The sequence below is a fragment of the Haliotis rubra genome, unplaced genomic scaffold, assembly GCF_003918875.1.
Source record: "Haliotis rubra isolate DU_JTF1 unplaced genomic scaffold, ASM391887v1 Scf40, whole genome shotgun sequence".
Lineage (NCBI taxonomy): Eukaryota > Metazoa > Mollusca > Gastropoda > Lepetellida > Haliotidae > Haliotis > Haliotis rubra.
This window is the reverse complement of record NW_025767080.1, coordinates 3,174,831-3,308,949: the sequence shown is the minus strand read 5'-3', so window position 1 is coordinate 3,308,949 and position 134,119 is coordinate 3,174,831. Positions and strand designations below refer to the sequence as shown.

Sequence of the window (134,119 nt, the reverse complement as noted above, 5' to 3'; positions counted from 1 at the left end):
CAGTCCCATGGAAGTGTTTTGCAATAAACACAAATATGGCGTTATTTGTCGATAACAGCTCAATGCCTAGCAGGATTCTCAGCTTGAGTCGGTTTGGAAAAGGTTAATCGTGGGTGATATTTGCCTCCCTTTTTTTGCCTGCTCTGACCTTGTCGAAATACCAACGCTTTGTGTGGGTCTTTGTTGTTAAACGCCGAACAACTATATTTGGCGGTGATCTGTAAACAGCCAGCTCTGGACCAGACACTCCGGTGACTGATATTGTAAGCAAGGATCCACGCCGTCGGGTGCAACCATGTAACCGAGTCTGACCACCATCCATCTTGAACAGAGATTCGTACTCTTTTGTTGTATTTTGGGGCGTAGATTATACAATGTTAAAAAACATTGACACATTGTTCCCAGAAAACCTACAACTTCAGTTTTGTAAACCATTGCTAGGAGTAGGCAAGAAAACACATAACTTGGCCTGTCATACCCAACTATAGGTGTATATCCGTTACTAGTACCAATAATCAAAAAGATAATTCATTATAAGTTCCATGATAACCCGCCGCCATATAGCTGGAATATTGCTGAGTGCGGCGTAAAACTAAACTCACCCAATCCATATAGATAACAACAAATGTCATCCTCAAAGATTCCTCGGAAGCAAATATCAGTTTCTGTGATTAAAATATAACACGGTGATTTCATAACATCGCACAGTAATAGGGGTAGTATGTTTCTTTCTGCAGTAATATCATATGACCACGACCACTATATATATAGTACTAGGGTAGGATCTATATACCTATATGTCTCGCTGTTTCTAAGCGTGACAAGCCCCTGTGACCACGACATGGCTCTCACTTCGTACACATCATAGCATTTCCCCATGTTGTCCTCAGAGACTGACCTCTGTAGGATAGGCTAGCTAGTGGAGAGGGTCGCTTCTCCCATGGCGTAGACTTCTTGTATCAAGCATCAATCGAAGAGCGCTGCTTCGACGCCATCTTTATGGAACCGCTCAAATGATAATGGCATAATGTCACTGCTGTCAGAAAGCCTGAGAGCCCACTGGGGATTTAAAGTCGCAGCCCTATACCACGTGGCACATTCCGGTCAAGCGTGTTGCATGCACTGCGGGACAAAGTCCCTGTGAGGAGACTTGGCGGCGCTGCCTGATGCACCGCCCAAACAATCACTGATCGTAACAATCCACTGAGTTGACAGAGATCGATACTCATATTGCTTGTTGTAACGAAATATCTGTCAAGAGATCTCACTTGGTCGTCTTCCTTGTGATGAAGGGAGTGAATCTGCATTAGGTTGTTTGTGTTGTTTGTGCCCATTCAGTAACATCATCAGCGAGAGGCTCTTCAACGGGCTCTCAACTCAGACAATTATTGACACGCGCTGTTTGTGAGTAACTGGCATATATACATAACTGAATATCTGATTATGACTCCTGTAGCAGCCAAGAGGGACCACAGATGTCCTATGGTCAAAGGCCCGGAAAAACGCTGTGTTGAGTTGTGTTTCTTGGTGGCAGGATTCGCTGTGAATCTGTTCGTCCTGGGCAGTTTTGTTCCCTGAAACTCGTGCGCTCGTGGGTATTCCAACGTTAGAACTCTATGACCTGCGTCACGTTAGACTTTCATCCGTTGTTTAAGCTGACACGCCACTAGACTAACGCTTAGTTTCTGAATATCTATATCTTTGATAATAACAAATAAATTAAATTAAAACTGAGCCCAAGTGAGACAGGAGATTCAGAACCTTGCTTCATTTAGAACTTTAGTATTGCAGGGAGGACTATATAGTTTGTCGTACAGACCCTGAAACAAACATATCCAAGAGAGCCCATGTAAGTCTAGATCATGTGGCAAGTCTAGATTTCCACAGTTTCTGAAAATGAAGTCTCAGGGCTCCTTTTCATTATATTTCATTTTCTGTATTATGAACTGTTTTGTTTGTTAAATATGTTCATTTCAGAGACTAGTCGTTAGCCTAGGAGGACTATGCAGTAGGGAACATGATGCGGTTAAGGGTCTACCAGACAGACTAACACGGCACGAGTGGCCTAGTGGTCTAAGGTGCAGATGTGCAGAATCCTTTGATCACTGGTTCAATTCCAGGGCCAGCCCTGTGATTATGTTTCTATCACATAATGAACTGAATATATATATATATATTAAAAGTGATTATGTTTCTATCACATAATCACACATCTATATCTGCAACTGAAAACCTGTTGAAAGCGGCGGTACATGAAACCAACTCAGCCATTGAACAGCTCCATCCCTGAGCTATTGACGTCCGTGGAGAGAAACACGATATCCCTGGTTGTATTATCATCTTTCAGTAATGGATACCTGAGGTACCCAACACCATATCCCTGATGATACCTATATATTTCAGACAAGGATGTCTGTGGTGAGAAACACGATATCCGTTCACCAACTTACACTTTTAATATATATATTCAGTTAACACGTTGTCAGCTCCAGAATAGAATGTCACGGTATCACATTCCGTCTATTAGTCATTACAGTAGAAAATGATATACAAGCTGCAACCGCAGGGTCATATTGCTCACGTTGTTAAACCTAATAACAGCTTTTTAATAAATACCACTCGGTGAACCTTCGTCCCCTGCTCTCCAATATACACGTCGCTGTATATTATAGATTGCTGTGTACTTCATACACATGACATGACTGATTATATATGCAATTCATTGTGACCGCCATCACGTGCCGGAGACCGGAAACCGTCTGCATTGCATGTTGACGTCTGCGCGTTTCCACTTAATATTACAATCATTCTTTACCGCTCTGTTAACGGATATATCTGAAGTGATGGTATCCCCTCTTCACAACGTCCATTGTTTGATTGAGGAGAGATGCTTTGTGGGGCATTGGGTGACTGAAGCAAGGATGACGACGAGGATTCGCCCCCTATTGTATTACTGACAATCAGTTCCAGCATGGAAAAGATGGATCCTAACCAACCTCTTATCTTCCACCTGTGTGAAGCTTCGAGAAGACATGGTGGTAATCCTCTGTCTTTTGGAGTCTGATTTGTACGGGTATTACGTTTCCGAGCTGAAATCGACATTGGAATCAGCTTAATGATTCTGTTAGGCCTGTTTATAAGCTTGGTACTACGTGAAGTAAATCCCCAAATCAGTGTCAATTTATAACGAGGAGGCAGATCGAGGACTGCATTTGCGAAGTTAAGAGAAGTTGTTAAAGGACACGGTCACCAATATTCCATCCTGATCTCTGTCTCAAAGTCTTCTTATTAATCGAGGCAGGATGATGCAAATCAGAGACTGAGTCATGGCATCCAAAACGACCCACGCCATTGGGAAACAAATGACAGCTGTCGGTTTCGACGCACACCCGATCGTAATTTGTGGCTTTTTATGCAACCATCAACTTTCGCGAAACGGCGTAAGGCCGTATTTGTGAACCTAAACTCTCATTCCGGATGATTGTATTTCTGGATTTGGTTGAAATGAAACGTTACATGGATATGTGGCACCATGTGAAGTGTTTGTTAAGCCAGACATTTAGTCCCTGCAGTTTAACTTATTGTTTGTACAACTCGCCTCATGGGAAACACACAAGTTTGGACTCAGATATTTTCTGTTGGGATACTGTGGTATTTCATCCATTACGAAACAAGTGTATGTGTTCCACCCCTGGAAGAGGGTGTTGGTTGTTGCCATCAAAATGGCTGAAAACAGACAACAGCGTGATTTAGTTCCAGCGTCAATTTATTAATCACCCCTATAAGATGGCGTCAATGTGCGACGCTCATTACAGCAAGTTTACAGTACAGCAGAAATTGGTGGATTGTCTCCCTTAGTTCAATAACCTGACGCTCACTGATTACTTACAGGCAGGTACACCATACCAGGTTATCTCCCTTAGTTCAATGATCTGGTATTCCACAGATTAACTACAGGTATACAACCCACACCAAGTTATCTCACTTACCTAGTAGCAAATCATTTACACATACCATACAACTCAGCATTAACCTTTGCAAGGATGGTTAATTCTGTTTTACTCCATAATTACAGAGTAACAATAACTCATATTGGATGAATATATATGCTACACAGGTACTTCAACATGTACATATAATCTGCATGAAACTATATATTCTAAATGGAGTAATACAGTAACTTGAATTATCATAACTCAACAGTTAACTTCAGTTGAATACACAATATTTACAGTACAATCTCAATATAATAACGTTTACCAATACTTGCATTCAACAAATATATTATAATAATAATAATAATAATAATAATAATAATAATAATAAGGGCCTGATGATGTACGCCTCTTCGTGGTGGGCCTAGATAGGGAATTTTATTCCCTGAACTGAACGTACATCACCCAGTTAGGGCTGACCCCCCGAAGCTGGTTTTTCACTGGGTTACAAACAGCCAAGAAGAATTTTATCTTTCAACTCCGCAGCCCAGTCAGCCTTCCTCCGGTAGTGACACTAACCATACTGGAGATGGGACTTGCCCCCAGGGAAGGCACAGAACCCGACCAAGAATATCTTGGTCAAACCACCTTAAAACCACACTACTTGAGTGTGCGAGAGCGACAGGATGGCCTGAAAATCCACGTATCAATGGCAAGTCGCTGAAGCTGCATTGGGACAATGCCATGCCCATGTATGCTTACCTGACGGAGCAAAATCTTCGAGATCAATTCCGGCGGCTTAAAATCTCTTGCCCCGTGAGCCAGTTCAACCCACAACTGGTGCCCGTCAGGAACCTTTGCATGAACAGAATGCTCAAGTGGCAGCAGACCCAAAACTTCTGATGGACGTCCGTGTCAACCTCTTTCCTCTTGCTGATGGAAACTCTTCCGGCGTAGAGCCAATTGGCCCCGAAATTTCAGACCCTCACTCTTCCTCTTCTTCAGTTGCGGATCTTTCCGAAAACCCTGTGTATATTTTGTTTCATTCCATTTATGATGAAATATCTGGCATACCTTTAGAAAATCGGAGGCCAATTAAACAAACAAATGAATCTTTTCCCAAAACTGAAATCAATTTATTAAATGATATTATTTCTATGAAACTTTCATCGGACTGTTCATTACATGAAGTTAATTGTTGTGTCTATGCTGCCGCTCGAACCTTGGAGGAAATTCACACAGTTTCCAAAGAAAAATCATCTAATACTAAGAACAATACACCAAAGAAAAACCGGTTTCAAGTAAAACTAACGGAAACTCGAAAATACATTTCCTGGATAGAGCTGTGCCTGAAGTTAAGATCATCAGGGAGTCCAATGTCAAAACGGCAAAAGGCAATTTGGAGAAAATTAAAATTACAATACAAGACAACAAAAGAAAAGGTACTTCTCCAAATTGTCGATTCCCTTAAGGCCAAAATAAGGGTTTGGACTGAAAGAAGGAAAAAATGGGAAAAGAAAAATAAATTCATCAAACAAAATAAACTTTTTAGAAATAATGAAAAGCACTTTTACAGGCAATTGAAAACAAAGGGTGATGGTGAACATGATAAACGGCCTCCCATGGATGCCAATGAAAGGTTCTGGAAACAGTTGTGGTCTGTACCCGGCAACTGTAACCTTGAGGCACCATGGGTCAGTGATTATGACCATGCAATGCATGAGAAAGTAACTAGGTCGTTTGTCTGTTACATCTCACCAGATTGCCTGAAAAGTGTTATAAAAAAGTCCAAATCTAATACAGCTCCAGGGCCTGATGGCATTCGAAACCGGTATTGGAAACTGTTCCCCTGTGTCCAAACACCATTACTACACTGTTTTAATACTCTCGTGGACACAGGTGATGTTCCTCCATGGTTCTGCAAAGGTCGCACAATACTCCTTCCCAAGAAAGGAGACTTGACTGATCCCAAAAACTTCCGCCCTATCACATGTTTGAATACACAATACAAAATATTCACAGGGTGTTTGACAAACCTCGTGTCATCTTACTGCTCTTCCAATGATATAATTTACAGAGAGCAGAAGGAGCAAGAAAGGGATGTTGGGGTGCAAGGATCAACTTCTTGTACAGAAAATGATTTTGGAAGAGGCTAAAGCATATCACCGCAACCTCTCCATGTGCTGGATTGACTACAAGAAAGCATACGACTCTGTCCCTCACGAATGGATTCTGAAGTCTCTTCATTGTATTGACCTCCCTGAGCGACTACTTGATTTGCTCAAGTCTTTAATGAGTTGCTGGTCGACTCAGCTTGAGATGTACTCACAAGGGCAGGTGCAGACTTCGGAATCTATTCCAATCAGAAGGGGAATATTTCAGGGGGATTCCTTTAGTCCTTTGCTTTTTTGTCTGTCTTTAAATCCTTTGAGCTTTCTGCTCAATAAAGAGGAGGGTTACCATCCCGGACCTCCTCAGCACAGATCCCCAACACCTCTTACTCATCTCCTTTACATGGATGATATCGAGCTCCTTGCCAAAGGAGATTCCAATTTGAAAGAGCAGGTTCTCCTTGTCGAGTCCTTTTCTAATGATATTGGCATGACATTTGGACTCGACAAATGTAATACTCTTCATTTGAAACGTGGCAAGGTAACTAATGATGGCTCGGTCAAGTTACAAGGGGGAGGAGTTATTGAGCATCTTGTGGAAGATCAGGCCTACACCTATCTTGGAATGCAAGTTCGAGACAAGCTCCAGGATGCCCAGATTCAAGACAAACTTCGGGCTGAGTATAAATCTCGTTTAAAGAAAATCTGGAGCTCAGAGCTAAATGCTCGAAACAAGGTCAAAGCCACCAATACTTTTGCTGTGCCAGTCCTTTCCTATTCCTTTGGAGTAGTTGATTGGACGAAACAAGACATCCAGAGTCTTGACCGTCTAACCAGAAGGATCATGTCTGATAACAGAGCCCACCACCCTCGTTCCTCTCTTAACCGTTTATACATGCCAATCAATTCTGGAGGTCGGGGTTTGATTAATGTGGAGGCTCTTCATGATAGAATTTTATTGTGTACTTTTGCACATATTTATTTATCAGATGATCCTCTAGTGATGCATGTGAAGACTCATGATGAAAGCAAGGAATTCCACAGCTATTTTAAGCGTGCCAAGGTTGTTGGACAGAATCTGAAATTTGAGGTTGACTTTGCTGATGGCAATGTACTGCTGGACGGTACAGCGATGGGAGTAAACCAGGTGAAGTCCTTTACCAAGTCTGCCCAGAGTCGGTCTTTTGTGGAGAAGCTTTCTGAGAAGCCATTGCATCGTGTGTACATGCAGTGTGTTGAACAGAATAGCAATCCCACCGACTCCTTCGCCTGGATGAAGTCGGCTGGTCTTAAATGTGAAACTGAGGGCTTCCTTTTTGCTGCTCAGGACCAGTCACTTCCCACTCGTAATCGCCTAAATGTGATTCTTAAAGAGAATATTAACATGAAATGTCGACTTTGCAATGAATTTACAGAGACTGTCCAACACCTTGTCAGTGGATGCCCTTCCTTGGCACAAACAGCATATCTTAAACGACATGATGGCATGGCTCGTTGCTTTTACTACCGTCTCCGACATGCCTGTGGCTTTGACTCCGAGGTCCATCCATGGTACGACCCTGAACATGTCCAGGGCGTCATGGAAAATGATGCTTTCAAACTTCTGTGGAATAGGCCCATATACAGCCTCAGAAGAATTCCAGCTAACAAACCTGATCTTGTCCTTTTTGATAAAGCCAATGAATTTATTTATATCATTGAATTTTCTGTCCCTTTTGACACCAATGTGATTGGCAAGATTAAGGAAAAGCATGATAAATATGCGGACCTCGCCTTTGAAATGTCTCGCTTGCATCCCAAGTACACTGTCGTCAGGCTCCCCATTGTTCTCGGTGCCCTTGGTTTGGTACCTCCTGATCTCTTGGCGCAGATCAGGAGAGTGCCCGGGTTCTTCACCGGGAGCACAGCCCTTCTGACACTCTGGGTAATGCAGAAGGCTGCAGTGTTGGGGAGCCTTCATATTCTCCGGAAAGTTCTTGGTGGGTTCGACTAGGCAGCGTTTCCTGGGAGAAGTCCCATTCGCTGTCTGGGCTGCGTGTAGAGGGGGCAAGGGCCCTGAGCTGATGATGAGCCTTACCAGCCTGACTGTGCCAGGATCACCCGAACCCTCTCTGCTGCATACAATTTTTTAATCTGTAAAACATAATAATGTTTTATTAATTTATCATGAAGCTCATGAGATTTAGGTTCCATGGCAACGCTGAATACCAAAAGGTATGACATCGCCAAGCAATCCAAACCCAGCAGGACCCTCAAGATGTCCTTATCATCATCAGTGTCTTCAAACATCTCGCAATATTGTCGGGTTTAGTCTTGACAATAATGCTGATCATTTTGAAACAGAATTCTACTGTTCTTAATCTGTCATACAGACCCAGAAACAAATGTATCCAAGAAAGCCCATGCAAGTCTAGACTATGTGGCAAGCCTAGATTTCCACAGTTTCAGGAATGAAGAAAGTCTCTGTGCTCCTTTTCATTATATTTTATAAATTAGGAAATGTGTTTTCTACAAATATGTTCATTTCAGAGACTAGATGTTAGTCTATACTGTTCTATAATATGACAGTTCTGACAGGAATCACATAGCTATGGTATTTTTATATTGTTGCCATGGAGTTGCAAGCTTTATTTTGGAAAGCTGGTCTGTAGATACTGCATGCTTAACGCCATTTCGACTGCGACTCTCGAGAAATGCCGATATGGCTTCAAACCTAAATTAAGAAAAGATAAGATATATTTATATAAAAAAATTCTATTTTTCTATTACGGGAATTTTGTAGACATGCATATAAGTGGTTCACTAGTCTGTCATACAGACCCTGAAACAAATATATCCAAGAAAGCCCATGCAAGTCTAGATTATGTGGCAAGTCTAGATTTCCACAGTTTCAAAATGAAGAAAGTCTCAGGGCTCCTTTTCATTATGTTATATGTTTTTACTATGAACTGTTTTTTTCTGTAAACTATGTTCATTTCAGAGACTCGTTGTTAGTCTACCAGTTAATTAAAACATACAGGAAACATTTAGAGCATAATCACAAAAGACATGAAACAAACAAATCATAAGATGTAGCAGCAAGTCTAGATCACAGCAATGCATTTTTAGTGGCTTCGGGGCTCCTTAAATATATTATCAAGGTTCATTAAAAAATAAGATCTGTGTTTTAGTTTCGTCCGAGACAAAGTATTCAACAAGAAACACGCTTTCCACAACATCGATTAAAGAGAAACCAGAAGGTAGCACTCCCTCCCCGGGCCCCTCCCCTTAGTCACCACGCTGCTTTACCCCATCCCCACATCCAGCACACCGCCCCACCACCCCATCCCAAGGCTCATTTCGTCCCTCCCACGCCAAGTCTCCCTAATAGCATTTCCGTTTGTCACAAGAAAGAATTAATGTGATTTACGATAACCAAGACATTTCTAAACCGTTACTAACGCCATGAAAAACAGATATGTTCCAGTAGGATTTCGTATGTATGACCTCTCAATGTTTATCCGAAGCTTGAGTTTTCGTGCACGTTTTTTATCCAAAACGTGGAGTTTCTAGCACGAGGGTAAAAAATAAAGAAAAGAAACATTACTTATATATATGGAAAGACAAATAAACCCCAGGAAGAAATATGGAACGTTTGAACGAAGGTTGTTTCCTTAGGGCGCAGAATAATATACCACATGTGAGAAACTACAACATATACATTTAAGATATCCCTTTACTATGTATTGGTGTTCATAACCGGCTCCATGCATCGTCCCGGTTGATAACGGTTTAACAGCTTTCATACAATATTAATTGGGATTAAAAAGAAATAACTACTCCACTTCTGTGTTGAAGCTCCAGTTTTTATGGCATACTGTAAAATATGGTGTGGAGCCTTGGAGTGGAGTTTTGGAGTGGAGTCTGGAGTCTGGAGTATGGAGTATAAGTGCACTTGTCACTTCTGTAAACACTGATTACTGTCTAGAATATGCCATTAATGGTTCTACCCAGTTGTCGTTTATACGTCCGAATCACCGGTTTCAAAAGTAAATATCTTATCTTACTCATCTTAGAGATTAGTCTTTCTTCTTTACAGCTCTCGTAGAAATGTTTGTTACTGCTTGTCAGTTTACTCCAAACTTATTAATAAATCGTCACAAATTCGAACTCTGTGCAATTATACTTTCATTTGTAGACAGCAACGTAATCGAGATTGTAAACATGTTTACATGGCAATCCTTAGCAGCATTCCTTTAGCTCTCTGACATTCTGAGGGCAGATCGTATCAGTGATGTGTTTCCTCTGATCTGTCACATTCCAGTGGACTGCCCATACATAACCTGACAGAAAGTCAAGATTTTCGAAGCCATAGAGAGCTGATGAACTCACTAACAATCAGCTTGCAAAATATTCTGCTGCATTCATTTTTGCTTTTTGTTTGTAAGTTCAAGGATGTAGAGAGATGGCTATTTCTGAACAAAAAGCAAAACAATTATGACTTAGGAACAGTTACTTTTGCCATCACTGACAATAAATCCAGTTCTTGAATAATATAGTGCTATTATCTTATGTAATCAATTTCTTTGTTAAGTAAGAAATAAATAATCCATGCAGTAATAACTGTTATATTCCCTGATGATTAGTATGTCTTAGCATAGACCTAATATATGTACCTTTTCCCTTACTACCGCTTCCTCTACACAAATTTAAATTTACATGTGAACATGTTATATATGTCGTTTTTTGGCTAATAAATAATGCCATTATTAATATTTTATTTACAGGTTGTAAATAATTTACATGCTTCTCCATCCATCCATTCATCCATCCTTCCATCTATTCATATACATTTTTCTTCTCGATGGCAGCGTGGTACTGTTACAGAATGACATTTCTGGAGTTGACAGGGCTAATTGATACGTGTATACAAAATGTCTCCTGTCTTCTGATAAAACTGATAACACCAACCAGCTACAGATTTGAAATGAATGTCCTTGTATAGCTACCCTTATGATAAAACAAACAAACAAACTCGGTCACCTAAATATTTACATTAAGACTCCATTCCGAGACTCCACTCCAAGACCCCACTCCATGACTCCACTCCATGTTTTACAGTATGCCAGTTTTATACGTCCGAATTTGGTTTTGACAATTTAAGGAGTTGTGTTTAAGACCATTAATTATTCATGAACAAAGCACACTTTCATCTGCTTCCTTTACTGCAATATTAAAAGAATTGTGCCTCTATGTTGCTGTCCACCGCCGTGCTGTTGCTGGAATATTGCTTAAAGGCGGCGTAAAACCATACCCACTCACTCTATGTTGCTACAATGTTCCTAATTTGTTCTTACAATATACAGACCCGTGAAGATGTGGGATATTATCGATTTCCAGCAATCCATGCTTTTCCTAACATCGGGTGGTCATGCCTGCCTATTTGGTTAATGCATAACATTCATTTCCTAATTGCGATAGATGCTCATGATGTCAATCATTGGATTATCTGGTTCCCGAGGGCGGCGTTTAACATCAAACAAGTCTTACAATATCTACACGGTTCTTCAATGTTCTAATGTTTCTTGCAATATTCGTACATGTTCTTACATTAACTAAGTGTCATAATGTTATTATAATATTCAAGTTGTCTACCTACAAAGTCCTAAAATGTACCTAGTATGACCCTACTATTTATGTACAATGTCTCTATTATATATTCCCTACAAAGGCTAGTATATGTCCTTACACTATCCCGAGTTTGCTCCAACAGTGCCCCAAGTATGTCCCTTCAATGTCCCTACAACTTTCTTAGTAAGTCCCTACAATGTCCCTGCGATGGCATCTACTAATCACACAATAACATTGTACACATGTACCAATTTCAACCTGACAAGAGATCCTCTAACCAGCGTCCGACACAAGGGATACTGACCGTAGCTGTTTACCGCACAAGTGAAAGCAACAAGTAAACTTAATATATGGTTTTACAAATTGTATTCACTTTTTGTCGTAAATACAAACCACACAAGGATCCAGACCTAACTTTAGATGGTACTCCCATCAAGGTAGTAGAAGAGGCCAAATTCCTTGGACTCATATTCGACCGCCACCTGACATTCTTACCACACATAAAATATTTGAAAACAAAGTGCTTGAAGGCTCTAGACTTGCTAAAAGTAGTTTCAAATACAGAGTGGGGAGGGGATCAGACCACCCTCCTTCACTTGTACAGATCATTAGTTCGCAGTAAACTAGATTATGGCTCCATTGTCTACGGTGGAGCCTGCAAAAGCAATTTAGAAAAATTAGACTCTATCCACCACCAAGGACTGAGGCTCTGCCTGGGAGCTTTTAGGACCTCTCCGGTAGACAGTCTATATGCAGAGGCCAATGAACCTTCCCTTGAACAACGCCGCATTAAACTCTCACTGCAGTATATCACTAAATTACGTTCAAATGAGTCCAATCCAGCATACAATTGTGTTTTCAACCCTCTCTATGAAAACTTATTTCCTAAACTGCCAAGCCTGGTTCCACCACTTGGAATCAGGATCAAACCACACATAACTGCAGCTAAAATTGATCTCGACATCATTGCACCATACCGACTTCTATCCTCACCACCATGGCAAATGGTGAAACCACAGGTCGATCTTACCCTCACCAAACTCAAAAAGTCGGAAACAAATCCCCTGGTGTTCCAACAGGAATACAACCAGTTACGTTCTAAGTATAACACTCACAGATCCATTTTCACAGACGGATCCAAGGACGATGGCCAAGTTGCCAGCGCTACAGTCATTGGAGCCAAGACTGTCTCCTCTAGGATCCCCGACAACAGTTCCATTTTCACCGCTGAAGCCAAAGCTATCTTCTCAGCTTTGACCTACATTCAACAGCAAAATCAGTCCAAAAACTTCATCGTATTTACAGATTCATTATCCTGCCTTCAAGCACTTCTAAATGTGACTTCAAGTCACCCAATCATCCTGGACATATTAGAACTGTACAACGACCTTTCTACTGGCCAATATGACATCATCCTCTGCTGGTTGCCGGGTCACGTCGGCATAGCAGGTAACACTAAGGCCGATGCTGCAGCAAAGCAGCTCTCGAAAAGCCCCTATCTCCACTGCTAATCCCATACAGTGACTTCAAACCCACTATCAAAAGCTATACTCGGGACCTGATGCAAAAAAGGTGGGACACTCAAGTAGGAAGAAACAAACTCCATGAATTGAAGCCAACAATCGGTTATACCTACTTGGGTTGTCAGTCAAGACGCGATGAGGTAATTTTACGACGATGTCGTATTGGCCACAGTCAATTTACACATGACTATCTGCTGAAAACGGATGGAGATGGACCCCCCATGTGTGTCTCTTGCGATGAGGTGTTCACCGTCAAGCATATCCTGCTTGAATGCGTGGACTTATCGCCTGCAAGGGACTCACATTATGATGCAACAAACCTAAAAGATCTGTTCTCACGCGTGAGCGCCCATCTGATACTGAACTACCTGAGGGAAGTTGATCTGTATCATAAATTGTAACTGTGAAATGTAACAACCATAAATTGTAACTATGAAATGTAACAATCCGCCTGCTTTTAATTTGATGCTATGACTTTTTTCTGCTTTTGAATGAAAATGTAATCAATAAATGTCTTTGAAATAAAACTCATTCCGAGTATGTACTTACAATATTTACTAATGCAAACTTGTTCTCGTCACTATATGGCTGGAAAAATGCCGATGTGACGTAAAGCTCAACTCAACTCAACTCAACTACTACCTCTTCACAAATTTAAATTTACATGTGAACATGTTATATATGTCGTTTTTTTGGCTAATAAATAATGCCATTATTAATATTTTATTTACAGGTTGTAAATAATTTACATGCTTCTCCATCCATCCATTCATCCATCCTTCCATCTATTCATATACATTTTTCTTCTCGATGGCAGCGTGGTACTGTTACAGAATGACATTTCTGGAGTTGACAGGGCTAATTGATACGTGTATACAAAATGTCTCCTGTCTTCTGATAAAACTGATAACACCAACCAGCTACAGATGTGAAATGAATGTCCTTGTATAGCTACCCTTATGATAAAAACAACAAACTCGGTCACCTAAATATTTACATTAAGACTCCATTCCGAGACTCCACTCCAAGACCCCACTCCATGACTCCACTCCATGTTTTACAGTATGACAGTTTTTATACGTCTGAATTTAGTTTTTGACAATTTAAGGAGTTGTGTTTAAGACCATTAATTATTCATGAACAAAGCACACTTTCATCTGCTTCCTTTACTGCAATATTAAAAGAATTGTGCCTCTATGTTGCTGTCCACCGCCGTGCTGTTGCTGGAATAGTGCTAAAGGCGGCGTAAAACCATACCCACTCACTCTATGTTGCTACAATGTTCCTACTTTGTTCTTACAATATACAGACCCGTGAAGATGTGGCATATTATCGATTTCCAGCAATCCATGCTTTTCCTAACATCGGGTGGTCATGCCTACCTATTTGGTTAATGCATAACATTCATTTCCTAATTGCGATAGATGCTCATGATGTCAATCACTGGATTATCTGGTCCAGACTCTGTTTCTGCAGAAATAGCTGAGATATTCCCGAGGGCGGCGTTTAACATCAAACAAGTCTTACAATATCTACACGGTTCTTCAATGTTCTTATGTTTCCTGCAATATTCGTACATGTTCTTACATTAACTAAGTGTCATAATGTTATTAAAATATTCAAGTTGTCTACCTACAAAGTCCCTAAAATGTACCTAGTATGACCCTACTATTTATGTACAATGTCTCTATTATATATTCCCCTACAAAGGCTAGTACATGTCCTTACACTATCCCGAGTTTGCTCCAACAGTGCCCCAAGTATGTCCCTTCAATGTCCCTACAACGTTCTTAGTAAGTCCCTACAATGTCCCTGCGATGGCATCTACTAATCACACAATAACATTGTACACATGTACCCATTTCAACCTGACAAGAGATCCTCTCTAACCAGCGTCCGACACAAAGGATACTGACCGTAGCTGTTTACCGCACAAGTGAAAGCAACAAGTAAACTTAATATATGGTTTTACAAAACGAGAATCATGACTAAGGCTTATTTGCGGATCCTGACACAACTAAGTGACTTAACTCTGCAGAGCCGACTGCAGCGAGTAGCCAATCTGACAGGAGTGACTTCAACTCGAAACAGTGAAAGAACTCTTCAGAACAAAGACATTGGTAGGCGCGCGTTGATTGTCCACAAGGGGAAGAGTGAGCACGTGAACAAAGACTGCAAATAAATCCTGAACTTGGCAGTTGTATAAATATGCTGCCTTGCTATCTGATATTCCCGTTGCGAAAGGGCGGGAAAGAGCGACGCGTACTCAAGCTGAATGTTTACTCCGTGTCGAACTTTTACATTTTTTTAACAGTAAATCTGCTTGTTGGCTGTCGTCTGTAATTTCCAGCCTTTTTCTGCATTCCTGAAGCCACCACGTCGATGTCAGTCGACAACAGACGTACGCGTATAGCAGAACATGATACTCCCCTGATTCGTGGCCATAGAACAAGGTCGCGTAACCAAGAAAGATACTCTGTTTCTATTTAATGTCTTTGGAGATAGTAACCGATAAAGAAGGTAAATAGAATTCACATGCAAAGTTGCACCTAAACCGCTATCAAAACACACTGCAGACACTCTTTGAAGACAGGCATGTTTTGAGAAGAACTCCTTCAAGAAAAGCTACGAAAATTCATTTGAGAACGTTCTCGGTCAATTTTCGACCGCGAGCCTCTTTCGTTTTCAGCGCCTCTCTCAGCGAACCCCTGATAAATTTGTTACATTCAAAAAAGCTCCTTCCCATGAGAGTTTTAGATGGAAAACCAATTTTCTCACACTGAAATTAGCAGAAGCGGTTCGATCATTTGAAAACATTACTCGTAAATGTCAGCTTCCTCTCAGTGTGTTATACTCAAGCCTCCCGAGCGTGAACGGGCAACTCGTCTTCGCATCTGTCAATAAGAGGCTCGAGACCACATCCCAAACGACATTATGTTGGTGGCGGCAATACATCAATAACTCACAGAGTGTAAGTGTGTTGCAACCCCCAGTTCTATATCCCTCCCTTAATATTCCACCCCACCCCATGTTTCTGTGCCCTATCCTATTTGACCCTTCCTGTTCTTATCTCTGGTTTCACAAGCACTCTCCAAATATTTAAAGCGGAAGCCAAAATCAGACATTTGGGAATATGGCACATGGATTTCTAGACTTGTCCTAGTCGCGCAGTTGAGTAAAATGTACCGCTAAATTACATGTATTTGTTCCTGGTCCTATTTCAGCTATGTATGAAGACATGAAGTTGGTCGCCTCCAGAACTGAACATACTGAAGACACACAGCTCAGCGTTCATGACCTGTGTTTTTAATTGTGTCCCAATCGCCTTTACGTTCATACAGTTTATGCACTATCCGACTAGGTTGTCGCCTACGTAACAATTAATGAACACTAGTTTACTTAGGGACTGTTCATAATTTATGGCAAGGGGGGGATGTTGAATATTTTTATGGTGAAGCATGTACAATGTGAGTGACCCCCGCTAAAATGTATGTACAAAGTAAGTGACAACCCCCCGCTCCCCCCTTGCATGTCATGTACAAAATCAATGACCCCCCTCCCCTGCCCATATTCTTAACCATAATTTTTAAATATATTTATGTACAAAATTGCCCATCCCCTACCTCCCCAGAACAAAATGTGTGACCCCCCCAAAAAAATAAATAAATAAATAAATAAATAAAATAAAATAAAAAAATAATAATAGACCTTTTTTTTTAAGAAATCATCACCCATCATGAACGGTCCCTTAATATTTCACTTTGGGATACAATCAGGTCTCTCATCCTGGTCCGGTTATGCGTATCGTAGTCGTAAACGCTTAGTATTCAGGCCAGACAACCGGAAGACATCTATTGTGTACTCTTCACCATGCATTGGCTCATTCCTGCTAAAATCTGAAAAAAACCGTGACCTTTACAATGTTCAATACAAAACATCCAAATGCAATAGTATGACTTTCTATATTTATGATATACCCTCTTATCTTGCATTAATCTGTTACTTAATAAAACAAATCATAGCTTAGCAATGTAGAACCGGCAGGGGTTCAATACGGAATCTGGGGTGCAATACGGAATTTGACCACACCATCCGCATTGCTCCCCTGTATTACTATCCCAAGTTTACATGGGTATATAATAAGGCCTCTGATTTAACACAGGTTCATGATGATTGTCAGTTTGTTGGTGTATAACGCCGCAATATTCCAGCATGATGACTAGGTATGTAAGTAGTCGAGTCGGAACCAGGCAGTTCCGTGACTGGCATCAGTCGTGATCAAGTAGCTCTTAAATCACTAAAGCTGGTTCCGTCATTATATACTACGAGGTTCCAGAACACCCATTTCTCGACTATACTATGTCATAGCTGGTATGTAATGCAACACACAACCTTCCTGTTGAGGTTATTCCCTTACGTGTGTTGAGTAGTATATTTTATGGCCATGATACTAGGGAACTGAAAAATGAAGAGAAGCACAAACGCCATGTTTGAATGTGTTGCCAGTTTGGGTATGGGTTTATATGAACCTAAATTAATCGGAGGATCACCTTGACTCGAGACAATGATCTGGTGAATAGGTTTAACACTCAAAGCCTTTCTTCACAGAAAAGGCCTATCTTTGAACTCCCAATATAGTCATACTGCAAAATGATTTTGGAAAAATCCAAAGTCAATTATATTCCACATGTCACATTGCAGCTGAGCTCACACCTTCATGAATGATTGGCAGTATAACTCATGTATCATGGAAACAGCTCACACCTTCATGAATGATTGGCAGTATAACTCATGTATCATGGAAACAGTACGGGGTGGTTTTCGTTTTATTAACATTGATTGACAAATGCGTTGCGTCTTGTCAAGAGAGAGTTTACGCTATGAAGCAAAGAAGATAAACTTTTCAATCACGAAACTTTTGCCCAAGGCTCGAAAACAAAGATATGCACCCTCTCGTGGTCCACACAGACAAAACTCACGTGATTGTCCTCCCGTTAGCAGGGTTCACTGTAAGTCTGTCTCACAGTCCCTGAAACACATTACTTTTCCTACTGCCTAGCCCTCCCTGCAATGCTAAGGCCCTCAATGAAGCAAGTCTAAATCTGAATTTCCCATCTGACTGGGGCTCCTTTTCAGTTTAAATGGATTTATTTGTTACTATCCATATTATATATATCCAGGGACTTAGTGTTAGTCTAGGCTCACTGTTTGCCTTGATGTTTCTCCCGGTAGTATCCGCACCCTTACTTTTACGTTCAATGATCTTCCCTCTGTTTATGGGCGTGAGTTAAAACCCTTGATCGTCTCACCACTACCTTTACGTACTAGGATCTCAGTCGTAAGTCTATGTCAGAGGTGTTGACGTGTCCATAAATGCGTTTTCATCCTACCCAAACTCAGAAGACAATACGGATATATCAGGCAAAGTAAACATATACAACGTCCTACTTCCTGCTGCTCTACTAAAACGGTTAGCTTCCTTGTCGGGTCGTTGGTCCTTCTAACATTCCTAGAATTATACATGTGGTTCTGCAGATATATACGTGTTACAGGGATCAAATGTGTTAATTTAAAATTATTATTCAAAAAACAGTTTTATTAACAGCTGTCATCGATTATGGCAGATAAGCTGTAAGAAACATTGTTGATGATTAATAAACTGTCGATACAACTCATATTATTGTATTAATGAGAGTTTATTTATTTATTATTATTTATTTCTCATTCTATGTTCCATTCCAGTATCCTTCTCAAAACTCCATTCCAAAACACAATACACACCTTACACTTAGTCTCTCGTACAGACCCTGAAGCAAATATATCCAAGAAAGCCCACACAAGTCTAGAAAAAGTGGCAAGTCTAGATTTCCTCAGCTTCTGAAAATGAAGAAAGTCTCAGGGCTCCTTTTCATTATATTTTATTTTTTTCTACTATGAACTTTTTTTTTCAGTAAAATATGTTCATTTCGGAGACTAGTTGTTAGTCTAACCTTACACTGTGCTAATCAAAGCAACGTTACCAGAACGAGCGAACAAACTGTTGTGACAACATATTCATAATACCGTTGACAGGATGCGTTTCCTCATACTTGCAGCGTGAGGAAACCATAAGGAACCTGCGCAAGAACTAAGGTGAGAACAAAACGTCTTCAGCAAAATTACAGGCGAGATATTAGAAGCCATGGGTACTTCCATCGCTAGTACCATCATCTAAAGAAATGCGGAGTTCTGTGAGGAAACGTACGGGAACAGTGCAGTCTTCTGTAGAAATTAAAAACAAATACGATAATATATGACCAGCCAACTAGCAACAAGAGCTAGGAACTACAGTTTACTTGACTCCACAGAAGATCTATTTGACGTCGTCAAGGGAGGGCTTGTTGCCACTGGTCATGGAGGAACAGACAAAACGTGCAGGAAGTGCCAGGATCCGACGATCGCAGGTTCCAATCCCAGATTCTGTCGGATCATGATCCTTTAAGCCCGTCATGGGAACACAAGATGTGAGACACTGTGGTCAATGCGACATTAACAACACCTCTCAAATATGAATGGGTGAGTTTAGTTCTACGCCGCTCTTAGCAATATTCCAGCAATATTACGGCGGGGGACACCAGAAATGGATTCACACATTGTACCCATGTGGGGAATCGAACCCGGGTCTTCGGCGTGACGAGCGAACGCTTTAACTACTAGGCTACCCCACATAAATGTCAGAACTTAAGTTCGATTTTTATATCGTCCAGTATTCCAGTGTAACATATATATGTATAATGTTACATTCTCTAGACCATATATCCTGTCTCGCAGTCCCTGAACCATGTTACCGCGTCCTTATTGGAGAGTATAGATCTAAACGAAAGTAAGTCCAGATTTCCCAAGGCTTCTGATTCTCAGATCCATCTGGGGCTTCTTTTCAAATAAAATATATCTTCTTGTTTCTATGAAAATTATGTTTTCAGAGCTTATACGTCAGTCGATCTTGACCCATTCGTTATCGAAGATTCATTCAGCAGGTGACGCCAACATCGCCATTTAATCAGTAGCTACGCTCAGAATTATTCTCGCTCGTAGGTGAAATCTGAGGAGGTAAACACAGAGACCATACAACGGTCTCTGCTAATCATTAGCGACATTTGATGTAAAATCTTACTATTTTATGTTGTACAGTAGATATCTGGCACAATAGAACGTTGCAAAGGATCCACAAGCATGAACCTTTATGAGGTCAAACAATTAGACACACCGATTCAGTCTCCCCGACATGTTTCCGTTTGTCAACAGTAATCAACGTGTGAACATCACAACCTTGTGAATGGATGTGTAGGAAATAGCTTCCCAACTTCTAAAATGACTGAAACCTTTCGCAAGTCTATCCGGGTCGCTCTATCAGTGTAATTCGAAACTTGCCGCAGGACTCCTGTAAAGAAATACATTCCAAGGTCGAATGTGGACTTTAATTAGAAAACTTGCCGCGTTGACAGACAGAGCTGGGAGACGCAGCCAACACAACTAGGTCGCTGACGGCCGGGCATGTCGCCGAAATGATGCTCGCTTTCGCATAGCCACACAACGTAACTTTTCCAAAACATATGCTGAAGGCATGGCACGGAATTTCAGAAAATACTTTAATTAGGAGGAAGACCATTTTATGGTTCTCTAGATGGGACGTGGTTCAGTGCGATGTGGATGGAAAGAATGTTTTTTGTCCTCCAGATTGCCGACATGCTTTCTGAAATCTCACATAAACATATGTTTGCAAAGTAAACTGCTTCTTTTAGAATTTATGAACGCCAGAGCATGCACAGAAGAGTATGAGTCAACCTTTGTTCTATGCTTGAAGACACGGTTTTACCGTTAACAGCGCCAGTTTTGAAATTGACACAGGTCAGAAGCATAACACAAAACTGAACGTTAAAGAAACGCAACCGTTAGCCTAGTCTGTCGTACAGACCCTGAAACAAATATATCCAAAAATATCCCATGCAAGTCTAGAATGTGTGGCAAGTCTAGATTTCTGAAAATGCGAGTCTCAGGGCTCCTTTTCATTATATTTTAATTTATTTTAATGAACTCTTTTTTCTGTAAAATAAGCTAATTTCAGTTGTTAGTCTACCGTTCGCCTCTCGAAATGGATTGGATCGAACAGGAAACACACTAGATGCTCAAGAAGCTATTTATGCGTATACAGACAGACAGACAGTATTTATTCAATAAAAAGGCCCTCGCCCATAATACAATCAGACTGACATTGTGTTTAGTGGGTGCGCAAAACAACCTTGCAGCTCTATGTGCTGGAGTTTATCAATTTCTGTACATGGTATAAGTATAGGCTAACATTGTATATGACAGCATCATTTTTGCTTTGCGAAAGATTTACGACAGAGTAATGAGTAAGCGGTTCTTTAATAAACTGTGTTATATATTTCTTTCGAAGTATATCATAGGCATTACAAATAAATAGTACATGATATTTATTTTCAATATAATGCTGGCGTCTGGCTGTACAAAAAGGACGTAGCCTTTCGTTGTATTCAATTCCATCATACCTGCCGCATTCAACAGCCGTATTAAAATTACTGCATACTATCTCCCAGATAGCAATGTCCGTTGGGCCAATGTTGGACCAACATTGGCCATCATTGGGCCTACGTTGGCCAATGTTGGCCCAACGAACATTGCTATCAGGGCTGTAGTAACATAACATCAATCATTGAAAATTACATGTAATAATACCTATCTGGTTAATTATTATTTAACTCTTCATATTCCTGATGAAACAGACTTGTCGAAGTGATGTAGACTTGTGTGGGTGTTTGTACTTCGGAGTCTGTATCTCTGTATTCTATGATAGTTTCAGCACCATGAAGCGATGGTGATTGCGGTGTGGCGAAGTGTGACTTTATCACATCTTTGATGAAGGCAGAGACTCATATCAGAATGTGAGACTTGCACCTCGACGGGTTGGATTGTCTATCGTTTACGTAAGCGGCAGCAGGTGTAGCACGTGTATCACGCGCCAAGGTGTGGGTGCTCGTGTTTATCAAGCTGAGAAAACACCGACGGCATGCAACGTCAACACAATCAACACGTCTGTAACGACTCACAGTACAGTGTCTGGCCTCATGTGATCAGATATACAGCAGTGATACTGTAATCTTTGAAACACTATCGGCAGTTTACATGTCGGTAAACCAACTAACCTGTATAGCGAAGATTTCACAATGTTTCAGGGCCACCGAGGTTCAACGCCATGTTTCTGAGAGGGTTTTTTTCACCTGCAAGTGGGGCGGTGGGGTAGTCTAGTGGTTAAAACATTCGCTCGTCACGCCGAAGACCCGGGTTCGATTCCCCACATGGGTACAATGTGTGGAGCCCATTTCTGGTGTCCCCGTGATATTGCTGGAATATTGCTAAAGCGGCATAGAACTAAACTCACTCACACACTCACTCACTACCTGCAAGGCTAGATCATCGTTAGATTCCAGTCATCCTTGGATTGGCCCAACGGTCAAAGCGTTCGCTTGTTAAGCCTAGGGTCACGTTATATTCATCACATGGGTGTGAATTTCACTGTAGGCCTACAATCAAGCAGTTTATTCAGATGGGAGATCTTCGTCATCAAACATACTGATCCCAGTTGTCTTTCTATATTTTACCCTCAGACATCAGTCAACAATACTGCATTTATATGAACAGTCGGACACAACCTCACTCACTCACTCACTCACTCACGCAGACAATGACGTCATTAGCACACTGCACTATTTGCGTCTCCCCATTGCTAACATACAGTCATTGACATGAAAACATTTGGTTTTTAATACTTGGTGGAGACAGAAGATCAGAGTGTCTCGTCGTTTTCATAAATCCGTGTGAATTTGAACAAACTCTGAAACTAAACGAGACTTGCTATAGTATTTCAGTCTTGCTGGAGTATGCTGTATGACTGTGTATAGGAGTGACTCTCTTCTACTCGAGACGTGTATCATTGGGCTGATTATATGCAACCAAAGCATTCCATGACCCTTAGCTGGTCTCTTGCTACCAAGGGCATTTCCACGTGTTTAAACAGTCTCATGTTTCCGATGTTTTCCAATGAGAAGGGGCTCTGGTAACGCAAGTCGTCTAGATTTGCTCCCTTTGGTCATGCCAGGATCCGATGTGGGTTCGAATACCAGAGTCGTCCTTAATTGGCCTCTGTTGGCCAGGATCCCAATTGCAATCCTAGCTTTTAGTGGTAAACCTCTATTACTTGCGTCGCACTGGGACTCGAGCCTAACCTGTAATATACTCAATCATTCATTTATACTGCCACTGGACGTACACAATAGTTGGAGCGGGTGGTTTAGTAGTCTACGGTGCCCTAAAGAGTTGTTTCCCTTAGCTGTTGTAGGGTTAGGTACGTATCCCTACTCTTTACAGTGAACATCGCCACATTACCACTCTGGGTCGGCTGTATTGAAAAAATGGTAATCTAATTGTAGTCGAAGGAACGAATGCGGTCCCATTGATTCTTGCTTCGCAAATATTACACTTCCCTAGTAAAATATATTAGGAAAGAAATTTAATGCTTTATCAAACGCCAGGGCCAGTTGCAGTCTGTTTGAATTAGTAGAAGAAGTCAACATCAAAGAAATTATGAACTTCATGCAAGTTAGTTATACCAGGCAAATAAATGAAAAAGGACAGAATAAATGCATGGTTATCAGATACGACCGGGGCCAAGGGAAGGAGATTAAACATCTATTTAAGGAACAGCCAATTAGGGACGTGTTTCGACGTCAGAAGACATAAACAAAGATCAGAATGAAAAGACTGAAAAGACAACAACGGATTTCAACACTGGACGCCAGGAAGATAAGCCGCCCATCAACACATAAACCATCCCTGGGAAGGTTATTTCGGGACAGAAAAGTGATAAGCGAAGCTTGAAGTCGTGGATAATCGGTAAATCTATTTAAAAAATGCAAATTACGCAAGGCCAGCGAAATTGGGGAATTGTCAGCGTTGGGACAAAACTGGGCGAATCAAGTAGGTTTGAGTAAAGGGTGAGCGAGAGGGAAGAAGTGGAAAGGGAATTAAATGTTTTTCAAGGTATCAAATTCTCATTTATTGGCTCCCGTGAGTGAGTCCTATCGATTGCAACAAGGCGATGTGGCCGATGTATTTAGTTTCTGTTAAAGACGTCAATCGTGGTGGTCGACTGATTGACAGGTGGACGTCGGGTGAGTGGGCTGTATCACATCTCGGACGGTGGAGGGGTGATATTGACAGGTGGACGTCGGGTGAGTTGGCTGTATCACGTCTCGGACGGTACGGTGGGGATATTGACAGGTGGACGTCGGGTATTGACAGTGGGCTGTATGACGTCACGTCGGACGGTAGGGGATATTGACAGGTGGACGTCGGGTGAGTGGGCTGTATCACGTCTCGGACGGTAGGGGATATTGACAGGTGGACGTCGGGTGAGTGGGCTGTATCACGTCTCGGACGGTAGGGGATATTGACAGGTGGACGTCGGGTGAGTGGGCTGCATCACGTCTCGGACGGTGGGGGATATTGCCAGGTAGGGGATATTGACAGGTGGACGTCGGGTGAGTGGGCTGTATCACGTCTCGGACGGTGGGGGATATTGACAGGTCGACGTCGGGTGAGTGGGCTGTATCACGTCTCGGACGGTAGGGGATATTGACAGGTGGACGTCGGGTGAGTGGGCTGTATCACGTCTCGGACGGTAGGGGATATTGACAGGAGAACGTCGGGTGAGTGTGGTCGTTTTTGACAACTCAAAGGTGTAGTGTGACAGAAGACTCGGGTGGAGCTGCCTGCCAGTATTTGTATTGTGTATAAATATTTTGTTGTTGTTTTTGTTTTACGCCGGGCTCAGCAATAGTTTAGCTACATGACGGCGGTAAACAGAAGCCAATTAAGGGCGACTCTGGTATTCGAACCCACGTGCATCGGATCCTGGCATGACCAAAGGGAGCCAATCTAGACGACTTGTGCCAGCTGAGCCCCTTCATTGGAAAACATCGGAAGTATGAGACTGTTTAAGGTGTTTATGTGGTAATGCCCTTGGTAGCAACAGCCCCTCTAAACGTCATGGAATGCTTTGGTTGCATATAATCAGCCCAGTGATAGACGTTTCGAGTAGACGAGAGATCGTAATTGGATAGACATAAATATTTATGTTATGGAAGCCTCGTAAATGTCAATCAATACACATAGAGGTATGAATGAAATAATAATCTGTCACTCAAAGATAACAGAGGCATGGTAAATATATGTTCGGACCATGGCAGGCAATGAGATACGATAAAACAAAAGCTGGTGGTCCGTCTAGAATTACGCCCCTCTGATTGCTTTGTCCGAGTTTTTATAACGCATCTCGCGAATAGGCGCCGACCAAAAGATGCGGCATAAATCTGTACCATATCAGGACTTACACGTGCAGGCCCTGGGTCCGGAACTACTTTCGGACACGTGACTATCATGCCATGGCACATCCATACATGGCGGCAGTCTGGAAGGTTCGTGCCCTGCTTAGTGTTACGTTGATGGGATAAAGTATATATAGAATATATAGAATATAATGATAATATACTCCCCATCAAAAGTTTAGACTCACTAGTGTAAATGTAGCCACTTACTTCAGTCAACTGTTTTGAACTAGATTTTGTAAAATAATCCATACAGTTTTAAGGTACTGTTTAAACATGAGCTGATGTATTGTAAAACAAATTCGTGATGTTGAACAGTTTATTGTCATGTGTTCAATAAATGATGAAACTCGGTGAAAAATGACGATTTGTTTATCAAAACTTTACACCAAAACGCAGCTGTTCACATGCACGATATTTGCACATGCTTTTCAGCAATTTGATGCATGATCCTCATCTGCATAAGGTTTGCAGTTGGTTCCCCCAAGTTAGTGGAGAAATTCATCTTCGTTGCAGCCATATGTACATACATAATTTATAGTGATTAATTTAAGCGAGTCTAAACTTTTGATGGGTAGTATAGATAAGTCCGAGTTTCTCTAGAAGTGATGTTTCAATCTTTTTCCTCTTTGGTCGTGTGTTAGGGACCCTCAGGGTACCTCGCAAACGTACTAGGTTGATGTTCCTGCTATCAAACACTGGGCTAACTCGTCCAGACTGGATTATTAGTGAGTGAGTGAAATATGAAGAAGAGTAGTTAATGCGTTAAATCGAATTAAGATTTGGTTCCCATTTAGATGGTCAGATCCTTACTGCTAAACGTTGGGCAAAACGTAGGCGGAGCGAGTTAGGCGGCTGACTTTGTGTGCTTGCGATTAGGTGCCTGACTCTGAGGGTGCGGGTTCGAATCCTAGATGGGACTCAACACAACAAAGGTACTTGAATCTGTACTTTACTGAGAAAGTGTAATCCCAAATATATCAAAGGTTACATTTGACCACTTTCTAAATGGCATTGTGTATTCAAACTATTGTTTGTTCACTTTTAGTTCCGCAATACATTGTAACTTGCTCATATAACTGGAACATTGCTGAGTGCGACGTCAAACAACAAACGACGGTCTATGCAACTGAACAGCTACCAAACTTGTCCAAATATGACTCAACGCGCACAAGCTATGTTTTTAAGAACCGGTCATTTTGTACAGGGGTGGATGCATGGGTGGATTTGTCACGTGCATTTGATCTACTGATGACTGTTAAACGTTTGGATGACCCTCATCATATGTTTATGCCGGGGTTTTTCATGGCTTTCCCCAAAATATGTGTATTATGTTTCGTGACCTTCCCCACGAGACTCATATTTTAGTGAACCTCCCCTGATTCCGTGATAAATGGACGGTTCCTTTTCTATACAGTTGGTTGTGGGCACTAAACAATCATCGAAAATTAGGGTGCCACAAATGCTAACTGAGTAGAGCCATTGCTCCGCGTGTGCCTCTTTAATAACGCTGAACAGTTATGAGAGATTTGGAGCTTTTGACGTTACAAAACTAGATTTCATGGTTGGCAAGTTGGCTTGCAGTTGTGAATTTTCAAAATTAATCAGATAAATCCTCCGGCCTTTTATGATGATGCATCCGCATCTCCCAACTGAGTGTAACTAGAAAATCGAAGCTAAAAGTGCATTTGTCCAACTTTGCAGTTCTCCCTGGCTTCGTGAAGACGTGTGGCAGAGGTCTTCCCGACGGCCATCGGCTCAGATGGAAAAAAAACCTGGATCTCGCTCTCCCTCTTGGGAATCGCGACGACTCGATTAAATTGACCCTTTGAAAGGAACGAGAAACGTTCGAGTTTGTTTATAATTGAAATACAGTCAGCAGAATCTTCACTTAAACAGCGATCTGCTGCGACCGTTTATATCAGTTATGGCTTTAAGTGATTCGGCTCGATTTGAAATTACGTGATCATGGCTGAAGATGGATTAGTTCAAAATGAAATTATTGAATAGTGCCTACCCATGATCAGTCAATTTGAATTTAGATTAAGTTCTCAGCAACTGTTACTGCGTTGTTCCTATGACAACTACCTTTATTGTATAAGGATGTGAATCATTTGTTAATAATATCCAATTTCCACAAGTCCTAACATTGTCGGATAATATATGAAGCTATATATGCCTCAGTTTCTATTCCATTAGTAATGTAGTTCGTGTACCACATAAAGAAGAACTTAATATGTGTAGGTTAAGGGCCAGTCACTTTATATTCTGGTACAGAAAAATAATTCGACTTCAAGTGTTACATAAAAAGGTACCCCTTGACGATACTTAGTTGGGAAATCTATTGTTGTTCAGCTCAGCTTTTCAAGGGTAAAACGTTACGTTTTGGAGAAAAAATGGTCTCCATCCCAGCACCAAACAAGGATATACCCAAGAACGTCTGGTTGTAGTGAATACGTTGGGTTTTACCCCGCTTTGAGCCACTTTCCAACACTATCACGTCGGGGAACACTAGAAATGGTCTTCAAATACTCTACCTATTTGGTGAATCGAACCAGGGCCTTCGACATAAAAAAGTAATCATTGGGCTACCCCACCGCCCCCGTCTAATTGTATGGGCAGCGTTAAATGCAGCATTGGACCCGTGTGTGACTTAATGTTTGTTAGGGGTCACACTGTCGGAACAACAACATCCTCCCAACTGAACTAACCTTTCAGTAGATACTGAACAATAAAACACCACACTCTCTTGTCTATATTGTGTTTACGTAATGACTAAAACATAAATAAAACATATTTTGCATTGGTTCTCCAAACACATTTGTATGAAATATGAGTTGAAAGTTATGCTGGATTAATGTCGACACAGATAATTTGCCTTGAAAGTAAAACAAGTCATTAACCTATAAGAATGTAATGAAGACATCACTGGAAGTCGAAACTGGCATTAAGCCTCTATGGTGGATAATTAGCGGAGCCTAGAGCACAAACATATATTAATCACTGATCGTCTTCCATACCTGTTGTATGTTGTAAACAACCCTAATTATTTGCGTTAGTTACTGAAAGGCAATGAAATCGATGTATGTTAGATTGTGCTCCAGTTACATACTCTGTTCATACCAGCCAGTGGTTATAGGGCGTTTGCAGGATGGACAAAACATGGATTTTATATGGGGAATCATATTGTCCTTTCATTAAATACATAATTACCTATATAAACATTGTTTTGACGACAGGGCGCGGTCTACTTTCATCGGATGAGGCTGGAAAGGTTCTATACTACAATGAATACCTTCTGAAAGCAATACTGTGCTGTTTTTTACCTTATCTCACATCACAAGAATGTGGACATGATAACATTCATGCAAGCGGATAGGTATACATACAGGTAAACATACAGGTAGATATACAGGTGGACAAACAGGTAGATATACAGGTGGACAAACAGGTAGATATACAGGTGGACATACAGGTAGATATACAGGTGGACAAACAGGTACACATAAGGGTAGGCATTTGGGTGGATGTGCGGATAGTCATACAGATAGATAAACATATAGACATACAGGTGGACGCACATAGACAAATAAAGGAAGTTCTACAGATTGATATGCGATAGATATAGTCTGTAGATAGATAGATAGATAGATAAACACACAGATATAGACATACAAATATACATGCAGGTAGACATTTATAGAGTCATATAGGTAGATATATTGGTAGAAATACATATATGAAATACTTAGTCTGTGATTTGTTATTTGTTAAATAACGGTACAAGTTTTAATACACGAACCTCCACTGCTGTTTGGAATCTAAACCTTGTTATTTTCATCCAAACTAACGCTCTTAGTACAAATATTTTAAAAATATGAAAATAAATTGGCAGAGTTTCGATGTGAGCCAACTCAGACAACAGTGTTCATATTATGAGTTTCACATAGGTACCCCAAACTGTCTTCACGTCCTTGTTTTGTCCCCATTAAAGGCGAGCGCCAGGCAACATAACGTCAAGTAGGATGATTTAACGTCTTTTTGTTAAGACGCGGCCACAAGACTGAACCACCGACCTTCTCACCACTAGACTAACACTTAGTCTCTGAATATGAATAGTTTGGATACAAACAAATAATTCCCTTTAAATTGAAAATGAACCCGAGTAAGATGGGAGATTCCGAACCTGAACCTGGGGAAATCTAGATGTGCTTCCTGCTAGGGCTCGAACATTGCAGGAAGGGCTGGGCCCAAGGAGAAATAATGAGGTTCAGGGACTGTTGGCAGACTACTAGACCACAGACAGACAGATACACAAGCAGACATACAGCTACAGATGACAGATACATATGCTAATAAACACATCATTCTTTTAATATTTTAGATTTCAGATACTTAATGCAAGTCTACGTCCAAATACAGGTTAAGCAGCATTAACGCAAGTCGGCTACCAGCCGTGTAAAAGCAGCAAACTAATTTTTACACTGTTAAAGTGATAAAAGTTCAAGGAATTTCAACCTGTAGTAGTTCTTGGCGTTCCCACCTTCTCTCTACAGCACATATAGACGCGGAGATTTAAGTGCGGCTCGCGAAGGTCAAAGCTATTACGCGACCTCGCTAGCTGAAATCACAGATTCAATTAGAACCGAGATGACGACCCCTCCTCCGACCTTTCTCTGTTACATGCTACCATTTCGTTAAACACGCGGCATCGCTGCGTCTGGTGCCCGTCTGCCCCTATAACATCAGTGTAACTATGTTCAGAGGTCAAGTGGACTCGCACAGAGTCGTTTAGTATGTCTCACAGTCCCTGAACCACATTATTTTCCCTACTGCCAAGCCCTCTCTGCAGTGCTAAAGCCCTAAATGAACCAAGTCTAGATTTCCTCAGGTTCTGAATCTCTGGTCTTTCTAGGGCATGTTTGTTACTATCAAAATTATATATATTCAGAGACTAAGCATTAGTCTAAGAGTCGTTTGGAACCGATGAATAAATTACCCCTCTGGGAACATTGGTGCCACAATGAGAGACTTTGTGACTGACAATAGGTTAATGCCCCGATCAACGATGTTGAGCTACATCATGGAAGTCAGTAAATAGTCTAGCCTAAAACACGTGTAGCCTAAAACACGCGTAATTTTCAAGTGTATGGGTGGTCAGGCTCGCTGACTTGGTTGACACATGTCATCGGTTCCCAATTGCGCAGATCGATGCTCCTGCTGTTGATCACTGGATTGTCTGGTCCAGACTCAATTATTTACAAACCGCCGCCATATAGCTGGAATATTGCTGAGTGCGGCGTAAACTAAACTCACTCACTCAAATCCAAATTTCAAGTGTATGCGTTCTCTTCCCAGCAGTTTAGTATAACTCCAATATTGCTGGCTGCGGCTTAAAACATCATTCACTCCCTCAAGCGCTGAGGAAAGGGCAGAGATATTCCGGTCCAGACTCCCTGCTGCGGAGGGTGATGGAAGGTCATCTGAAATTAAGTGTAATCAAGGTTGGATTTCATCCTGGTAGCGTTACCGGTATAATTATCACCTCAGAATTATTACCGGCAATATAATTGCTATTAATTGTAGAAGTATTAATTTCTCTTTTCCCGGAGGTAATCATTGATATCCTTTGTTCAGCAAATGCTAGCTGTTGAATGCAGCAATTAGAGGGCGAGATAGGATTAGGGCCTTTTTGGTCTACTTATAAAATTGTAAGGTACACGAACTTTGTGGTATGATATGGCAATTGTAGATATGATGACAACAAGCCTTCATACTTCATATGCTTGCTTTCTCAAGTTGTTTTACTTCCATTTGGGGCATGGCCAGACAGACGACACTGCACTGAGTACAAGGCCATCGGCCCATAATACGCCTTGCCGATGTGGGGTTAAAGTTAACAATTTCAATGAAAAAAGTAATTTAGGTGTTCCTTAATTTGTAGACTGGCTGAGAAGTAACCTATGGATTACCGCGTGTTTGAATTAGCTGTAGGAATTTGGTAGGTTTAAGATACCTAAATACATAAGATGAGTGAAAAGGGGCGATATTTTCAACTTCAAGACATCTATCTATTGGCAAGTCCTTGACACAAGATGACCGTGTCTACCACATGTCTTCAGTGATACATATAATTCTAACAAGGAAATCAGATTGGGTCAGTTAATAGGTTCTCATGTTGAATATTGTAAAAAGGCCTCCTAGAAATCACCATGACCAGTGTGTTCAGTAGGGCTGTAACGATGCATCGAACTATTGATGGATTAAAATTGTTGAGTCTCCGATGGCAATTAATCGATGGTAGAAACGAAAGACTATCGATGCAATAGTTGTTTACCCCTCAATATTCACCCCTAGTGTTCAGCACATACCTTGTCGTGTACATAAATAGCTGGTATTGTTGCCGGTGTATCATGACATTAAACTGGGACATGATATGTTTGCTATTTCCCGAAAATAGGATTTCATCAATATTTGATAGTGATTCGTAAACACATGGTCATGATGTAGTCGGACTTATTTATTCAACTCTTCTTTCTGAAGAGATTTGTTATGACTAAGAAAAGGGTTTTGTCGTAATCATTCACAGAATCACACTGACTTATTTACCGGTACCGTCTGGATTAACGACGTTGCGGTGTATATGGAATAGCTTAGATATTGCGGGTATGTTGAGAATGACGCTCCATTTTGATTGGAACAAAATCGACCTCAACTCGAAGTTGGCTTCTATAACGGCGACCGGGTGCGATGTTCTGACCGGGTGTGACCCCGGGACAATGGCGTCCATTGCTCGACCACTCTATTACAGATCACCATAACTCACGCGAGCACCAAGTCGCCCATTCGGTCATTGTTACCCCTTTTCTTCTGATCGGTCAATATATCAGGGCCCTGTCTCTTTACTTTAATCCCTGCAATACGTCTCGCGTGACATCGCGGACGTTTGCTCGAGATTTTGGCGAGACTGATACCTCATCATTGTTTGTTGTTTATCTGTATTGGATTTAAAGGAATAAGGCTATTAATCCGACTTGTGCGTTCTGTGCACAGAAGGGATCTGTAGCACCGCGTGCTAATGTGAGTCACTATTCATTCAGGCCATGTTGTTTGTTGCACGAATATATTCTCACAAGTCTACATTAGCTAGGAACTGCAGAAAGTTAGACCAAACGTGTACCTGCTGGGGTTATGGTCCTTTTTTTATCGAAAGTTACATTTTTTTAGATATTCCCTTGTGACAATAACTTTTTACCTCAAAGAGGAGCAAGTGGATTGTTTCCCGGAAGATATTCTTCGAAGGAGGTGACAGTTCCTGTCTAACTTGTCGTGACAGGTTAATATGAATGCTCGCACAGCCAGCCACCACATATTACAAAGCTTCTAGACCAAAGGGAATAAATTAAAAAAATGTATCAAATTCAATTTTAACATGATTTTGCTGGCCTAGATTGCCTTAGTCCCAGGAAATTAAGCTCTTGGGTTTAATTTATATTTTGTAGATACTTATTTTTTATTAACGAGTTATATCATTTCCGGTACAAAATGTTGGCCTACCTACATATGTATGTACATAATTAAAACCTACGGTTATCGCGCAATAGTTTCTTTCTCGGTGATTCTATTTAGTTCACATGCTGTGAAAACTTCTATATGACTGGAATTACTAATACTAACGTGTAAATGAAAAAAACCCAAATCAGTGTACTTATATCAACCATGGGATATAATGCTTTCTCTGAATTAGAATCTCGTGACATGGCCGCGAGATCTTGTCCAAGATCGCCCCACGTGATAGATTCACCGCCAGCAACGTGAAATGTAATACAGTTTTGACATCGCTTGACGTTGTCCCCGACTCATCGTTCAAGAAGGGTCAAACGGAACGTCCGGACTCGCGCGTTCAGAGGGTCACACGGTTCGTTGGAAAGAAAGAGAAGTGGGCACATTTAGACATAGATGAAGAAGGGGGAGCAGAGTACAAGTGTATCTTAAATAGAATCGAGGACATAGATACCGGTAGATCCTCTCTATGAACACTTGGGTGAATCAGGGTTGGTATTTTAATGATAAAGATCATTGGTTAGAGAATGTTTTTTATCAACACCTGCACCTGTTGTTTTGGTAAAATGAAGTATTGTGTGTCAGTTTGTCCAACTGACGTTCATCTAGGTTTGGAGAGGGTATAGATTTAGACCGCATTTAGCAACATTCCAGCAATATCACGGCGAGGGACACCAGATATTGCCTTTACATATTGGACCTATGTGGGGAATCAAGCCCCGTTCATTGGCGTGACAAACCTACGCTTTAACTACGAGGTTACCCGTGACTCCACTTACGTTTGGAGTTGAGTTGAGTTGAAATTGGGTTTAACGTCGTGCTTGAGAATATTTCGCTCATATGACGACGTTCTTACGTTTGGAAGGGGTGTTGACAAATAGAATGTATAATGTTGATGAACAGGCTAGAAGTGTAGGCCTGACATTATACGCGTATATAATAGACATTTTTGCAATTTCTGAGCTTAGTGATAAAAATAAAATTAAGTGGTAACGTCAGTAAGAATAATACGTCTTCAGCTGATAACGAAGTTTTGCGCCTGTATTCATTTATTGATTGCTTTTGGCTCTTCGATGCAACAACTTCAGAGACTGGGGTTTGCAGAGATCTGTTCAGAGGATTCTGAATTGAGCTGAGAATGAATGAGTGTTTGAGCAGACCCTTTTTCTTTGAGCATTATATTTGCACAGGATTTTGTGTTGCATAATCAGCCAATAAAGCATGGACAGAATAAAACTATTGTTCAGGTTCAAATGTTCATTTTTCTCACAGAGAAGTAAAGCAGCATGCATTAACAAAGATATACAGTAATCAAACATTACTAGACTAACAACTAGTCTCTGAAATGAACATATTTTACAGAAAAAGTTCATAATGAAAAAAAATATATAATGAAACGAGCCTTTCTCATTTTCAGAACTGTGGAAATTGCCATTTATTCTAGACTTGCATGGGCTTTCTTTGGTATATTTGTTTCAGGGTCTGTATGTGACACACTAAAACTCTACATGAGAATGATTATCTTGATTATCTGAGATTTCGATCTTGTATCATTTGGTACATAAATGATACAACAGACCACAGCACTCATATAGATTCCCAAAACAATTATGTTTCCTGGAAAACAGTTAAAGAGGCTTTTTCTGTCACATCTTATATTTGGGATTACCCGTTCTCAGAAAAGTACAGACACACTACTTTAGTTGGGTTGAAACCATCCGGGATTCGAACCCACACGCCCTGTGTTATCCCGATATAACATGTGTTACATTTGACAAATTTCAAAATGGCACTGTGTATTTAGGCTTTTTCTAGTTCGACAATTTTCATCTGGCCAAAGCGACGGTGTCAAACACTAATAAATTCCACACGCGTCAAACACGTGTTCTGTCGCTACCCGTAATGCTACCACGCCCTAATCAAACCGAGCTACGTAAGTTCGAGTATTCACGTAACTGTTATTGTCACCTCCGAGGCGTTATTCGTGCCAAGCCGAGACAAGTCGAATGACCTTCCAACGGTTTACGGAAAAGGGCGAGTAATGACGATTGGCGCCAACTCAGCGGGATTTCGACATCCAGTGGTATTACTGATCGAACGGCGTTATTTAGTCAATGAACTGGTGACCATTTCCATGTGATTTCGGTACAAGAAATATCACCACGCTGAACCCAGGAGAATATTCGCAAGTTAGTTACACAGACAGTTACACATTCCCAATGTAGCGTTGTTAGATTACTGTTATTTTTGGGGGAAGGAAGGTTTACATAAAAATATAAAAGATGGGAAATTGGTTTTAGTCTCTTTTTACACATTTCCTGGTCTATAGAACACAATATACTGGACTAACAGCTCTATTAGAGCGGTGAAAAAAGAAACTTTGAAAGCAAGCACCGATATAGGCTTTGAGGTTGTGGCCATTATCAACTCACCGACTAGGTACACGTGGGTTGTTACATTTCAATCATGAATCTACCGCTTCAGTGTTTACTGGTGGCGACATATTTCAATGGTCTGTTGTATGGTTAAAGTACGAAGGCTTGTCACACTCGTGACTATTGCGATCTGTGTGGTCAGGGTGATGCATAGTCTATTACTTGGGTGATCAAACTGATAGATGATTATGGTATCAGATAGATAGTATGGTATCAGATAGATAGTATGGTCTGTGTAGTCTATGACCTTAGTCTGCCTCACAGTCCCTGAACCACATTATTTCCCTGCTGCCTAGCCCTTTCTTCAATGCTAAAGCCCCAGAAGGAAGCAAATCTAGATTTCCTCGGGTTCAGGTTATCTCCCATCTCAATTTAAAACGAATTATTTGTTTGTATCCAAACTATTTATCCATGTCCAGTATTTATTAAGTCCAGAATCTCTCAACTCACTGAATGGGTTTATTTGTTACTATCACAATTATATATATTCAGGGAGTAAGCGTTAGGCTATTATGACATGTACAAGTTGTGTGATACATGTCTGTTATCAGGGTGTCTGTTGGGGCGCAGTAGCCTAGTCCTAGTGGTTAAAGCGTTGGCTCGTCACGCCGAAGACCCGGGTTCGAATCCCCACATGGGTACAATGTGTGAAGCCCATTTCTGGTGTGTCCCCCGCCGTGATGTTGCTGGAATATTGCTAATAGCGGCGTAAAACCAAAACTCAGTCAGTCAGTCAGTCTGTTATGGGTAGTATGGTATACGTGCTTAGTAGGACATATACTCTGTCTAGTTCCTTTATTTGGGATACTATGGTCGATATATCCAGTGTGTATGATTACTGATATTCTTAACTGTGATCTGTATGGTTCGCGATGGGTATGATCCAAGATCCGTATGATTAATGACGAGAATGATCCAAGCTACGTGTGATTCATGACGGGTTTAATCCAAGCTACACGTGATTAATGTTTGATGCATGCTCCGTATGATTCATCACGAGTATGATCCATGCTTCGTGTGATTCATGAAAGGTATGATCCATGTTCCGTATGATTCATGACGGGTATGATCCATGCTCCGTATGATTTATATGTTTGATCCATGCTCCGTATGATTCATGAAAGGTATGATCCATGCTCCGTATGATTTGTGACGAGTATGATGCATCCTTCGTATGATTCATGACGGGGTATGATCCAAACTCCGTATGATCCATGCTCCGTGTGATTCATGACGAGTATGATGCATCCTTCGTATGATTCACGATATATGTTATCCTCCACCCGTATGATCCACAGTAGCTTTATAACCAGTGCTCCAGGGACAGTATTTACGTTCTGTATAATGTATTTACCTTGTCTCCACAAACGCAACCAACGTGTACAGATACTGACAAACGGATGTTGACGTTCCTGGCCAAAACAATACCACAGGAACATACATCATCTTCAGTTCAACAATGCCACGTTAAAGGCGTCACTAGATAACAGACAATATGTCTTCCTTGACTTAAGTAGATGCACAAAGCGTCCGCAAGATTTTCAAAGTATACATCGCATCTTAGTTACAAAACTCACCTGCACATTGAACCCAGTTAATTAGTGTACTAAGGCCATGTTAATATATAACCTCATTTACTTCCCACTGGTGTCGAACCCTGAATCAGGGCGACGATATACGCCCCATATGAAGCTCCTGCCTGTACAGATCACATCCGACGTCGTTTGTACGGTCTTGAGTCACTAAATCAATTACGCAAACTGTCTTAGCGCAGCGAGAGGTAAAATAATAATTGGTTGGGTAATCTCTTTCCTGGATGGTTGGCGCTCTTCAAATTCCGTAGATCAATGACCACGTTTACCTCTTTGAAACGGGAGCGCCAAGTTATCTCTTACAGCCTTCTCCCTAAACAAAGCACCCAGTTCAATGTGGCTCGTGAGACTATTGAAGGTCTCGCTCCAATGACCACGTGGTAGTGGGATGGGTGGGTCTGGGTGGGACTGGGCTCAAAGTGTTTGTCTTATAATTGCAAGCTAAACCCTTCCGGGGTTTTCAAAAGAGGTGTTATATTTCCACAATAGTGGAGAAGAACAATTGCCATCGCTAGAACCTCTTCAACACGCTCCTAGCAACAGGACGCCACATGTGACCAGGCACGCGCTGGGGATGGCGTAATTTGACGTTGTTGGAGACGCTATCAATTCGGGGCAAAAAATCGATGAGATTTCAATGAAATGAGATGGCTATTGTGATGAGGGCATTGTTGAAAGCCTTGGCCGGGGGCATGGGCGGGGTTGGAGAGACGGGAGGGGGAGCGTTACTTGTTGATGGGACTGGCAGGGTCGGGAATGACGGACACGCGCACATATATCATGCTAATGCAGTATAGGATAATTGGTTATACTGGAATATGATAGCGGGGAAACAAAGGAGTCTCGGTCACCATCTGTACAGGCTTAAACTGGGTTTGTTTCCCTGCGCAAAGGCTGAGAGCGAGAACAACGGGGCGACGTCATGGTCAACCGACGTGCGCCATCCCTGCGTGTCGGTAACAATAGTTTAATAACTTTTTCATAGAGTTGGGTAAGCGATACTTTCATTGAAACTGCATAAATAATCCTTTTGTTGCAAATCGATTTTTCAGTCGTCAGTAGAGCTTCACGCCACTTTTTGCAATATTCCGGTTACATCATGTCGAGGGAGACCAAGAATATGCTTTAGCTATTGAGGGAGTCGAACAGATAGGTCTTAAAAGTGACAAGCAAACACGTTTACCTCTTGGTGTTAGTCTGTCATACAGACCCTGAAGCAAATATATCCAAGAAATCCCACGCAAGTCTAGAAAATGTGGCAAGTCTAGATTTCCACAGCTTCAAAATGAAGAAAGTCTCAGGGCTCCTTTTCATTTTTTCACTATGAAATTTTTTTTTCTGTAAAATGTGTTCATTTCATTTGGCCTACCCTACCGTTGGCTTTTGAGTGTAAGGAAGTATTATTCCTATGTCAACTTTCCGTACAGATCCCCGCCTTTGTCTATCTCAGTCCAAGAACTATATCATTTTCCCTTCCATACAGCCCAAACTGTCATGAAATAGCTCTAAATACAGACTGTCAAAAAATCCAGTCACCGGACCCCCTTTCTACTGAAACGTTGTTTTTTTCCAACCAAAGTGATATATATTCTGGCCAATAGATCTCGACTTCATTTATTGTATGCCCATTTGTTGTGTTTACATCACGTTCCAAAGAATCCCCACCTCATTTTGCATTATGAGAAGTTCGCCTGTATAGCCAACACTGGCGTTATTAAACCATTACTTCAGAAGGTCGAACTTGCCTCGCCTCGTTATAGCACTACCTCGCTATAATCCGATATAAACTTCGATACAGGGGATCCGTGAAAACATTGTACTCAACAAATGAAGTTTCCATGTAGTATATACCCGACCCTGGTGTCGACTTGTGTTTTATCAGTTTTGGACATGTACAAATAGAAAAGGTAAAATGAAAAGTGCAATTTTGCATACAGTTTTAAACATTTATGACAAGGGCACCTTTCTAACATTTGTTTTGATGACAAAACATCATAACAAATTGAAACACAAACTATTCAAAGTATCTCCTCTACAAATGAGCGACAGGCGTGCAATTTCAGCGTGTCGCTACAAAGGTCCTCAACGAGGTCATTTTTTGACGAGTCAGCTTCCAGCAAAATGCAGCCAAATATTCACATTATTTCTCGTTCCCACAACCCCTGCAGGAACAAACTGACAATAAGCTCACGCCAGCCTACGTCGTCATTTCATCCTGCTCTGGACCAATGCAGGAATTCAGTGGATGTCTCTTAAGACTTTTTTAATAACAAAAAGATTTTCCGCAAGTTGTTCTTTCGTGGAATATCCTAATCGTTAAAATTCAATTGATTTAATGTCACGTGCCTTTTTTCGAGTCTCAGCATTTTGCCCCAGCTTGAATTCAACGTAGGCCAACCTGCTTACAATGTCTCTCGTGACTTTGACATGTCGCCCCCCAGCGTTAACACCTCCGACATCTTTGCCGGTGCAACTACGCCGACGATGCGACCATGCGGACTTAGGGACCTCGCCACACTTCCGACCACGAGGTTCAACCACCACCTGGATCTCAAATTAATTTTTCAGTGCACAATTGCAGATAAAAGTGCATGCATCTCTCAATACATCAATATTCCATCACGTTTATGTGTCGGGTGTACTTAGCAGTGAAAAGAAAAAACAAAGTGTTTTTTTAACCAACAGCTCGTAATTGTAAAATCACTTCAGAAAAAATAAAACGAGAATAAAGCGTGATGTATGACGGACATGTCAGTTAAAATATGAACTTATCGCTTTTCTTTAAAATAATGTGAATTAAAAATTCATATGAAACGTGGTAATTCACGTGATTGATATAACGCCATCGTCAGCAATAGGCGTATAGCTACAGCTGCCTGTGGAGAAAGCAGACAAGAAACTTTCTTAAGGATGACAACTTTATTGTTTGTGACGTTTAGGACTACTTCATCAACCAACCAACAAATAAACAAGTCAGCTATAGCCAGCCAACATGTCAACCAACCAGCCAATAAACAAGTTAGCCATAGCCAGCCAAAATGTCAACCAACCAACCAATAAACAAGTTAGCTATAGCCAGCCAACATGTCAACCAACCAACCAATAAACAAGTCAGCTATAGCCAGCCAACATGTCAACCAACCAACCAATAAACAAGTCAGCTATAGCCAGCCAACATGTCAACCAACCAACCAATAAACAAGTCAGCTATAGCCAGCCAACATGTCAACCAACCAACCAATAAACAAGTCAGCTATAGCCAGCCAACATGTCAACCAACCAACAAATAAACAAGTCAGCTATAGCCAGCCAACATGTCAACCAACCAACCAATAAACAAGTCAGCTATAGCCAACCAACACGTCAACCAACCAACCAATAAACAAGTTAGCTAGCCAGCCAACATGTCAACCAACCAACCAATAAACAAGTCAGCTATAGCCAGCCAACATGTCAACCAACCAACCAATAAACAAGTTAGCTAGCCAGCCAACAGGCCCACCAACCAACCAATAAACAAGTCAGCCATAGCCAGCCAACATGTCAACCAACCAACCAATAAACAAGTCAGCCATAGCCAGCCAACATGTCAACCAACCAACCAATAAACAAGTTAGCTAGCCAGCACACAGGCCAACCAACCAACCAACAAACAAGCTAGCTAGCCAGCCAACAGGCCAACCAACCAACCAACCAATAAACAAGTCAGCTAGCCAGCCAACAGACCAACCAACCAACCAATAAACAAGTCAGCTAGCCAACCAAAATGTCAACCAACCAACCAATATACAGGTCAGCCAGCCATGATACCAACCAACCAACCAATAAACAAGCCAGCCAGTCAGCCATGCCAACCAACTAACCAATAAACAAGCCAGCAAACATGCCAATGTCTGAAATGATTCACCTGATGAAGGAGTATGGATATACTCTGAAAGGTTGTGTTCATCATTATAAATAAGATGACATCCATAAAACTCTTCCTTATGTGTCCAGGGGTGGAAATAACCCATTGCCCGACGTCCGAGTCCAGTGTTTTTTTCTGTCGGGCAAGCAAATTTCTATATCACACTGTATCGGTGTCCAGTTGACTTTCCAATGTTAATTATGTTGTTTATTTAAAAAAATCAACAAGAAAACAGCTGGTATAGTGGGAAAATTATCAGGGCAAGTGATTTTACATGTGCCACTGTACCGAGTACACTAGCAATTTTAAACTTATTTCCACCCCTGCTGTGTATCGCTTCTAAATGCCATTCACTCTAGTGACTTGACTGTCCTTCTTTGACAGGGGTTTATATATTAGATGTGTGTATTATGAATTTATAACTACTTTTAGTCACGATATTGCTGAAATATTGCCGATGTGACTTTAAATTTTACCTCACTCACTCACTAAATGCCATTCAAAGACATGATGCCAATCACAAGCCAAAAACACCAAACACATTTGTAATACCAGCCAATCACCATGAGTGACAGTGGGACCTGAATTAAACACGGTAATATGTCAGGATGCAATAGAATGTATAGGGTGGTTAACATGAACCATTCCAATTTGAACCGCCACACCCATTTCAACTGCATGATCTGAAAAAGCTAAAGGTGCTAATTGCCTGTCATCACCCTCACGATTAGAATGTGAGACAGTTTCAAAATACCGGTAGATGTTGTTTGGTTATTGTGGCGTACTCTCGTGTTAAGAACGGATGACGTCAATTCGGTGGTGATATCAACATGTAAGACAGAGTTTGGAGTACACAAATGGACACCGAAGACGCCATCGTAGCTGATTCGCTCAACTTCCTTTTTCCATCCGAGAAGACCGCCTCCGTGGTGTAGTGGAGAGCGGAAGGTCGCGGGTTCGATCCCCGGCCGCGTCATACCAAAAGACGTTAAAATATGGCACTTGTTGGTCCCTGTTTGGCGCTTGGCATTAATGGGTACAACAAGGACTGGTCGGCTCGGAGTCAGTATAATGTGTCTGAGTGGGGTATTCATGCTTCACTGCCGCATGGTATCTCAGTGGGTTAGCACTATAAAACCAGCTTCAGTCTGGGCTAGTACAAGCAGCCGCACATACACATACACACGCATGCACGTCGTCATATGAGCGAAATATTCCCAAGCACGACGTATAACCCAATTTCACCTCACCTCACCTCCATCCGAGAAACCTCAACAACCTGTATGAGGCTCTATGTTCATCATGTCTACATTGTCACATAGAACGTCGGTCCCATTGCTGGCGTTGTCGGTGGTCTGTTCTCACTAAACTGCCATCTAAATAGGAAGCTATCACACGCGACTCCCAGTGGCCTGTCAATGACATTTGAAAGAAACGACGCTGACTTTTAACGTTGGCTTTCTCGCAGCGTCGAGGTCGAATGCCACCACCCGCTTACAATCTGTCTGGTAGTGTTTACCTTACAACATACAATGACGTGGACTACGGACGCGTAAACTAGCGTGTCCTCCATGTAAACAGAACATGTTTTATCTGTTTATAGTATCGTATAGTATATACATGATATCACACTATTCCAACTATATGACGGCGGTCGGTAAATAATCGAATCTAGACATGGCAATCCAGTGCTTTCCATTGTAGCAGTTGTTTATTCAAGGAGGTCTTCAGCTCTTTACGTACGACTCTGTGGTTCTCTTAAAGACGTCTAGCTGTTCTTTATTCCGGTGTATGATCACAGGGGCACGTACACATCTGAAACTGGAACCCGGTACATGATCGTTACAAGCTCAGGCCCTCGGTCTGATAACGAGCTGGCATTAGATTTGACAACTCCGCGAGTTTCTATTTGTATTTTAAAGAGCAATAGCCAAATCATAAATCCGTCGAAGTATACACTAGTCTAGAGAAGTACACTACAACTGAAGGGACACACTACATCCCATCAGTCAGGAGGAAGACACTACATCCCATCAGTCAGGGGGAACACACTGCATCCCAACAGTCAGGGGGAACACACTACATCCCATCAGTCAGGAGGAAGACACTGCATCCCATCAGACAGGGGGAACACACTGCATCCCAACAGCCAGGAGGAACACACTGCATCCCACCAGTCAGGAGGAACACACTGCATCCCACCAATCAGGAGGAACACACTACATCCCACCAGTCAGGAGGAACACACTGCATCCCATCAGTCAGGAGGGACACACTGCATCCCATCAGTCAGGAGGAAGACACTGCATCCCATCAGTCAGGAGGAACACACTGCATCCCATCAGTCAGGAGGAACACACTGCATCCCATCAGTCAGGAGGGACACACTGCATCCCATCAGTCAGGAGGGAACACACTGCATCCCAACAGTCAGGGGGAACACACTGCATCCCATCAGACGGGAACACACTACATCCCATCAGTCAGGGGGAACACACTGCATCCCATCAGACAGGGGGAACAAACTGCATCCCACCAGTCAGGAGGAACACACTGCATCCCATCAGTCAGGAGGGACACACTGCATCCCATCAGTCAGGAGGGAACACACTGCATCCCAACAGTCAGGGGGAACACACTGCATCCCATCAGACAGGGGAACACACTACATCCCATCAGTCAGGGGGAACACACTGCATCCCATCAGACAGGGGGAACACACTACATCCAAACAGTCAGGAGGAACACACTGCATCCCACCAATCACGAGGAACACACTGCATCCCATCAGTCAGGAGGGACAAACTGCATCCCATCAGTCAGGGGGAACACACTGCATCCCAACAGTCAGGAGGGACACACTGCATCCCATCAGTCAGGGGGGACACACTGCATCCCATCAGACAGGGGAACACACTGCATCCCATCAGTCAGGGGGAACACACTGCATCACATCAGTCGGAGAGAACACACTGCATCCCATCAGACAGGGGAACACACTACATCCCATCAGACAGGAGGAACACACTACATCCCATCAGTCAGGAGGAACACTGCATCACACCAGACAGGAGGAAAACTGCATCCCACCAGTCAGGAGGAACACACTGCATCTCAGTTGTCTGGAGGACCACACCTGGAACATCCCTCTTGTGTGGAAGAAGACGTGCTGCATCACATTTAAAATGTGTCAACGTCGTATACAATATCAAAATGTGATAACATCGTTGTATACAGTATCGAAATGTGTCAACGTTGTGTACAATATCAAAATGTGTTAACATCGTTGTATACAGTATCGAAATGTGTAGACGTCGTATACAATATCAAAATGCGTCAACATCGTTGTATACAGTATCGAAATGTGTCAACGTCGTATACAATATCAAAATGTGTTAACATCGTTGTATACAGTATCGAAATGTGTTAAAGTCGTATACAATAACAAAATGTGTTAACAACGTTGCATACAGTATCAAAATGTGTTAACGTCGAATACAATATCAAAATGTGTTAACATCGTTGTATACAGTATCGAAATGTGTTAACGTCGAATACAATAGCAAATTGTGTTAACAACGTTGTATACAGTATCGAAATGTGTCAAAGGTGTATACAATATCAAAAAGTGTTAATACCGTTGTACACAATATTAAAATGTGTAACACTGTATACAATATCAAAATGTGTTAACAACGTTGTATACAGCATCGAAATGTGTCAACGTCGTATACAGTATCAAAATTTGTCAACGTCGTATACAATATCAAAAAGTGTTAATACCGTTGTACACAATATTAAAATGTGTAACACTGTATACAATATCAAAATGTGTTAACAACGTTGTATACAGCATCGAAATGTGTCAACGTCGTATACAATATCAAAATGTGTTAACAACGTTGCATACAGTATCAAAATGTGTTAACGTCGAATACAATATCAAAATGTGTTAACATCGTTGTATACAGTATCGAAATGTGTTAACGTCGAATACAATAGCAAATTGTGTTAACAACGTTGTATATAGTATCGAAATGTGTCAAAGGTGTATACAATATCAAAAAGTGTTAATACCGTTGTACACAATATTAAAATGTGTAACACTGTATACAATATCAAAATGTGTTAACAACGTTGTATACAGCATCGAAATGTGTCAACGTCGTATACAGTATCAAAATTTGTCAACGTCGTATACAAGATTAAAATGTGTTAACATTGTATCTACAGTATCGAAATGTGTCAACGTTGTATACAATAGCAAAATGTGTCAACGTCGTATGTAATATCAAAAATTGTCAATATCGTTTTACACAATATTAAAATGTGTCAACATGGTGTACAATATCAAAATGTGTTAACAACGTTGTATATAATATCGAAATATCTTAACGTCGTATACAATATCAAAATGTGTTCACATCGTTGTATACAGCATCGAAATGTGTCAACGCCGTATACAATATCAAAATGTGTTAACAACGTTGTACATAACATCAAAAGGCGCGAACAATGACACACACAGAAACAAAATGTACACACAGTGTTGTACAATGTATGATGATGATGTATTCAATCGTACACCACTTATCTTCGGGTTAGTCAACGTCTGAAAGTGGACAAGACTTGAAGAACATTTTAATATATAGCTTAATACTGCGTTCAAACCAATACACTGAATAACCATGTACTAGATTACGTATTTTGATATTTATTTGGCAGTTTTATATCACAACTACCTATATACCACTTCAAAGCATGTTGAAAATATGTTTACCACAAGAGATGCGTCTGTCGTGTCTAAAAAAGCCTGCAGCTTATCCCAATATAATCATAAAGTGATTACAGCCTCAAGATGTTTTACGCACGATATTTTCCGACGCCACCATCTATTAAACATCTACTTGGCGATACATTACAAGGTTAATTCGTCAAGCATGGCCGTCATTGATGTGTGTTAGCCATCGCTATACTCTATATAAACTGACATATTTAATTTAAATTGTTGAGAATGCATTGCCTTGGAGACTTTTTTAATGTTTATTTATATAAAACATTTCTTACATAATTCTGACCACAAACGACGGGTGTAATTCAAGAAACATATCTTCACTGTTACAGTGTTAACGATCCCGATCCTATTTTACACCATGGTTCTCGAATGTGTTTGAACAAAGGCTTTGTCTGTGAGGGCTCTAACAGTTATCTTTCAATCATAGCAAGTAATCACCGCTTCACCCTCCGATGTTGTAAGGAAAATGATTTAATGGGGAAATTAAACATTAACCAATGTAATCTCAGCTAATATCCAAGACTCCATCTTATGTCCTGAGATCATTGGAAATGTCAACGCGATCTCATAAATATGACATAATATTTGATTTTGGCTGAAAAAGATATCAGACAAATATTTCTCATGTTTGAGGAGTTTCCAGAAGCTAAGCTGAAACAAACTGCCGCTCCTTGTTCCTAGAAGCTGCTGATTACATTCACTCGTAAGCTCTTGAACATGATGCCATCTTTATACCTCTCGGCCGCTTGTCAGTAACACCGCGTTATCCAGTCGTCTGAAAATCTCGTGCATGTTTACCATTGGGTCACGTGACCGGCTGATGTCATCCAGCGCGGCTGTTACTGAAAGACTTGGAAGTTGCGGCGATTGCTTTGCCTGAGGTCGCTTTGCCTTACTCAGCTAGGAGTGCAAAAAAATCACACAGATCGAGAGGAATTATACATCCAAGAGGCTTGTGTGATATTGTGAGCTCGGTAAGTACAGGATTTGAATGATTTGAGACGTGCCTTTAAAAAACTACCACTGTTCCCAGTGCGATCTGTCAGTTTAACAATGAAATAGGTTCCATAATGGTAAGAAAGTGGGAACAGCGTTGTCGGCAGTTTTCTTTTAACGTCAGTTGATTTAAAGTGAAAGTTTAACAGTCGATATTTGAGTGTACCTTTTGTCTGGATGGAGAATTTTCTGGGTTTAGATCTTGTTTAAGTAGACTGCAGTACTTGTACTGGCTGTGGGGGGCAGTCGTGAGGTATAGCCCCACCGTCAATATTTAGAAAGAGTGGATCTGTTTTCTCGCGTTGCGCTGTCCGTGAAAATCATGCAAGTTGCGCTTCTCGCTGTTGTCGCCGCGGCCCTCAATGTGTTGGCGCTTCGCCTTTGTTCGTTAATAATGTTTGCTTGCGAAAACGACGAGTAGAGAAGCGCCAGCCGATGTTCGCAGGGCCGGCGACATCATGGGGGAGCTTGCCTACATACAGCCATCTAATCTGTTGATAGAGAAACGCGTGGTTTAAAGGGGGAGAGGGTGCGTTGATGGCGGGTTTCAAAGAATGGGGGAGATAAGATCTGACTTTTGGTGGAAACTTGATGTCCAGAATGTTTGGTATGTTTGCATTATATGAAGTTCCACGAAACGTTAGTTAAAAATACAAGCTCAAAAAAGGCCTTTTGTGTATCTTATTGGTTGACATTCTGGTCCATACCTTGAAATATTGACTTCATATTTTGCGTCTGTTTTAAAATTAAAAGGTTCCCTCCTTGATATCCTCTGTTCCCCCACTGTCTAAACAGTGATTAGTACTAGTGGTTAACAATTAATACTTTACTTTCTTTGTCTTCGATTGTCTTCTATTGTACATCAATGTTGAAAGAGTTATGGTGCCATTAAAAACTACCAGTATGAATTATTCAAAACATCTGGCATTGAAAGGATAATATGAGACAATTAGAAAGAACAGGTTTTATGCCCTTTGGGATCAAGTTCTGATTAAATTCATATAAAGTGTTATTTAGAGGGTACTATAGGGTCCATAATTTCAAGAAAAGTGGTACTCACCACTAAGCCCCTTACATAGTTCTCACTTGAACTCCAGACAGACTATACTGAGAAGTGCTTCCTGCTAATTGCTTGAATTTCCAGACAATTTATTGCAGAAAAAGGGATCTTAATCAGATGAAACAGGATAAAGTCTATCAGGTCTTGCACCAAATCAGCTTGATTAATCTTCCAAGTGACATCTCTAAGTTGGCATGGGAATGATTTCAGGCCTGGAGATAGGGTAGTGAATGAGAATCATGGGGGTAAGGAAGGGGGGAAAGCTGTAAGTGGGAGTGTGTGTGTAGGTTCAGAAGAATAGATGGTGTCACAGATCGTTGTGAAAGTTTGGTTTTGAGTTACATGGAATGGTGCAAATATTGGATAGTTAAGATCAAGTTGAAATATAAGGTGAAGGTTGGATGGGGTCAGGGGTTATGGGTTTTAAGTACATGGAGAGTTAATTAGTTAAAATGTTCCATTATCTCATTGCAGATTAATAAAAATAAGTAAAATCGAGGCTTGATTTCAGTTTGCACCGAGTGCATGTTAGTATTTTCAAGATATCAGCCCTCTTAATTTATCCAGAAATAATTACACCACATATTTTATTCATTACAAAAACTTAACCAAACTGTACAGATTTACTGTTATTTTAGAGAATGTGAAAACAGGAGCAAGTTAGTGTTACTATTGATTCTTGGACTCCATGTCATGGAACAATGTGAGTGAATGAGTTTAGTTTTACGCCACTCAGCAATATTTCAGCTAAATGGCGGCGGTCTGTAAATAATCAAGTCTGGACCAGACAATCCTGTGATCAACAGCATGAGCATCGATCTGCGCAATTGGGAACTGATGACATTTGTCAACCAAGCCAGCGAGCCTGACCACCCGATCCCGTTAGTCACCTCTTACGACAAGCATGGGTTACTGAAGGTTAATTCTAACCCAGACCTTCACGGGTCATGGAAAAATGTTCCTGTGTCCTAGTATTGCTGACATTTCACTGTACTATGTACGAGAATCTGGCTTTGAAGCAGTGACTTATGACTACATGGGCAGTCACTAAATGAATCTTACTGTTCATTCAACTTCATGTCATGACATTTTGTGCTGTAAGATAAAATGATCTTATTCGACATGGAATTATTTTGTTATAATCATGTTCCTGATATATCTGTACCAAACAAGCATTGTATATAATTTCATATTGACAGAAGGTGCAACCTGGTTATTTCCTTAGGTTGCAACAGGTACAGGCAGGTTTCATTTCCTTAAATCAAGCACAGAAAAACTGCTCATAATACCCATTTAATAGCCTTAATTTCATTTCAGAGGTTACCATGGTTATGGTTTGGCATATCTATTTATATCAGATATGTTAATCATTTTTGTCTATTACCTTTCAACTCCGCCAAAAATTTAATTTGGAATAAAATATATATGAAAACATGGTATTTCTTTGGTGTTAACTAAATGAAATTTGGATCAGTGAACTTCTCTTATTCATCATGTTCAGGGGGCATTAAATATTCAACAGCCTGTCAATGGTCACTTAGGGCATATGTTCCGTCTGGGTAGTCATAGTAATTGATATAGAAAAAAATACTAATAACATCATAGTTATTGGGGGCAGAGCTAAATAGAATGATAGGTTTGTATCATATTGGTCTTAATATTGATGAAAACATTATTGAGACCACACCTAATGGTAAATCTATATGAATAAGTGCAAGGAAACAAATTTGTGTATCAATTACTCTGATATATTGCTCAAACAAAGTTAGTTAATTTACCATGGCAATACATGCAGTGATCTGAAATAATTAGGTGTTCTTTAACTTATTTTGAGTAGTATATGTGATTATGAAAAAATGAAGGAGTATTTTATGGATGAAGCACATTCACAAAGTAATTATAACAAGTTGTATACTGTAAGAAACACTTAAGACACAGCTGTACGAAGACTACTTAGTGAATTATGTCTCAGTCCCTGAACCACATTTCTTTTCCCTACTGCCAAGCCTCTCTGCAGTGCTAAAGCCCTAAATAAAGCAAGTCTAGATTTCCTCAGGGTCTGAATCTCTGGTCTCCCTAGGGCTCCTTTTCAGTTTAAATGGGCTTGTTTGTTACTATCAAAATTATATATATTCAGAGACTAAGCATTAGTGTAAGTGCATTAGGGCACTGACTGTTGTGGCATTACTGACCAGGGAAACGATTCAATACTGCAGATACAAGGGTGCTATCAGATTACCAACATAAACACCACCACCACAACCAGTTTATCAAAATAATCATTTAACAGCTTATCTGTAGAATCTCTGGTTGCCATAGTAATGGTAAGGAGAATTTAAAGGTCTGTATTCTCCTTGGAGAGGCTTTCTTTCTTTGTCATGTAGTTGGCTGGTAAGTGTCTGCTTTTCAGTACCTTTGTATTCATTGATAAGTCTCTTTGACTTCCAAATGTACAGTTGAATAGTTTTATGAACAATATTCCTGTCTAATTTGGATGTTGTCATGGATTGAAGGTATTATTCATAATCAGTATTTAAGGAACATTTTTGGGGTGAAAAATGACCACATGTCTTTTGTTGATTGAATAGTGGAAATCTTGACTGATAAGTGTTTATTCTTCCAAAACCTGAATCAGCAGTGGACTAGCCTTGGAAGAAGGATATTAGCAATAGTGTCTAATCATATATACATTAAGATATATGCTTGATTGGCTTTTTAGAAGATGCTATTTGATGAACATAAAAAAAATTCTGGATTTCAACTTCTTTTTATTCTTTGATACTACAAACCTTTCGGGGCCTATTCCGGCCCCAAAATGTATCAAAGAATAAAAAGATGAAATCCAGAAAATTCTTTGTTCATTAAAATATATGTTCAGTTTCTACACGTTTTTGAGACAATTGTGTGGACGTGACACTTGTGTGGACACTTAAACAATGAGACACTTGTGAGGGCGTGACACTTGTGTGGACACTTGACCAATGAGACACTTGTGAGGGTGTTACACTTGTGTGGACACTTGACCAATGAGACTTGTGAGGGTGTTACACTTGTGTGGACACTTGACCAATGAGACTTGTGAGGGTGTTACTCTTGTGTGGACACTTGACCAATGAGACTTGTGAGGGCGTTACACTTGTGTGGACACTTGACCAACTTGGCAGTCCCTGCAAGTTTGTTTGAAGTTAATCAAACACCACTTTGACTGCACAGTGTGCTTCAGATTTATGATGCATATCAATAAAACATTTTATGAATACTTTACCCAGACCCAGTTTGAACAAAGTAACTGTATTCCGAGTCTTCATAATTTCCTAAATGGGTACCAGACCCACAATGCTTCATGCTAAGATAAGGAGGGTTTTTCATCATGAGCAATACTTTGAAGAGTTACAAGTCAACAGACAACTATGTTCTAATGTCATCATAGATATATGGGTCTTGTGGTCTCCATGGAGATGGGTGTGGACTGTAATCAGTGAGCTATGCTTTGTTGCAGACCAAACACGGGGAACCAGGAGAATTGGACTCTGGAATAATTCCCCAGTACCTCATGTTGAAGAGGTAAATCTGAATTATTGCAATGGACGTAGGATGTACATCACAGGGATTAATCAGCAGAGGGAATTTAATTCTCTAGCCATGGTCTCTACACTTCAGAGCCTTCAGATAAGCTCTGTGATCTGTGAGCCCGTTTCTAGTCACACAATGGCAATCTGTCTTCAGAACCCTAGGGACAAGCCCAGCATGTTTTTCAGACTGTTTGTTTTAATTGGCTTCCTGCAATTAGTAAAGAACTTGAGGCCATTTTCCCAACTTTGTTCGTCCACTAACTAGGCTGTCCACTCAGTAGCTGGGCTGTCCAGTCATCAACATCGCAACTGTTCCAGCACCGAGGGTCAAGTTATTGAAACCGTTCCTCAATTTAAAGACTGCAACAGTTCATACTTGGCCAAGGGGTGTTGACTTCAGTGACATTACAGCAGCTTGTTCTCCACCTCTGTTGCTGCTAATAATGATTACCTCTGTTTCCTGTAGGCTGATCCTGTGGCCAAGGTGTGAACAGTTGGAACCTGTCTGCCAGTCGACACAGCTGTTTATTCAACCTTGTAGGTGGGGCAAGACATTTTTTGCATGCCGCAGTGGAACCAAAAGCCATAAAGGACATTAGAGGGGGCTTATGTACACATGGGTCGCTCTAAAGTCAACAATCTTCATTCTGTGGAACCATGATACTAAATGTTTAGATAATAATTCTATTTATACACATTCTTCTTCCAGAGTTGCTGGAGAGAAGTGCTTCATTTAGATTCCTCAAAGGTGGAAGCAAAATGTCTGGTTTAAGTGACATTTTATGATGTTGCTAGGTTCTGTTGCCACTAGTTCCAGACCATTTCCTTAATTGACTATCAGTGTAAAACAAGTTTCACTCACTCATTCCTTTTTTCCTTTTTTTTAAAATTCAGTTTTGGAGCAGTTCAAGAGAAATGTGCCTTGTGTTGAGTCTCTCAAGTCTGTAGTTTCTAATGTTCAGTCTTGCCAAACTAGGTTGCCAAAAACTACTTGGAAATTTGAGCCATGTACTGGATGAAGACAGGAAAAACAGGGGGAACACAGTTGTTTTTCCATGATCGCTGTAGCATTAATTCTAGGCGACATGAGCTGACATAAAGCTGTTTGTCACCAGCAGTCACATGACTGCTACCAAATGTTACATTCCTAGAGTTCCATAGTAAACTCTGTAGTAGTCCTATCAGCCTCGGGCCAAATAGTTTTTCTTAACAAAAAATTTAAACCCTGTGGGGTGATTTATTTGATACTGCTTTCCCTTGAGATTTTTTTCCATTTCCTGAGGTTAGTTAATATCCCAATCTGAAACCTGGGAACTGAGAAAATAGAAACTTTTGACGCGGCTGTAGATATAGGACCTCCGACTTCTTTCTGACCTTTTTTTACACTTTGTCTCATGTGTGGCTTGAATTATAGGAAGCAGTTTGTCTTCTTGTTTTCAAGTGGAAGCTCATCTCTAGATGATGTATGGTTGTTGGAGTTTCCCACTGTTTCTTGTAATGACCCATGGGATTGCAACACAGGTCCTCAGTAATCGATGCTTGTTGAACAACTGCCTTATTTGGATCCTCGCTGTTGGGAGGCTTCCATCACTCGCTGTGACTGAAAAGAGGATTGGATGGATATTTGGTAAAGGATGAGTAACCATGGTAACTAGCAGGTTGGACAAATCCTGTAATGGTTGGACCTTCAGTAGTCTGTCTCACAGTCCCTGACCACATTATTTTCCATAATGCCTAGCCCTCCCTGCAATGCTACATCCCTAAATGAAGCAAGTCAAGAATTCCCCTGAATCTCCTAACTCACTGGGGCTCCTTTTCAATTTAAATGTTTTTTTTTTGTTACTATCAAAATGATATATATATTCAGAGACTAAGCATTAGTCTAGACCTACAGATACAAAGATGGTTGTGGTAGTTTGTTGATTTTGGTACAGGGAGCAAAGTAGGGATAGTCTTCACCTTTCCTGCTGCAGATTCTGTCCCACGAAACGCGCGCGCACGTTCAGCCATATTTAGAAAAAGATAATTCATGGTTATCTTTGAAGATAAAATATTCATCCCTTAACATTGAAGTTTTTAAACCATACCAACATTTTGAATATCTGTTATGAAAACGCTTGACTGACATACGTGATACAGCACGTCTGCAGTGAATATTAAAAAACTACTGTGTCGGCAGTACAGTGCTAACAGGCTGATATATTACCGGTGACATTTTATCTCTTCTCTGGTGTGGGTATTCACAGCTATGCCAACTATTTTCGTATGTGTTATTTAAGTGTGAGAAAAAACTAGTCATTATTGTTTGTTTGAAGGTCAGTGCAAATTAAATGTTTCGTAGTTGTTTCCTGTGGTCTGACATTAACAGTTTGTGTAAGACAAGCAGAGGCATGCTAGCCTGTAAGATCATTGCAATTCTGTAAATAGCTCCTTGAAGTTCAAGACTGTAGGCTGCATCTAAATACCCTCAATCGTTCGGTAATGTTTTTTTGAGGATAGTTTAGTTCCAAATGGGCACTGTATCATTTGAGATGCAGCCAGTGATAGTTGAGCAACTTAATAGCCGCATAATAGCGATGTTTAAGGCATTTGAGTAAGAATTCTCTCTTGAGGTATCTTTTTATTGATAAAAACTGCTTATTATCCAACCAGTCCTGGCATTTCATGATTATCCTGAACGTTTCAGCCCCATCCTAATGCCTAAATGATGCAGTTACTGGTACCTTTCTAGTTGTAGTGGACCCGTGAAGATCCGGGGTAGAATAGGTCTTCAGCAACCCATGTGCTTGCCATAAAAAGGCGACTATCTTGTCGTAAGAGGCGACTAACGGGATCGGGTGGTCAGGCTCGCTGACTTGGTCGACACATGTCATCGGTTCCCAATTGCGCAGATCGATGCTCATGCTGTTGATCACTGGATTGTCTGGTCCAGACTCGATTTTGTACAGACCGCCGCCATATAGCTGGAATATTGCTGAGTGCGGCGTAAAGCTAAACTCACTCACTCACTCACTCTAGTTGTAGTGGTATAACATTACAGTGATACAGTATGGTAACCAAATGGTATGGTATATGGTACATTATGGAAATCTGATATGAAATCCTCAATACAATACATCAGTTCACAACCCTGCTTGGCAATAAGTTCTACTAGTGTAAGAAAACATGAATAATGACCGATTTGTATTGCTACATGTCAAAAAACATCTTATGCAGATTATCTTACTAGTATTTATCAGTTGGCTAGGTGGGGTAGCCTAGTGGTTAAAGCATTTGCTCGTCACACCGAAGACTCGGGTTTGGTTCCTTACATGGGTACAATGTGTGAAGCCCATTTCTGGTGTCCCCCACCATGATATTGCTGGGATATTGCTGAAAGCGGCGGAAACTCAACCCACTCACTCGCTCAGTTGTCCTCTAGCCTGTATGTTTCTGCCATACGATATCCAAACTTCAGTCTCAGATTGAAAGCAAACGATTCAGGGTTGTGTTTCAACAGCGGAAAAATGGAATGTGAACTTATGAAATAATTAGATGTAAGGGGATCGAAAATGTATTGAACCAATAATATCATACTACATGTGGAATTGCAGCCTACTCTGTGGTTACACCTCTCCTGGGTTGAAAATTCTGACAAAGAGCAGAATAATTTTTTCATACTAGTATGATAAGATGTACTGGGTTAAAATAGGGGATTAGGATTCACTTGAAGTCAAAGATCTTTAACAATGTTGAAGTGAATGTATCAGAAGAACTTACTTGTTTCTTGTGATAAGGATTCTCGGGTACACGCCTATATTTCTCTTCAGAGAGTTTTGAATTCAAGTTCAAACAACATAACAAGTCTGGGCTGGAAATGAGGATGTATTATTTCAAATAACCACAGCAGTTTGTCTCTTTCACTATTCATATTACAAAAGTAGAAGTACATCTGTAACACTAGCAGATTGAGTCATCTAGAACGAGAGCTTGGCTTACCGGATGACCCTTTTTCAATATATACATATATCAACTTACATATTTTAAACATACCTTTATTGTATCAGTGGAAGAACAATGAATGTTTTGGCTCTTAAATGATTTATATTGTTCTTGGATGTAAATAATTGGAAATAGTGACCAGCAAGTATCAGGAAAGATTTAAAAATCTTGTTAATATTTTAATGACATACAGTGCAACTTGCCAGTCAATGGTATGTGACCTTGATTCCACTAATGACGTGTCCAATAAAAAGGAAGGGGTGTATGAAAGTATTATGACATTTTACATTTGACAATATTACTGTATCTCTTCAAAAAGAAAAGAACTTTTAGGATAAGCCACATTTTCAACAAAATTACTATTTATCTGCCAAATGCACTTGTTAAGAATCCTAGACAAAGGCCACGTTCACAATCAATGTTATGCTGTAACTTGATATAGGTAATGGTGAGTTGAGTTGAGTTGGGTAATGGTGACGCTGGCTACCTCAATGTGTGACACTCAGAATAAAGCACATTTCTTTATGTCAGCCACTGGACAAGCAGAGCGATTTACCTAGGGTTTTTTCAGTATATAAGTGGAACAAGGAGGATTATTTGAACCCTGACAAACTCACAGAATGTTACGTCACTAAGGAGCTAGATAGCAGCTTTGTGTGGTAAGGACTGCCCCCAACCCTTCTTTTCCATTTTCACATCGGTATCGCCCATCTCAATTCCTAAATCCCTAGGTGTATTTGTGAATTAGCCTGTCTTTTAAACATGTGTCATCATTGCGTGTTTGTCCAGTATTAAAGCAATATGGTGCAGGAATGTCCTTTCTGTATGTACAAATGTTCAGATTTTATCCAGAAAAATATAAGGTCCATATGTCCCTCAGAATGCACTGTAATTTGCATAGTACAATCTCCTTGACTAGAAATGACATTACTGTATTGGTCCTTCATATTTCCTGAAAATACTTTTGAAATTAACCATCAGTTTTGTATGTCTAGGTAAAACCCTGAACATCTCTCTTAATTTTGTGTAATGGTTTCCTTGTTTTACTTCTGAGTGGCAAGTAAATATCTTGCTGAGCATCCACTTCAGGAACAATAGTGCGTGGTCATCTCGTAGGTTAAGGTTTCTAAATGTGCCTGAGGTACTGGGAACTTAACTGCCATAATAAATCTGTCCTCCTCTGGTATCTAATACAAGTAATTTTGAACCATGCTGTGCTTGCCGATGAGCCAGTTATTCTTGTGTGATGCCCTCTCTTGACACACATTGGGAAGTACTTGGTCTCCATGCTGGCTTCTGCCGGCACACTGAGACAAGTGTGGTGGACAGGGCACTTTGTGGGGAACAGGAGCAGCTCATTCATAATGGATGACGTTTAGAACAGGGACTTTTGGAAATCGATAACATCAGTAGGGGGAGTTTTTGTAATAATGCAACAAATTGATGCTGAGGTCATAGACAGGTTATCTGATGTTTGCAGTCTCGGTTTAAACGATCGGTGTTATTGCCAATATCCTGGCCTGGTGATTCCGGCATGATTTGCTTGTCATCACACATGCCATAGAACCATTCTCTCATTCGGAGAAACTGTTTCAAGAAAACTTGCTTTACTTCATTTTGGATGGAAATAGAGTTTGAGTTACTCAGTCTGGCTCCTGTAGATTGATTACGGAGAGTTGGGGCTTAGTGTGAGCTGGCACTAACATTGGTCCCAGGGGCCAGTGTATCGGTTATGTGTAGCGGGATACATTCTGTAAAGCTCCTGTAAAGAATTGATGACCGTAACTAACAAGACTCCGATATGAATGTCAAACATGTTTTTCAGACAATCAGACAACATTTTCAAGTCACCAGTATTTTTCGTAAGAATGAGTTTGAAACATTGTCATCTTAAATGATCCATCAGTTTTACTGTTGTACAGATTTATTTGAGCAATATATTTACTCAGCATTTACCTGATGCAGGGCAAGAAGTAGCCCTGTAATATTACAATCAATAAAGAATCCATAGGGGTTTCATATCTTCTTCATTCCTGAACAAACTTCTAAAGGTTCTTGAAATACCTGCTTCTGGTACTACATCTTAACACTATCATTCACAAGGTGGCGAAAATTAATGTTCAGACTTGCAATGAAGCTGGTCTCCTCTTCCAAGATTTCAAGACAGTGAACTAACTTCAAGTACACAAATGTTTTTTCTGAGTAATTGTCACCCAATGAAGTTATGAATGAGTTGTGATCGGGGCTCAGGGGCTCAGTTTAAACATTTAGAACCTGCACGGTTCTCATAATTATAACAAATCTCAGAATTATAACAACTTGTACCCAGTGGATGTTGATATTTTGCTTTTCAAAGAGCAGGTGCAACCAAAGGTCTCACTAAATTGAGCCTGTATATTCTTCAGCATATTGGAAATATTTAAGTGATAAGCCCAATTGGAGATTTTAAAGTTAACATCAATTCTGACAATGTTAACTTTACTCATTGTTCACGTGAATTTATTCACTTTTAGCCTACTGATTTTAAAACAATAGACCTGTGAAAATTCAGGTTAAAATTAGTCTTCAGCAACCCATGCTTGTCGTAAGAGGCAACTAACGGGATCGGGTGGTCACTCGCTGACTGGGTTGACGCATGTCATCGTATCCCAACTGTGTAGAATGTTTATGCTGTTGATCACTGGATTGTCTGGTCGAGACTCGATTATTTACAGACCGTTGCCATATAGCTGGAATATTGCTGAGTGCGGCGTAAAACAACAAACCAACTAAAACAATGATATTGGTCAGCATCTGCCTTATGGGAGGAATGCTCACCTTTTTTACCACTGACTTGTCTCTCACATGTGATGAAGTAGTGATGTTGTTGACCTCTGGATGAAGGACCATTAAGTATTGGTGGTGACTTCAGGTCAAGGTGCCTGTTTAGTGTGAAGGTCGTGGACACTGTTGTCCCTACAACTTGTCCCAAGGATGTGGTATGACCTCTTACAGATGTGGTATGACCTCTTACAGATGTGGAGCGGAGTCCTACATTACCCTGCAGGTGTCCCTGTAACATCTTGTACAAATATCTTCATGACAACCTGGCTTAATTGTGCATTTCTTCACAAAATGTCATCCTAGTTAAGTTTTTAATTTCTCGAGAAAATATCTTGCTAGTTCAGAAATGTTTTTGAAATTCTCCAGATTTGTCATGCTGGTGTTTTTTTTAATTTGTTTTGTGCATATTGAAATGCTACATTGCCTGTGAGCATGTTTTGCTGACATCTATAATTGCGGGTTAGTGTCATCATTGCAATAGAGATGATAATACAGTAATCTTTATTACCCATATGGTGGAACATAACCAGTGTCATATATATCTTATGTGTACATGCAACATATCACTTTTGCCTGGTAACCATTGTTTCTGTATTTTGTCGTCTATGGCGTCATTTAACAATTGAACATGATGTCAGTGAAAAGGGCCGACACACTTGGTTACCATGTTTTACTTCACAAATGTAGAAGAATAAAATGGATAATACAAAAATTATTACACTTGAGCAAGTGTGTCATACGATTTAAACGAAACGCGTGCAAAATTATGTATTGCCCTCCTTGCTTGGGCAATACAAAATATCACATTCGTTTCATATAAGTCGTATGACACAATTGCTCTTGTAATAACTTAGGTCTTATCCACCCACAGATGCATGTTCATAGCCCTAAGTAAAAAGCATAAAATATCCAGAACATATTAATTTTCAGAGCAACTTTAAATGTTGTTAGGGAAGGAGATTGCGTATGACCAAAGCATATCAGTAATATTTGTGATTAGCCCGCGATGTAGTGCAGGATGTAGTTCACAAGGATGCAGCAGTAGGTGGTACAAGGTGCCCTTGACCACAGATAATGTTATCTTACAACCACCTCCATCAGTCAGTCAGTCAGTCAGTAAGTAAGTAAGTAGGGTGTGCATGTACCTTGGCCTACAACTGTATTCAGGGAAGCTGTAGCGGTGAGTTGGATTCTTAAATATGGAGATATGCTTTCTACTCTTTTGTATGAACTATTAATTTTATGGAACTTTTCATCAATGATGGCAAAATACTCTGTTAGGCTTTAAAGATATGAATCAGTCATTGACTGGTTGCCCATATTTCACAGCCATCAACTAAAAGCATGATTGTAACGTCAACACTTGATTAACTTAAGACTGTCATTATATATCCCCTCTGAAATTGGGTTGTAATTAAGATTGGGTTGATTGTGCGATTCCTGTAATTGGTCACCGCCAAATGCATGTTCATGAACAGAGATAAGTCCTGCTTTTATACATATGAGAGACACTATTTTCAGTTAGTTTGACTGATCTTGTGGATGTAGACCTGACTACATGTACCTCATGCTTGTAAGTTGTGAATAGGATTGGATGGTGTACAGTGCCATGGTTGTGTGCCGTCATAACCTGGCAAACTGAATCATTGCTCTACATGGATTGTCCAGCTCCGACCATCTACAGGCAGATAGGATATCGCTGTAGCAGTGATCACTGTAGGGTGAAACAACTTTCACTGACTCAGGTGTTATTCCACTTTAAACCTGCCAATATTTGGATAACTGTCTGATAAAGAACATATCCCTATTTCATGCAGTAGGTTTCCAGGACAGTTCTTCACCCACCCACCAGACCATGGAATCAACTTGACATTCATTATTGATTACATTTACACTGGTGTAAATACAGGACACGTTTTTATGGATAAGAACTTCTTTTTATTCTTTATAAGACGTTTCAGAGCTAATTCTTGCTCCTTCATCAGGTGAATGCTGAGTCAGTGCAATGAGTGAATATATAGATAAAGAAACGTCATTTACAAGATCTTCATTTACACTGGTGGTTATGTAAAGTGTAATCTGTCTCCCACACCCTTGATAATGCATAAAAAGTCGACAAGGATTTGGCAAGTCTATATTGCCTCAGCCCTGAGAAATCAAATGTTCAGGGCTTCTTTTAAATTTTATTTGTATACAATAGTCTACATTTATGACTTACACGCCTAAAACAAACCTTATGGACATAATTATTTTTTAGTGTCGGTAACCTGCTGTATTTCGCTGCCTCGTAATGGTCGGGTTGCTGATGTTTTCAGTCACAGGTTTCCTGGTCAACTCAATTGTTTATGGACCACCGTAGTCAAATCTTCATGACTACATTTTTAAACAACAATCTGTTACTCCACTACCAGGTCTAACAATTCATTCAGCAGAAACTAATGTGTCTATTTCTGAAAACCAACATGTGATTCATATAAAAACATCGGATTGACATTTAACAATCCGGTATTTGTGGTATTTCGTTTGAAATGAGATTGAAAAATACCTGCAGGTGTTTGATATCTTTACATTCAGCCTTAAAAATGTTTGAAACAATTCTGTCAACATTATATGTGTAACAACAAAAGTCTTATCAAGAATGCTATTTTTTACACCGTTCCCAGTTTGGCAACAGTCTGTCTGAGAATAACACCACGTATTCGCCAAGCAGCCAAAAACGCATTCACTTTGTTGAGACTTCATTGATCTGGATTAGGAATGATCCCCCGAAAATTCTAAGGAGTGAGTTGGAATGTGGCAAGAGTCTTAAAATGCCCCAGCTGCCAAAATCAAAGGGGAAAAAACAAATCAATAAAATGTCCACAAGACCTGGAAGCCATTTTTCCAAATGTGTAATCAAACTGAGCCGCTTCAAATTTGATTTATTTGTGAAAAGGGGCTGACTCCAGTTAGTAGCAGTTGCTGTCCTATTGCCTAATGCTGTCATACTTAAAGCAGAGTACCACATCTGTAAGACCTCGAGGTCCTGTATGATCGCTCTATCGATTCAGCTTGTAACATCCCTCCCTTGTGGAATAAATGTGTCACAAATTCAATTTTCGGAGAAAGAATTAAGACTCTTGCAACATGTTGCTGAATTTGGATTGTGAGATTGTGCATATTCTGTTAGAAGATAGCCTTAAGGCTGGATAAAATTTGGGTTCATGAAGTGAAAGGTGTACTTTGGTAATTTTGAATGGTTTCCCTGTGAGTTGATTACATGGACTCGTGAGATGTGATTAAACCTTCGCACAAACTCTTTCTTTAGTGTGGAGTCTGATTAACCCTTGATGGAGTCTTTCTCTTTATCATGGCATGTGATTAATCCTTGACACAACCTGCAGTTTTATGTGCACAGACTGATTATTCCTGCTCCCCGGCTGATTTGTCCATCCAGCCCTGACACTCGCACCGTCAACCACTAGTTTGAGCAGACTTGATACTGCTTTGTCCAATCACTGATTAACTTCTTCATACAAATGCATACCTGTGTCCATAGTGAATGAGTTTATTTTTACGATGCTATTATCAATATTCCAGCAATATCACGGTGGGGAACACCAGAAAAAAAATTGGAATTTAAAAAAAAAAAAATATTCATTCCATAGTTACATATATACAAACATATAATTGCAACAGAAGTGATTGAGTGAGTATGGTTTTACACCGCTCTCCGGAACACTCCAGCCATATCATGTAGGGGGATACCAGATGTGGGTCCCACAGACAGTACCCCTGGTATAGAACCCGGCATGACGAGCCAAAGCCTAAACGACTAGGCTACGCTGCCGCAACGGTAATAAAAGCAATATACAAGTAAGATAGGTTGACATATACCAGCTTCTAAAGGGTAGTTGAACAGTCAATGATTGAGAAATGGGATGGAAGGAAACCATTTTTTTTTTTCAATTTTTTTTACATCATTGTTTCTTGGGAACACCAGAAATTGCCTTCACACATTGTGCCCTTGAGGGAAACTGAACCTGGTCTTTGGCGTGACGAGCAAACACATTAACCACTAGGCTACCCCACAGCCCACTGTGTTTATAGAATTCCTTTACATCACATCATAGTTGTTTAAGTTTTACTACATGTGGATGTTGAGTATGCAAAACTATATGGTAAGCTGCCATGTCGTCTGTCATGCAGACCCTGAAACAAACACCAAAACAAACCCATGCAAGTCTAGAATATGTGTAGATTATCATAGTTTCAGAAATTTCTGAAAATGAAGCAAGTATCTCGGCTCCTTTTCATTTTATATTTTATGATTATTATTTAAGAACTACCATGGTAACAATGATAATCCTATTTTGATTTGATCACATATTATATGCAGTAACAGATAACAAGGAATACCTTCAAATGTTTAAAATTGCAATATACAGTTACCATGGTAACAATGAGTGAACTAGCTGGAAACGCTGAACACAGAATAAGCCATTGTAAATATGACAGAACTTGCTTTCTTTTCATTCATCAGGGTGCTGCTTCCCTCTATGAACTAACGACAGATACAAATCAATAGCCTTAGCGACATATCAGTATCCTTAGCAACAGCTCTTTGTAATAGAGACCTTTTTCTCCTATTTCTCAAATGTCGCAGATAACAGTTCAACTAATGTAGGGAGATTTGAATCAAATTAATTTTGTTGGAAATGTCAGCAACTGTCGAGCTCCAGTCTACCTGAATGTTCCAAAAGAGTAAAGTTAAGGTCAGGGGTTTAATCAGATGTAATCGATATATGGCATATATGCCATTTAGGTGTAAGAAACTGGAACTTTAAAATGGTTAAAAAGTCTGTTTTGATTTTTACTCTTGAGAATATTGCAGTTGCTATGAATGTTTCTGGACATAATGCATTAAGGACAGCTCTCAGTTATTGAAAATTTTTAGTTGAACCTAGAATATATACTATCAATGAAAAACTTGTGGTTATGTGGTCATAGTTCTGATTCTGTAAATAACCATTTAATATCAAAGCCTGTGTTCAGAACAAGCAGCACTTAAATGAGAATGTATTTCATTGTCATTATATATATTTGTATGTTAAACTAGTGTGTCTGATCAAATTGAATGTATTTAAGCTGGTGATGGTGTTAAGTCATTACTGTAATAACCACAGGAGAAAATGCCAGCTTACTGTTGAGGAAATGATATGTAGATGTTGCAAAAAGTTTAGATCCATGGAATACCACTGCCGATTGAATCTAGTCCTACATAGGTGCTGTCAACGTGCCTGGAATTAATAAACGAATTTAAAAGGTGAGTTTTCGCTGTTTTGGCTGATCCATGATTTGGGTGTAGAACTTCGGAGGTAGCTGTTTTCGGAGAATCTGAGCATATAACTTTTGAAATAATGATCCGATTGTGACCATTATATAGCTCATTTTGTAGAGAAATCATCTAGCTTTCGATTCGTAGGCCTCGGTGGGGCCTTACAAATATTTTACGAGGTGAAATCTAACTTTGATTGAGGAGGGGGTGGTCTCGTCGTTACATCCCTTTCCTTTTATATAGTACTAGGGTAGGGTCTATATACCTATATGTCTTTCAAATGCTGTTTTTAAGCGCGACACGCCCCTGTGGTAATTACTACTATGATCAAGCTTATAGCAAACAAAGAAGACACCACGTGTGCCTTACACTGTGCAGCATTGTGTTTTGATGCTGAGCAACAAAACCACACATGAAATTTCTTCATTAGCACAAGTGTCAGCATTCTGCAACACAAAAAACTCAATTATGGCAAGTCTTGCGGAAAGTTTCTCTTCTCAGCAATATTTCATATTTTTAATACACAGAGGTCATCCTTTCCAGGGAATACATGATGTCCTTTGAATAATGTATGCCAGAGTAGAAATATTTCAAGTGATTTTCATTTAATAAAGATATCTTTGACCGTGTAAATTCAGCCTTCCTTGTTACTACCCTGCTGATGCTACTTGTGGCATACATCGTACACATTAGCTTTAGTCAGTTGTAGAAAGAGCCAATTACTCATGGAAGATTTGATTATGAAGCACTCATCCTCGATTGGGCTGTATGTGTCATGGGTTGGCTTATGTTGGGCTTACACTATGCATCACATATAGTACTCAGAGGACTAAAGAACACTCGATCATCATGTGACTAATCTTACTATGTCTGTCGGAGTGAGTTTACTCTGTATGAGTAGGGTATCCATTTAAAACTGTGTCATGGCATGTCAGTGCGCTTGTACTGGACTTGTATAAGCAGCCAGGAATGTGTGCCTGGATGTTGCCATTGAAGTACAAGGATCTTGATCATGAAGTTGAACTCGTTTTAATGTCACTACACCACACACCTCACCTCACCTCACCTCACCTCACCTCACCTCACCTCAATACCTGGAATACTGTTCAAAGAGGTGTTAAAACTCGCTTGTTTTCAGTGTAAAGTAAACACCTCCGTGGTGTACTGGTTAGAGCGTCCTCCTGGAGAGCAGAAGGTTGCGGGTTTGATCCCCTGGCCACGTTATACACAAAAGTTAAGATATGGTACTTGTTGGTCCCTGCCTGGCACTCGGTATTAACGGGTACAACAAGGAATGGCTGGCTTGGGAGTCTTTATAATGTGTCTGAGTGGGGTATTCATGCTTAACTGTGGCATATAAAACCAGTTCAAGTCTGGGCTAGTACAAGCAACCACACATACACACACATGCACGTCGTCCTATGAGCAAAATATTCTTAAGTACTTTGTTAAACCCCATTTCACCTCCCCCTTACCTCATTGTAAAGATCACAAGAAATCCTTTATTTCATGGTGTTCAACCATATTTAAATCAACATAATGTTATGGGTAACTTGCCAAACTGTATTGGATCCTTGAGATCTCAATGACTGTTTATATTCCAAACCCTAAAAAATATCTGTACTAATGATTTGAAAATGTTTTAAAAGAATTACTGGCAAAGTAAAGCCAGAAGGCTTTTTCTGTCTCCGCAACAAGCACTAGACTTGGCATCATTCCACAATAGGAGATTCACCCCAAACAAATAAAAATGTTTAAATATTACCAACAACACATATTGCACAGAATGGTAATGATGTCCTACTTGATAGTGTTCTGCTGGTGTAACTTGCACAGATGAGCCATGCAGAAAAAAACCACCATCAAATCTTGTCTAAAGATTTGCCAAGGAAACTGGCCTGCACAGAGTGAACGTTACACTGTGAAAACATAAGTCTCTGTACTAATTGAGAAATAGCATTGCAGCTGGACCCAAGCTTTATCAGGGCTGTTGACTTGCACAGAAAGGGCCTCATGGAGGATTTGTTTATTGTCAGTCTGTTGCAAGTCGAAGGTTTGACATTATTAATTTTAGCGTGGAGTTTTTCTTCTATAAATTTGAACATGAATTATGTTTCCTAACTATTGCATCAATGGAGTAGGATTAGCAGTGAAATGTTATCTTGTCCAAGGAATGTGACTTTGACTTGGTAAACATGACATTGCTTTGTAGCTTGTAGAATTTGTCCATGAGAAAATAATTTGAGTATCATATTTCTGAATGGAAACACCAGGAGGAAAGGAATCCATTTGGGGTGTTGCAGTCTTAGATTGTCTTGTGAGGGAGTTGTGATCTGTGGCTGAGTGTCTGCCTTGAAGACAGCAGAACCCTAAATCAAATCCAGTTTGTGCATTGTGAAAATCTAACCTGCTTTGCCATGGACAGTTGATGCAGCCATTTATAACATTCGGGGATATATTATTTGCTGAATACAAACCTAGGGTACATGAATGCTGCTTGATTTTCTTCAACATATTAAAAACGGTGTTCTGGCAAGAAACTGAACATGGTTGGGACAGTGACCCCTCATCCCGATCTGGGAAACAAATAAAACCAAGCATCGATACAGAAGTCAGTTTGGAAACCTGAAGGGCTACACTGTGACATATTTATATCAAACTTAATATGCAGATTATTGATGTAGAAGTACAGTCAACAGGGTCACAGTACAAAGAATGCAATGCGTGGCATCTTACCAGGTGTGACATATGGCAACATATGATTTGATTTCATCTCAACGTCTTGTTTGTGATCACTACCATTAGCACGTGTCTTGAAGGTAGTAGTTCTAACATTAGAATGTACGTTTGTCATAGTATTTCTACTGAGAAAGGCTGCAAATACGTATAGTGAAAAGCTTGGAAAGCTTATGAAATTGGCAACTGTTTAATGTGATTAAAAACACATCTGCTTGTGTCTAGTTTGTACTATAATTACTTACAATGTGAAACTCAGATCAATACCCATGGCTTTCACTTACAAAACGTGTGGTCAGTGATTCTGCTATACCAGATCATTTGAAGCAATGTCTTTGGCAGTATCAGAATTGAAATTCAAAATTCGTTATCAGGACTTAGAAACCTATATAAGCCAAAATGTGTAAGCTAGATTCTGATCGGGACACTTATTACTTTTAGCCAAAGATAGTGTATTAGGATGCATTAGACAAAGGAAATCAGGACATTTAGATTCGATAATGGAATCAGCGGCCCAAGTGTAAACTACTTTTGAGACATCCATCGACTCCATAACTATATAATATAAACCCAACAACTATATAATATAAACCTATCTACATGACTATGCCTGGTTAGTATTAAGTGTCAAACAGTTAACTATTATGAGAATCCTTCAAATTGCCAGTCTTTGAGTAGAACAGCTGCATCCCTATAAGCCACCACCATGCCACCAACCCTATTAATCAAACCATACAAGATATTGCACTATGGATGATGAAAAGCATGATATTTAAAAATATCTCAAAAATATATAATCAGGGAGACTTATACAAGAATGATAAAATATAAGTAATGACTGTGATCTTTCTGGAACATGCCAAATCTAGTAAAAGTTTTTCTTTAGGTCAAATAATGTCCCTAACTGTGCCAGTGTTATATGTTATTGTTAAGTTAGTTTTGGGTCATATAGCATTTACCACTACAATGTTGGTGACAACATTTAATGATAGTTCCATTTATCATTTATCATTTTGTCATTGTAATGAAGCCTGTGTATCAGTCTGTATCAAATAATGGATGCTCTTTCCCATGAATATCTAATCTTGTAGGCTTCAGGCATCTGAGCATGTGCAGCTGTATGACATCTGTCAAATTCTTTAAATCTTGAATAGCATGCTGTCACGATATAGTCCACTATTGTCCATATGTGGAGCCTCAAAATATATTACTGAGATTCCACTAGACGTTAAAATAGATAGACCCAGTTAAATCTGTGCATTCATGAAAGTCGGTGCCTGGTAGAGAGCTGTAATTCACTCTCAGAGGAATGTTAGATGGATCTGTGGGTGTCCCGGAAGTCCAGCACTCGGATGATTTGAGTCCGCACCGTGTCTGCAGCAGTGTGTCAGGAGATGCATCATGCAAGGCAGATGGTTCAGTAATCCCTGTTGGCTGTGTGGAACTGCAACATGTTGGTCGTGTTTCAGGATATGCTAGAATACCAGAACCTCATCATCTCATGGCAAAATATCTATATGTTATCTCACCTGGCTTATAAATAGAGTCCAATTGTGTAGATTGATGTTCTTGCTGTTGATCCCTGGATTGTCTGGTCCAGATCCGATTATTCAGTCCGCCGCCATATAGCTAGAATATTGCCGAGTGCTGCGTAAGACTAAACTCGCTCACTTGCCATAAAAAAGTAATGTTACTGACTCAAAAGTATATAATATAGCATAAAACCTCTTTCATCCACTTGCAAACGTACCAGTCTATGTATTGAGCATTTTCATTTTAGCACTAAGGTGGTTGTGAGTTAAAATTTACGCCACATTGGCAATATTTCAGCCGTATCGTAATGACAAAGTCAATGTAAATCCTCTACACTAATATACACTCAGCAATGTCTCCCAAAAGATTAAACAGCTTAAAAAAATTGAAGAAGATACTCATACACATTAAAACTTAACGGAATCAAATGTGTAGAAAACGCATTAATGATGTTTCCAAACATAAACCGCAAATTGAAACATATATTTCCAAGTGTCCTTTATCAGATATGCAAACAGCAGCTAGCATTAACCAATTAGCCCTCTGATGTGAACCAGGCTGTGTTCGACATTTGTCAATCTCTGGAGGCTTTAAACAGTATACAAGTGAATACTTGTACCAAGTGTTTTGCAAGATGGAGTTATTGAGGCCATATGCCTTAACTAAGCAGTTAATATCCCCCCAGTAAACATATGCTGCCCATGTGTACAGCTCACACTGACAGAGCTCAGCTTGTGTTTGGAGTAAGTACTCTGGTTAGCCATGTGAATACACTATTTCACTCTCATTATTTTGAAAGCTTGACATTTAGTTAGTTTTGAAATGTTACTTGTTGCTCTCACAGTATATTGAACAGGTCAGAATTGGATATTTGGAAAGGTTGTATTGTGTGAAAATGTTTTCACTGGAGCACCTGAAGGTGAAAGCAATTGTCTGATTAACTGGTGGAACAACATCTGGTTTACTGGATAGAGCAATTGTCTGATTTACTGGTGGAACAACGGTCTGGTTTACTGGTGGAACAACGGTCTGGTTTACTGGTGGAACAACGGTCTGGTTTACTGGATAGAGCAATTGTCTGATTTACTGGTGGAGCAACATCTGGTTTACTGGATAGAGCAATTGTCTGGTTTACTGGATAGAGCAATTATCTGATTTACTGATTGAACAACGGTCTGGTTTACTGGATAGAGCAATTATCTGATTTACTGGTGGAACAACGGTCTGGTTTACTGGTTAGAGCAATTATCTGATTTACTGATTGAACAACGGTCTGGTTTACTGGTTAGAGCAATTGTCTGATTTACTGGTGGAACAACGGTCTGGTTTACTGGTTAGAGCAATTGTCTGATTTACTGGTGGGACAACGGTCTGGTTTACTGGATAGAGCAATTGTCTGATTTACTGGTGGAACAACGGTCTGGTTTACTGGTTAGAGCAATTATCTGATTTACTGATTGAACAACGGTCTGGTTTACTGGTTAGAGCAATTGTCTGATTTACTGGTGGAACAACGGTCTGGTTTACTGGTTAGAGCAATTGTCTGGTTTACTGGTGGAACAACGGTCTGGTTTACTGGTTAGAGCAATTGTCTGATTTACTGGATAGAGCAATTATCTGATTTACTGATTGAACAACGGTCTGGTTTACTGGTTAGAGCAATTGTCTGATTTACTGGTGGAACAACGGTCTGGTTTACTGGTTAGAGCAATTGTCTGGTTTACTGGTGGAACAACGGTCTGGTTTACTGGTTAGAGCAATTGTCTGGTTTACTGGTGGAACAACGGTCTGGTTTACTGGTTAGAGCAATTGTCTGGTTTACTGGATAGAGCAATTATCTGATTTACTGATTGAACAACGGTCTGGTTTACTGGTTAGAGCAATTGTCTGATTTACTGGTGGAACAACGGTCTGGTTTACTGGTTAGAGCAATTGTCTGATTTACTGGTGGGACAACGGTCTGGTTTACTGGATAGAGCAATTGTCTGATTTACTGGTGGAACAACGGTCTGGTTTACTGGTTAGAGCAATTGTCTGGTTTACTGGATAGAGCAACTGTCTGATTTACTGGTGGGACCATGGTCTGGTTTACTGGATAGAGCAATTATCTGATTTACTGGTGGAACAACGGTCTGGTTTACTGGTTAGAGCAATTGTCTGGTTTACTGGATAGAGCAATTATCTGATTTACTGATGGAACAACGGTCTGGTTTACTGGATAGAGCAATTATCTGATTTACTGGTGGAACAACGGTCTGGTTTACTGGTTAGAGCAATTGTCTGGTTTACTGGATAGAGCAATTATCTGATTTACTGATTGAACAACGGTCTGGTTTACTGGATAGAGCAATTATCTGATTTACTGATGGAACAACGGTCTGGTTTACTGGTTAGAGCAATTGTCTGGTTTACTGGATAGAGCAATTATCTGATTTACTGATGGAACAACGGTCTGGTTTACTGGATAGAGCAATTATCTGATTTACTGGTGGAACAACGGTCTGGTTTACTGGTTAGAGCAATTGTCTGGTTTACTGGATAGAGCAATTATCTGATTTACTGATGGAACAACGGTCTGGTTTACTGGTTAGAGCAATTGTCTGGTTTACTGGATAGAGCAATTGTCTGATTTACTGGATAGAGCAATTGTCTGATTTACTGGTGGGACAACGGTCTGGTTTACTGGATAGAGCAATTGTCTGATTTACTGGTGGAGCAACATCTGGTTTACTGGATAGAGCAATTGTCTGATTTACTGGATAGAGCAATTGTCTGATTTACTGGTGGGACAACGGTCTGGTTTACTGGATAGAGCAATTGTCTGATTTACTGGTGGGACCATGGTCTGGTTTACTGGATAGAGCAATTGTCTGATTTACTGGTGGGACCATGGTCTGGTTTACTGGTTAGAGCAATTGTCTGATTTACTGGTGGGACCATGGTCTGGTTTACTGGATAGAGCAATTGTCTGATTTACTGGTGGGACCATGGTCTGGTTTACTGGATAGAGCAATTGTCTGATTTACTGGTGGGACCATGGTCTGGTTTACTGGTTAGAGCAATTGTCTGGTTTACTGGATAGAGCAATTATCTGATTTACTGATGGAACAACGGTCTGGTTTACTGGTCAGAGCAATTGTCTGATTTACTGGTGGGACAACGGTCTGGTTTACTTGGATCAGTTCATCAGTTCACATATTGTTTAGAAATGCAACAACTGTATCGATACTATTATATGAGGGGTGACGTGGTAGGTCAGTGGTTAAAGTTAAAGCATTCACTCGTCACACCAAAAACGCATGTTCGATTCCCCACATGGGTACAATCTGTGAAGCCCATTTCTGGTGTTCCCCGCTGTGATATTGCTGGAATATTACTAAAAGTGGCGTAAAACTGAACTCACTCACTCACTGTTTTAATGATGAACAATGCTGAATACAGACTGAGCAAAAATGAACGTGTTTCAGCTCCCAACCAATGTTCATTTTTGTTTCATGAAACCATTTTCATCTGCATCTATCTTCAGTTAAGCCATGTGCAAAATTAGGTCCTCAGGAAGCGATTGCTAAATCTCGAACATCATCATCATCATCATCATATGAATTTGCTGAAATACAATTCAAGATTGGTGTAATGATGCCCCTGTGCAGAGTTGCGTCACTCTGATTGTGGGTTCAAACATCCATTCACGCCGATTATTTTCCTATATTTGTCCACACCACATACATGGTTATTATTTTCACCAGAGTGGTTATTGTCCAAGACCTACATCACTTCAGGCTTCCTTCCACATATAGGGCGGTGGGGTAGCTTAGTGGTTAAAGCGTTTGCTCGTCATGCCGAAGATCCGGGTTTGATTCCCCACGTGGGTACGATGTGTGAAGCCCATTTCTGGTGTCCCCTGCCATGATATAGCTGAAATATTGCTAAAAGCGGCGTAAAACTCAACTCGGTCACTCACTCCATGATATTCTGACAGTGTATAATATACCTGGAAAACTTCTCAGAGCTGTGTTGAAATTAACTAACCATGAAACAAGTCAAATTAATGACAGCAGTAGAATGGCAGAATAAAAACCTGGGTATTTATAAAGACTTTAAATTTATTTGTATTGAGGAGAAAGATGGTATTTCAATTTCTTTTTATGGAAAGTAGATGATGTTTTCTCCTCTCCTTGATCTCTGCTTCAGTGTTGAACACAGCCAAGGCTCCAGTGATCTTAACTGCTTTCATCAACAGATGAGGTCATTTCCTAAATGTTCGTTTAAACATTATCCAGACTTGTGACAGATTTCAAATTAATGAGGCCTTGAACAAACATGGCCATCTGCCTCCTTATTTATTCCAATCAAGAGTGTTGGTTTCAGAATATTCCACAAATCCTCCTCTCCTTGTATAAGGTCCTCTCATAAGCTGAAAAATCAATATCTGGAGGAGTCAAAAAGATCAAGGTTGTTGGGTCTTTGTCATCGTATTCTTTGCAAACACTCTGAAGCCTATGTCAAGAGAGTGTAGTTTCGCCTCCCTGTTTGGCATTTCAGGATTGGCAGGCCATGCTTAACACAGCAAGACACTCGATGAAATTATCGCAATTATTGTGAAATTTAGGTACTGAGTTCATGATAGAATTGTCAAATTATTGTGAATTGGATGATTAGCTCATGTGTGCAGAGGATGTTGAAACTTGTTCTTAATGACCCATATTGTTAATCGAAATGATATTTGTCCCATTCCGGAAAGCTTGATGTGTTAAACAAAAATGTTATTGGTATTAATGGTTAAAATGAATCATTGTCTTATTTGCTTGAGCTATCAACTATCGTTGTTGGACATGAAGCATACATGTAAATTACTGATTTCAGCTGCGATCAATTTGTTTCACAACATTTGTTTATAATAACCATGGTAACAAATGAAAAGTAGTCATGTGATCAGGGTATTTTATATATTTCCTAATCCTAATAATGTTCAGTAATTTGGATTATTGTTATGGAAACAAAACATAAACACCACAATAATGGCCAAAAAATCATAAAGGATGTTTGTTCTATTTAAATTTTCTTGAAATTTATGTTGATTTATGCATTAGGTAGTAATTTGATAAATCAACAGCATTATGGCAGTTGCATGTGTAATAATGTCGAGACGACCCATGAAGATCCGGGGTAGAATAGGTCTTCAGCAACACATGCTTGCCACAAAAGGCGACAATGCTCGTCGTAAGAGACGACTAACGGGATCAGGTGGTCAAGCTCGCCGACTTGGTTGACATATTTCATCGGTTCCCAATTGAGCAAATCAGTGCTCATGCTGTTGATCACTGGATTGTCTGGTCCAGACTCGATTATTTGCAGACCGCCGCCATATAGCTGGAATATTGCTGAGTGCGGCATAAAATTCAGCTCACTCACTCAATAATGTCAAGACAATCTGTCAACACGTTCTTATTGTGACTCATAGATCTTAAGTATAAAATATTCATGTAATAGTGTTCGCCATTTGGAGGAATTGTTGATGTGTATTTTCACAAATGAGCAAGTAACAGTGTGATGTGACACTTGTAACGATCCTTGCTCAGATAGCAGTGTGATTATCACCAAGGTATAAAGGAAGATAACTCATATCTTATGTTGCTCAAACTCATAGTTTGATAACACTTGATGTCAAATGTTAGTTGGCCAGGACTGATATATAACTTGATGTTTAATTTCGTCCATAACCTAAGATGTAGGACTTATTGATTCTTAATAATATGATAATACATTGTTAAGGATATGTATTTATTATCTGTGATCCAGGTAGAGTTATCTAATAGTGCTGCAACGATGCATCGAACTATCGATGGATTGCAATTGTTGAGTCTCCGATAGCAATTAATCGATGGTAGAAATGAAAAAGTATTGATGCATCGATAGTATGTGTGACTATTGATAGTTTAGCAAAATACAGGAAATACCAGATTCGTTCACTTTGATTTAGAGTTATCTGCCCCTGTTACCTCTTAAACAAACATGGCAGCAAACACGGCATGCGACTCAGAGTTTGAAATTGTGAATAACAATAAGTTCATGTTTTAACTGTTTACTGGATCTGAGTTTCAAGTATCTTGTCAGTTATTAAAAGAGACTGAAACTATTTCAACTTGTTTTATTTCATACAAACTGTACATTCATTTGGGAAATGACTTCAAATGAGGCAATTCAAGTAGAAAAAAGCTATTGCTATAGTATTGCAAGAGTGGGTTGCAATAAACTGTCGCTATTGCTATAGTTGTTTCCCCCTCAATAGTCACCCCTATTGTCTAAGCTTGAATAGATGTATTGGAATATGGTTTAAATGGTATCATACACTTCTTGTTAGAGATGGGGCGGTGTGGTAGCCTAGTGGTTAATGCGTTCACTCGTCATGCCGAAGACCCGGGTTCGAATCCCCACATGGGCACAATGTGTGAAGCCAATTTTTGGTGTCCCCCGCTGTGATATTGCTGGAATATTGCTAAAAGCGGCGTAAGACCATACCCACTCACTCACTCTTGTTAGACATAAGATACATATGGTTTTGTGTGGACTTTTAAAAATACTAAAATCAAAATATTTAAATTTCTTATAGGTATATTAATATTGTATCATTTAATTCATGTTTATGATACAGAAATGTCTTTACAACAAATTTTGTGAAATACAATGATAGATACTTGTTAGAAATATCCAGATATTGAAGATTTCTGTTACATGGTAAATATTTACAGATCTAAATATGAAGATTGTTATAACATATAATCTCACTGTGAAGCCTGTTACGGGTTGTGGAGCAAAAGGCCATGGAGATGCCCTATTTTTAAGGTGATAATGACTGTGCCTAGAGCATTAGTCCAGGGTTGAATACAGGCGTGAGAATCAATAAATGTTTTAAATGGAATTTGACAATTAAGTCAATTATCCTGACATGACCATCATGAATAATGGATTATGGAAGCATAAAGGCAAATAGAGCACACTGGAATGAAAGGAAGGCAGCCATTATCAAGTCTGTTCATGAGTTTTTTGTTGCTTTTGATTAGCAGAATTGGGTTTTTTATAATTTAAAAAATTTTGAGTGTGCCATTTTTAATTGAAAGCTTTTATGTGAAATTGACAGATTTTAATTAACCTCTTTTGGTTATGATGAAAAGATATCTTTGTGGTGATATCTTTTGTTGTAATCTTGGTCCTACGTTGTTAGTGTGTAACCTGTGGGGACACAGGTAGACAGCCTGAAGATCCAAGAGAATAAAAAAAAGAGCCCAACTTAAGTCGAGAATTATTGGGCAAGTGTAGATTGCCTCAGCTCGAAATTAGCAATTGTTCTTTTCATCTGTTATTTTTTATTGATATATATTTTTAATTGAGAGTTATAAGTTTATTTCTGGAACTAAATTCAGGGATTGCTGTGGCAGAAATTTTGCATATTTGATTGCAATCTGTGTTGAAAATACCCAGGTTTGTCAATTTGATGCAACTTCAAGTCAGCAGACTTTCATGATAATCTCATAAACAGAAACATACTGAGTCTTGGGTACCGATAGAAATTTTGTAAAATCTGAGTCAGTTTCATCAGAGTTGAAACTGTGCCCTTTGGATATATTTCCACATTAACTTGACACTGACACTAAAATACTGTTCTGATTGTCAACTGATGGACTCTTCTATTTAGTTCAGTGGAGGAAGTGGACAAGTTGGCTGTAGTCACAGCAGCAGACATCCTTATAATATGTGAAAGAGCTCCCAGCTTTCCTTGACTGATGAAACACGCCATCCTACTGATATCAGTATTTGACACATCTGCTCCCTATTGAAGTACTTAGCCCATATCTGCAGTGGGTCACCCTCACCGTGGGATCAGATTGTGTGGAACCAGTGTTCTTCCTCTCACACTGTTGCTTAAATGACTCTCTCCCATGTCTTCAAATCTGTGATCAGTGAGTACCACACATCCGGAGTGGGTCACCCTAACCTGGGAGAACAGTATGGAACTAGACCACCACATTGACCCCCATTTTGGACAACCTTGCATTTCCCCTGTGCAGATATGTATCTGCTCCACTGAAGAACTTACATCCCTTGTGGGTCACACTAACCCTGAGAGCTGCATCTTTGGTTGGGTTGACTGACCATTGTCTTGGGAACCTGCATTTACCCCTTCTGCATACATACCCATTGCTAGTGGGTCATCATTACCTTAGGAGCAATCCATGGGGAACCAGGCCACCATGCTGACCCCCTCTGGACAACTTTGCTGTAGCCCCTCCTTCAGAAATAACCCTCATCACTGTTGGGTCACCGTAACCCTGTGAGCAGCTTCTGTGGAACCAGGACATGATGCTGACCCCCTTCTGGACAACCTTGTGGCTTCCCCCTCCTGCTGCTGTCTAGCCTCATTTTCTGGTCTGGTGCACGTGATGGTTGCAGCAGTAGAAGCAGACAAAGACAGCTCCTGCCTCATTAGCGACTTGTCACGTTACACATGCACACTTGATGTACAGTGAGTCATTACACAACAGTGGGGCTGCAGGGGCTACCGTCAGTGGTTTACCAAATACACTAAGGTTTCAAGTTTCTTCCTTCCAGAGACAATTGGTTACATTTTCTTTATGTGGTTGTTCCTGTTGATGCTTCAAAAATGGGGATCGATTGGTCGTAATTGGTACTCAAGGGAATAGTACTCTGAGTTAAGATCTTTACAGTGAAGTAATGAATGTCATTGTGCTGCTGTAGGGTTCTTTTTGTACAAGGTTCCATAACCAAGGGTATTCTGGGAAGGATAGGTTGCCAGTTCTGTCTGCTTGCCATACAGACAGAGCGAGGATCCGATGGTTAGTTTGTGCATATAGTATCGTTCCCGAGTGGCTTGAGTTGTTGTTCATGATTTCAACCATTGTTTTGTTTGGTCCTTAAGCAAGTATTTAGGGGCAGCCATGATAAATGCTTGTTTATCCATAACAGTAGTTATTGCCTCAGTTATTTACTTTTACACACCACCCCACCTCAATTTCAGCTGCCAGTGTTCATCCAATTACATGAAGTTTACATGAAGAAGTTTATGGGTTTCCTTATATTGAGCCATACACATACTGTTTCAGGGACCATATGTAAATCCAGATCTAGACTTGAGTTCTCGTTGAAACAAATCCATGGTTTGATAGTAGTGAATAAACAAACTGAAGTATTAGAATTCATTTTCTTGATAGTTGATTACCAACTCTGCTGGGGATAATGTGGCTTCGACACAGAAAGCAGTGGTTGAGACAGGTGATGTCATCGTCTGGTTGGTAATGTCCCTTCATACCCCAATGGCATGGATTGTTATTCACAGTATCAATCACATGATTGTCTGGTTTAGTCTTGAATATATACACACGTGAAGGTCCGGGTTAGAATGAGCCTTCAGTAACCCATGCTTGTCGTGAGAGGCGACTAACGGGATTGGGTGGTCAGGCTTGCTGGCTTGGTTGACACATGTCATCGGTTCCCAATTACGCAGATCAATGCTCGTGCTGTTGATCACTGGATTATCTGGTCCAGACTCGATTATTTACAGACCGCTGCCATATAGCTGCAATATTGCTGAATGTGGGGTAAAACTAAACTCACTCACTCACTTGAATATATACAGGATATTGTCATACAGCTGGTATATTGCTGAGTGCTTCTGTCTTCATTAGTTAACATTGAGACAACAGAGGTCCAAGGGGTCTGCTACTGAATAAACATGGGGGAAATCAGCATTAGTATGGCAAGGCGTATTAACTGGATCAGAAGAAGGGTATTGTTCATACATCCAAAGTCCCGTTTTCCTTACTTCAAGATGCTGAGTCGAATCCTTTCAGAAAGCTTTCATCTCATGTCAGCATCTACTTAGGGTGGATTGTTTTGAACAGCAATTTAAATCAGTTTTTGAATTGCAAGGCAAGTCTGGCTGACTATGATGTATACTTCAGCACTTGATAATTAATCCTTCTGCTTCACTAATTGTTACTAATTCTTATGAATACGTCATTGTAACAATTGATTGCCTTTTTCCTGAAATCTTTTTTAGAATCCTCAGGTATAGCATGAATAAAAAAAAATTGAAGTCCTAGGATTTGTGTTGGCTTTCTTCCTAGTTGTCCTACTTTACTCAGTGAGCTGTCTTTGACACTGATGTTTCCAAATTGTTTAGATTGATGCTCATAATGTCAGTCACTGGATTGTCTGGTCCAGATCTCAATATTTACAGATGGTCATCATATAGCTGGATAATTGCTGACTGTGGCCTTAAACAACGAGTAAACTAACAAATTGAAAATCTCAAAATATCTTTTTTCTAGTTTGCAGACAAAGTGTCTGTGTGTGAAATATATCCTAGGTATGTAAAGTTATTTCTAATTACACAAATCATAAGAATGGTAAGGGGAATTGATCATGAACTGTTAGTATTATGATGGCGGTACAGTAGTAAGAGGGTTAACCGTCCTCGCTGGTTGTAGATGTGTGATTTGTACACACAGGAAACACAAAGCTTCCTGTGCTCCAATATCATGTGATGTAGAGGAGGAAGATAAATTAGAAAAAAGGGAATTTTCGTCCTGTACCAGATTATACACTCTGAGAAAAGCTCTTACTGTTTAGATTTGATGTGAGTATTCAAAACGTATGATAAAATGTTACTTTTGAAATCTAAATGAATGAAATGATTGTCTCAGGTGAGCGTTGGCAAGGTATTTTCAGTGCAGTGAAGGTTAAGTAAGTAGGGCACAGCTACTTGTCCGAATGTCCAGTGTATGTCTAGTTGACTGCTTGAATTTAAGTCGTATTGTCCTATTAAAGGGTTGTTGTTTTAACTGTTTTCAAGTATTTTACATGTTTTAATTTTATGTGGACATTTATATTTCTTTTTGTTTTTCAGGCTTGCATCTTGATAAACCTTCAGTTTAGAAAAGGTAAGTTCATCACCATTTTCATAGTGTGAAATTGTTACTCTGTTACTCCTGTGTATTTTCATAGCATTTTTAACAGGTGCATGGAGTACAATGGATATTTTTCATGTATTTTGCCAATATGTTATCAATCTGCTGCATTGTGCCCTGAAGATATCACAGTGCAGGTACTGCAGCCATCTAGACGGCCATGTTGAAATGTTTATCAACAAACAGCACATGTAGATCATCTTGATGACAAGCACCTGCTCGAAACCTGTGTCAGACGAAACAATTAACCTGCTTTTTAGTTATTTCATCTCAGCGTCTTAAAATAGACCATGATAGAGCAACAAGGCAAGGCAGCTGGATCTGTGTTCAGATATCAGGGCACCTGCTTCATGGAACTTCACTTTCAGAGTACCATGGCAATAAACAGCTCCTGATACTGCCAATGTTAAGTACTCGGCTAACCTTTGTCTCTTTAATCTAACATGCTACTCTCCCTGAAACTGTTGTGACTGAGTTGTCATTTAATGTCCCATCAGCATTGTTCCAGCTGTATAGTGACAAGAACAAGTTCATTTAGATATCTAAATCATGAATTTGTATTTGAAAGCAAATTTATTATACATATTTTACATTTCCTGACTCTGGCAGTAGGATGAGATTGTCATGTGGTAATGGGTGGGAGGCACTTTGGTCCTAGGAAGCATTGGTTGTCTTACATTTGTAAGGTGTTTATGGGTAAGTAGTCACTGACCAGAGTTGGTTCCCTTAGGTGCCCCCAGAATGCCTTTGTCATGGGTTTGAATCCTTTGTTTGCCATTGTGGTTATTGTGACTTCTCATCCATACCTGTGTTTACACCTAAACGTTTAACAGCTATGACTGGCATCCCCCTTCAACTCTTCTCTCATATTGCTGATACGGATGATAAGTCTGAAATACTGTTCCAAGCAGCATCCCCAACATGGGTACATTATAAGTTGTTCACTGGTCTCGAGGGGGACATGGACTGATGTACCCTTGATGATTGTTTATGTTCCCTGTGCCTGAAGGGCGAGGGGAACATAAAGATACATCGAGGGTACATCAACCCATGGGCCCCGAGGGACCAGTGAACAATGTATTTACGTTAAACCGAACACCTCAATGTTAATTTTGAACTTTTTTGAAGCACGGGTATCGGATCATATAATGGAGGACCAGACGACAAGAAAAACAAATTTAGAGTTATCTCCCTTCGATTTGCATTCGCAAGTAACATCGGTAATTTCCATACATCATACGTGATTCAATTTTATTTGAGATAAAGAATTACTACTATGAAGTACCAAATGAGTTCAGCATTCCCAGCGGGGTACATAGAAAATGTTACTCGCTTGTAAGCAGGGTACATTGAAAATAATAGAAGAGCGCTCATCCAATCAGAAAACAACATTTATGTGTGAGGCAAGATAATAGTAATTCCCACATCTTGTGTCCCCCAACATTGTATTGCTGGAATAGTCCATTAAGCTGTGTACAAACATACTCAGTCTAAGCAGCCATGTAGCCAAACTTACTCACTCTCATTAAAGCAACAACAGTATAAATCTGCTGGATTTGAAGTTGAAGTGCAAATAATGCATCCATTTATTTTTGACCTGTTACTCAAATTAAACCACATTTATATGATAATGTCAGAATGTTTGCAAAGACATTAGGTACTTGTGGTTGTTTTACACATGGGTCAATGTTATGCTCCTTGGTGTACATGTTGGCAAGTTGTTTACAGAAACCAGCTGTATAGTTGACCTGCCACATCTCCTTGACCCTGTTCATACTGCGAACATAGTCCAGTTTCATATCCTTCACAACAACACGCTGCACGTAGTTGCTGCACAAGCATGGTGTACTACATGCACATTCCATGTGATTTATGTCCTGAATCAGCACAACCTAATGGTGGGCATGAGCGGACTCGTGTCTGAAGTTCACTTTGCCTGCCATGGGTTTCGAGCCAATATTTCCGAATGCGACTGTTCATTGTTTAGAGGGGCGGTGGGGTAGGCCAGTGGTTAAAGTGTTACCTCATCACGCAGAAGATTCAGGTTCGATTCCCCATATGGGTACAATGTGCGAAGCCCATATCTGGTGTCCCTACAATGATATTGCTCGAATATTGGTAAAAGTGGCACAAAACTTTGCTCACTCTTTGTTTGGACTGATTGAGAATTCACATCTCATATATACCCTGATAATGATCCTTGTTTTGGCTGCACCATACCTTTGCTGCAGGATTTCACTGAAGTGATAATACATTTGTGTCCTTCCTTATGGCTGTCCTCCGGCATCAAACTCATGTCCCTGGATGGAACAAAAATACTGTTCAAACTGATGATTAATAACATTTCTGCCTACAAACATGTTGCCTTTTGAAGAACATGCAATAAGTAAATGTGCAATTTATGTAAGTGTGAAAATCACTGGTGTGAAAGTTTTAAAAGATAGGGGTTCTACTCTGACAAATTTGTACAAAAATATGCTTCGCTTCTTGATATGTTGGTTAATTAGTAAATTTGTTAGGTAGGAAAGTCACATGTCACATCATGGAAGACTTTTACTTGTCTTGCTTGTACGTATACTGTATACAGTCTCAATCCTGGTGACAACACAGAACACCGCGTAGACAGTCCTGGTAGTGAATCAACAACTAGACAGGGGCTTGCAGCTACTCTCAGTACTGGGAGAGTATCATAGATGTCAAGTCCTGGAATGGAGCTTGGGTTGTACAAAATTAAGGGAGGTAACTCAAATTTTCAAGCAGCAAGGGCAGTATGATCATAGGCCACCAGAGCACACAACATTTTGTGAGCTTTTCCTTAAATTTGACACCACTGACAACCATAAAAAATATACTTCTTATATCTACTGCCACATAACGCAAGTTAAACAGCATAACATCAAGCTCAGGATTTGAAATGATGGCATTCCAATGTCTACTGGCCATGGACCAACGGAAATAGCTGTTAAGTATAGTTGATACCTGTTTATGATGAAGATGTTTAGAGTAGGGTAGAAAATGTATGAGGTTGACATATATACTGTGTAGGGTTATCTAAGTGTTTTCATTTTGACAAACATGGCTTTTCGTTTTGATGTTATAAGTTTCATGTAATAGTTCAGCTGTTTTTCACACAGGGTGGGTTTGTGAGTTGCTTCATGAAGTGTATGTTGAATCTGAGATTAACGATGAGATAAGGTCCACATAATCCATCTCATGCTGGGTTTATGTCCTGAGTGCTTCAACTTGCACCTCCCCTTGTAAACTTGAGATGGTAGGGGTTGTCATAACAACAAAAATCTGGCTCTCTGAGAAGAAATGGTATCTTTAGAAAAACATGCATGTTGTGAAATGTATACTGTTTCAGCTCCACAGGCAAGAAAAACGCTAACCATCAGCTCTGTCTTTTTCAGATTGGAAAGGTTCAGGTTTCAGAGCTGGACTTGGAACATTTTAGCAGTGGGTCTTGTTGCATTTCTCATGTCTCTCTCTGCAAGATGCAGTGGGTCATGTTACCTTCTCATGTCTCTGTGTGAAATGCATTATTTTATGCCAGCATGACATCAGCTGTGAGTGTAGAACAAAGAGCAAGTTTTGTTTGTGCATGTTAGTGGATTATATTCCAGTACTGTCACTATAGACTGTATCAGGGATTTAACTTGAGGTCTGTATCTGAGGGTCCCAGGGACTCTTAATTTTCAGGGGGTCCTGGACAACAAAATGGGGGTCTCAGACACTTAAATATTATCATTAATACTGTTATTGTATTGTGTATTATGATCATCACTTAATTATTACAGTAATTAAATTGCATGATACCATAACCCAGCTAGTAGCAAACTCGGTGATAACCTATTGTTAGTTGATTGGATTTTTTTCCTGCGTCCCTGTGGATGCGCTAATAAATTTTGTTGCGTCCATTGTCAATTTGTATGCATATAGGACGCAGGAATTCGCATCTTGTAAATGAGACTGTATAGATACCAAGTCTGGACCAAACAAACAACTGGTTGATTGTATGAGCAGTGCAGAGGTACGATGGAAACCAGTTGGCTAATTGACATAGACTGCTGGACTACTACACATAAAAATGTAAATGTGAAATCTTTTGACCAGAACATGGCTATAGAGAAATGTTTACAATGAAGTACTGGCCAGGCATTTCCTTACAAGAACAATATGTTTCTTTTGTAGATATGGCTTTGTATATTCAAACAGAGGTTATCTTTGTAGAACCAAATGTTCCTAATCGACAGAGAACAAATTTTCTTTGCCAGCATCTCAGTCATGAACAATCAGAGTTTTCAGCTGTATGAGCCTTACAGAATTTCCAGTTTCAGGTTCCGAGGGCCGAATGTATTTCATGTACACCTTTCTGTGATGGTTCAAATGGGTTGGTGGTCCTGCTGTCAACCACTGTTTTTTCAGATCCACAATTATTGGCTGAAATGGATAGAAGCTTAAACAAGCATGAACGTTTTGCATTGGTTCATGTGGACAGATTCTGTTAATTGTCAAGGGTGTGGTTGGCTCAATGATTTAAGGTGCAATTCTGTTGTGTAGAGTAACCTCTAAACCATGCCCAAATCATCAGAAGGGTGGTGGGGTAGCTTAGTGGTTACAGTGGTCGCTTGTCAAGCCAAAGGCCATCCATCGTTTGATTCCTCACACTGGCACAGCCTATTGCTGGAATATTGCCAAAGGCAGTGTAAAACACAACTCACCCACTCCCAGATTATCAGTTCTTATTCTAGATTTGCTTGAGTTATCCTTGGTCTGACAGGGGCGGTGGGGTAGTCTAGTGGTTAAAGCATTCACAGAAGATCTGGATTCAATTCCCCACTTGAGTACAATTTGTGAAGCTCATTTCTGGTGTCCCCTGATATTTCTGGAATACTGCTTAAAGCGGCATAAAAGTTTAAAACTAAACTCTGTCACTCACTTGGTCTGCCAACAGCTTACCTGTGTTGTTATGTTTTCCCAGCAGCAGTATCTAAAGTTTGTGCTGTCTTCCACACTTCGCTGACCCCCCTGGTAATGGCTGAAATGCTGAACAAAACAGTGCAAACATGAACCTATAGGTTGTTGAATAACATGCCTTTGGTGAAGCATGAAAGTGATTCTTGTCACTGTGGTTCCTGGCTCAACTGGTATCTTGTATCAATCCTTGTTTCTCCCGGGTCCACCATGCAGAGATGAGGGGAATAGGGTATCTTGTAAACTAACATCTAGTCTCTGAAATGAACATATTTTACAGAAAAAAATGTTCATAGCAAATAATCTTAAACTATTATGAAAAGGAGCCCTGAAACAGTGGAAATCTAGACTTGCCACATATTCTATACTTATGTGGGTTTTCTTGGATACATTTGTTTCAGGGTCTGTATGACAGACTAGGTCTCTTGTACCCCACTAGTCATGAGAATGCATTGAAATAGGGGTAGCTTAGGGTTTTGCAGTGGGGTATTCATGACTATTGTATATTACATGCACTAATTCCCTGAAAACTAGTTCTGATTGGAACAATTACGTACAACCATGGTTATGTCGGCTGGACTGTTAATAACCACAACATGTACTGTGTCAAGCCAAATTCAAATACTAAATTTTGGTCTGAGGAAAAGAATAACGAAACCAAATTCCTGTATTAAAATTAAATCAATAATAAATAATGAAATTGTATGTTGATAATGACGAAGTGCATTGCCGTAGACAGCTGTCAGCATAAGTCAATATCATGTGAAACATAATCATGTTGCTCTGTTGTTAATAGTGAGCATATGAAGCATTTAATGTGCTGTAATATTGCTGACTAAGCATTCAACATGATTCGCCAACCTCCTATGCATGTATGCTACTGTGCAGAGCCTTATCCATCATTTCATAGTCAAAATGCTCATCATTACACATAATAAGGTGTTTTGTATATCTCCAGCCTTGGGACAAATCAAATAATTGATGTGTAGGATTATGTATGTAATCCAAGAAAGCATTGAAGTCACATTATTCCTCTAAATATGTTTAGGTGAAAACTAGACTTGTGTTAGAGGATTTTCTTGCCATGGAATGCTTGGAGATATTGAAAATTAAAGGTTACAATTTTTTCAGGATTTGTCAATGCAGTGTTTTTCAGTGTCAACAATCTGTTCTAACATTGTTCATGTCATGTGGGGTAGCCTAGTGGTTAAAGTGTTTGCTCCTCACGTCGAAGGCCCAGGTTCGATTCCCCACATAGGTACAATGTGTAAAGCCCATTTCTGGTGTCCCCTGCCGTGATATTGCTGGAATACTGCTAAAACCAGCGTAAAACCATACTCAGTCAGTCATCATGTCACTATGTACTCTGTTTCACACTGGATTCATAGGAAATGAGCATTATAATTATTCTTTTGTCACGGTGATAATTTATTTATACCATTGGTAAACTTGGGTGTAGTTCCCAAAGTTTGTTCAGTATGTGAGGCCCATTCATGTCATCTAATGCCTTGATATGGCTGGATTATTGGTAAAAGTAGAGCAAAAGGTCAACTCACTCAATCTTGTTTTAATCGGGGACGGGATCAGGTGGTCAGGCTCGCTGACTTGGTTGACACATGTCAGCGTATCCCAGTTGTTCAGATTGATGCTCATAATGTTGATTACTGGATTGTCTGGTCCAGACCAGATTATTTACAGACCACCGCCATATCGCTGGAATATTGCTGGAGTGTGGTGTAAAACTAAACTCAAACTCACTTTAATCGGGGTATACTTGGTCACCTAAGGGCTGATGTTCACCGTGCAGAGTTCTATGATCAGACGATAATTAGGCCAGATTTGCTCTGACCATAATCCTGAGTTATGCCCATCCAAGAAGCTTTCATCAGAACAGCAAACAACTAGGACCTACTTTTCTTATGGCATTCCACATCCAGCTGACATGGCATGATGTAACTGAAATACTGTTCAAGATGATGTTACACCCATCTGACAAGCTAATTGTTCCAGTCAACCCGGCCAAACTGGCGGTCATCATGAAGATGTCAGAGGAAATGATTTATGCATGTGCAAGAAGTGCCCTTCTATTATGATGACTGCTTGTTCCAGCTCACTGCTGACATCACCATGCATCATCTCGCTTTTACCTCTGTACAGCTTGTATACGCTGTTTAGTACATCATATCCGATGGTCGGCCTGTAATGAAGGTCAGGGAGGAATTGACCGACCGTAATTGCATTTTAAGTTACTCTTATTTGATATCTGCATCTATCATTGTCAAGACAAATTGACAGGCCAAATGTAATCAAACTCAACTGTTATTGGCAGCTGAATCTAATACACAGGGTGCCTTGAGGCACGACAGGTGCCCCAGGGCTCTGCAGCTTGCTGCTCCTGTGTCATATCATTGTTTATATTCTACAGTACATATTCAGGCTGTTCAATTGATTCTTCAGGCTATAGAGTTGATGGTGTCGAGTGGATTACTTAGTTTCCTAATTACTAAATGACAGAAGAATTGATGAGGTTACTATTTAATGGCTTATTAAATATAACATGTTGTTCTAACAATAAAGGCTGACCATTGAAGGCTCTATGATATTAAGAAAGAAATCTGGCTTTACAATGCTATAATATTGAAGACATTATTATGGTGTGGAAAAATACAAGTCCTAACAGTGTCAGCAATAGCTGTAGTCATTTCCATGTCAGAAAATATTGTTCAAAAAATTAGATTCCCAACTTTCTTCTGTGCACCTACTCCTTCAAATTGGGTTGCTATACTTCGTTCCAAGGTCATATTTCAAGGCAAATTTGAATGATAAAATGAATATGAGTAGAATTTATGATTGTGTTTGATATGACCAGAATTATTCTGGCAGTAGGTACAACATATATATTTGTTGTCTGTGCAATGGAGTATTTTATATAAAGCACTAAAAGAGGAATATGTTCATACAAATTTGTATGTATGTAATGTATGTGGTTCAGCCACAATCAGGCAATAAGTAATTAACTGACAATTTCAGTCTCTCTTGAACCAAAACGTTTATGATCATGACTATTTTGAAGGATATTTCTATAAAAATGCTCGGGCTGCACTACAAAGAAATATTATCCAAAATAGTCATGATTCATAACTGTTAAGCATACATGTATAATATGTATATTATTTTGATGGAAAGTTTCAGATATTACATGATTATAAACATTGACTCTAACATACATACTCGATACAAAAAAACCTGCATATTATTTTATCAGTTTATTTTGGTAGCTGGCATATTTTCAGCGGATGAATGAATATACTTATGGAACCGTTATATCCAATTTAAATATTCTGATGTTGAAAGCTGATACAGCACCCATTGATGATCTTCAGCTGATATTAATTTTCATCCACTGACTGTATTTTCAAGTGAAGGTTAATAGGTGTATTAATTTCAAGGCCATAGATTGTGAACCTCATATCAATAAAATGGTAGAAATAAATCAACATTATAACATGGCCTGTTTGAATACCAGCTGGGCTGTGATGGGATGTTTGTACATGGACTCTTGTGTGACAAATGGGATTAAGTGGGTCAGTGGGTCAAACAACAGGTGCTCTCACTATCAACCGCTCAGTGTCCTCTCTATTAAACTGATCAATGTGATTGGTCAGCACTTAAGTTATGTGAATAGTGTGTTTCTCACATAGCTACTTCATACATAAAGATTGATGATATTTCCATGTTTGAAATATTTCCTTGCACAAGGTACCTACATTGTCATGCCCTTTGCTTGGAAGATGTAACTCTACAAATTCACGTTGTATTCTTTTTGCTTCAGAGGTCTTAAATGTATTCCCAGATGTACGATTAGAATATCAGTTTTGGAGTCGTATGTGTTATAAAGCAGTATTCCTGGGCGATAAGGCTTATGGCTGTCTAAAGAAGTGCCTTGCATCTGAAGTTTCAATCAAACCATGTAATCACCCCATCAGTAAACACCTCAAACTGGTGACAAAGCTCATTTGACTTTGCACAAATTATCACTTTCCGAAATATGCCATGTTGTCTTTAGTGAAGAAGAGCCTCGGTGGGAAGTCAATACAAAGTAATTACAATATTTATTCTGCCGATGGAGGTGTGATAGACTTGTGTGCAGTGATGATATGGTTATGTAATCACACCGTGTTTGTGAGAGGCAGATGGTGGTAACATGTGATGCCGTCTTTGTCACCAGGAGAGGATATTGCTAGAGATTTTATTGATCAAATCCCTTGTGGTCGTTACAACACACCACCTTCCTACATCTGACTCTGAGGTGATGATTAAGTCCTCGTTCCACGTGTGTTTGTGGTAGAAGATTGCAAATTATGTCGCTAATCATGTAATCATATTTGATATATGGTGTTGTAATCCTCCTTGTTGAAGCTTCTGGTAACACATTCAGATAATTAACAAGATGGTTATAAAGCCTAGTTAGTATTGTATACATTATTGGATTACTTGATCAATATTTTACGTTAACAGGCCACTCCATAAAAATTTAACAATTTATTACAAATATTCAAGTCTTTTTTTTTAACAAAAATAAGAAACCACATTATGTTTGTTTACTGCCACTCTCAGTAGTTATCCATCTGCATAGCAGCTTGTAGATAATCAAACCAGTGACTGATGTGGGCAATGATCCACGTCATCGGGTAAAATGAGACATGATCAACTCGCCAAGCCTAACTAGCCAAACCGATTTGTCATCTCGTTCCACATGGAATAGATGAGCAACCTGGAGAATCCTCATGTAATGATAAACTGTATATACCATTTTATACTCGATAAACACTTAGAGGTAATGTTAGCCCAGGTATGGAGTATGGAGTTGCATCCCTTGGGAACCCAATTACTGTGGGTTTGAATCCTATATACGTGTGGTGGCGCATGGTCCTGTGCATAGAGCTCAGGTCACAAATCAACGTTGAGCTTCGAGAGTCCTTGGATGGGTGACCGTGTTGGCAGCTTGATTCCAGAGAGTTTCTAGGACTTAAGTCCTGCCGCACAACAAAGCACATGGGATACATATGGTCTCACCTTAGGCAAGTGAGTTTGTTTGTCTCTCACTCACTCTCACATACTCACTCACTGAAATGACACATCCCTGGGGAGATTCTTGTGCCGTTCAGGTCTCCAGTACAGTGTGATTGAACAAATAATGTTGCAGACCTCAGTGTAAAACAAAAGCACTTTAAGTGGAGAATAAGTAGAATAAAGTAAAGAATGGATGTTTATGGAGACATATTTGTCGTTATTGCCCCAGAATCATAGAGCCCGTAAACAACCACTTGATAACCGGGAGATGATGATGCAGTGGTTTAATGTTCTCCGTTTTAACAACGTAATGAAGTAAATCTTGAAGGCAGCCATGATGTTCTGATTATTCATCTGCATGGACGTAACATGATGCCCAGTCTCGCGGAACAGATTAATGGCCATTGAGAAAAGATCACTGTGGGCATTTTCAGGTAGATGTGTTAGAAATGTGCTGTGAAATCCAACCTGTAGTCATTAATGCAACCATTCCTTATGGGATATGTTTTTGCGGGATATTTTTGTTGGACTGGACAACACCACAGGGAGCTGCTGGCTTAGACTGACTGACTGAGTTTGGTTTTACGCCGCTTTTAGCAATATTCCAGCAACATCACGGCGGGGGACACCAGAAATGGGCTTCACACATTGTACCCATGTGGGGATTCGAACCCTGGTCTTCGCCGTGACTAGCCAACGCTTTAACCACTAGGCTACCCCACCGCCCCTGCTGGCTTAGAAAAGGACAAGGCGACTTAATGGATCATGTTGCATTGTTGGTGTTTATGTCAGTCTCTGGATTGACATAACTCAGTTTTTGTACCAGCTCATGATGTTGCAAGAAAATTGCTGAGTGTTGCAATCCACTGTTGCCATCAGTATTTGATGGTGATTCATAACCTTCTGCTTATGATCATGATGCTGTCAGAATTGTACTCTAGTTTCTGCTTGTAACAGAAACTTCTCATGAATATAGAGTTCTTTACTGAATGGCACACTAACCAATGGAGTGATAATGTGCTACATCCTTGCATCCAGGATGGCTTTCCACTTGCTCATGGGTATTTGCTGTGTCCCTGTTGTCAGAGGGCTGGAATAATGATGACACTGTTTAAATGTCACTTATCAGATGAATATGGGAATTATTTCATAGTCAGTAAATCTGACAGCTGAACACAAATGCCCAACCTTAACACACAAAGCCTCATGTATTTTCCATACCCATATTATGTTTTTCTATTAGGAAATGAATAGATACTATTACCAATTCGTTCTAACAGGCATATATTTCTTGATTGCACATGATGAATGAACAGTCGATGGGTAAATAGTATTAAGAGAGTGGAGAACAGTACACCTTAATGATGCAGTAATGAGAAGGGTAAAATGTGTGAAGCCCATTTCTTGTGTGCCCCGCTGTGATATTGCTGGAATATTGCAAAAAGTGGCATAGAACCAAACTCACTCACTCACTCTCACTCAGTAATGAGAAATACTAATTCATTAGATGTTAATCATTTCAAACCATGTTAAGCGGTTATCCAAAATATCCAGTTATTGTATCTTGGCATCAAATTGTACAGAATGAAGTACACTTACAGGGTAGACTTTTCCTTAGCATGGATTATTTCTTGATGTTATTATACAAGGCAAATATAAGTTAAAGTAAAGACATTATTTGACTGCTCAGGTATTTAATTTGGACAACAAAAGACATATAATTGAACCATATTCCTCTAAAGTTCCTTCAATCAAATCAATTCATTAAGTTTCAACTGTCAATCAGTTTGTTTTTTCTTGCACATTCTCTTTACACATTCATATTGGTCAATATCAGTTCTTTTCAAATGTCATATATTATTAATCTGCCAATCATTTAGGTTTTACCATCGAAATCATGTAGAATTGAGTCGACCCAACCACAATGATTTGTGTAGACAAACTTGCCATAAATCACATGACTCATAATAGACTGGCCCCAGTCGGCTGGCATTGGTGGAGATCTTGTAACAGGTTTGAAAGCCAGGATCTATATGGCTGAGTCATAGCTTGGTGATTCATGATTGGACAAAGTAGTGAAAATTCAGCCTTGAATCTGCTGGGGTCTTGGCCGGTATTCTCAAGTTTGTGACGGTTCATTGCTTCTGGAGATAGTTACAGTATGTTTTTTCACAATCTTGTCTTTTTGTTATGTTAGGCATTACTCATCTGAATTATTTTTTATTGACAAATTGATTTTGTTTAGAAATGATATTCTGGCAGTTTTACGTTTATGACATGTCAGTGTAACCTTTTGCGCTATTTATGTTTTAAGAATATGCAAATGTTTTTCTAATTTTTCATTTGTGCTGCATGTTTGAGGTTGATCTTGTTTAAATCAGCGTGTAATTTGTGGTATTATTGTGATTTTTGTATGATTCAAATACAGTTTGTTTTTATTTTGAGGTTCTTATTCATGTATGAATCATATATGATTTATTAATGATTTATTGAATTTAGAAATGTTCGTGTTAGGTTGTTTATATTAATAGGACACTGAAATGAATCTTCTGAACTATATGGAAGACTGTAGCACAGCTTTCCATATGATATGTATGTCTGCTGAAAGATGGTGAAAAAGCCCTTCTCTATCCTCACTCAGGTATGAACCTCTGTGTTAATGCAGGTAACAACTCCCTGTGTTAACACAGGTATGAACCTCTGTGTTAATGCAGGTAATAACTCCCTGTGTTAATGCAGGTAATAACTCCCTGTGTTAATGCAGGTAACAACTCCCTGTGTTAACACAGGTAACAATTCCCTGTGTTAACACAGGTATGAACTCTCTGTGTTAACACAGGTATGAACTCTGTGTGTTAACACAGGTAACAACTCCCTGTGTTAACACAGGTATGAACTCTCGGTGTTAACACAGGTATGAACTCTCTGTGTTAACATGGGTATGAAAAGAAACTGCCCCAACTCTCAGTCAGCATGTTATGTTCACAATTTGCCAAGTGCATTGTTGTATTTGAATAACCATGGCAACACGCTCTAAAACATGGGGTTGTCCAGTACACAATGCACAAGATGAAGCTCCTTCACTGGTGTCTATTTGCTCTGCTGTAATGACAATTTGATAAGAGCTGCCTGATCTTCGAGTCTTAATTCAAATCAGCAGAACTCCTTGGCATGTGTATCTTGTTGTGGGATGATCAACAGCCCCAGTTGTTTGGCGTGTGACAGATTTGTTTATTTGTTTGTTGGCCTAATGCATTAAGGGAATTAGTCTTTAAAGAATGCACTCTGTCAGACGAATGTACCTGGTGGCTCGACTCTCTCTCTCCCTCTGTGATAGTACAAGATGTTAAGTGGCTGTGGTCTATGAATTAACTTCTGTCTGTCTTCCATCAGTGTGTGAAAAGCTTATCAAGATTGAGGCAAGACGTTGCACTAGTTCATTAGGTAAATAATAGCTTCATTAGTATTTGATACATTTTTCAAACTTCAGGTAAGTTTCAGATTTTCTTCATCAGATCTTCTGTTCTTTAAGTATGTGATTGCTCTGAAGCAGCACGTACCAGGTGATTATTAACCCTAATGACAACACTTTTATAGGGAGAAGTTGTATCAGCAATTTGTTGTTCATAGGTCACCTAGGTCTCAATGACAAAAAAATATAATGATAAAAACATACTTTCATCATTGTTTTCACGTGCCAGCCGATTGTTGCAGGGATCAATTTGTGGTATGGGCATTCTTCCACCTCGGTGGAAGGCTGGGGTTGTGGAAGCCATGTTTGTTGAAGACCATGTTTGCGGATTCAGACGTTACATGTGTCACATGTATGGTCACACTAAGTTCAAGAGCTGTTTACTTTAATAAAACTTCTTTCAAATACTTTTTTTAAATTTTGAAAGAAACTAAGCAATATTTTTAAGATGTTGAACTAATTGTTTTTCATTCTGATGTATGAGTGATGAACCTATTGACCAAAGAATGCAATTTATGACCCAATCCATGATGATGTCTATATTTAGAAACGTGCTCATTTTTTGGTACACGAGAGACCGATTGCCTATTGTTGGTGTTGACTGGCCAAGTGGACTGACCTCTGGAGTTAAGTAGGTGATGGTATTAGTGATACATGCAAATTGTAATGGGACCCCGTGATGACATTTCCTCGCTGTGAGTGCTTGATATGCATTGAAATCTCCAAGTGTAGATGATGCCTCATTGAACTTTCAGACTTCTTGAGGAGGGACCACAGGGAGGGATACGGTCATACTGTACCAGGGGATACATTGTGATAGGGAATACCTTCTATGTAGCTATAGCTTTCACTATTGAATAGGGCCAACATTAGATCACTGTTGATCTATTTTTTATTGAATTGTTCTAAGAAACTTGTGTAACTACTATCCTGCTTTGATTTTGTCAGCTGTCACGAGTTCGAATCCCAGATTAATGTCCTTGGTTTGTCTGTGTCATAACAAGTGCATTTTTCTAAATGGTACACATCTATAGCGTGTATCTCTTCTCTCTATTGTGTATTCAATGTGTGTCTTTAGTCTTTCTATCCATGCTATTCTGACACACTATGATGTGACACTCACTCACTCAATGATATATTTGTGGATCAGTAGAAAGGACATTTGACATATTTTCTCAACATATAAATTTGAACTTGATTGCAGCATTAATGCCTCTGAAACTTGCCTCACTCATTCTTTCCTTCCCTAACTCACTCCTTCCATCCATCATTCCCTTTTCATCCCTTTCATTCCTTCACTCACTTCTTCCATCCTTCATTCACTATTTCACTCCTATCCCTCATTCACTATTTCACTCGCTCACTCCTATCACTCATTTACTTTTTCACTCGCTCACTCAGTCCTTCCCTCACTCACTCATTCACTCACTCCCTCATTCACTCCCTCCCTCTTTCACTCTCATTCCCTCCCTCATTTACTCTCATTCCCTTCCTCCCCCCCTCCCTCATTCACTCTCACTCATTCCCTCCCTCACTCACTCACTCACTCATCCCTCCCTCACTCATTCACTCTCATTCCCTCATTCCCTCCCTCACTCACGCATTCCCTCCCTCCCTCACTCACTCACTCAATCATTCCTTCCCTCACTCACTCATTCATTCCCTCCCTCACTCGCTCATTCCCTCACTCGCTCATCCCTCCCTCATTCCCTCCCTCACTCATTCACCCTACTCATTCACTCATTCACTCACTCATTCCCTCCCTCACTCACTCACTCATCCCTCACTCATTCACTCACTCATTCCCTCATTCCCTCTCTCACTCACTCATTCCCTCACTTCTCTCTGTCTTCCTATCAATAACCGGTCTCCATGAACCATTTATGAAAGGGTTTCTATTTTGATTTATGCAAAGACTGCATCTCAACCCTACTCACACGACTTATTGCTATGTATATGGGAAATGACAAGTCCTTACTTAGCACAGTATGTTACAATACCTTACACTGAAAGTGGAAGACTTTGGTGACAGATACTACCATGACTATAAATGGGAAATCAATGTATTGTTTGATTAATATTTCATAGGAACTGTCTCCATCTGATACCACAGATTTCTATCTGTCATATTCATGATTGTTTCATAACGCCCATAGTATTCTATGGCATGGTCATAATTGCTTAAATATGTATCTTTAACAAAATCATTTCCATCAAATCCTTCTCATAAATACTCTGCAGAAATGTATTTTGATCTGGATATAACTGGCAAAACTGGACATATTAAGATCCCTTTTGGGTGCGTGTTTGGAATGTTAAAGGGTCAAGTATCCTTCAGTGGACATTCTTGTGGCCAAAGTGTGTGTCCATTGTTTAGTTGCCAATCCCTTGATCTGCTGGCATTAGTGTCACCCCTCCCCTCCACACCCTCCTTGGCTTAACATTAGACTGATACAGACTCCATCTTCAATACACATTCAGATTTGAGGGGCTTCAGGGGGCAGTCAAATAATATAATTTTCTCATAGATATATTTTACACCTTGAGACCTTTTTGTTTTATGGTGTCCATATGCCTTCTTACCAATCAGGAATTAAAAAAATGAAATTGAACATGTGTAGCTAAATATTCAGTGTTCAGGTTGGTTGTTACATATAACTCATCCTCTTTAACATGGCTAAAGCGCCGGCTATTTCTGCAAGTTCTCAGTTGGTTAGGGAAGTGTATTCTATAAAAAGTGTGTTCATTATTTTTAGGTTTAGCTGCAAATTTTGTCAGATGGTTTAGGTAACCTTTATTTTATCTATTCTATCTCATAAAAATTGTTCAACTAAATGGAGAGTGATTTGAAAATATTCCATTTTGTTATAATTGTTTGTAAATTGAAAGCCCTTGAATGTAAATGTATACATCTACGTGACACTGTCATACTATTGGCAAGACAACTTTCAATATTACTGATGCTGTATTAAGCAGAACTCACTCACTCACTTGTAGATTTTAACAACATCATGATCTACATACCAGATCTAAATAAACATGAATGTACTTTGAATCATACATGGAGGAAATATTTTAGTATCCATATATGGCAGATAGTATGTGTGGGGGACAAAAGGTTGTTGGTCCTTTTGACGAAATATAAACCACTGCCGCTTCAGTATATATAATCGAGGAAAATGAAAATTACAGATCCTGGTCTATGTTTGCTTGCCTCTTGTGTCGATCTGATAAAATGTTTATCTGTATCTGAACTTCCTCATCATGCTGTGTACATATTTGGATATTTCCATCTGTACCGGGAGTACGGGCAAATACCCACAATAGTTTCCATTGTGCTGCTGCATTTATATTAAACTTTTCCAGATTCAGGATGCTTTTAACTTACTTATTTTAGAAAGATATATAAATAACTATATTATGTTTTTATATAACAGTCTTATCCTTGAATATTTATGAGCATTATCACAGATCACAGTAACAATTAGATTCAGTAAGTGTAAATACATTGTCATAAGATTCATTAATGACTGAAGACAGGTTTCCTCCACATGCCCCACCCATTGGGGCCCTCACCAATATAATTATTCATGGGTCAGAGGTCATGAGAGATGGTAGTTATGTAACCAAAGTATGCCCACTGAAACAAGGGAGTGGCTGGCGGCTTGAGTTCACTTGTCACTGGCCGCTGGAGTAGTTGGTCCAACCACACACTGCCTTCACTGACCATTAGCAGTTGGCTGGACTCGGGAGGGATTACAGCTGGCTACTCAGTGGACGGATAATCAGCAGGAAGAGAGGAGTGTGTGCTAAGCTTCAGGAGATAACACCCGACTTGCTGTGTGTACTTAAGGTATGGTGTTTGGCTGCTGTTGCTGATGGGTTTATGTGATTAGCTTTTATCACATTTATTTACATTAGTATTCATAATTTGATGCTATTAGTGATTGACAAACTTTACATTTGTTTTATGTATGTTATTGAAATGTACGTTAAGGTTTGTACATTGTGAATGTTTTGATTGTTATAAGGTGGCTCTAGGGTGGCAAAGTGGTTAATGCGTTTGCTTGATATGACAGACTAAAGTTTGATTCCTCACATTGGTATAGTATGTAAAATAATTCCCAACTGTATAGTACTATGGCTGTAATGTTTTATAATTACAAAACCATGATCTTTTACTTATTGGTATGGGATACAGACGGCTAGAACACCTATAATATACTGAGAGAAACAAATAGGGGATCACATGAAAATTCAAGCATTGCTTTAATATTTTCCAGTTTTCATCATCACAGCTCTATTCAAAGCTGGTGATAAAAACTGGAAAATATTAAAGGAACGCTTGAATTTTCCTGTGTTCCTTTATTTGTTTCTCTCTGTATGCTAATACTGTACTTACATTAGAATAGGATTATTTAGATATGTTTTCTTATTTAAAATGTGCTATTCTGTTTAAATATACACTTGACACAGTATGAGAATACATTATTATAACTACTCGTATATCCTTACAATATCCTTATGAACAAAGAGGTGTATAGGCCTCTGAGATACTTCCAATAGTGGTGTGCCGCTGTACATAAGTACAATGGCTATATGCTGTCAGTGATGTAGTGTATTTACAGGAAGACTCATGTTAGCATGAGTGTCCACATCTGCCTGTCTTACTTCCTTGCTGTCAATGAATCGTATTGCGTTTAAATGCAGATCATGTTGGGAGTCAAATGCGATATTCACTTCTCAACTAACATGCTACTTCAGACATATTGTGATAATACTTATAAAAAATATCAGCAAAATAGAAACTAAAGTCTGATTGGATCCAAAAACAATGATTAATTTCTGGAGTCAAAGCAATCTAGACTTGCCATAAAGTTATAGACTTAAGTTGACACAAGTTTTAATGTATTCTATGGGATCTTAGAGATAGAGATGACTTCTTAATTTAGGTAGAAGATACCATTGGATGTGCCCTGGTTTATGGTATTAGATATTGATAAATGTCAAAATATACTGAAATATTAACAGCTACTTGTCATTGTAGGAAGTTTAATTCCTGTGTGGAGGACATTGATATGATAATGCTCTGTATATACATTAATCATTGTAAAGTGGGTTTTTCATCAAACACCTCTGTAATCTTATAGATTATAAGCAGCTTTGGTTCATGGTCTGCTGCCCATTCTTCCTTCTTCCACCAATACATGTCGTGTTAAAATGAGATCTTGTCTGTAGTGAAGGTACTCAGTAGCTCATACATTGATCTGCATCTAACAGCTTGAGCTGGACAACTGTTACTGTTTTGTTTTTTTACCCAGTCCCCCTTTAACCACAGTTTCCCTATAAACTCAAGTCTCCCTTTAACCTTAGTCTCCCTATAAACTCTAGTCTCCCTATAAACTCGAGTCTCCCTTTAACTCTAGGTCTCCTTTAACCTTAGTCTCCCTATAAACTCTAGTCTTACTTTAACCCTAGTCTCCCTATAAACTCTAGTCTTCCTTTAACCCTAGTCTCCCTATAAACTCTAGTCTTACTTTAACCCCAGTTTCCCTATAAACTCGAGTCTCCCTTTAACTCTAGGTCTCCTTTAACCTTAGTCTCCCTATAAACTCTAGGTCTCCTTTAACCGTAGTCTCCCTATAAACTCTAGTCTTCCTTTAACCCTAGTCTCCCTATAAACTCTAGGTCTCTTTTAACCCTAGTCTCCCTATAAACTCTAGGTCTCCTTTAACCCTAGGTCTCCTTTAACCCTAGTCTCCCTATATACTCTAGGTCTCCTTTAACCCTAGTCTCCCTATATACTCTAGGTCTCCTTTAACCCTAGTCTCCCTATATACTCTAGTCCTCCTTTAACCCTAGCCTCCCTATAAACTCTAGTCCTCCTATAACCCTAGTCTCCCTATATACTCTAGGTCTCTTTTAACCCTAGTCTCCCTATATACTCTAGTCCTCCTTTAACCCTAGCCTCCCTATAATCTCTAGTCCTCCTATAACCCTAGTCTCCCTATAAACTCTAGGTCTCTTTTAACCCTAGTCTCCCTATATACTCTAGTCCTCCTTTAACCCTAGCCTCCCTATAAACTCTAGTCCTCCTATATAGTCTCCCTACCCTAGTCTCCTATAAACTCTAGGTCTCTTTTAACCCTAGTCTCCCTATATACTCTAGTCCTCCTTTAACCCTAGCCTCCCTATAAACTCTAGTCCTCCTATAACCCTAGTCTCCCTATAAACTCTAGGTCTCTTTTAACCCTAGTCTCCCTATATACTCTAGTCCTCCTTTAACCCTAGCCTCCCTATAAACTCTAGTCCTCCTATAACCCTAGTCTCCCTATATACTCTAGGTCTCCTTTAACCCTAGTCTCCCTATATACTCTAGTCCTCCTTTAACCCTAGCCTCCCTATAAACTCTAGTCCTCCTATAACCCTAGTCTCCCTATAAACTCTAGGTCTCCATTTAACCTTAGTCTTAGTAACCTATGACTTTAGTCTCCCTATACTCCTAGTCTCCATAAAACTCCTTGAACGTTCTGCCCCTTTAAACCCTTTACGCCTTGTAACTTAGTCTACTTATGACTTAAGTCTCCGTATAACCCTAGTGCCACTTTAATTCTAGTCTCCCTAAGAAACCCAGTCCCCCTTTAACCACTTTAACTCTAGTCTCCCTTTAAACTGTTAAATCCTTCTCCCACTTCACCCCTAGGCCCCCTCTAACACGATACAGTATACACAGAGTCTCACACAGTAGTACTTTACTCTTGTAACATGAGTCTCAGTAGCTAATGTGAAGGCACCACAGGCTTCTGGGTTCAGTTTGAACACGGTGCTGTGGCTAGAAGACTAACTAGCTATTATTAACTGCACTAATGTTCTGTTTGACCTGTTAATTACTAGTGTAATAACACTTCGATTGGGCTGCTCGACATGACCATGTTTGGAGACAAACAAATCACACAGGAGTCACTGGTACTGTTCAATGGCCGACTTGAGCAACTTATGAGTAACGAGCACTTCATTAATGAGTGTACAGCAACTACAGGGGTAATGTAGGTCAGAGGATTGTCCATTCTTCATTGTACAGGAATGCTGTTAGGTCATTATAGGAAACAATAATAGTATCAATCAATGATTTTATGAAGGTTGCGTCTACCGAAAGCCAGTCTTTCAAGTCATAGGGAATGACTAATATCTAGTCATGGTACAGGCAGTTTATGTGGAGTGATTTATATCAGTCTTGTATGCACAGAATTTGACGTTTTGATTTTAGATAATACTTGTGAAACTTGCTCAAAGTTGTGAATGCAGAGAGGGAGATATGATTAAGTCAGTTCCCTATAGAGAGTTAATTACAAATATCATATGATCCCAAATGTGAGATGTATCTGTCAGTAATTGTGATCTTATTACTATGATGATCTTACCATTAAGAAAGAAAAAAATAATATTATTATTTATTTTGTTTTATTTATTTTTTTATTATTATTTTGTTTTATTCGATTATTTATTTATTTATTTTTAGTATTTTATTTTTGGGGTGGGTGGGTGTCGTAATTATGGGGATACTGCTTGATGTGCAAATTTCCCATCGTACAATTCTTTTCTAGAGATACACTGTTCAAGACGGCAAGTAACAGCTCTAAACATAGGTTTCAGCATGAAATCCACCCTGTACCAACTGCAATGAACCTTGAAGTTGGAACGTATTTATGACAAAGGATAGTTACTGAAGAAAACAGCTGTGTTATACATATACCACATTAAGGGTCAAGATGAATCCTTGAAATGGTGTGTTTGTGTAATAAAATCATCCAAAATGTTCCTTGTGTAACATAACAGATGCTAAAGTCCTCTCACATCAACCTGACAAGATGGGGAAGGCAACTAATTTTATATTTAAGATTTAGGAAGGTCTGGGGGTATCTCGGAAGTTGAAGAGTTTTGTTTTTGTATCATGCATTGAACTTTTGAACTTCTTCTCCCTTACAGGAGTGGAGAGTTAGTCTTGCGTGTCTATGATTGATCATGACAATTAGCAATTAGGTGACTCAGCGCCACTGTGGAAGACAAACACTGAATGACTGAGGGAGATATGTAAGTGCGGAGATCGGCACCTGTGGTGATTCATACCCTGTAGACCATTCCTGACACAAGATGGCGCTAACGATACAGCTGGCAGCAGATGGGTACTATGGTCTCTTGCCATCTGTTTAATCTGACATAATGAAAACTGGAAAACATATCCCAGTATGTCAACTTTGTACCTTTGTCTGATTTCTCTTGAAATTTATCCTGTGAAATCAATGGACTGAAACAGCACAACTTAAAACAGTTATAATATTCTGTTTTCTCATTCTTTATACCAGTATAACATTTAATCTAAAAGACCACGAGAACATACAAATCTATATTTTATATATTTTTTCATTTAATATAGTGTTTAAAGACGCACATACACTTGGTATGTGGTATGTCAAATAATTGGATGCTCAAGTTTTCAACCATTGGGGGACGTCGTCATATGAGCGAAATATTCTCAAGCACGACGTTAAACCCAATTTCACCTCACCTTCAACCATTGGGGATATGACTGTAAACATAATTTATTCATTTGTCTTTCTTGTTCATTACCATAGGTGAAATCAAATAAATATATTAAAACATGTACAATAACAATTTAAAATTGAATAGTATATAATAGTCGATGCTCCATTCAAGACCATGCTTGATTCCCTACATTGATTGCTCCTAGTCTGTCTCACAGTCCCTGAACCACATTATTTTCCCTACTGCCAAGCCCTTCCTGCAATACTAAAGCCCTCAATGAAGCAAGTCTATATTTCCCCAGGTAATCTCCCAACTCACTAGGGCTCCTTTTCAGTTTAAATGGATTTATTTGTTACTATCAAAATATATATATTCAGGGACTAAGTATTAGTCTATGATGGTTCCTCATGGTAACCAAGGACAAGCTGCTGCTGCTGTAGTGGGCTCATATGATCCCAGTGTATGTGATACACTATATATGTGAGTGGGCTCATGATCCCAGTGTATGTGATACACTATACGTGTGTGAGTGGGCATGGAAATCTGGAATAATCCCATGCCAAGTTTAATCTATCTACAGTGTATTGATAGAGAACAGAATCTTTCTTTGCTAACACACCCGTCACATTAGAAGGAATTACAAGGGATGAATGTTACATTACACAGTGATGCTCCTTGACCTGAGTAGCAAACTAAGCGGAAGCTTGATACTCGAAAATCTTCAGAGAACTTGTTAAATGATGGACTTCAGACTGCAAAATGTCCACTTACACTTCTCTGAATGGTAACCAAGCTTATTACAATCAGGGGCAGTGGGGTAGCTGAGTGGTTAAAGTGTTCGCTCATGACACCGAAGACCTGGGTTCGATTCCCCACATGGGTACAATGTGTGAAGCCCATTTCTGGTGTCCATCGCTGTGATATTGCTGGAATATTGCTAAAAGTGGTGTAAAGCTAAACTAGCTCAACTCATTACGATCAGGCAATTCATGCGTGTACATTGCTCATTGAGATGGGATAGCATCATCAGTTTTGTGAAACTACTGTTTTGTACATAAACATATTCTTATTCAGTGCTAACAGCTCTAGTTGATATGGCAGTTAACAAATATTTACTTCTGGGTAGTTATATTTTGAGTCTTATGAAAGTCATAGCGACAAAAATATGGTTTGATATTTCTTATTTAGAAACGTTAGACAGTGTTTTGTTTATGTTTAAGTCTAATGGAATGGTTATCAAGTGGATGTTTATTCAGCCAACATGTTGCTAATTAACCTGTCTTGCCAAAAACGTTCATCTTCTTCTCTGGGAGTCTTCATATGTGTAATGTATGTGTGAGGCTGCTGCACAGCAGGAGGTTGTCAGGATATTCTGTGTTACAGCTAATCCAGTGGTGAGAGTACTTTGGTGAAAATGATTCAAGATAGGACCAATATTGTGTTTCAGAAAAAGATAACTTTATAGTGAGGACTAATATGTTCACATGTTCCGAATAAACAGACTTTGAATTAGTCCCTGAATATATACTATTCACACTTTGCTAAGGATCAAATCATGGATTCAACAGAAAACTATGATTAGAGCTGTGATGTTATATTGTAGTATCGATAATCGTGATACTTTTTCTGACAATAAATACATCGATACTTTTTTCCGTATCGTGATATGTATCGTTGACCTTAATATTGTGAACTTTCACCAGAAATTGATGGTTATGTCAAAATTTACACTGTTTCTTGTTATCAAAATACACTTTTTTTAAAGAAAATAACTAAAGATAATCGTATCAAATCGTATCGTTCCATGATATCGCGATACGTATCGTATCGTGAAATTTCTGTATCGTCACACCTCTAACTATGATGTGGGCCAAATTTGGTTTAAACATCTAAGCTTATTGTAAGCATGGATCCTAGGTTTCAGTATGTCATTGCATCTTGTGGATCCCATACCTGCTATTGACAGGTGTTGTGTACTTGTCAATGATTCGTTCTATGATTTGCAATATGGTTGATTGGTGCCATGATAACTATTTTTATGGTTACTCATGTATCAAGTGCATACTGTTAGATTAAAGTGACTGTTTGCCTAAAGAGGGGTTACCATATTATTATTTATCCAGTTTTAAATGGATACAATTTCAAATTGTAAATCTACTTTTAAGTAGAGTTGTGAATTTGTATGATCCTTAGCAAAGTGTGAGTAGTATGTATAGTTTTGATAGTAACAAATGAACCCATTTAAATTGAAAAGGAGCCCCAGTTAGTTGGGAAATTCTGGAAAATCTAGACTTGCTTCATTTAGGGCTTTGGCATTGCTGAGAAGGCTAGGCTGTAGGAAAATAATGTGGTTCAGGGACTGAGACAGGCTAGGTTTGAATGTATGTGAGGAGGGGTTTTAGTTTGTACATTATATTCTGTATCAAATTCACATGGTATCCACAGATATTTTTTAGATGGAGTTTTTCTCATAACCGCTCAGGGGCGGTGGGGTAGCCTAGTGGTTAAAGCGTTGGCTCGTCACGCCGAATACCCGGGTTCGAATCCCCACATGGGTACAATGTGTGAAGCCCATTTCTGGTGTCCTCCGCCGTGATGTTGCTGAAATATTGCTAAAAGCGGCATAAAACCAAACTCAGTCAGTCAGTCATAACCAGTCAGTTATAACATATATATCATAATACAGCATTATGCTGCTGAACAGACCAGAGGTTGATAGAGCGAACATGTCTTCACTCAGTGGAGACTAACTACCATTTATCACCAACTACCTATTTTAGTCCATGGTGTCAGATCATGGTTAAGTGTTTCACTACACAGAATGCATGGAAGTTGTTCAAGGATGGAAGTTGTTCAAGGATGGAAGTTGTTCAAGGATGGAAGTTGTTCAAGGTCAGTTTTGTGGGGTGATAACATCCTGCTGGACAATACACTTTCTATGCTTGACTGTACAGATTGTATTCTGGTGTCATGTTATGTGAGAAGCTACTGAGGCTTGATATCATTGTGAGACTGGTGTGGATGAACTGTCCCGAAAGATGCCGTCTGCCTGATGTTATCAAGCCTTGGATGCCCAGGGTTGCTGAAATAAGACCTTTGTGATAACCTTTTGGCTTCCATGGGCCCCAGCGCCTTGCATGGGTTCCACATCTGAGAGTGACCAGATAAGATACTACTTTGATAACAACTAAGAAGATCCACAACACTGGACAGCCCTTATCTGTTAAAAGGGTTTGGGTAGCCATATGAGGTCTCTGCTCTCTTTGGTTTAACTTTCAAGGAATAGAGAAGGATTATTATCTCAACATCTGATACTTTGTAGTTTGGACAAGTTTTGTGTGTTGACGAAGCATGCACACATCTCTGGGTTTGGATTCATTTTTAATTAGAATGAGTTGAATAAATATTAGGATCTTTGAAATATATTGGACAAAAAGTACTGGGGATCATGACTTTCGTTGTTGTTGATATCTTCATGAAATTAAGTGCTCAGTCATTGCATAAAAAAGTATCCCCCAAAACATTCATGATGCCTAACCTGTTTAGTTGCCTGAGCAATGAGAGTATATGTTCATAATGGTTTAAGACTAATGTTAGCCTTCTATTTATGATTATTGATAGAATGGGGTTTTATTCTCATTATATGCATTTATTAACGTGAAAGTCCTTGCATGAAAAATGAAGTATAGAGACCTATGGCAAGTAAATGTATGCACTTTATCTTGGATTTTAATCAGAAAGTCATGTTTATGTTGGCAAAATGGCTTGGCATTTACAGAATTACTCCAAGAAGGCAAATACATCATCATTAAAAATGTTTCTGTAAATAGAGCCGAAACAGTAAGCAATCATCAGAGACAACCATTATCACACAGTGATAACACTAGAATCTTTGAGATGTAACACAGCTTTCCTTGGTACTGGCTAGGATCATTTCAAAAGAAACATTTCTTGTAGTGCATCCTAGTAGCTATTTCAAGAATTTTTAATCTAGATGCCAGTTGAGTTGAAAGCGACTGCCTCCTTGCTCCCTCCCTAAGTTCTTGTTAGTTCTGCTTTCTATGAATGTGAACATGAGGTGACGCAGATTGGTCGCAGGAGAAACTGTGTCAGACACTGCAGGAAGAGAAAGCCTGGCTGCTAGACTCTTTCACCAGCAGCCAGTGAGTGACAGTCCTCATTCCACAGAGAGCAGACGCCTTGGAGCAGACGTCTAGCAGCAGACGCAACATATTCAACTCCAGACACCATCAGTGCAGGAGTTTCTCTTCATCCTTGAAGGAATCTTTTTTGTGCTTTTTTATTTTCTTTGGAAAATTTGTACTCGAGCAAATTGGATTTTGTTTATTCAAGGAGACAAGCAACGACTTTGGAGTTAGCAAATTCAAGGATAGTTTGAAGTTAGCGCAGTGGATGATATTGTTGCAGAGTGCTCAGGATCAATACTGTTGGATTACTTGGAGCGGGCACAAGAGAGTCAAATGCTGTTTCTCTGATTCCCTAGGTGATTTTTCTGGGTGATTTAACGGCACCTCTTACAAGTTGCTTCATTCCACGGAAGTTATTTACATATTTTTGTGGTGAGTACTTGGTGCTGAGGAAAAGAATTGTATGAAAAGTGATCTTTATACTTGTTGCCATTTTTTCAACCTGGATATGTTCTAGTTATGGCACTACCACTTGACCTTGTTTCCATACCTTATATTTGCAAATCTGTAAACTGATTCATATCACTTGCATATTCAGTCATATCTTATTTTATACTTCATCACCAATATCCTTAATGCATAACACTTTCACATGTCTATTTTAGTTTCTAAACTGGTTAACCTTTTAGTTGTTTATATCCCACACAGACTGGTCTGGTTTTGAGGAATACTTCGAAGTTTCAGGGATTTAAAAACAATGCTCAAAAGATGTAAGAGTATATACTCAAAAGAAGTTGGGATATGTACTACAGTAAGGACGTAAAAGATTTTCTGATATTTTTTCCATATGGCTCTGGTTAACTGAAATATATATCGTAATATGAAAAACAAGGGTGTTCCTTAACTTCTTTTGAGCAGTGTATGTTGTCAGTTGGTATGGCCTAAAAAAAATGTTGTTCCGATTACCCGACTGACCCTTGAATTCTGGTGCCGACCCTATCTTTTTTAGGCGGTGTGAATAAAATAAGCTTGATAAATGTGTTATTAGTTTGTACTTCTAAAAAAAATGTTTTTAAATATATATTTTTTAAATCCTACCTACCTACCCTAAATTTCAAAGAGGTGTAATCAGAACAACATTTATTTTATTTGACCAATTTAACCTTGTTCTCAAGAGAGAGAGAGAGAGAGAGAAGAGAGAACTCTTCAGAAGTGGGTTAATTCAGCAACAGTCCTTATGAGTAGTAATATGATCGTGTGTGTTCCTGATGGTGCGGTTGGTTCGTTATTCACTCAAGAGTCAATTACTGCAATGAGATTGTTTCTCTTTGTTTATGACAAGAAACTAATCATTCTTACGTGTTGTGTAGAAGTTGTGAGCTGTGAAAAGGTATTTTTCAAGAAATAATATAGAAAATTGAATTTGGAACATATTTCATAAAAGTAGGATTAAGGGCAAAATGATTGTGTAGATAAAATATGTTTGAAGATGTGCGTGAGTGTACGTGAGTAAATTGGGTAGTGTGTATGTGCATGAGTGTAGGTGGGTGAGTTGGGTAGGGTGATGTGTGTATGTGCGTGCATGAGTGTAGGTGGGTGACTTGGGTAGGGTGTTGTGTGTGCGTGCGTGAGGGTAGGTGGGTTAATTGGGTAGGGTGGGGTGTGTGGGTAGGTAGGTCGGTTAATTGGGCCGGGTGATGTGTGTGTGTGGATGGGGTTTGTGTGTGGTAAGTGTGTTGGAGAGATATGATGATGCTGCTGGCTGGCATGTGTTCAGTTTAACTAGATAACTAGATGTGTTCCTTTTGCTACTAAAGAAGATACTCCAGAGCTGCAACTTACAGCCACCAGTCATGGCTCTGGCTACGGTGCCAGTAACCAAATTGACAAAAATCAATGTCTGCTTCCCTGTATCTAATTCGGCAACATCCACTACCGACGATGCCCTTGCTGCCATTTCATCATTTTATGGACATTTCTGTTGGATGTGGTGCTAAATTTGGACTGTGCTGGTAAGAAAATCTAGAATGTTTCTAATAAGCTCCCATAAATCACTTAACCTATAGTGTGTTGACTCACTGGAAGGCAGAGTGCTTTCCTGAAAATACAGACATTTACAGAAGATACGATTCTGTGAAGTTGGTAAGTGATGGACGAAGCACGTGGGTTGTCGGAACTAGAGCCTATCCAAACAATCAGCCAGGGGGAGATAAGATGTGCAGTTATTTTTGTAGTTAACGATGTCTTAAATTAATTTTAGCCAATAAGCACCAGGCTTATTTCATCAAGATCTATTTAGATATTATATTGCATCTCAGAATGTTTTATTCCCTTTCTGGGAATACAAGAGGCGAGATATTTCATTATACACGTGTTACATATAGAAACAGTACTAATATAGATGATATGAACTGATATAGGATAACAATATAGTGTAGCAAGTTTATCTATAGGTATTTGAAATTTGTTTGAAGTTGTATATATGACCAGTTCATTATTTGCAAAAAGGAGGCTAATTTTTTTATGATGGTAAGGTTGTCAAAATAATTAATTTGTGAGGAAAGGGAATTGAATAGAGTGTCTAACATCTGAATATTTACAACATATCAATTATGTTTGTAGAATTGAACAATCATTGTAATAACCTAAAAATCTTGGGAAAACAAATCAAGCTCTGTTCACATCTTCTCCTCACCTCTTGCTTCACTTTACCCTTTCCTGTTCCACCCCTTTCCCCACCCACCCTTTTGCATCCCTATCTATTTCACCCTTTCTCCCCTCACACATCTTCTCTCACCCACATTTCAGAATCCATCACCAGTTATCCACCACTTCTCTTCTTCCAATCTCAACCGTACCTGCCCTGCCCCCTCCTTCCCCTCCCCCCCTCCCTCTTTTCCTCTATCCACCCCATAACCTGCCATCATATCCAGCCTTCTCACCCAGCCACTGTAACAGGACCCAGGAATCATGTCTATATTATAATGGGGGACATTAGTGGTATTATGAGAATACCCAATGATAAGAGCCATCAGAACCCACACATTTTCCTGTAACAAGAGACTGTGTCCCCAAACCTGATGAATTATTTATGTCATGAGTCAGTGTAGTTACCTGTGAATCACATGCAGATGTTGTTCAGTCAGTAGAACGCAATCACTGTGCTATATAATTGCTGGAACAACTCAAGCCAGTTTTGGAACATGAGTAACAGCAAGATATTTTTGTCCCGAGAACAGAACAAAATCAATTGAACATTAAGCATGACTGTCTTTATCTCCGTAATCAGTGAGAAATTCATAGCCAGGGAGGGGGGTGCTTCAGCGTCTCATTGATGAGGAATAAAAAGATCAATTCATACTGATTCATCAGCCATGAAGTTAAATAATTCTACTGACAGGTGATTAACTACAATGATATAGCATAAGATATTTATAGTGTAAAATTCAATGACTGGCAGTGTTGTACAGACTCAGTGAGTACAAATACACTGGTACATTCCAAATACAAATATGATAATAGCTGAAATTTGTTGGTGACAAATGGCACTAATTTAAGAATAATTTGTCTTCCAACAATATTATCAATGTTTTTTTAAACTGATGTAAAATTTTATGCAGGTTTGTGTTACATTTTTCAGTTGTTCACATTTTTTTATTATTATGGTCTTCTGGTTAACAGGGTGGTCATAGAAAAAGCCAAGACGGATTCCAGAATGATTCTTGTTAAATAAAATCGGTGGAAATCTTAGGAGTTTTTGTTGCACCTGTTGCTGAGTGTGCTGCACAGGCCGTGCAGCGATATTGATCCAAGCAGATAATACTGCAACCCGCATCTAAGGTTACCTGTGTTAACGAGTTTCTGGCATAGGTGAGTCAGAGATAGTCAGTAGGGTAACAGTTATATAGCGCCACCTACTGTTAGTGTACATGTTGGCATCATTGGTGGTTCACCTTTAACTTGGTACGTACATTTATTTTCTAACACATGGGTCTGTGTTTTCTTTGAGTTTTTTCCATAGTTTTTTGTTTGATGAAGGGGATCGGTCTGTTTGTGTTTCAGGAATGATGCTAATTGATTCTTGTAATTTGCCTTTGGGGTAGTAGTTTTTGTTATGTCTTTGATTTAGAGTGATGCTTTACACACATTGTAGATAAAGAAAAACCTTGTGATCTGGATGTTAAACTTCAAAGGAATGATACTGTATTTCAGTTACATGCATTTTCTGTATTGCTACAGGATATCTCCTGGAGCAGTTTTGATAGTATGGACAAATATTTCATTTTGGGTATTATTTTCCTTCAAAACAGATACTTGTCATATAAACCTTCCAGAAATATTTACTCTGCTCTGCCACTAATAATGCTGAATTTCTGTAAATTTAATTTCCAGACTGTCTGACATTTTGAAATTTGAAAAAGATAAGATACATGCAGACTTCTTTAAATTTCGAGCTCTTTTGCTAAGATTTACCTTTGACATAGAAATGATCAATTTCAAAGTTTTTCCAGAAAACTAAATACTTGCATTGAAACATCGTGCCCTCATCAAACTGTACTAGTCTCAGAACTTGCACCCCTTGGGAACATTGCAGACCTCCAGCTGCTGGCATGTACAGCAAACAGCCTCCACGGAGGAAGATATTGATAAATGTTTAGAAAATGAATTGTTCCTGAAAAACCACATGTTAGATTGACATGCTGACGGACACAAGAGGACAAGATTGATTTTTCTACAGTATTTCCTCCGTATTTGACATTTCCGTTTTCCATCCTTTGATGAGAACATTGCAGAACTGCGATTAATTTTGCATGAAACTGTAGCCATGAATTAACTGGTGTCGTTTGATGATTTCACCTGTCTTTGGCGCCAGGGAATGTTTTCTGTTGTCTCCACGGTAACAGGAAATTGCAGCAAAATAATGAAGAAATGATGGAATGGAAATTGAAACGTTTCTCGTGGTAGATTCTCTTGCTGTGCCACGATAATTGTAGTAATATTATATGTTGGTTTTAAGTCATCTCGTGTTACACAGTTGACATTTCCCCGTGTGATGATGATAAACTCTCTAGACTTGTGCAGGAATGTTTAACACATGTGACCAGATATCATACATAGTGGTCACTTCGACAGGCTATATTGATTTTGGGCTTAATTGGTTTAGTTTTGATAATTGTAACGAGGCTTCCCAATATAATGGTAAATGTTTGTCATTTTACACAGTTTGAGCCTAGGAATATTCCAGTGTACATGAAACACGACACATCTATAGAGGGTGGGTGGTGTGTATAAATCACAGTTCTGGAGGTTATGGTCAGATAAAGAGGTTTTAAATTGTAACAATATTTATGGACATGATGTTCAATGAGAGGGGAGGTATCATGAAAAAATGTTAAATAAAATTGGAGATCAGTCAACTATGAGACTGTGATAGTCCTAAGACCAATCTTTCTATTCTCTAGTCAGATGCATTGGTGTCCCATCCCAATAAGATGGTTGATATGGTTGGTTTGTTGTTTAACACCGCACTCAGCAATATTCCATCTATATGGTGGCAGTCTGTAAGTGATCAAGTCTGGACAAGACAATCAAGTGATCAACAGCATGAGCATTGATCTACGCAATTGGGATACAATGACGTGTGTCAGCCAAGTTAGCGAGCCTGACCACCCGATCCCATTAATTGCCTCTTAAGCAAGCATGGGTTACTGAAGATCAATTCTGACCCAGACCTTCACGGGTCCCAATGTGAGGCATTCTACAAGTGTCCCAAACCAGTCTGATCCATTGCAACTGACTGGGATGGGACACTGGTTCAGTGGATCTGACTGGGATGGGACACTGGTTCAGTGGATCTGACTGGGATGGGACACTGGTTCATTGAACTAGTGTCCCATCCCAGTCATATGCATTGAGTGGCCAGTGATGAGTAAATGGAGCAGGGCAGCTTCCTGTTGACCTTCATGTCTGTCCAGCAGTGATATATATTGAGTAAGTGAATGAGTACAATACATCAGATACCAGACATCAATCATAGCCTGTTGTTTATCATGCTGCAAGCCAAATGAGCAGAGCTGTCATTCTAATTGTGCTCCTTTGACATCCGATGAATAATAGCCATGAGCCTGGGATGAAGATGGATGCCCATGGTCGGATGAACATAACCACCATATTGGCCAGGGATGGGTACAAGAGATGTTTACTATCAAGACTTGCCGGAGATGTATGCATACAAAGGATTGCAAAGAAAATAGACTGAAACTTCAATGACATATTTTTATATATGCCCTTCCTCAGCTATTTTTGTTAGCCTAGACATATTTTTCTTGATAGTGGTAGTCTAGTGTTTGTTTTCCCTTGCTTATCTTTGTGGCTGGTTGTTCTGGATTGGTTCTGTTTTCCCAACAATGTAGTCATTGAAATACTGTACAGGAAACTTAGCAACAGCTGAGTTAGGGAATGGTACACAAGCTGGAAATAGGTCCTTTGAATCATTCAAGGAGCAGCTTGCATTTTACAGGTCTATCCAATACTACCATCTCAAGATTTCCTCCACATACGACCCATGTACAGGACTGTAAGAACCAAGTCAGCACAATCACAAGTGCCCACACAATTGTCAGTGTGCAGCTGGTCTGGGCTATTGTGACAGCAGAATAGGTTGGAGTGCTGTCAGTATAACTGATTGGCAGAATAGGTTGGAGTACTGTCAGTATAACCGATTGGCAGAATAGGTTGGAGTGCTGTCAGTAAAACCGATTGGCAAAATAGGTTGGAGTGCTGTCAGTATAACCGATTGTATAAACTCACTCTGTTCCACTCATTTTTGAGGCTGTCATTAATGATTAGTGATATTTCGTCTGTTAACTCGAGAAGCACTAAAATACAATCAGATAATTATTAGTTCATTTTAAGTCAAGTGTTTCAAAGTCTTACGTGGTAAAAAACATCAGAAATCAGATATATGTGGCCTGGAGTGACATGTACCTATTAAACTGAATATTCTCCAAGGTCATGGTAGAATTAGAGTCACGGCAAAAGACAATCTGCTGATGTGTGGTTTTGTTATTCATACACTTAGGAATTCATCTCCCACATGCAATCTGAGCTACCCCAGCTGGCTGTATGTATATACGTACCTACAATGTATATGTACGTTTCAGCACCAGTAGATGGTGTAAGAAATACACTCTGCAATAGATTTGGGTCATTTACATCCTCATTGCAGAGAAAGAATAGGAAATGAACAATGCATGAAACACCTTTATTAGCTGAGATAGGGCTTGATTTCTGCATCAATTTGACCAATCTGAAACTTGATGGAAGGTTCCATGTCGTTATGGTCCTCGGAGCATGGTGGCCATGTCACTGAAGGTACCATAGTTTGCTGTGCACTGGACATGCCAGGAACATACAATCGTGAGTCCCAGATTTGCCTTGATGATGTTTCTACATCAGTAGCATGGTGATGTTAAGCCAAATTCTGTAGAGCTTTTTGGTTGTTAGAAGTTTTGGTAGCCAAGTGGTTAAGGCGTCAACCCTTCAGTGAAGAGGAGATTAAGCTTATTGTGTAATTGTCACTAGATTAAAAGGCGCCTGGATGTCAATATTCCAACCCCACAACATGCGTAATATTGATGGAGTCATTCATGGTATTGGTGCCATGATCACTACAGCTACCTGTCATTTGAAGTTTGTTGTGTGGAGTTGCGTCCCTTAACCAAGTCAGGATATGCTAATCATAAATTCAAAATACGATTTAGTCTGTTTTTGATCATTCGTCTGCTGGTAAATATCTTAAACCAACATATTTTGGGCCCAAAAGTTAAATTGAGATGATTCTCAGCAATATATCTGAAATAATTTTTTAACAACACTCGACTCTTTCTTTTAACTGTGCCGTTGAAGCTCAGCTATATAAGATGTTGGAATATGGTCCTTTCCTATAACAAATATTGTGATTAAAAAAAAATCTCAGTAAACGTACAACAATAGAGTTCATCATTGTGTTCTCAATACCCTGTTTGTTGTCAGATGGTAAAATAAGTTGCAAGGATTCCTTTTCATGACCGAAAGGAGATTCATTTGGATCAGGAGATTTTTTATCGTTGCACATTGACAGCATACATAATGTTGTCGTATGGCTGGAAAAAATTCTTGACTGATGTAAAACAGCAAATGATTCTGAAAAAGTTATCAGTCTAGACTACCACAGTTGATAGTTCTAAGTGTGTGACTGTGTGTCCCCTTAGTTTCTTTCAAGGAGCTTAGTGAAGTCCATACTCATAAATCAACTTATTCCCCAGCAAATACCTTCCTTTCTCTTCAAACAGTTAACGGGCGGTGGTGTAGCCTAGTGGTTAAAGTGTTCGCTCGTCACGCCAAAGACCCGGGTTCAATTCCCCACATTGGTACAATGTGTGAAGCCCATTTCTCTAGTCCCCTGCCATGATATTGCTGGAATATTGCTAAAAGCGGCGTAAAACCACACTCACTCACTCAAACAGTTGAGGTTAGCTGGTTTCCTGCCAAGACAAATCACTTAAATTTGTCTCTTACTGACGTCCATCCAACCAAATTTTACTGAATTTGATCAGAATAGATATCTGAAATGTCCTACATTTTTGTATCATACTGATTTGGTGACCCTTCCAAGATGCCAGGAGTTGGGTCAAGATGACCAAAGTGAGATCATAGCCTGTGAGCTGGGTCTTGTCAGGAATTATGCTGTTTACACACCGATGCATGTTGCACCGATTGACCTCTGATTTCTTCACCTGTGGGAAGCGTGTGGGGCTCTGGAGGAAGAACTTGTGTGTTGTCTGTTGTGAATTAGTTGACACAACTCTTCGCTCAAAGACACTGTTTGTTTTCTGCACATAGAGGAATTTAGACTGGAGTAGCGTTTCAAAGGCTCCTCAAACTGCGAGTTTGTATAGCCTGTGCAAATGTATCTATGTTTTTCTGTCTATATATGTGAAGTTTTAAAGATTTTTTTCCCCGCTCGTTCTCGCATGGATGTTGAAAGTGACTCTTCACACACTGTCGTTTTGACAAACTGGTAAGTGATGCATCTCTCTGTCTCTAAGCTGCTTCAGCAGAAGATTGCCTTGTGATGCCTCTTTGTTATCTAAGATATAATGGAAGTTGTTGCCATGGCAACCAGATTTATGTTTATGATCATATAATCACATCAAATTGGGATTGATAGTGCTTTTAGAAAGTCTTAACACTTTGTGTATTGATGCCATGTTTCTTAGACTGCTTTGTTTACTGGACAGCTGCATTGTCAGAAAAACACAGCCGAGATTGTTTGAAAAAGGTGTATAGATGATTTGTCAGCTAATTAGTGTGTGTCATCGAGGTGAAGAAAGTCAGTTGTCAAAGATGAAACTTATTATCGTTGTTAATAATGTTTCTAGTTGTTTGATAAAGAACGATTGCAGGCACACAATTGTGTTTTCTATCTGAGGGATGTTTATGGCTGAGGAGATTGAGGTGATGGTCAACTGGTCCACTATCTGCGAGGTATCATCTGGTCTGTGTGTAAGGAATGCTGTTTGTTTGGTGGAATTCCACACAAATTACGTTGTAGAAGAATTATGATTTTGTCTAGTACAGCTGTCTGGTTTGTTTATACATTAGGGACATTGGTGGAATTCCTGTAGGTGTCTGGTGGATTGTTGTTAGGAAAGTAGTTTATTCTGTAGATACTGCCATAGATAATGTCGAATGTCAGTCAGCATTTCGTGAAGTGGTGGGTTTTGTGGTTTTCACGTAGATTTGCCTGGGCTCACATTGAACTGAAATAGAACTATTACCTGTCATAAAGGTATTTTGAAACTTAATGTATATAAATTTGACTGTTTTGATTTTAGTATTTACAAAATTGAGTTAGCTTTATATGCAATTGTTCTTTGATTTGGATTCCGCGGAACCCAAACCTTGTTCTAATTAATTAAGCTTATTGTGTAATTGTCACTAGATTATAATCCGAATACCTAAACCTTGTACTATGATGTTACCAATCTCAGTGAAGAGGAGATTAAGCTTATTGTGTAATTGTTCCCTGAAAATGATGTAGGTGGGAATCAGAAACCGAATACTTCTATTTTTGGACTTTAATTCTCATAGTTTTTTCTGAAATGATAGTTTGTGTGTGCATGGCTTGGTATGCCATCCTACAACAGGATGCTAGCTGTGGGCATGCCAACACCCCACTTATCTGCCCCTGTTTGTATCTACCTGTTTACATTGACGAACACCTATCCCAACCCTCTACAATGGCATGAAAATGACATTCTTGTTTCTTTTAAAGAGGATTAGAAGTTGTTTTGGGGATATTTTAAATTTCATTACTTATATTAACGATTATGCATGATTTGACATTAGAAGTGTTTTCTGTGGGTAAGAATGGCCTTTACTGTCACTTGACTTCTCTTGAGGTTATGTTTTTTTATTTAGATGTACTTCAACCCAAACTGTATTTTTACTCTTCAGAATTACAAAATTGCCTCCCCCAACATATCTGGGTTTGGTCTTCTGATTCCTAAGCAGTCATTTCACTCTACATTGATAGCAGAATCTTGGCGCCAGTTCCAGGAATAAGGCCATTACAAGAGCTGTCAATTCCCAAATGCTGGGGCCAGGTGACGAACATTTTAACGAGATTGTTTCATTACCCAGCATTCCCTCTGTGGACTCGTTAGTCACTGTGGTGCACATGTGGCATATATACAGGTGCCCTTTCAAGAAACATTTTAGAGAGGTGTTATTGTTACTGTTTAACAAGGACCTTGACTAAATATAAAAACTCTGGCTGTTATTTACAGTTATTTAAACCGTAATCCCAGCCTTCCCAGCCTTCCCCGGAGGCAGCCTTATCATGCTGCAGTGGAATGTGACAGTCCGAGGTTGACATACTGCTCCGGTACCTCCAGGACGTCTATCATCCTGAGCTCAATTCCACAAAGTGGTCTTAGCACTGAGATAAATTTACTTTATTCTAGATAAGTGGGAGTCAAGTCATGGAGCTAAGATTGATTTGTGCATGTGGCCCACAGATGGTGGACATTCAACAAAGTGGTCTTGGCACTGAGATACATTTACTTTATTCTAGATAAGTGGGAGTCAAGTCATGGAGCTAAGATTGATTTGTGCATGTGGCCCACAGATGGTGGACATTCAACAAAGTGGTCTTGGCACTGAGATACATTTACTTTATTCTAGATAAGTGAGAGTCAAGTCATGGAGCCAAGATTGATTTGTGCATGTGGCCCACAGATGGTGGACATTCAACAAAGTGGTCTTGGCACTGAGATACATTTACTTTATTCTAGATAAGTGAGAGTCAAGTCATGGAGCTAAGATTGATTTGTGCATGTGGCCCACAGATGGTGGACATTCAACAAAGTGGTCTTAGCACTGAGATACATTTACTTTATTCTAGATAAGTGGGAGTCAAGTCATGGAGCTAAGATTGATTTGTGCATGTGGCCCACAGATGGTGGACATTCAACAAAGTGGTCTTGGCACTGAGATACATTTACTTTATTCTAGATAAGTGGGAGTCAAGTCATGGAGCTAAGATTGATTTGTGCATGTGGCCCACAGATGGTGGACATTCAACAAAGTGGTCTTGGCACTGAGATACATTTACTTTATTCTAGATAAGTGAGAGTCAAGTCATGGAGCCAAGATTGATTTGTGCATGTGGCCCACAGATGGTGGACATTCAACAAAGTGGTCTTGGCACTGAGATACATTTACTTTATTCTAGATAAGTGAGAGTCAAGTCATGGAGCTAAGATTGATTTGTGCATGTGGCCCACAGATGGTGGACATTCAACAAAGTGGTCTTAGCACTGAGATACAATTACTTTATTCTAGATAAGTGAGAGTCAAGTCATGGAGCTAAGATTGATTTGTGCATGTGGCCCACAGATGGTGGACATTCAACAAAGTGGTCTTGTCCTTGAAAGTGTTGACTCATATGTTTCATAAAGATTTACTGAGACATTGAGGTATTTTTGTACATTTTGCCCTAGAACTTGCTATTACACAGTAATATTAGCACTAATGCAACTGTTACTGTTATACATGGAATGTTGACATAGTGGTATCGCTAAATCTGGTATTGTATTCATTTGAAAAGATCTTGTTTGTCAAGGGTATATTCTTAATTGCAAGCTGTTGACTTCTCCCTTTGACCAAAATTTAATTGTCTCCAAATAAGGACCATTTTTCATGGTGTTCCCTATTCAAGTAGATACTGTTAATCAACAAGATGTTTTATGAAACTGCTAGTGAGTGAAATTCCTGAGTTTGATTCCATGGCATGGGCGAATGTGAGAGTACATTTCTAATGTCCTCGGTTATGATCGCCTTAGTCTGTCTCACAGTTGCTGACCTGCATTGCCTTCCCTACTGCCATGCAATCCTAAAGTCCTAAATGAAGCAAGTCTAGATTTCCTCAGAATCTCCCTGAGGCTCCTTTTCAATTTAACTGGGATTTCTTAGTATCAAAATTATATATATTCAGAGGTTAAGTGTTAGTCTGTGATTGCTTCAAAAACCAGTGCTGCTGAAAGGTGTCAAACCAAACTCCCACCCATTCAAAGAGCTGTAACATTGCTGACTGTGTCGCAGTGAAGATATATTCACACATTAAGTGGTTCATGCAGCAGCTGGTCATATCTGAGATGTAAATGGAAAACATTGGTGGGTAACCCTGCCTTACCTACTTGACTTCAGCCTGAATAGTAGAATGTTTATGTCATAATAACTCAGTGGCAGACAAAAAACACTTTCTCTTTATCACATCTGTGTTGGACTTTGCCAAGACATAAGTATGAAGAAAATGAGTGGAGAATCATCAACAGGGTGTCTGTGTTCTAGTGTTGGGAATTGGTTAAAATCTCATAATTGATGATTGGTTCATTACAACCGATCAATCATCGAAAATAATTGGTTATCGTCATTTATGAAATGTTCCTGGTTATTTTTGTTAATGCTCAAATAAGGGAAAAAAAACATGTAGTTCTTTGGGTTTTTTTGGTGCAAAATTTCATATCTTTAAAGGATGACAAGTATGTAAGGAACATAAATTTCTTAAAGTCTTTAAGATATATTCAATCATGACTTGGAACGAGCTTGTAGTGCTTATGAAATGTAACAGACAAAACCAACCTTGTGAAATATATTGTTTATGAAAACAAGTGTTCCAGAATTGTTTGTGTTCGATTATGAGAAAACATGATCGATTGCTTGGTCGTATAGTCACTGCGACCAATCTTCGATTGTTTCAATTAATCAGACCACCACTACTGTGTTATGACTGTTTACACCTGCATCTAACAAATCGGCCTACGCCAGCGACTTGTTCGGGTTCGAGTATTAGTAATATGCTATCTGAGCCTTTTTAACATATTTTATCTTTTCCTGTAGGATTATGATGTGCAAATGGTGATAAGGTCAGGTTTGACTCATTGCTTACATTATGTGGGCACTCTGGGACCCTTATCATACATTTACTTTTTATTGGGTAGTTGAACCTAATGTCAGAAGTATGTTAGGAGCAAGGTATGAAGGGAGTTGGTTCCATGGACTGTTCTCATAGGGACAGTTGGAGTATTTTACGAATGCTTCATACAATTTCTTCATACACACATCCAGCTTTAGTTTATTGTGTGAAGTTTTCTTGTTATCTCAGCAGTCAACTGTTATCAGATATCATCCTGTGTAATTAGCTAAGGCTGGACCAGACAAACCAGTGACTGTGGCATGGTGAAGTTGTACAAAACAACCTCAGCGCAACGGCTGTTGAAAGTCTTTGTTGAGGTGTCGGAGTGCTGAGAATGTCAGATTATCAAGCTCTGTACACTCTGTGTGTGTCATTGTGCCCCAGTGGTAGGGACACTGGTTTTGGTCCAGACTCAATAGACCTTGGTGTTGTGTCTGGACTATTGCAGAATGCAGCTTCAAGCAGGAAAAGAGCATACCAAACTGGATGATCCTTGGGCCTCGAGACTACTTTGAGAATTCTATACATTGAAAATATCCTTGTTTCAGATATAACATACTAGATCATCATGGGTAACAAGAGCAGCAGACAGAAGAAGAAGGACAAGGATAAGAAGGAAGAAGCAACAGAACAGACCAATCAGAAGACAGAAGACAAACCAGCTGGTGACGAAACAGCTACGCAGCCAACAGAAGATGGCGCCACGAAAACAGAAACATCAGCAGAAGGGGATGGAGGGGGAACAGTAAGTAGTCTCTGTTTCCACTGTCAGATATAAACAGAGATTGTTATATGGAGGCGGACCAGTAAGTAGTCTCTGTGTTTCGACTGTCATATATACACAGAGATTGTTATATGGAGGCGCAACAGTAAGTAGTCTCTGTGTTTCCACTGTTAGATATACACAGAGATTGTTATATGGAGGCGGAACAGTGAAGTCTGTGTCTGTCCTTTATACCCAAAGGCATTTGGTATATGCAGGGTGTATGTGTTACGCAGAACAGTACAGTACAGTAAGGTGTATGCATACAAGAGGGTTATATATGGAGGGGAAGTAAGACGTATCCAGGTGTGTGTTATGCTCAGGGGCAGAAAATTGTACACAGGTTGTGGTTGTCGCACAGAAATAATCTTGGTGTACAGTTTGACCTTCCCATTTAAGTGACCAATGATAACTCTCTACATGAGACAAATCATTCATTTTGATATTGCCTTTGTTTCAGGCGGATGGCGGGACAACAGCAAATAATGAAGTAAAAGCTGAACAGCCAAATGATACGGCAGCCACAGAACCCAAAACAGAGGCAGCACCAGCTCCAAGTGAACCGGAGGCACCAAAGGAAGAGCCAAAGTCTGAGGAGCCTGCTGTAGTCCAAGAAGAAACCAAAGCAGAAACTGCCACAGTTGTAGAATCATCACCGCCTCCTGCAGCTGAGCCTGAAAAACCTGCAGCTGAGAGCTTACCTGAGCCACCTCCAGATCCCCCTGTTGAGAAGCCAGCTGAGCCAGAACCCCCAGCACCAGAACCAGCAGCGCCAGAGCCTGCACCGGAACCTGCACCAGAACCTGCCCCGGAACAAGCAGCCCCAGAGCCAGCTCCTGAATCAGCTCCAGAGCCCCCAGCAGAGGATGCCCTGCCCCCACCTCCCCCACCAGCGGAGGAGACACAAGCACCTCCACCACCGATGGAGGAACCTGCTGCCCCTGAAGCCCCGGCAGCAGTGGACACATCGGCAGCAGCGTCAGAAACACCAGCAGAGCCTGGAGCTGCAGACAGCGAAAAGACAGAGGGACAGAGCGGAGAGACATCTGCACCAAGTGCTGTGAGTTATGTTCAGAATATGGTTATAAAAGGGAACTATCTTTCTTGGTTGATGTCTAGCAATAAATGACTTAAGTAACCAAGAGAATTTATCACACTCTCACATGGCACTAGTCACACAAAGTAATAAACTATGTCTTGTAGCTTGAATGGATACAGACTCAGATCTCGTTTTAAACAGGCTTTAAATATTATTCAGAAATAGGAAGGCACAAATCTCTCTGTAAATTGCGTAAACAGTGTGCAATGTGTTAAGACCGTTCCATGTTGAAAATATGAACAAGGACTGACAGGGATGTATTCTAATCCAGGACAATGGCTTGAAGGTGGCGATAGAGTTCAAGTGGGAGAATGGCGGAAGCTCAGTGTTGGTGTCCGGGAGCTTCAATGACTGGAAGGAAAAGGTTGCTCTTGAGAAACGGTGAGATCCCATTTCAGTGGAGCTTGTACATGAAGACAGTGAAAACAGTGTCCTGTGGGTTGTACAGTGTCCTGTGGGTTGTACAGTGTCCTGCGGGTTGTACAGTGTCCTGTAGGTTGTACAGTGTCCTGGCGGTTGTATAGTCTCCTGCGGGTTGTACAGTGTCCTGTGGGTTGTACAGTGTCCTGCGGTTTGTACAGTGTCCTGTGGGTTGTACAGTGTCCTGTGGGTTGTACAGTGTCCTGCGGGTTGTACAGTGTCCTGTGGGTTGTACAGTGACCTACAGGTTGTAACATCACACTGCTCCTGGGTTCTGTACATGTCAGCGTACAATGTGTTCTGATGTCTTCCATTGCTTGAATTTGGTGACTGTTTTACATGCAACAGAAGCATGTGTACATTCATCCATCTTGCAAAGCCCTTAAAAAGATGTGGATTTACCACCACTAAAGCAGTAATTTCAGATTTGGGTAGATGACTAGGCATTGAGATTGGATTTCATTAAAGAACTTCACTTTTTTTTGTCTTCATTTTGTTAAGATACTGAGTACTTTTCCATCTGTGAGGATTGAATGGGTCCCCAGCAGTGTATGTTGTATGTAAGGGATGATGAAATGAACTGGCGAGTCAGTGCTTTGATCATGTATAGACACATGAAAGAGTGATCACCAGCTGGTGATGCAGATTGATTGATGCGTTGTTTTTCACTTTGTCTTGATTGTTGCCAGAGTAGGTACACAAATGATTCACCTTTTGATTAGTAGGAATCAGGAAGTAATTGTCAAAATGATTTCTCCTTTCAGGGACGACTTGTTCATAGGCACACTGGACCTGCCTACAGGAGAGTATTTGTACAAGTTCCTGGTGGACGACCAGTGGCAGATCAACAAGAACTTGGTAAGCAGAGTTGCATACCTTTGTATGACAGGATCTTCTGCTCATTATATTTGAATATTAGAATCAAACCCTATCATGATTTGCTTGTCATCACCAGTACCAATGTTCATTGATATCGGGGGGGCGGGGTAGCCTAGTGGTTAAAGCGTTGGCTCGTCACGTCAAAGACCCGGGTTCAGTTCCCCACATGGGTACAATGTGTGAAGCCCATTTCTGGTGTCAGTCAGTTCATTGATATCACCAAAGTGGGAGACACCATGTAAGTCCAGTAGTTGAAGAGTTCTCCATTTACCCAGGTTGAACTGAAATATTGTCAGTGGTATGAACCCTCACTCACTCAACCACTCTTGTTTAATGAACCCTCTCACTCAACCACTCTTGTTTAATGAACCCTCACTCACTCAACCACTCTTGTTCAAAGAGGATCCTGAGTGGCCAAGCTGTTACAGGTCTGTACTACAGAGTAGTGTCCCTTGGCCCCGCCAGCTTCTTCTAGTTGTGGGTTTAAATTCCAGAATTTCATAAACAGTATTCTTCCTTGTAGCATCACACCCATGTTTCTGGTATAGTAGTGGGAAGATTTTGTTACTCTGAACTGAATTCCTCTCTAAAATGTACATGCCCTGATTTAGCTAAGATCCTGTTCCATAAAGCATTTGACCAAACTACCTCAGAGTTGTCTTTCCCTGCTTTGTGAGTGACTGAGTTTAGTTTTACGCAGCACTCAGCAATATTCCAGCTATATGGCAGCGGTCTGTAAATAATCGAGTCTGGACCAGACAATCCAGTGATCAACAGCATGAGCATCAATCTGCACAATTGGGAACCGATGACATGCTTCAACCAAGTCAGTGAGCCTGACCACCCGATCCCGTTAGTCGCCTCTTACGTCAAGCATGGGTTACTGAAGATCAATATTCTAACCCGGACCTTCACGGGTCTCCCTGCTTTGTAGCCACTATGTATTTTCCATCAGTGCCATTTGCTTGAATACATGAGTTTGTGTGAAGATTTGATACCCCTCCTTTGAAGGAAGAATAATCAATCTGCCAATCAGTGGTTTCAGAAGACTAATATCTAAACCCACATATCTTCCAGTTAGATTGGGCACTTTGTGACGTCTTGCGGTAATGTGTGCATGATCTTATTCTACCAAACAGGAAAATACCCAAATCTAGGAAATGGCTCTCACATCATTTGAAAAAGAGATATATCATGCCATATGTGTAATCTAGATATTGTAAATGTCTTATATTTGAATCATCTGTTTCAGCCAACTAAGGCAGACGCTGAGGGCCAAGAAAACAATCTGCTGGTTGTGACAGCCGCAAGCTAGATGATGGAGCGAGAATGGCTGCCGCCGCCGCGTGTATATTCTAGTACTGTTGTTACTGTACATGAAACTTGGTACATATGTTGGTGCTGTAGTCATGTGGTGTTACATAGGGATACATTGGGGCTGATTTGTACAACACAACATTGCTACGATCGCTGGAAAGGGGGACATGACTGGACACATATACAAGCCAGTTTATTCCACGTCATTTAAACATCAATTTGCTAACTGAATCTTGATATAAGTCTAACAGTTACTAGTTAACCAACTACACAGACGTGGAACATCAGACCTAGGCAAGAAGTGGAACATTGTCCTCCTTTAACCAGTCAGATCAAGTCTGTCAGATCCTATATAGAGTTTTCAGAAGTTACATCAACAATGTTTAACTTGTTATCATATACACAAGTCTCAATATATTTCAATGCTACTTTGAAATACTATCAGTGTTCACAGTCTTTAAATTAATTTGTTTTTACAAGATGTCTGAATTTTTCTGCGGGAATTTCTAATGATATTACACCAAAATTTACTGATATTATATTGGATGCTAGTCCAAATTAGCTACAATGTTTTTGAATTGACATTCTTGTCATTGATATTCAAACAAGGAAAATGATTGAGAATCCAATAAGTTTATGTATTGTTTTAGATTGTGTAAATATTGTGTAATTATTTTTCTGTGCGTGAAAACTGTGTTCAGAACAAGAGGTGATGCTTTTCTATGCAAGATTTGTTACAATCTGGACAAGATAATGACGAACGGGAACAGCTGTGAAACACAGAACAATCCCATGATTGAAGTTTTCAACTTATTGATAAGGAGCCTGTCAACTATACATAAAATACATTTCTCTATCAACAAAGGAAGAGATTATGAGACCAAGGTGTAAGGGAGATAACTTCTGCAGTACTAGCCAAGCAGTTGACTTGATAGTCCACTGTTTCATGCCATGAAAGAATTTCTACCTTGCATTGTATGTAATGGGTATTTTCAACAATAACATGGACCAAATAGTTTATCAATGCTTGATGCACTACATCATCGGGAACAGAGGAACAGTTAACTGGATTTATTTTCATGAAAACTTGTGCATTGCCTGTTCTGTATTTTAACCCTTTCTATAGTTTTTTTTTTAAAGAATGAAATTATTTACTATTGTATGACTATTTGTAAATCTTGTTTGATTGAAGCTGTTTACCCAGGTATACACTGGCAAAATGTTTCTCTCCTTTAGATATGAATGATGACTAGGTTATTCCATTTTGTTACTATATATTTGCCTTTTTCTTGTTTTCAAAAATGTTCCTAGTTTAGTTCATTTGTAGTCTGTTTATAAGTTTGCTAGCTCACAATCAAATATAACTGCTCAACAATGTTTTCATAAGTTTGCTTTATTGATTGTTTTGTTTCTTTTGTTAATAACTGACACTGCTCATTCTAGGCAGTGCTTAGTATATTGGACATGGGATCTAGTCAGTGTAAATCAGGCTGCTCAATGGTTAAGCCTGGACCTAAAGCTTTACCAACATCATTCATTATACAACACATTTTTGCAGTTTTGAATATTGTCAAGTTGTGAGATTATTATTGCATGCTTTCACTTTTGAATTTGTAGCTTTAAGACATTTTCTACAGCAGATTTCACCTGCCTGCACTCATTATGCATAATAAATTGCTTGGTGCAAAACAAGGGTTTGTGGAATATAATAAACATGCCAAATGTCATTAGACACTAGTCTATGCATGTATTTTGATACCATGGCAACTATCAAACTTGTTCAAAAATGTTAAAATTACATGTTTAAGCAAGAATGATTAAATCTGTTCCACAAAGACTTTTATAACTATTTTGTTGATTTGTTGTATATACTAAGTTGCAAGCTTATTTTGGGGATAGTTTGGATAATGATGAACAAGTTTGATTGTTTTAGGAGATGAGGTGAGTGTCATTTCTCACTTGTTTGTGTTCACATGAAGGTATTGGTTTGTCATCTGTCATGGATACGGGACACTTTCACAATCACACATCACCCACCATCATTGTGTTACCATCATCAAGCCAATATACTTTCATTATGGTTCAAGGGGCAAACATTGTTTTGGGACACCGATTTCATTGAAGTGTTTAAGCATATTGTTGACAAGTTAAAGAACCATGTGATAGAACCAGCGTTTCTATGTACTAAACATGTCTGTATGGGCTGGAGAGCTTTTCTACCACACATATTGTATAAGCTTATTCTAGTTGTTACTGCAACTTTTTAACTATGCACTTAAGCCAGTTTGTTGAAGTTAGGTTTTCTTGATGAGTTTCATTTATTCCATTAAGCAGCTGGCCTTCCGATCTGAATTCACAAAATCTACATGAATGGGAGTAGGTTGTGTATGGTGGCAGATATTTTTAATTGGCATTTTGTGTTTCAAATTTGAATTTCAACACAGCTTGATGCAAAACCAGCTTTTTGTGGGATAGGATGTGCAGAGAATTTATCAATTTGAATTTTTGTAAGTAACGTTCACATTTGTTTGGATTGTTTTGTATGAAAGTGTATAATCAGTGCTCCAGTACTAACTGTGTATATTCATAGCCTGAATAAGTCAGGGTACTTGAGGTGGACCAGTCTTGTTACACACCCAGGGATGGGGCCGCCATTTGTTAAACAAAGGGAGGTTACTCTACCCAAATGAGCATTCAATTCCGGACCAAACAACTATTCTGTAATGTCCCAAGTGAGAACCTAGGTGATATGTTTACCTGAAATGTCTGGTAAAATGTTCTGTTCATGTTTGTCGGTCAGTATCAATTCATTAAGCCTTAATTGTACCATCATTGTGAAAGATAAATCTTGAAATATTTCGTAGATAGTTCAGAGAGTCATTTCTCACTTGCCTATCAATGTGGCAATGTGTTTTCTTTAAATGAATTTACATGACAACTAGAACCCGACTGAACAGAGAGATAAATTATTGCTACTTTGTGCTGAAACCCCAAATTGAAAGGCAAGAATTTCTTTAGTTGAGCTAATGATTTGAATGATCTTTGGAAGATAGTTTCAGATGGAATTACGCTCTGTTTGATCTCGATGTGTACATGTGGGTTACTGGAGAGGATCTTTTAGTGCAAATGTGTACAGATGTATGCAGGCTTTGTCAGACCAGCACGCTAATGTAAATCAACGGAAGACATTGCAGTGTTTATTGATGTCTAATCATGCAGTTTGAAAATTGACAATTTAACATGGGAGCAAGTATTGAAACCAAAACGTGACATCTTTACCACAACTGTACGAACACAGTGCACATTCTTTGAATATTGTACTTGTTTTGAGAATTATGCAAGTTAGCAACACACTGCCATGGAAGAGAAATAATTCCCCAAATATCTGGTTATTTTGAGACATTTCCATGATAGCATGTCCCAGGCAATATCGTCAGTTCTTCAAATCATCAAAAATCACAGTTCTTCAAGAGTGTTATTTTTCTATTTTGTTGAAATTGTTCTGTACAAAATTAAGGCAGCATACCATTCTTGTAGAAGTGGAAATATCTCAATCTAGCCAACCATGGAATCTTGCCAAATAAGAAGCAGTATTTTATATAGTGTGGTATATTTGTGACAAACAGTTTGTCTGACAATCAAAGAACAGTACGCATATAGGCTACCAAATTTTTAAGCAAATGGTTCTTATTGTAAGCTCTCATTAGTATTCTATACATAATCACATAGAATGTGTTTTTGATACAATATATAGTGTCAGTGTTTTTCTGTCACAAAAGTGTTGCCTGGTGATGTTGAAGAACAACAACTGTACAGTTCATCTTGCATGCTTGTCAACCCGGGGATATTTGCATTTGGTTCCTATTTTAAAAGCTAATTTTGTAAAGAAACGTAATTTTGGGATAAGTAGAGTAGTTAGACCATTTTCGGTCCCAACAAGGGTAAAATGTGTGAAGCAGTATCTGGCATCTCTATTGCAGGTATAGTACTAAAGAGAGGCATGACACCCCCCTCACTAACTCTTAAACAGAACTGATTTGCTGTAGTATGTCAAAAAGTGACCCATGGTATCCCGACAGGTTCTAATGCAGGTCCCGAAATGTTATAATGCAGGTCCCGACTTGTTCTAATTCAGGTCCCACCAAGGGCAAGACAATAGTGTTAGATTAGGAACTATATCTGGACAAGCTCTCACACTGTTCCCAGCAAGAAGGGGTTGGAGCTAGATGGTGTTGGGCTAGAAACTATACCTCCCCTGCGTATCTGTAGGTGTTGAAGGGGCCTTTGCCTGGAGCTATTGCATGGTTGACAAGTGTGTTCAGATTGTTACTCTCATCATCCGTCACAGCTTCTAAACTTGTCTAGAACTTTTTGTATGAACTGTTTTTGCCTCACTCATCTATCCTTGTAAGCACTGTATGTCTGTCTGTCGTATTAAAGTGAGACACAAATGTCCTGCTGTTGTTGTTTATCGTGATGGCTACCATGACACTATTGTCGTCACAGGTTGGATTATACATGGATGAAACGTGTGAACCTCATGTCGGGTATTGCTTCCAGTGGGCCATACCAAGGTATCCTCACCTTTCGAGAACACTTCGGATCAGCACTATCGAAGGGTCATTCCTAAACGCTTGCTTATACCCAGATAGACGTTGGCCTAACGTTGGCAATGGTTTTGCCCACATTGCCAACGTCCGAATGCTATCTGGGTATTATGGGTGGACACATCCTGTGGATTCTGTTTTGAAAAGAGATTTCATGTTATTATGAAAGGCGTTTGGTCCCTATTATCTCAACAAACGTGAAAATGGCATCTAAAACCTATTGACTGGGCCAACACTTCAGTGTGCATTCCTAATGCATTCACAGCTTCCTTGGGAATATCCAACATAATAATGATACTGGCTGTTAAGCGTTCACCCTGGTAGCTATTGAAACGGGTCATATTAACAAATTCACAAGTCTGAGGTGGTTTATGGAAACTGGTTTGGAGGTACTGAACGCATGATAAAGACGGCTCGCGAGTCTTGTCTATCAAGCTTGTCTTCGCTGCCAACATTGTCTCTTGTCCTTGGACATGGCCCTTGTGCTATGGTGGTGATAACTTCCATACTTGTACATAGGCTTACACAGATAGATACATGTATGCAACAGGGCTTACACAGATACATGTATGCAACAGGGCTTACACAGATACATGTATGCAACAGGGCTTACACAGATACATGTATGCAACAGGGCTTACACAGATAGATACATGTATGCAACAGGGCCTACATCATCATACAACCGATCACACACCACATCACACGAACACAATCGCCTCCCTGGTTTGGCCGGAAGGAGGTTTAGTGGGTTAATCCCAAGCTGCTTCATGTCAAAGACGGAGGATGGAACCCAGTCTCGGCGTTAAGGGGATAAAAGGACCGATCGGCTCCGAATCAGTGTACCCTGAGTGGGTGTCGATGTCAAACCGCGGCATGGTATCACAGGTGGCTACATGTAACCCTATAAAACCAGCAAAAGTCCAGAATCATGTGCACAGGATGCCATGAAAGTGCAATAAGCAGTATAGCCAAGTTAGCCAAACACCACTGTATCGGTTGGTCAGACTCGAGTCTTTGTTGATTGTGTGCTTCCAGACGGAGTACATCGTTGCTCACAGTATGATCTATCATTGGATTATCTGGTCCAGCCTTGATTTGTTAACTGGGCTTGGTCATAGAACTGGTATATTGCTGAGTGCGACAGCATTAAATACCAAATTCCAAGAACACCACGGTAGTGTTTACAGCTTCATAGATACTACATGGAAGGAGTTCTGACCACAGGGGCGTGTCACACTTAGAAACACCGTTAGAAAGACATATAGGTTTACAGACCCTAGTACTATATAAAAGTATCCTTTTATATAGTACTAGGGTAGGGTCTATATACCTATATGTCTTTCTAACGCTGTTTCTAAGCGTGACACGCCCCTGTGGTTCTGACAATGTCTCACTATGTTGATTTTATTGAACATTTGATAGCAATCGTATCAATCCAGCGGTCTAAGGGTTAAGGTTTATCAGCTGGTTTATTAATTAAAACGTCTCTCTCTGCCCAGTATCATAACACACCTGAAGCACGCACGAGCATGCATGCATGCACGCACACGCACGCACGCACAACACAGATATAGAAACGGGGTCGCTCATCCGTCAACGTTCCATTCCTGGTTCAGATCTCGAAAACCGTACGATGTATTTTCACAATAACCGTCAAACTGAATTAGTAGTGAACTGTTGCATTTTAATAGCATGGGATTTTTTATGAAAACAATTTTCGAGTTCCCCTGGCAACAGCTTTAACTTATGTTGGTGATGGCGCTTAAGCTTGTTCTCTGTACAGATCCCGAACGCGCTACATTTCTTCAGCAAACGTTGCAAATAGATAGGTCTAAACACATCCATAAGTTATAGATGTGCCCAAACGAACATTCTCTAATGTCTTGTAGATGTCCTAGTACGTCTCGTCTTCTATGGAAAGTCTGTTCCGTTCATCCCATTATTTGTCCTGTTGAAGAGATTGTTAGTTGTTTAACGCCGTTTTCAGCAATATTTCAGCTATATGGCTACGGTCTGTAAATACTCGATTCTGGACCAGACAATCCAGTGATCAACACCAAGAGCATCGATCTGCTGATCCCATTAGTCGCCTCTTACGGCATCATGGGTTGCTGAAGACCGAGTGTTACCCGGATCTTCACGGGTTCAGTTAAACAGACAGACGAGACAGACGATGATGTTAGCGCATTTAGTTGTACTGACCGTAACTGGTCGAATAAAAAGGTAGTTTATACGTAGTACGTAATGGGATGTCCTCGGATTTTCATTTAGAGGTAGGGAGCAGTAAGATCTGATTGTAAAAAGATTGGCACTTTGAAATAATAATGTGCACAATTATAAACTACCAAATGCAGAATTGCGCTTTCTTGGATAAATTTACTGTACGCGTTCGGTTGCAATTCAGTTTAGGCGGTAAAGTTTACAGGTAACCTCACTCGACAATGTACGTTTATTTTCTTAATAAGACGTGCAGATTTTCAGTTGGTGGTATTTTTAATGGACAATCAGGGCGCTGGGTTAAACATCTGTCCAGAGATAAGAACAGCCGACGTGAGCGGTGCCAGAGGTCAAGGTCGCTTAAGTTGAATACGGTTTAGAATCGTGACTAGCACGTTGTGACTGACGTTTATTGCTGTAGATAGTGTAACAGGTGCTAGTAGTTTGAAACTACTTCTAATATGTGTCAAAGGTTAGACAGGTGAATGTAAAAAACAACAGACTTGTTTTGATAAGATTACAGTGGGATTCCATATGTAAAGATATATTCCAAAATAATGTGATGTTTAGACTGAAATGTATTTTCTTAACTAAACGTTTCCTTTCTTTTGTTCAACTAGAACCAGTATTTATAAAATCTGCATAAAAATATATTGTATGTGTACTTTCCAAAAACAGATAGGGGAGTATGAATATATGTTATCGCTTGTCAGTAGAGTGATCAAGTTACCCAAAATGGCTGCCTTGGCTAGAACGTTTTTTTGACCAAAATTTGACGCCACAATACACAGGAAACAGTGCACGAGGACAGGGTGGTATTCTTAACTTTGACAATTTCAGTAGTAAAAGGCTGTGAAATCACTCTGTTCTGTTCACTATCCGCTCTTTCTATGATGACGTATTTGTGATCAGAACTGATAGCAGAATCAGTACTAGTACTAGTACTAGTAGCAGCAGTAGCAATAGAAGTAGCAGAAACATCAGTAGTAGTAGCAGCAGCAGTGGTAGGAGTAGCAGTAGTAGTAGCAGCAGCAGTAGTAGTAATAGTACTTATTTGTAGCAGCAGTAGCAATAGAAGTAGTAGCAGCAGTAGGAGTAGTAATAGTGGTCGTAGCAGTAGGAGGAGTAGGAGTAGTAGTAGTGGTAGTAGTAGGAGTAGTAATAGTGGTAGCAGCAGGAGTAGGAGTAGTAGTAGTGGTAAGGGTAGTAATAGTGGTAGTAGTAGGAGTAGTAATAGTGGTAGTAGCAGGAGTAGTAGCAGGGGTATTAATAGTGGTCGTAGTAGTAGTAGCAGTAGGAGTAGTAATAGTGGTCGTAGTAGTAGTAGCAGTAGGAGTAGTAATAGTGGTCGTAGTAGTAGTAGCAGGAACAGGAGTAGTAATAGTGGTCGTAGTAGTAGTAGCAGTAGGAGTAGTAATAGTGGTCGTAGTAGTAGTAGCAGTAGGAGTAGTAATAGTGGTCGTAGTAGTAGTAGCAGTAGGAGTAGTAATAGTGGTCGTAGTAGTAGTAGCAGGGAGTAGTAATAGTGGTCGTAGTAGTAGTAGCAGTAGGAGGAGTAGTAATAGTGGTCGTAGTAGTAGTAGCAGTAGGAGTAGTAATAGTGGTCGTAGTAGTAGTAGCAGTAGGAGTAGTAATAGTGGTCGTAGTATTAGTAGCAGTAGGAGTAGTAATAGTGGCGTAGTGGTAGCAGGGTAGTAATAGTGGTCATAGTAGTAGTAGGAGTAGGAGTAGTAATAGTGGTCGTAGTGTAGTAGCAGTAGGAGTATAGTGGTCGTAGTAGTCGTGGTAGTAGTAGCAGGAACAGAGTGGTAATAGTGAGAAGTGAGTAGCAGTAGGAGTAGTAATAGTGGTGGTGGTGAAGTAGTAGCAGTAGGAGTGGTAATAGTGGTCGTAGAAGTAGCAGTAGGAGTAGTAATAGTGGTCGTAGTAGTAGTAGCAGTAGGAGTAGTAATAGTGGTCGTAGAAGTAGTAGCAGTAGAGAGTAGTAATAGTGGTCGTAGTAGTAGTAGCAGTAGGAGTAGTAATAGTGGTCGTAGAAGTAGTAGCAGTAGGAGTAGTAATAGTGGTCGTAGAAGTAGTAGCAGTAGGAGTAGTAATAGTGGTCGTAGTAGTAGTAGTAGCAGTAGGAGTAGTAATAGTGGTCGTAGTAGTAGTAGCAGTAGGAGTAGTAATAGTGGTCGTAGAAGTAGTAGCAGTAGGAGTAGTAATAGTGGTCGTGGTAGTAGTAGCAGGAACAGGAGTAGTAATAGTGGTCGTAGTAGTAGTAGCAGTAGGAGTAGTAATAGTGGTCGTAGTAGTAGTAGCAGTAGGAGGAGTAGTAGTGGTGGTCGTAGTAGTAGCAGTAGGAGTAGTAATAGTGGTCGTAGTAGTAGTAGCAGGAGTAGGAGTAGTAATAGTGGTCGTAGTAGTAGTAGCAGTAGGAGTAGTAATAGTGGTCGTAGTAGTAGTAGCAGTAGGAGTAGTAATAGTGGTCGTAGTAGTAGCAGGAGTAGGAGTAGTAATAGTGGTCGTAGTAGTAGTAGCAGTAGGAGTAGTAATAGTGGTCGTAGTAGTAGAAGCAGGAGTAGGAGTAGTAATAGTGGTCGTGGTAGTAGTGCAGTAAGTAGTAATAGTCATCGTCAGTGGTAGTAGCAGGAGTGGGGGTAGTAATAGTGGTCGTGGTGAGTAGTAGCAGTAGGAGTAGTAATAGTGGTCGTAGTAGTAAGTAGCAATAGTGGTCATATGTGTAGTAGTGTAGGAGTGTAAAATGAAGTGGTAGCAGTAGGTAGTAATAGTGGTCGTAGTGGTAGGAGTAGTAATAGTGGTCGTGGTAGTAGCAGTAGGAGTTGTAATAGTGGTAGCAGGAGTAGGAGTAGTAATAGTGGTCGTAGTGGTAGTAGCAGGGACTAAGTAGGAGTAGTAATGGTGGTCATGTGTAGTAGTAGTAGTAGTAGATGGTTGTAATAGTGAAGTATGTAGTCAGGAGTAGGAGTAGTAGTAGTCGTAGTAGTAGCTTGAGTAGTAATAGTGGTCATAGTAGTAGTAGCAGGTAGTAGTAGTAGTTATGGAAAGGTAGTCGTAGTAGTGGTAGGGTAGTAAATATAGTAGTAGTAGTAGGAGTTATGTGGAGTGAGGTCGTTCCAGTAGTGGTAGTAGGAGTAGGAGTAGTAATAGTGGTCATGTGTTAGTAGCAGAACAGTAGTAGGAAAAGTAATAGTGGTCGTAGTAGTGGTAGCAGCAGTAGGAGTAGTAATAGTGGTCGTAGTGGTAGTAGCAGGACAGGAGTAGTAATAGTGGTCGTAGTAGTAGTAGCAGTAGGTGTAGTAATAGTGGTCGTAGTAGTAGTAGCAGTAGGAGTAGTAATAGTGGTCGTAGTAGTAGTAGCAGTAGGAGTAGTAATAGTGGTCGTAGTAGTAGTAGCAGGAGTAGTAATAGTGGTCGTAGTAGTAGTAGCAGTAGGAGTAGTAATTGTGGTCGTAGTAGCAGTAGGAGTAGTAATAGTGGTCGTTGTAGTAGTAGCAGGAGCAGGAGTAGTAATAGTGGTCGTAGTAGTAGTAGCAGTAGGAGTAGTAATAGTGGTCGTAGTGGTAGTAGCAGGAGCAGGAGTAGTAATAGTGGTCGTAGTGGTAGCAGTAGGAGTAGTAATAGTGGTCGTAGTGGTAGCAGGAGGAGTAGGAGTAGTAATAGTGGTCGTAGTGGTAGTAGCAGGACTAGTAGGAGTTGTTATAGTGGTCGTAGTGGTAGTAGCAGGAGTAGTAATAGTGGTCGTAGTAGTAGTAGCAGTAGGAGTAGTAATTGTGGTCGTAGTAGCAGTAGGAGTAGTAATAGTGGTCGTTGTAGTAGTAGCAGGAGCAGGAGTAGTAATAGTGGTCGTAGTAGTAGTAGCAGTAGGAGTAGTAATAGTGGTCGTAGTGGTAGTAGCAGGAGCAGGAGTAGTAATAGTGGTCGTAGTGGTAGCAGTAGGAGTAGTAATAGTGGTCGTAGTGGTAGCAGGGAGGAGTAGGAGTAGTAATAGTGGTCGTAGTGGTAGTAGCAGGACTAGTAGGAGTTGTTATAGTGGTCGTAGTGGTAGTAGCAGGAGTAGTAATAGTGGTCGTAGTTGTAGTAGCAGGACTAGTAGGAGTTGTTATAGTGGTCATGATGGTAGTGGTAGTAGCAGGAGTAGTAATAGTGGTCGTAGTTGTA

At 39.8% G+C, this 134,119-nt stretch overlaps 1 protein-coding gene and 1 long non-coding RNA gene across 8 annotated transcripts; one reads left to right on the top strand and one right to left on the bottom strand.

The window, feature by feature from the left end:
* Positions 1-43,586: 43,586 nt before the first annotated feature.
* Positions 43,587-47,320, bottom strand: LOC124287428. Its single transcript, XR_006901268.1, has 3 exons — positions 47,077-47,320; positions 45,665-45,731; positions 43,587-44,288 (listed from the first exon to the last, which is right to left on the bottom strand). It is a non-coding gene; the product is annotated as an uncharacterized LOC124287428 (long non-coding RNA).
* Positions 46,725-127,579, top strand: LOC124287427 (skin secretory protein xP2-like). Of its 7 annotated transcripts, none has more exons than XM_046723974.1 (7): positions 46,725-46,888; positions 78,857-78,890; positions 119,199-119,395; positions 119,874-120,473; positions 120,799-120,893; positions 121,697-121,790; positions 123,064-127,579. In XM_046723974.1, the coding sequence occupies exons 3-7, from the start codon at positions 119,219-119,221 to the stop codon at positions 123,124-123,126; spliced, it is 1,029 nt and encodes a 342-aa protein (XP_046579930.1). In that variant the 5' UTR covers positions 46,725-46,888; positions 78,857-78,890; positions 119,199-119,218; the 3' UTR covers positions 123,127-127,579. The 7 variants fall into 7 exon arrangements, with proteins under 7 accessions (XP_046579930.1, XP_046579923.1, XP_046579926.1 ...); XM_046723967.1 differs by having other exon boundaries at positions 46,734-46,888; positions 120,784-120,893; XM_046723970.1 differs by lacking the exon at positions 46,725-46,888 and adding an exon at positions 59,440-59,526 and having other exon boundaries at positions 120,784-120,893.
* Positions 127,580-134,119: the final 6,540 nt, after the last annotated feature.

Coding starts and splice junctions, on each gene's coding strand:
- LOC124287427 (XM_046723967.1), top strand. CDS start 119,219: ATGGGTAACAAGAGCAGCAGACAGAAGAAGAAGGACAAGGATAAGAAG. Junction 119,396..119,873: donor AAGGGGATGGAGGGGGAACA/GTAAGTAGTCTC, acceptor CCTTTGTTTCAG/GCGGATGGCGGGACAACAGC. Junction 121,791..123,063: donor GGCAGATCAACAAGAACTTG/GTAAGCAGAGTT, acceptor CATCTGTTTCAG/CCAACTAAGGCAGACGCTGA.